The 141,326-nt window shown below is 50.1% G+C and overlaps 1 protein-coding gene across 1 annotated transcript; it reads left to right on the top strand.

Moving 5' to 3' along the window:
- The first annotated feature begins 35,079 nt into the window (after nucleotides 1-35,079).
- On the top strand, nucleotides 35,080-138,136 carry IGF2R (insulin like growth factor 2 receptor). Its single transcript, XM_027056511.2, has 48 exons — nucleotides 35,080-35,422; nucleotides 55,581-55,720; nucleotides 65,535-65,656; nucleotides 67,328-67,426; nucleotides 71,673-71,805; nucleotides 74,962-75,091; nucleotides 76,778-76,883; nucleotides 79,456-79,618; nucleotides 79,793-79,967; nucleotides 80,764-80,867; nucleotides 86,157-86,321; nucleotides 88,991-89,131; nucleotides 90,375-90,515; nucleotides 91,870-92,007; nucleotides 93,152-93,299; nucleotides 93,812-93,989; nucleotides 94,636-94,751; nucleotides 95,238-95,406; nucleotides 96,640-96,819; nucleotides 99,545-99,646; nucleotides 100,955-101,056; nucleotides 103,134-103,329; nucleotides 104,648-104,818; nucleotides 105,342-105,485; nucleotides 105,569-105,744; nucleotides 106,028-106,115; nucleotides 106,594-106,809; nucleotides 107,659-107,789; nucleotides 108,041-108,138; nucleotides 110,582-110,718; nucleotides 111,541-111,731; nucleotides 113,220-113,346; nucleotides 115,048-115,167; nucleotides 115,490-115,746; nucleotides 116,098-116,316; nucleotides 118,322-118,471; nucleotides 120,831-120,992; nucleotides 122,241-122,448; nucleotides 122,789-122,935; nucleotides 123,938-124,172; nucleotides 124,927-125,063; nucleotides 128,061-128,175; nucleotides 129,133-129,279; nucleotides 129,930-130,117; nucleotides 131,756-131,942; nucleotides 134,376-134,528; nucleotides 135,534-135,603; nucleotides 136,279-138,136. Exons 1-48 carry the CDS (start codon nucleotides 35,268-35,270, stop codon nucleotides 136,693-136,695), a joined length of 7,494 nt encoding a protein of 2,497 aa, XP_026912312.2. The 5' UTR covers nucleotides 35,080-35,267; the 3' UTR covers nucleotides 136,696-138,136.
- Nucleotides 138,137-141,326: the final 3,190 nt, after the last annotated feature.

The raw sequence follows: 141,326 nt of genomic DNA, 5'->3' as shown, positions 1-141,326 counted from the left end.
GGGGGGGAAAGATCGTCAGGAACTTAAAAGACTGTTTTGACAAAAGGAAAAAAAAAAGATTCACATAATGACTTGGAGGGGGTGCCCTGAGACTCTACTGCGCAGCCCGCGGCTTGACCTAATGCCAAAGATCCCGGGTTCACAGATGCGGGCGAGGAGCTGCTTCGTTCCCGTGGTCTCGTCAGAACATTTTACAAAATCTGTGGCAGCTCATCAGAACTCAAGTGCGATCTCTTTCTTTGGTGTTGTGTATCTTTTTCCTCCTGGGGCTTACCTGAAAGGCAACCCACCACCAGGGTTTCTGATCCACTGCTAAGTTCCATGCAATGACAGGCTGGCATCACCCTGACATTGACACAGGCAGGTGTTTTATGTCTGATCATGCTTCTTGGTTTCACCGGGCCACCGAGGAGCTTTCTTTGCCGAATGATCAACAATCGTAATCTTCCAACCTCTCCATCTAGACAAGCCCTGGGCCAGGCGGAAACACCCCTGGGCTGCAGGGCGGAGCTGGACTGGCTGGGAGAGGCTACAGGTGCTCAGTGGACACCATGGAAGCAGGTGACCCGATAGAGGCAGTGATGGAAGGGGCCCAGGGAGGATTGGAATGCAGGCATCTGGGAGTAAGACAGAGGAGTCTCAGAGCTGAGGAAGTTGGGGGTTTGGAGTGAAGAATGGGAGGAAGGCGGAGAGGGAGGGTGGCTCCCTGGGCTGTTTGGTCCCTTTCTTTGGGGACATTTTAATTATCTGAGAAAACAAGGCCATGAGGCAAAATGACCTTGGACCCTTTGCCTGAGTCTGCCTTCTGGCTATACTAGCACACAAGCTACTTTAAACAAGTGTCTCGCCTTCCAAGACTCAGTGTCCTTATCTATAGAACGGGGATGATTATAATAGTGTTCAGCCCATAAGTGCAGTCACGAGGATTAAATGCTACCTACGACTTGGAAAACACAGATACTGCAGCACACAATCCAGCACCTGTCAGTCATTGTTACTTCTAAGCCCTCGGGGCCTCGGTCGTGGGTGAGAAGTGATTATGGATGCAGGTTTGGCTCAGACCAGCACCAGTGCATTTACAAACACCTGAGGCACGCTCTCACCCATGCCATTTCTCTTGCTCCCCAAGGTGAGGTTGCCGGAAGCAACCTCTATTTAATTCTAGACCCGAGAAGCCGAGAGTCAGGGAGGCTACCTAGCTCTGAGTCAGACAGCAAGACTTGGCCTTGCACTGACTTTCTCTCCTCTATCTGCAACCTCCGTCCTTCTCTGCCCCGCTGGCCTTTGTGGACCTGGGGCCATCCCTAAGAGCATGCCTGCTGAAATAAAAAGGGGAAAGCAATGCAGGAAGCAAATGTCAGAAGCTGTTCTCCGAGGGCCTGACCACGACAGGCTCTCTAGTGCTTGTACGGGCCTCATTCTATGAAGCGGCTTCTCCAAGGGCACCAGAGCCACTGTGGGTCAATGAGCAGCTGTGTTCCGACCCCAGGAAGCTGCTTACACACCTGCCACTGTTCTTGGACTCTCCTGGATCTCCTGGGACAGAGTTGGGCCCGACAGAAATCACATGAGGGAAGGAGGCACATCAGAGGCCCTGCCCTAGTTACAGCCCCTGGGCCCAGGTCCCTCCACCTGTGGGTCCCTCCACCTACTCCTTTATTGACGTGGAAAAGAGGACATTTGATTCTAGAAGCTCAAAGCTCAACATCTTCCAGTGAGAGAGTCTACACTGTCATCTTTTTATATGAAAAGACCCCCAAGGGTTTATACTCATAAGGAGAGAGGGATGAGGTAGAGAGTGGAAGCCAAATACCGAAATACTTTTTGTCTTTCTTTAACAGGTTCATATTTTCTACTCTGCTGCTCTTGATTGTGGGAGTAATTCAACATCCCAAGTATGCACAAACCAGTTGGAAATATTTTAAAAGGGCAGCCAAATGGGCGTTTCTCTTCCAAGTAACAAGTTTGATTCCACTGTTGAGTTTTTTTAAACTTGTATTTATCTTCACTAATTACTTCACTTTAATTTTAATGCTTTCTTTCTGAATAAATATTCCTAAATAGGTTAAAAGAACAGAGGAATAAGATCATCCAAAAACATTAGTCATACAACGTGCTCTAGTGATAAGAGTCATGGATTAAGGATGGGGAAAGGGTTTTGCTTCTGACCTTGTGTAGAGTGGTGACTTTGTAAGCCATTCACCCCTCTGGGCCTATTTCTTCCTCTGTCCAATTAAATGGGTTGGACTCTCAGTTGGGAGAGTATTATTTTTATGATGCCTTCTTTTTCTTCTAGTTATGGGACCCTGGTTTTTGTTGTTGTTGTAGTTAGTTTAGTTCTTTTGTGTTTTATTTTTTTGTTTTGTTTGACCTTTTCTGCCATCACGTGTTTCAGACAGGGTCTATCACAAGCTTGGATTTCGGGGTCTCCTTTATGGCAATAAGAGTGGGGAAAGATTCTTCTCAAAGCAAGAAGAGAAACAGAATTTTTATATTTTAAAGTAAAAGTAGCTAACACACAAAAGTATATCTTACTCTCTATTAGTTAGCTATTGGTACATGACAAATTACCACACAAAGCAGCTTGTAAAAACATGCATTTTCTCAGAGTTTCTGGAGGTTAGGAGTCTGGTCATGGCTTAGCTGGGTTCTTAGTTGCAGCATCTCACCAGGCTAGAGTCAAGGTGTTGGCCAAGGCTGTAGGATCATCGGAGATTCTGTTGGAGAACAGTCAGCCTCCAAACTCCCTTAGTTGTTGTCAGAATTGATTCATTTCTAGTCACAGATCTAAGTCTTCAGTTTCTTGCTGGAGGCTGCTCTCAGCAAATAGAGGTCACACACAGTCCTTTGCCACATGGGCTTGTCCACCATGGCCATTTACATCATGGTGGCTTCTTCAAGACCAGTGAGGGAGAGCCCAACAGTTCTGCTAGCAAGACAGAGTCTTATGCATACATATGGTAACCTAATCATGGAGTGATATCCCATCACCTCTGCCATATTCTCTTGGTTACAAGCAAATCATATGTCTTGCTCCCATATAGGTGTGAACCCCAGAAGGCAAGTTTCCTTGGGACTCACCAAGGACCAGGATTGACCTGACCTGTGAATGAATATTGAATGCCTTCCCCATCCCATTGGTAAGTACCTCAAAGTCTTGGGCTAACACTGCCCTTGTACACACTGTGCCTTGTACACACCATGTCTCCTCTTGAGCTTCTTGTGATTTTTATTAGTAATGAGCCTCTATGATGAAGTCTAAGATGGATCTGACATGAATGGAACTCCACTCAGCAGTAAGCATTGTTGTGCTCAGTTTCCAGGGCCTTTGCTTTCATTTTGACACCTGTTATTTCCTAGATGGCCTCCTTCCTGGGCAGAGCTGTACCCAGGAGATAAGGAACTGGTTGATGTTAGTGGGTGACAGACCCCTCTGTTTTTGTCTTTGCCCATGTATGGGATTATCCCATCAGTGGATACTCTCCAGTGAAATGCCTTTGTCAACAGGAGACCCAGGTCACAGAATGGATGTTCTTAGGTCCTCCATTTTTATTATGCCAGAACAGTGGTGACACATGATGCCAGCCTGAAGTTCTCATCTTTGAATTCCCATGCTTTCATACCTTCTACATCACAGAGCATCTCTGGACTTTCCTTTGAGGAGACTTTCAATATCTATTCTTCTTATCTCTGATTAAACCAGGAAATATGACACAATCTGGGTTGGGGAGAAAAAGGAACAGATGGGAGGTTGTTTGCACCCAGAAGAGTTGGGGAGAAACCAAAACACACTCACACTGTTTCATGGGGGCATCTAAAGACCCTCTTACCACTTAAAGAAATAAAGAAATACCCAATCGAGTAGGAGCATCTGGAAGGTTGAAGGTTAATGGTCATTTTTCAGTTGGGAAGATAATAAACAAAGAGGATGATTACTTTTTAGAGCTGCAGTGTTATTTTTAAGCAGTTTTAGTAAACCTTCCCTTTCCCTAACGTTTCTTTCAAATGGCTATTCTGGCTTTATAAAAATAACATTTTAATTTTAGAATAGTTTTATATTTACAATTTGTGAAGATAGTACAGAGAGATTCCAAACACGCTATTTCCCTAACTTTTTGTTCAAACTCTCCAGTTTTGTTCAAACTGCCCCATTGTCAGGCTCACACATTCATCAATACCATGCCCCTAGTGTGTAAGAAGAGAGAGATACTTTTTTTCTACCTCCTTTTTAGCACGTAACTGGCTCATAATTTTCAAAGCAGAGAGATTGGGAACGATGCTGGAAGAAGAAAGGAGAAGGAAGGGAGCAGGTGCAGTAAATTCTTTAACATTCTTGAATTTTATTTTAATGGTTAACTTCAGTCTCTCTGTCTGCAAATCTTTACAGAAATGGCTAGCAAGGGTCCAGCTGGGTGACCCAGTGCTCGGAACACTAACAGTCACAGTTCCTACAGGAGAACACTTCTCCCTGTCTTGGAGATAAATTCTCTGCAGAGGTCACATCATTTATATTCTCCACATTAGCCCGGAATATTCTCTGCTGCAACCTGTGTGGTGGCTGTTCTAAGACCATTTCAGCAAAAGGTGGGCCACACTGAACTCTGGGAGAAGAATGAAGGCTTTCACTTTGTCCTGGGAAGGCAAGAGGGAAATGCAGACTCTCTAGGATGGGGTGGACCTTGGGGCCATTTTTTAAGTTTCTTACCAGACCTTAACTTCCACTACTGCAATAAAAAATGTGTAGCATTGGCATAAACGTAGACAAATAGATCAGGAGAACAGAGTCCGGAAACAAACCCACGCATTTATGGACAACTGATTTTTGATAAAGCTGCGAAGGCAATGCGGTGTGAGAATTGCCTTTTCAACAAGAGGCACTGAAACAGTTATATAGCCACATAAAAAAATGAACTTAGATCCGTAACTTGAACCATATGCAAAAATTAGCTCAAACCAGATTGCAGATCTAAATGTACACAATTTCTAGTCGAAAGCATAGAAGATCTGTTACCTTGGGTTAAGCAAAGATTTCTTGCATATAACACCAAATTCGTGATCCATAAAACAACAAATTGATAAATTATATTTCATCAAAATTAAAAACTCTGCTGTTCAAAAGATTCCGTTAAGAGAATGAAAAGATATGCACAAGCAGTGAGGAAATCTTTACAAAGCATGTATCTGAAATAAACTTGAATCCAGGATATATAAAGAACTCTCAAAACTCAGCAATAAACAAACAACCCAATATAAAAATGGGCAAAACGTTTGAACAGACACTTTGCCAAAGATATAAGGATGGCGAATAAACACATAAAAGATATAGACACTAAGGAAATGCAAATTAAAAGCACAATGAGATACACACCTGTTAGTATGACTAAAATTAAAAAGACTAACCATATGACGTGCTGGTGAGGATGTGGAAAAAGTGGAACTCTTAGACCCTGCTTGCTGGTGGAAGTGTAAAACGGTGCAACTGTTTTTGAAAACCATTTAGTAATATTTTTAAAAGTTAGACATATACTTACAATATGAGCCATCCACTCCATTCCTAGGTATTTACCTAGGAAAATAGAAGACATATGTCCAAAGACATGTACACACATGTTCATAGCAGATAGCCCAAATGTCCATCAACAGATACATGGATAAACAAGCAATGGTCACACCACAATATTACTCAGCAGTAAACAGGAATGAGTTATGGACACACTGACAAACATTGATGAATATCAAAATAATTATTCTGAAAGAATCCAGACAAAAAAGAGTACTGCTATATGATTCCATTTAACTGGAAGTCTACAAAATGCAAAGTAACCTATAGTGACCAAAAGAAGATCATCAGTTGCTTGGGGTGGTGGGGGGGGAGAGGATGGGGAGATGGGGACTGCAAAGGAGAGACACAAGGCTTTTGGCAGGGATGGGTATTTTCACTATCTCCTCTGTGCCGTGGTTTCACAGGTGTATACATATACAGAAACTTACCAAGCTCTCTGCCTTAAATGAGCAGTTTAGGGGCTCCTGGGTGGCGCAGTCAGTTGAGTGTCTGTGGCTCCGGTCACGATCTCCCAGTTTGTGAGTTCGACCCCCACGTTGGGCTCTGTGCTGACAGCTCTGAGCCTGGAGCCTGCTTTGGGTTCTGTGTCTTCCTCTCTTTCTACCCCTCCCCCGCTTGTGCTGTCTCTCTCAAAAATACAATAAACATTAAAAAAAATTTAATGTTTATTGTATTTTTGAGAGAGCTAGAGAGAGTGTGAGCAGGGGAGTGGCAGAGAGAGGAGACACAACACAAAGCAGGCTCCAGGCTCTGAGCTGTCAGCACAGAGCCCAGCGTGGGGCTTGAACTCACAAACTGGGAGATCGTGACCAGAGCCACAGACACTCAACTGACTGAGCCACCCAGGCGCCCCTAAAAAGAAAATTTTAAAGGGACAGTTCATTCTATGTCAATATGTAATTTATTGCATGCCAATGGTATCCCAATAAAGCTATTTCGATTTTAAAAATTCCTCTGCTGAACAACTGCCAAGAGGCTTTCAGCAAAGCTCTCTTTATCCAAATCTGAGATAAGGCGGTGCCAGAAGCTGCAAACTGAGAGGAGTCACTTGTACGGAAGGAAAGGAGATTCTGGAGCCCGGAGTCTTCTGTGGGGCCATCGGTCGGAGGCACTGGGAGAGGGGATGAGCAACTGCCAAGCAGCCACACTTCATCTCGGAGCGGAGTGTCTTCATCTGTGAGGTGGTGGCCGTGGGCAGCTTGGTCTCTGATATCCAATGCTTCGTGGCCTGGTGAAAATACCCTGTGATGTTGCCATTGGACAAATCTAGATTTGTCCACATGCACTGGCCTTTGCTTTCGTGGCCCTTGACCTCTGCCCCTGGCTGTGCTCTGTTCACATGGAGGGGGGATTATTTACCCCTCGCTGCTGCGGGGGGATTAGTGTATCGGTGTCAAAGAATCTGCTGGAGCAGGCGTTCAAGGTGTGCTTTTCCTCAGTCTACCGTGTGAGAGATGTAAGAAATCGGATTTCTTTCTTCACTTTTCTGGCACTGAATTTAACGTCTACTTTGAGCCATGGATTCACTGGAGAGTAGAAAGCAATGCATTCGGTTGGTGTGTCTCCTCAGAGAGACCGAACTTTACGTTGGGCGCAGAGTGGTGAAGGGTGTGGGTCTCACCCTGGCCGGGGTCGCTCAGATGTCTTGACTGGCCTTTGGGGGGACGATCCCTATGACTCCCAGTGGAGTCACAGGTCATGCGACCTCTGCCGCCTGCAGACCCAGCCCTCCTTTGCTTGCTCACGCCCGCCCGGTGCAGGGAGGCAGGGGGCCCGGAAGTTGGAGGCAGGAGCCTGGAGACTGCTTGGCCACCAAGCCCGGCGGCGCCATTTCCTAGCTAGGGCAGAAGCTTGGTTCCCACACCTGAAAAAAATGGGGATTAAATGCAAGAGGTCAGAACTTCAAGCGGTGTCTCAAGGTTGGTGACATTTGGTTTGCCATGCAGGGGAGGGGGAGGGGGGGGAGTGCCCTCGGTCCCTCCCCGCCAGGAAACGACTGGGGATTCTGAGGGACGGAGAGGGCAGGGCCCAGGCCTGCACTAGGATCTACTCGAGGCTCCCCTCTCCGGAGAGGTCCTGGAGAGCCCTCGTCCTGGGGAGAGAGGGTCAGGGGAGGACGCCTTGCTACTCATCAGACATTCTTCCAGGAAAAAAAAAAAAAAAAACAAAGGCCCAAACACCTCCACCAGCCTCTCAGATGTCAAACCCAAAGACTTTGCTGTCTTTGCTCCTTTGCTGGCTGCATTCTGTTGGTACAGAGCATTAGTGGTGAGCCACACATGTGGGCCCCCCGGACGACTGAATGTGGGGTGCTTGCAGACACACAGGGGCACACAGGGGGTACCCTTTGTTCATACAAACGTCAGCTTCTGCTTGGCCCTCTGGGGTCTATGGAGGTGACTGGCGCAGATGGAAAGTTGCCAGTAGAAGCCCCCCGGCACCGTGCCCCCCACAAGTATGGAGGCCGGGTGGCTGCATGGACGTGTGCGCGTGGGGGACCAGACCTGCTGAGTCAGCGGCTCTCATAGCACAGCATGGGCTTGGGAAACGGGCATTCCTGTTATCTGGTGCCCTTGGCAAAGGTCAGGGCTCAGAGGGAAGGAGCGAGGACGACCCCTCAGCTCCTATTGCACTGCCTTCTGGGGACATGTGACATGTTCTGAGGTAGCTTGACGGGTAAGCTAATAACCTCGGCAAAGAGAATTCAAGCCGGAAAAGCACATATCGAAGACCGATGTCATCCTGCCACCTTGTGGTAGCATTTTCCTGTGAATTCTCTTTGTTGCTGTGGCCTGTAACCCAGAGACTGCTTGGGAGCACTGACTTTTCCTGAAGAGGGTGACTGTTTAAGCCTGCACCATGCCTTGCGGCGCCTGGGTAGCTCAGTCGGTTAAGGTTAAGCGTCCGACTTCGGCTCAGGTCATGATCTCACGGTCCGTGAGTTCGAGTCCCGAATAGGGCTCTGTGCCGACAGCTCAAGCCCAGAGCCTGCTTCGGATTCTCTGTCTCCCTCTTTCTGCCCCTTCCCCACTCATGCTCTGCCTCTCTCTCTCTCAAAATAAATAAACATTAAAAAAAAAAAAAACCTGCACGATGTCTTATTAACTACCATTATGCTCTCTCCAAAAACAAAAACAAAAACAGAAAAACCACAAAACTCCACTACTGAAATGTAAAATACATTATCGGGATCAATCTATGAGGTGTATGATACTTAAAACATTCATTCAACAAGCATTCATTCTCCGTATGCAAGAAGCCGTGCTAAGCTCTGGGGGGGAAATATAGATATAGCCTCTATCCTCAATGAACTTAAATTATGACAGAGAATAAGGACATTTTACATCAATTTCTGTATTGTAAGGCAAAAAAAAATTATGTCAGGAGGTCTGCATAAATCGGGAAAGAAGTGGTTGACAGCATAGGAAATTGAGGAAGATCTTATGAGGGACATCATTTGAGCCCAGGGAGTCACCAAACATCTCTGAGTAAGGGAGGGACGTGAGAGCATTGGTGTGGTAAGAAGGTCACTGGATACCGAGAGAAGAACCATGATCTGAAAACTTTTTTGATCACGCACCACTAAAAATCAAACAACAACAGTGAGTAGGCATTCCACTAAAAGTCTTTTATTTATAAATTATAAGCACTTATGGGCATTGCATGTACATTAAGGCCGTATGTTAAAACAGATGAAAATAAAAAAGCGAGAAACCCTAGTACTCCTGGCTTTCCATTGGATTGGCAGGCCCACCCACTTTGGGGGTTGCTGGTGTAGACCGCGTGGGCAGGGAGGTGAGCAAACAGAATGAGGGAGACTCTCGGAGGCATCAGGACAGTGCAGCAAGAGGTGATAGGACCGTGTAAGGTGGAGACCAGATGTGAGCACAGAGACAGACATTCAGAGATGGAACAAGACCGTTTAGGAGAGTTTAGGCAGGAGTTTAGGAAGAACGAGCTGTTAAAGGCAATTCTGTGTGGATTGTGTTTGGTTTTGTTTTGAAATCGTATGCTGTGGGGAAGATGGTGAATCATTCCTGAAAGAGAGGGTACAGAAGAAAGGCAGGTCGGCGGGGAAGGTAACGAGCTTGTTTTGTGTATGTCGAGTTGGGAGTACCCGTGAAACCTGTCCGGCTCCCACAGGGATCCAGAAAGTTATTTTCCCAAGTACAGAGGGGAGTAGTGTCATTGGGTCCAGAGGTGATGGCCAAGTGTGGGACAGTAAGAAGTTGCCCAGGGAAGGACTACAGAGACCCCCAAAGAGGCCAACTCTTAGGGACGATTATAGCTCAGGTTCCCCTGGAAACAGCTTCTGTGATGGAGAATCACCAGCAGGTGTGGCTGAGGAGTGTCTCAGGACCAACACCCGTTGCGGGAACGAGGACACAGGATTGGGTGGAGGGACAAGCCCAACTGTGCTGTGGTTTCACCAGGTCTCAGCCCATCCAGCGGCAGCTCTGAAACCCCGATGGCTCCCCGAAAGGTGTGCCCGGCCGGTTCCTGCCGGCTTGTGGGGGTGACTGTGCTCACCCCCTCCCGCTCCTCACTCAGTGATGTCAACTTGATCTTGAAATTGGCCACAATGGGAGTATTCACACCATGGAAACTACTCAACATTACAAGCCGGGCTTTTTTTCCTAGAGACCTGGTTGTTAAATAGTTACTAAGATACACATGTGTGTTCCTGATGAGGTAAGGGGATAGAAGCTTTGTATCTGTGCATCAAGTAATCATTGGATGTCGGTGTCTCTGGGGAGGCGATGCGACCTCGGGTGGGATAGCTCGGTTCGGCAGAGGACCACATGTGGTGGTGAGCCTTCAGCAGAAAACACCGCCTGCATTTGGAGATGCGTGAATGCCTTGGACGTGAAGAGGGAGCATGGAGAACATACCGCCATCCGCTGCAGCCCACATTCCGTGCAACTGGTCCATTTAGTAGCCTTCCTTCTCCTGGAAACAGCTGCTCAGGACTCTGGTTCGTCTCTTCTCCTGGGGAAACTTACAAGAGCAGGGTTGGTCTCCTTTGCTGCAGGGAGCCTTGACACCACGTGCTATTCATCAGTTCCCTCCTTTTCTATCCCTTCTAGATTCCCCCCGCCCTCAACCAGCGCCTCTCCTGGTCTGGGTAGCTTGACCCAGATGTCCATCCTGGTCATCACGCCCGGCTCAGGAATGTTGCTGTTACAGGATGCCTCGTTGCCATCAGCATTGGGCAGGGGAATGCCGAGAGACAGCCTGGTGGAGGTGTTCTTTCCCTGGGAACCGGGGATTCTCACCCCACAGATCCAGGATTCTTTTGGGGGTCTATTTATCCAGCTTTTACCAAGTGTTGCATGGGTGATATTCTTCGGGCTACCAGAACACGAGTCTGGTTTCCTGTTTGGTGAGAGGTGAACAATTAACCTGTGGCTTGGACTCGGAACAGGGCACAGCTGTTGTCCCTTTCAAGTGTACCCCGTTTAAGTGCTGCCTGAGGGGAGCGGAGATCCTCATCGCTTGCTAACAAGAAGAGAGGCAGGAAGAAATGCCATGTTTCTGCCCTGACAGGCCCAGTAGGGAGTAATTGGGTCAACTCCAGGACCAACCTCATATGCTTGTCAACATTAGGGATGAGCTTTTTAGCTTGTCTTTGTGTAATACTTCCTTTTCCATTGGTAAGTAAAAGTTAACTATGTCATAGATAACATGGCATTTTCATCACGGACCTTACCTGTTCGTCATATACCCCCCACTCAGTTTTGGAGTTTCCAGCCCCAAATTTTAGGTGTCTCTGCCCCAGGGGCATGAAATTCTCAAAATGAAATTAATTTCAATTCACTTAAAATGCCACACCACTCGATTCATAGGGGTGGAAAAGTGTAGAGAGGAAAGAGGAAGATTATTTGATCAAACAGGAGAAAGATGCCATCATTTGCAATATTTGGGGAATGATAACGATATGCTGGCTGTGTTTAATTGCTCAGGGGGTGTTGTTTTTGGCTGCGAGGCTATTGCTTCTTTGATGCTTTGGACTTTAAATGGTGTTTACCAGAGCTGAGGACAGATAGAGGGCTGGAGATAGTAAATGGTGGATTGAGTCTCCCAATTTGTGCCAGAGTAAAGTTCACTAATCACTCACTGCTTTGACTTCAAGTTTGTAATGAACAGGCCATAACAGTTTATTCTACTGTTTGACCCAAACCTTTGCGTTAGGCCATTTTACCAAACACCTAATCTACAAGCCTCCTCCTGGCATGCATCCCTCTTTGCTCACTCTGTGCCCTGGAAAAAATAATACTCACTGGAATGTTACTTTCCTGTTCATTTATTAATCAATTGTTTTATTGAATTCTTCTTATGTGCACAGCATTGCATTAGTCACCTAGATGCCGCAGTGATGAATGTGTTCTGGGCTTAAAGGGCTACGACTCCCGTTGATATAGTACAAGGGTATCATGCTTTATCCAGAACAGGTATGTTAAAAAACCTTTCTAACTCTATTCTGTAGGTTCCTGTTTGTTTTCTTTTTTTTTTTTTTTTAGTTTTTTTTAATGGTTTTTTTTTTTATTTTTGAGAGAGAAAGAGACGGAGAGAGACAGAGACAGAGACAGAGCATGAGTGGGCGAGGGGCAGAGAGAGAGGGAGACACAGAATCCAAAGCAGGCTCCAGGCTCCAAGCTGTTAGTGCAGAGCCTGATGTGGGGCTCAAACTCAAGAACCGTGAGATCATGACCTGAGTCGAAGTTGGTTGCTTAACCGACTGAGCCACCCAGGCACCCCATGGTGTTTTTTATTATATTACTTAAACAGGTTTATTGAGATATAATTTACATACTATATAATTTGCCTATTTAAAGTCTATAATTCAATGTTTACTTTAATATGTTTACAGATACATGCCACCATCACCACAGTCAATTTTAGAACATTTTCATCACCTCAAAAAGAGCCCATGTACCCTTTAGTCACCATTTCCCTATCACCCCACCTCATCCCTCCCCATCCCTAAGCAACCACTGATCTCCTTTCTGTATACATTTCTCTTCTCTGAACATTTCATATAAATGGACTTATACAATATGTGGTCTTTTGTGACCGGTTTCTTTTGCTTAGCATGATGTTTTCAAGGTTCATCCATATTGTAGCATATACGACACTTCATTTGTTTTCATGGCTCAATAATATCCTATTGTATGGATATACCACACTGTATTTACCCATTTGTTAGTTGTTGGACATTTGGGGTGTTTCCACCGTTTGGATATTACGAGTAAATACTGCTATAAACACAAGTTTTGTGTAGACACATGTTTTCATTTCTCTTGGGTATATACCATCAGTGAAATTGCTGGGTCATATGGTAATCATTTGAGGAACTGCCAGAGTGTTTTCCAAAGTGGCTGCACCATTTTACATTTCCACCAGGAAGTGTATAAGAGTTCCAATCTCCAACATCCTTGCCGACACTTTTTGGTTTTAGCTATCTCAGTAAGTGTGAAGTGATATCTTGTTGTGGTTTTGATTTGCATTTCCCTAATGGCTAATGACATAGAGCACCACATCCTGTGCTTTTTTCACATACGTATCACGTTGTTTTTAAGTATTTACAAAAAAAGTGTATGTATGCCAAACGTGAGGTCTCGTTGGGAATTTCTTTTAGATTCCTTTCCTTCACTCAAGAACTATGACAACCCAGAGTGGTCACATGAGTTATGTCGTGCTCGTCTGAAGTTGACAACAGGGAGTTTTTCAGTGAGATTGATGGCCCCAGCAGTGGACAGAACCACGTCTCAGGCAGCCACAGTCCCTGAACTGGGCATATCCAGCATGCACTCAGCCTCAGATAAGAGTGTAAAGTGACATGCCTAATCGTAGTCCTTATACCCTATTCCTATTGCTACACTCTAGCATCCTGCTTATACCCAACCCCTCGCCCTCCTCCAAACCCTAGAAGCTACTTCCTTTTCTAATATGGAAGAACATTAAAGCTGTAGTAAGGTTGTCCTCTCTGATTTTTTTTTTCTGGTATACCTGTGCCTTTCCCATTCCCATCTCTTGACCACAGTGTTGGTTTTCTCTCCCATGCTGTTGCAATATGTTCCTTCTGTAAAGCCCTCTCTAAATCCACTGAGAAGAATGAGTCATTTCTAGCCTTGGACTTCCAGTGCATTCTCTGGAGTCCTTTGTTATGCTGCTTGGTTAATTTGGCTGCTTATTTATCCACTTAGTCAACAAATATTTGACAGGTGCCTACTATACGCAGGTGCTGTGCTAGGACTAGAGGCATCCCTGTGAGCACAATATATAAAATTCCTGCCTTCACGGAGCTTAGAGTCTAGTGGGGGCGACAGATCATAAATAAGCAAATGGCCCTAAAGTGTGAAGGGTTAGGAAGTGAAGAAGAAAAGAGAAGCATGCTGAGATAGAGAATGAGATGCAGAGAGAACAACTATTTAGAACAGTTGCAGCTGGCCTCACCAAATTTGAGAAGGTGCCAGTTTCCTCTGCTGGTGTGAGAAAGAGTGTTCCTGGCAGAAGAAACTGTACACACATAAGCCTTGAGTCAGGAAAGAACTTGGCGAGTGTGGCGTTCACAAAGGGGACCAGTGGGACAAAAGCTTATTTGGGGAGGGGTGGGGGGCAGAACTAGAGGAAGGAGAACAGATTCATATTCTTGTAGGCCAGAGGCCAGAGTCCGGATTCATTTACAAGTGCGGTGGGAAACTATTATAGTATTTTAGCAGGAGATGGCCACGACCCCATAAAAGGCATAAATTTCTCCATCCACAAACACGGGTGTGCAGAAATGTGATTTCCGTAAAACTGAATTCAACTTTGCTGACAACTTTTCGTTTCTTCCGAGGGAGAATTTTATCCTGCCATGACTCAGTTGCCTCTAGCTTACAATAATCTCCTTCAGGAGACTGCTAGGTTAACCGGGGGTTCTTTCCAGCCTCTCTGTATTCTTCTTTCTCCCCAGGTATTGTCTGGGGTTCAGGGGAGGCTCCCATACTGTCCTGTTGTGGGGAGGTGCTTTATGGTCTTTGGTCTTCTTGTTCTTACTGGTTTCCAAGAAGGTACACTATTTTTCTTTCTTTCTTTCTTTCTTTCTTTCTTTCTTTCTTTCTTTCTTTTATTAACTTTACTTTACAATTTTTTCAATGTTTTATTTCTTTATTTTGAATGGGAGAGAGAGAAAGAGAGAGAGCATGAGAGCTGAGGAGGGGCAGAGAGAGAGGGAGAGAAAGAGAGAGAATCCCAAGCAGGCTCGGTGCTGTGTGTGCAGAGCCTGACTCAGGGCTCGAACTCAGGAGTCGTGAGATCATGACCTGACTGGAAATCAGGAGTCAGGCACTTCACCATCTGAAGCACCGAGGTGCTCTGGTACATTATTTTGCAAGGCCACATACATTGGGCCAACTTTGTTGGTCTCTGCCCCGATCAGGGGAGTCCTTTCAAGGCTCCATTTCCTTGCTGCTCTCCCCCCTTGTGAAGTACAGGAGAGGAAAATTTTTCCTTCTACCCTTTTCAGTTCTTTGGCTGATCTAATTGTTAAAGTGACTTAAAACAGCTTAACAGGAGAAAAGCTAACTTAATTTTGTATGTATAGCAGCCCCATAAAAATATGAGCCCCAAAGGCAAGTCGGGCAGTCGAGGCTTATCCGCCATCCCGAGCTACGGAATGGGGCAGGGGCCTGGGTTTCAAACAGGAGGAAGGTAATTCGCAGGACGTAAGAAGAGCAGATATTGGTGATTAGATGTTTGCCCCGGCATACAGATCAGTCACTCAGGTAACAGTTATCTCTCATGATAGCTCTCTCTCTGAGCCAGGCCGCCTAACTAAATTCTTTGAGGTGGTTAAGGGAGCAGTAAAAGTTTTCCTTGAGTCTGCTGGGCTTTGACTACCTTCCCCTCAAAATAGCCCACATGCCAAAATGACATATTTGAGGGTCACGCCTTCTGCTCTCCTTCAGAAGCTTCTCTTGAGCCCATTGGCATTGTTACCCAACCACTCAGGTGCTCTGTGGGCACACAAATTGTCTTTGGGGTATGCAGCCTCAAGGGCTTTGCCCTCAGAGCCAGGCATTCCTTAGTTTACCTGGAGTTTCTTTTACTTTCTTCTCTTCCACTCCAGCACTGGCCCAGGAGTAGGATGTTGGGCCCTTCCCAGAGACCCCTAGCACCTAAACTATTAATGGCTGTCAATTTCCTTCTTGTCACCTTCAGGCTAAGCTCTGCCTTTTGGGTAGGAAATGGCTCTCGTGTGCTTCTGCATGTTTTCCACTGTGAAGGCAGTTACCCCAGTTCTGGGAAGTGTGACAGGTCACTATAGTCCATGTGGGGGCTTAAAAACTGGTTCCCCGTGAGCTGTCTTGTTCAAGAGTGAGATTTCCCTTCATCTAGCCCAGTCCCTGCCCTCAAGATGCCCCCCCCACCAATACCTCTCTCCTCCATTCTAGAAGTTCTAGAAGATGATGGAGTGTCCTGGACCCTCCAACAATAGTTGGAGAAGTCTTGAGGTACAGGCGTGAGTCAACTAAAACTAGCTACTTGGTGGGCAGAAGGCTGGAGATCTCCAGCAAAGCACAACCAGAGGCTGGTGTCTCCCTCTCTTTCGAACTCTTTGCTGCCTAAGGCCCACTCCAGGCTTTGTCCAAGGGACCCTCCCCTCCGCCTCTCTGCTTCTGCAGCTCCTGGCATATGTTATCTGAGCTCTGGGAGCCAAAAAACCAGCTCTGGAAATCTGTGTCTGAATCTTCATGTCTGCTTCAGAGGCCAGCAACTCTGGGGCCTAGTAGCCAAGTATTTACCAACCGTTCCTGGTCTGAAGTAGATGACTCAGGCCCAAGGGTAGAGAGGAGAGGCCCTGAGTCACAAGCAGAGGAATTTCAGGTAGGGACGGGGTCGGAGAGCTGAAAGGGAAATTCACTGGCGAGTGCTTTGAAATCTGATTCTAGGGTGTTCTAAACATTCTCAAATTTCCCAGGGGCTGTAGCCTAACAGCAGAGGACAGAGAGAGGCCAGTCAGGAGGCCAAAGCTGATGGTAACCAGGCCTGGGGTGTCTCTGGAGGTGAGAAAGAAGCTAACTACGACGATTTGTTTGGTATTTGTAGACCCGCCATATTGTGTGTGCTTCTAAGTCAGGGACCTTATTTCATTATTTCAGGGACCCCTGGAGACGAGTTCTACACATTCGTGGAATTTATAAATTCCATTTCTGTCTATTAACCTCTTCAACCTTTCAGCCTTGATTGTATTCTTATTCCGCCAAGGACTATAAATTCCATATAAATTTTGATTTAATGGTAACAACCAGCCAAAGAAAGCAGATGTCTTTTGTAAACACATTCAGGATCTATTTTGTCTCCTGAATAGTCATCTCCTGAGGGGATACCTCCAGGAAGGTCCTGTTTGTAAAGGGATTAGACGGGTAACGAAGCCTGTGTGATTCAGGGGGAATGTCCATTTGCTGTTCGTTCTCGAAAGGTGTCTAATTTCTCCCTGAACCCTAAAGCCAGCAAGTTCCAGAGCTCGGGAAACTCAGTGTCCGATTCGCCCTGGCAGAGCCCATGCAAGCTGTCTCCCTCGTTTACCAAAAAGGAAAGATTTGCTGGAGGGATGCCAAGGTCAATGAGACACGCCCGAGGAGGTTGTATGCCTCCTGCCAAGATTTTCTGTCTCTTTGGTGGCAGATCTGCCCCTGCTGTGTGGACAATCACACCATCTGCATGGAGTCTGTGGAACAGGAAAATGTGAAGCAATAATCCATATATAATTAGCTCACCCCACCCAGCCTCTTCTAACTTCTGTAACCGCGACCCTTGTAGCATACTCTCGGGAAACAGAAAATCATCGTAAGAACTGCTCAGTAAAGCCATTTCGCAAACTCCAGAACAGAACTGTTTAAAGCAAAGCACAGCATTCGAGGTGAAAAATCAAATGAGACACCAAGGGACAGTTAGAAACAGCTGGTTTGCAGGAACCATTTTCTGGAGCAGCAGCCTGTAAACTGTGGACATTTTTCTGAACCTAAAAGGAAGATCGACTCTTCCATGCGTGTCTGTGGCCTGTGATTTTCAACAGAAATGCTGGCAGGACTTATTTAAAAAGACCCAGCAGAAAAATGTATCCTAAAATCAAAGGGCATCCTCGCCACAGCTCACATGGCTTTATAAGAAAGATGGCGAAGACAGAGAACGACCTGGGAATGAACGTGTGTGAGGGGATGTCACCAGGTGCGCTCTGAAAGCAGTGCAGAAACATCTAGATCCAGGGTTCTTAAACCTTTTGGTATCAGGTGGGATTCCTTTGCACTCGTAAACAATTACCGAGAGCCCCCAAATTGTTTTTTTTTTAATGTGGGTTATATCTATCGATATTTACCATATTCAAAATTAAAACTGAGAATTTTTAAAAACAGGAATACCAAACCGTCCTGCTATCAGCTGAACATAGGACGTCGTCACACCTCAGGTAACCTCTGGAAAGCAGCGCTCTATGCGTGTGTGCAAGTGGAAAAGGCAAACCACATCTTATAATTATAAAGACAGCTTTGACCTCGTGGACTCCCTGAAAGGGGTTCAGGGCCCCTCAGGGGTCCCTGGACCACACTTTGAGAAGCACTAACATAGAGAAGTGTAGGTGACTCCTGAGTCCCTGATGGACATCACTGAAGACCTGAATTCTGCATGCGGGGGGCACTGAACCAGCGCTGTTTTTTTTTTTTTTTTAATTAAAAAAATTTTTTTTTAATGTTTATTTCCTTTTTGAGAGAGAGACAGAGAGAGTGACAGCATGAGCAGGGGAGGGACAGACTGAGAGAGAGAGAGAGAGAGAGAAAATCTGAAGGAGGCTCCAGGCTCTGAGCTGTCAGCACAGAGCCGGACGCAGGGCTTGAACTCAAGAATCTCAAGATCACGACCTGAGCCGAAGTCAGATGTGTAACCAACTGAGCCACCCAGGTGCCCCAGTGCTGTTTAGTTTTAAATCTAGAGCCCAAGAAGAGTGTGCAGCACAATGTAGAAAAGAAGATCCCCATTTTACAGGGATTCTAAATATATTCCCCAGAGCAGCTTCCTGCAAGATAGGAGCGAAGTTGAACGCCAAGTTTACTTCTACTAATTCTTAGTCTACTTTTAAAAATAATTTTCTTAATGTTCATTTATTTTTGAAGGAGAGACAGAGCATGAGTGGGGGAGGGGCAGAGGGAGGGAGACACAGAATCCAAAGCAGGCTCCAGGTTCTGAGCTGTCAGCAGAGAGCCCGACGCGGGGCTCGAACTCAAGAGTCTTAAGATCGTGATCTGAGTTGAAGTCGGACACTTAACCAGCTGAGCCACCCAGGCGTCCCCTTAGTCTACTCTTTCATGTGCATTCAACAGATGGCTTGGTTACCCATATTTAAAAACTGTTGCTACACGTTGACGAGAGAAAGACTCTCTGAAAGCCTGATGGACGAGGGAGGCCAGTTTAGATCTCTTTCAAAGTCAGCACGACTGTGTATAAACTTTGTTCAAACCCAAAGCCTGATTTATGGCCACCAGGCACGCATGGTATGTTTGCTTTGTGAACAAGTAGCCTGAAAGAAAACCATCTTGTCCTTGACCTATGGGTCCACTTCCTATGCCCTGCATCCCTTTACAGTAAAACCTGTAGTTCCTGCCTATATGCTAACCTGTTATCTCTTGAGCTTCTACAAGATGTAAAAAAGTACATAATCTTTTAAAAACTGTTCGCTTTCCACAGCACCTTCTTCCCTGTGAAGAGCACGTTTCCTGGGCAGCTGTCCTACCTTGGGCTCAAATAAAACTCTCTCTCTTACTTTTAGAGATTCTAAAAAGCGTATTCAATTTGCATCAACAACGTATTCCATTTATCGAGCATCTGACGCGTATGGAGCTTCTGGAAGTCCTTTCCCAAGTGCTCTCTGTGTGTTGAGGACAGCGCTGGGCGCTTTACAGCCATTAATTATTATTCATATTGTACAGATCAAGGAGTTGAAGCTGAAGAAGTGAGTCATCCAGATGGCCCAGCTAGATTGCTGGGAGAGCAAGGTTTCAAACCCAGGCTGCCTGCTTGGAAGTCCAGGTGCTTTACCCGCAAAACCATATCGTACCCCGTAAACTGCTCTATGCATGCAAGGGCCAATGGGAAAAGGCTGTCACTTCTAGACCCCTGTCCCCAGTCCATCTCTACTGACACATCGACTCAACATCCAGGGAGTGTTGTTATGTGCTTGGTGTTGTACTGGGTCCCGTGAAGGGCACAAAAGATATTATGTAGTGTTAAGAAAAAAACAACAACAACAGGCCCAAGGTACAATCACTTGTCTCAGGACAGAAAATCAAGACTCACCTGCAGTTGCAACCCCTCCCAGGAGTGGAATTTTAAACCAACCACCGGAAATTTCCTGGTCAGCACCAGGGAGGTAACCTGCCTGATGAGACCCCCTGTCCTTCCCCCTAAAGGGAAGGTGACCTTGCCTAAAATAATCCTTTCTTTTCTTCTGCTAATAACCTTGTTGTCTCGCCCCCCCCCCTTCCTGCCTATAAAAATCCTTCCATCTTGCTTAAACGGCTCCTCAGAGCTCCTTTGTACTCCCTTGATGAGATGCTCCTGATTTATGAATGTTGAATAAAGCCAATTAGATTTTCAAATTTACTCAGTTGCAGTGGAAACACACACACACACCAATTCTAAGATATAGCCCCTGCCTTTGAGTTTACCAGAATTAATTCACAAAAGTGGAAAGTTAGGAGAGGAGGCCTCCTTGGCATTCAGAGTGGGGATGCGGTGGGGCCAGAGGGGTTGACCACAGGGTGTGGAGAAGACGGGTTTTGTACTGAACTTAAAGGGAAGGTTTTTTTTTTGTTTTTGTTGTTGCTTTGTTTTGGGGCTTTTTCAGCTTTGTTTTTTAAACAGGAAAAAGGAGGGATGCCCGTGTGGCTCAGTCGGTTGAGCATCCAGACGACTTTGGCTTAGGTCATGATCTCATGGTTTGTGAGTTCGGGCCCTGTGTTGGGCTCTGTGCCGACAGCGTGGAGCCTGGAGCTTGCTTCAAGTTCTGTGTCTCCCTCTCTCGCTGCCCCCCCCCCCCTCGTGCCCTCTCTCCCTCTCTCTCGCTCTCTCTCTCAAAAATAAATAAACATTAAAAAAAAACTTAAACAAGAAAGAGGAATGGGATTAAAGTCAGAAACTAGACTGGAGCTTGGTGTCCCGGTTCTGTCATGTGTGAACTTGATCTTGGGACAGAGCTGCTTGGGTTTGAGGGCAGTGGCCGAGCAGGGACAGCTCTAGCCCACCAGTCTCTCCACTGGGCAGCTTGGCTCTTTCCTCACTCGTGTCCAAATTTCGTGTCTCTAGAGTCCTGCCACCCTTATTGGACGGGGGCTCTCAGCCAGCAGCGTGGTGTAACAGGAGATTCTGGCAGACTCACAATTTTCATGCTTTCTGAGCTGAGTTGTTCTTGAACCTCCTTTGTAATCCCCCAGAGATGGATCTACCTCCAGCCCGCCCCCCTTTCCTTGTTCTACAGTCTTAGGCAAGTTGTTTTACCCTCTTGGGAACCTCGGTCCCCTCACGTGTAAATGCGGATAATAATGCTTTACAGGGTTGTCACAAACTGTCAATCACTCAGTATAGTACTTCGGACATAGATATCCTCCGGTATGCTGTACCTGCAACATAGTTGCAAGCAACATAGGTTCCGAAATGTTATATTAGATTTATTTCTTTGTTTCAAGTTTTCAAATCCTCACAGAACTGGGTCCTCATGGAAAGATTAAACAAAGAAATAGAAAAAAAATACGGCTGGTTGTGCTAAGTCGCCCCAGAGGGAGTGGAGAGAGAGAAGGAGAGGGAATAAGACCGTGTTTTCACTTTGTAAGTTACTCAGCATTTTTTTGACTGAAAGAAATAACTACAAATCCCTATCTATACCTTTCTGATAGAGAATATAATCTTTGAGGATGAGTAACAGCTTGAATGTAGTGGTCTGTCTACTCAGGCACAGAAGGTGGCTCGTCAAAGAAGACCAATTATTGACTCCAGTCCCACACCCCTCAGACTCACATTTCTGCATCGCTACTTTCCCGAAAATGAAGAAAGGGAGGGAGATGGGGACAGAGACAAAGAGAGGGAGAGGGATTGGGCGAGGGAGAGGGAGAGGAAGAAAGAGGAAAAAAGAAAGACTGCTTCGTAAGCACCTTCACCAGCCCTTGTGGCTGCTGTCAAGATGCCACCAACTTCATCACTTTGACAAGCTAATAATTAGTGTTGGTTTCTTTCCACCAAGTTTTTTCTTATGTGGGTCGGGAATCTCAAGCTAAGAGAAGTGATAGTTTGCAGGGTTTTTAAATTATTATTATTGAAGAGAGAGGAAGGACTTTCCAATGGAATATGGGTGCCAAAAGCATGTGTATATAGTCAACGTGACCAAGACTCAATGATGATTTGGGGGAGAGGTTCTTGGCAATTATTTCATTTTATTTTATTTTATTTTATTTTATTTTATTTTATTTTATTTTATTTATTTTATTTTATTTTATTTATTTTATTTTATTTATTTTATTTATTTTATTTATTTTATTTTATTTTATTTATTTATTTTATTTTATTTTATTTTATTTTATTGAGAGGGGGAGAGGGGCAAAGGGACAGGGAGAGAGAATCCCAAGCAGGCTCCACACTCAGCATGGAGCCCGATGCAGGGCTCAATCTCACAACCGTGAGATCGTGACCTGAACCCAAATCAAGAGTCAGACGTTTAACTGACTGAGCCACCCAGGTGCCCTGTGATTATTTCAAGATTACCAATATTCATATTGGCAGAGCTTTAAACTTACATGTCACAGTCACATACCTTGTCCCATTTAGATTCCATAAGCACCTTTGATTAAGTTTTCACTTGGGGTGACTTTAGCTGACATAACAGATGATCCAATTCAGAGTTAATAAAGAGAAGTTGGAAATTTCTTTAGCACGCGTGAAAAGGAATCTAGAGAAAGGCTTCTCTCTGCCATCCACGTTGTAAAATTGTTCCTAAGGCTGGTAGGATGGCCAATGGCGGCTAGTGGCCGCCAGTCAGCATCTTGTCTCTGACTAGGGTACAGAGTGGCTAGCTTTGTGCAGCAGAATTTTTCTATGTGCAAGGATGGTGATTTCTCTGAAGCTTCCAGTAATCTTCTCCTCATATCTCACTGGCGCAGAATGGCTTCGGCATGCATCTGTCTGAACTAACACGGCCCAGGGGGTCAACACCTTAGATTAACATAGAAAACAATCAGCTGGGTTATAACAGACATTGAGCCCTCAACTATAATGGTTTTGTATGGATCATTTTCTACATTGGGGGTTGGCAGACAATAGTCCTTGGAACAAATCTGGCTGAGTGCCTGTTTTTGTAAATAAAGTTTTATTGGAACACAGCCATGCTTCTTTGCTTGTATTTACAGCTGCTTTCATGCTACAAAAGTAGTGTTGAATAGTTAGGACAGAGACTGTGTGGTCTATGAAACCTAAAATATTTACTATCATGCCCTTAATAGGACCTTTGTTGATCCTTGCTCTAGAAGAAGAAAGTGGAGTTAAAGTTAGAAGACCTGTCTGAGGTCAAAGAGCTAACAAGAGGCAGAGGCTAGCTTCTAACCCATATGCCCAATCTCTCACCACCACCAGCTCCTCGGAGAGAATTTCTTGGGATAGACCTGCATTTTTTGTGATGTGTGCTATGTGGCCTTTTATACACAGCAACACTGACGACATAGGCCCAATGAAATAAGTGTGTTTATGATGACTAATGCAATTCTCAGAGACAATGAATGAGTTCGCAGGCTACTAGATAGAGGAATAGTTTGGGGCACAAGAAAATTGAAGGGATATTTCATAATCCCATCATACTCATCTTGACACCCCACTTAAAAATACAGAAACAGCAACCGAAATAGGATGCAAAATTTTCAGTGACCATGGGTTAAAATGATCGGTTTTCAAAAAATAACTTCACATGGATGAGATGTTGCTGTGTGTTTTTTGATGAGTTTTATTCAGAGAAAGTTTTAAAATGAAGGAAAAACAGTGAAATGACTGAATAGAGTATTCCTAAGACACACCTATGATGGCTATTTTTCCTTTATTACGCCTTCAATGTCCCCTCTTCACCTTCCTCTCTGATTTTCCATAGTAACCAATCTCCAAGATGGCTCCCAGTCAACTTCACCTTCGGGCATTTGTGCTTTTTGTGTAGTTTCCATCTATAGTATATAAGGTCTGGGCACTGTGACCAAGAGAATATGGCCAGAGTGGCAGTGTGCAGCTCTAAAGCTTTGTCACAGAGGGCACTGCAACATCTACCTTGGTTTCCTGCATTGCTTGTTCTGGGGGAGGACTCTGTCACTGTGCCGGGAGGATGCTCAAGCAGCCCGGTGGGGAGGCCCCCATGGAGGGGAACTGGAGCCCCCCACCAATAGTCACACTGACTAGCCAGCCATGTGAGCGAACACCTTGGAAGCAGACCCACCTCGGTCAGACCTTCAGACGATGGCAACCTTAGGAGATACTCAGCCAGAACCTCCCTGCCCACCCACAGAAAGCATGGGAGATCATAAACGCATGTTGCTATTTTAAGTTGTGAAGTTTGGGGATAATTCACAAAGATGCAGAAGATAACTAATATACATTTCTTCCATATTAGGTCAAAAGAGTGGTGGTGGATTGGGTACACAGGTCAGAATGAAGGATTAATCATGAAACAAAGGACAAAGAAGGAGGCAAGTAAGAAATCAAATGAAATGAAAAGAAATATGTCCAGATTTATCGCGTGACTTTCTTTTTTCTTTTCTCTTTCTTTCTCTTCCTTCCTTCCTTCCTTCCTTCCTTCCTCCTCCCTCCCTCCCTCCCTCCCTCCCTCCTCCCTCTCTCTCTCTCTCTCTCTCTTTCTTTCTTTCTTTCTTTCTTTCTTTCTTTCTTTCTTTCTTTCTTTATCTCTATCCCCATCATGGGGCTCAAACTCACAATCCTGAGATCAAGATTTGCATGCTCTACCGACTGAGCCAGCCAGGTGCCCCCAGGAGAAGATATGTCTAGATTTATCAGACAGGTACAAGTTCACTATTCGGATAACAACACTAGGTATTTTATGGAGCATTTAGTTGTGTCCAGCACTGTGGTGGAATCAGTAAGTACGCTTTCTCTAGGGGACCATGGGTTCTGATTCCTTGAGTTAGAAAATTTGCACCTTAGCACAAGGGAAGAGGAAAAGGGGTGGAATGGTACACAGGAGGGATAAAAAATCTGGACAATAGAGAACACTGAAAAGGAGGCTGCACAAAAATTATATTTATATGGAACTTGAAAAACTTGGTGGGGAAATGTCAAAAACATCTATGTGTGTGTTATAGATATAAAACAGATACCCTTCCCCTTTCGCCTATTTCATTAGGCTCCCCACCCATTCAGTAATTACCTGTTCTGGGTACTGAGCTGTCACTGTTCTGGACACTAGGAGTCACACTGCATAAAACACAGCTGCGGAGCTTGTATTCTGGGAGGATTTCCTCTTTTTCAGCAGATGGCACCACCAAATACCCCGTCATCCTACAGAAACTGGGGAGTTGTCCTAACCCTCTCTTCCAACCTCCACAAGGAGCCCCCAAATCTGATGAGTACTTCCTGCTGCCCTCTGTCCCCACAGTGGCTGCCTCACCCGAATGGTCATTATTGTCTCCTGGTGGGTCAGTTTCCTAGGCCTCCACAGCAGACTACCACAAGGACTTGGGTGGCTTAGAGCAAATGAAGTTTTTTGTCTCCCAGTTCTGGGGGTTAGAAGTCCCAGATCAAGGTAGTGGCAGGGGTGTGCTCCCTCTGAAGGCTCTAGGCCTCTCTTCCATCCTCTGGCGGTCCCTTGGCCCATGACAGCATAACTCCAATCTTCACATGGCATTCTCCCTGTGTGCAGGTCTGCCTCCCTTTGATTCTTCCAGGTTGAGTTGGACTTAGAGGAAACTCTGTCTCCTTTTGTTTCCTGCAGGTAAGTACCTACCTACTTATTCCCCTGAGTAGGAAAATTGTTCACTTGTTCTGTTTCTTAAACCTGTGAGTCCCTTGACGCAGGAACTGTGCCTCCTTTGGTCCTCTAGTGCTGAGTATCGTATCAATTATAAGTAGTCAATACAAAAATAAGTATTCAATACAAAAATACTTGAAACACAAGTATTAAGTATGTGTTTGTTGAATTCGCTTTACTGTCTTTTCTTACAATTATGCCTCTTGTAGAGAGTGAGAAGACAATGATGGTAGTCCAAAGAGTCCCCCATTCCTGCTTATAGTTTTGTGAGAGAATGCACTCATATGGAGTCTTGCTAATATGGATCTTATGTTCATAAGCTCCTAACTCTCCTAGTAGGGGAACATTACAAACTAAAGGAATGACAGCCAGATAATGGTTTGTTTAAAAGGGCACTGTCTATTTTCCCATCTTTTCACTTCCATGAGGCTGTCTTGCTTCCTAGCAGGGGAACCTAAGGAATAGATATCTCTAATCTAAGGGCTTGACTCTTCAGCCACCAACCTAAAAGTGTCATCTTCGCAGGAGTTTCCCAGAACACAGCCACCACCATTCATTTTCATCTGAGCTTCTTGTAACTGAACTCCACACCGCTCTCAACTGGAATTTCACAGGAAATTGTCTTCCCTCTTGGTTCCTGTGAATCCCCTCTGTTCTCTTTCTACACCTCTGGTCCTTTTCTGGCATGTTCTCTCTTCCCCATAAATATGGTGCTCCCCAAGGATGGCAAGTAGCTCTTTCCAAAGATGCCCACTGCTTGATATTTATCTCATTCCATTTTCCCTTCTTGTGGTGTGATTGATGCTCTCCCACTGAGAACTGGGGTCTAGGATCCCTCCCCTTGAAACTGCACAGGGGCTGGTGACTGCCCTGATCAATGTCGCATGCCCAAACCACTTTTAAATGACTCCCAAGTGGAGTCCACCTCTCTCCCTCTTCTCTCCCTTTCTTTCTCTCTGCTTGACTTGGAGCCAAGCCACCATATTTGAAAGCGCTCAGGCTACATGTGGAGGCCACACACAGGCATTCCAGCTAAAGTCTCCGTTGACAGCCAGCACCACCCCTCAGACATGGGGATGAATGAGTGTTCAGATGACTTCAGCCTGAACCCTTGAAGCTTCCAGTTGAGGGCCGGAAGTCCTGGAGCAGAAAGGAGCCATCCCTACTGGGCTTGGTCTGAATTCCTGACCCACAGAAAGTTGTGAGAATCAATAATGATTGTTATTTTAAGTCACTACCTTGGAGGGTAATTTATCACATTTCAATAGATCTCTAATATGCCAAGAATCTCTTTTCTTTTTTGTTCTCTCCATGGGTGATTTCATTCACTTGGCTGATGTCCAGTTATCTCTCCTACCACCAATTCTCATGTCTCTGTAAGTGTCTCCCCCCCGTGATTTCTTCCAGTTCCGGCTTCTTCTCCATGTTCAGTGTTGTACTTTCAGCTGCCTGCTGGGCACCTTTCTCTCTCGGGGTATTCCTCAGACTCGCTCTTGCACAGAAAGACACTTCGCATCTTTCTCCTCAAGTTCATGTCTCTTCTGTTCCCTCTTTCTGTTCTTGGAAGCACCAGCCTTCCCATCTAGAACCTTTAATCATCAGTGATGTCTTCTTCCTTGTCTGTCCTACCCAACCAGTTGCTAAGTGTTGCATCGGGTCTGTTGGTATGTTTTGGCTACAAGTAATACAAAAGCCAACTGAACATGGTATAGCAATCTGGGCCCAACCAGAAGACAGAAACAGGGATGTTTAATATAGAAAATTGTTAGCTATGACAAGAGAGCAACTACAAGGTATGAAGAAAGTCTATAGAGTACACTAGGACTGAGGGAGAGGACCCAAGGAAGGGCAGCCTTGAGAGGGGTTCAGATCTCATCAGAGAGGGTAGGATTCAGGTCATTGAAGAGTAGAGAAGTTCTCTGGGTTGGCCAGGCTGGTGCTGATCTGCAGCTGCAATAGGTCCCCCTTTGAAATGTGGTGGGGAGGGTAGCACACGATCAGCAACCAGTGGCATGGATGTTCTGGAAAGGATGGGAGAAGCTTGTCCCCTCGCCCAGTGCCGCTCCAGAGTTCATTCTACTCAGAAACCTTAACATTGTGCTCCCTTTCTTTCTTCCTTCCTTCCTTTCTTTCTTTCTTTCTTTCTTTCTTTCTTTCTTTCTTTCTTTCTTTCTTTCTTTCTCCTTTTTTAATTTTTAAAATTTACATCCAAATTAGTTAGCACCTAGTGCAACAATGATTTCAGGAGTAGATTCCTTAGTGCCCCTACCCATTTAGCCCATCCCCCTCCTACAACCCCTCCAGCAACGCTCAGTTTGTTCTCCATATTTATGAGTCTCTTCTGTTTTGTCCCCCTCCCTGTTTTTATATTATTTTTGTTTCCCTTCCCTCATGTTCACCTGTTTTGTCTCTTAAAGTCCTCATATGAATGAAGTTATATGATTTTTGTCTTTCTCTAATTTCACTTAGCATAATACCCTCCAGTTCCATCCACGTAGTTACAAATGGCAAGATTTCATTCTTTTTGATTGCTGAGTAATACTCCATTGTATATATATACCACACCTTCTTTATCCATTCGTCCATCAATGGACCTTTGGGCTCTTTCCATACTTTGGCTGTTGTCCATAGAGCTGCTATAAACATGGGGGTGCATGTGCCCCTTAGAAACAGCACACCTGTATCCCTTGGATAAATGCCTAGTAGTGCAATTGCTGGGTCGTAGGGTAGTTCTATTTTTAGTTTTTTGAGGAAACTCTGGACTGTTTTCCAGAGTGGCTGCACCAGCTTGCATTTCCACATGCTCACTTTAAAAGGAACTTCTTTAAAAAAATTCTTTTATCACAGAACATATATTAGAGAGTGCATTTGGAGCTGAGAGGCAATAAATTATTAACTAACACACATGGCTTGAGCAAATTTATTTATTGTGTCACAAAGTAAATGATGAGATACTGGCCAGTTCCAGGGTTTCCTTGAAGTGGTCAATAATGTCATCAAAGCCCCTGATGTTTTCCATCTTTCTCCCGCTGTGTTGGCCATATATTCCCTCCAGGTAAAGCTACAGGTGCCTTATACAGAAAGTACTCCATCCACCAAAAAAAGGGGGTGGTGAATTTTCCCCTTTGCTTCATTTTTTATTGGGGAGGAAAACATCTTGCAGAAGGTTCTAGGAGACTTCTCACCAATCTCCATTGTCAGGATTGGATCTTAGGCTCTCCCTCTGGTGGTAAGAATGGCTGGGATGCATGGTATGTAGCTTCAGTGGAAGGTGGGCTTTGCCAGCAGGGAAGGGAATGCCTACAGGAAGACAGCAACTTTACCTGCCTCACACCTCCTCCCCCACTCTCCCTTCCCCTGGATAGTCTTAAGGAACCTAGGTACCCTGATTAGTGACAAGTCCTGAGTTCTACTTTTGGCCAGGTGTTAACCAGTTCTTGCCAAAGGACAAAAGGGTTCCTGCTGTCCCTTTCGTCACCTTAATTTTGATGCTTTTATTGAAGTCAGTAAAACCAGATGGATTTCTTGAAGAGTTAAATGTGAACCTCTCTCTCTCAGGCTCCAAATATCTCACTGAGGAGGCAGTTTCTGAGTTAAAATCGTGGACTTTTGTACCAGATCATACAACTCACATTGAAGTTCTGTCTCTTACTAATTGCATGACCTTGGGCAAGGTATTTAATTTTTTTATGCCTGAATTCCTCATATATTTTTTTTTTAGTTTTTTTTTGATGTTTATTTTTGAGGCAGAGAGAGAGAGAGAGAGAGAGAATTTGAAGCAGGCTCCAGGCTCCGAGCTGTCAGCACAGAGCCCGACGTGGGGCTCGAACTCACCAACCACGAGATCATGACCTGAGCCGAAGTCGGATGCTCAACTGACTGAGGCACCCAGGCACCCCATTGGGAAGGATTATATTTTTTTTAAAATTTTTTTTAACGTTTATTTATTTTTGAGACAGAGAGAGACAGAGCATGAAGGGGGGAGGGGCAGAGAGAGAAGGAGACACAGAATTGGAAGCAGGCTCCAGGCTCCGAGCCATCAGCCCAGAGCCTGACGTGGGGCTTGAACTCACGGACCGCAAGATCGTGACCTGAGCTGAAGTCGGACGCTTAACCGACTGCGCCACCCAGGCGCCCCAGAATTGTATTTTATAAGGCCAGGGTCTAGCACAATCCTTGGCCAAAGTAGTTTCTCTCTATTCCCATGTGGTTTTCGCTCAAGCAAAAGGTCTTGCTCATTATACAGCTTCTGTCTTTTTCCACCTGTGCCTTGTTCTTGCTCTCCTCCGTCTGCAGTGCCCTTTCTCTATGTCCGCTCTTCGGGCCGCCCCTACCACCCGCCGCCACCAACTTCCTTCCAGGCTCACCTCAGAAGCAATCGCTTCCCTGATGGGACCTCTTTCCCAACTTATGCTTGAAAAATGTCAAGCTTCCAGAAAAACTGAAAAAATAGTACAGAGCACTGATACGCCCTTCATCTACGTGCAGCAACTGTTAATATGTTGGACATCTCGTCTCTATCTATATACATATATCTTTTCCTTTTGGAGCTATGTGAAAGTTGCTGTCATCATGAGACTCTAGCATGTAGTTTAGCATGCATGATATGTTCAGCATGTGTCACGTAAGAACAAGGACATTCTTCTACAAAATGACAATATCATTATCTCACCCCCCAAAATTTAGCATTGATTCCTTAATACTATTTACCATACAATTTTTTTCTGGGAAAACAGATTACTTTGTTTATTGTTGTAGGGATCAGGAAACACCCAATAGAAATGACAACATAACTTGAGGATCTTGTAGTACAATTTTGCCCTTTCCTGGGTATTCAGAAAAGTTTCTGGAATTTTGTTGCATGCTTCTGCCTGAGTTTCAGAGAGACCTCTGAGCACCATCAGTTTGATAACTTGTGGTTTATGTTCCAAAGGGGCCCCCACTGGCTTTACCTGCAGCTACTACTCTTTCAGACACCAAGCAGGGAAACCCACAGCAGTAGCATATGTTTTCCCATGGTCTGTCATCTGAACTTGTGTTTCCAAAGCCAGGCCAAGTGTCAGGTGCAAGAAGATTGAGGCTTCATGATGGTGTCGTGTTTGGAACACCTGGATTCCAAGCCTGACTCTGTCCTGTTAGTTGCAAGGTGTATGTGTGTTCTAAGACTGCTGTGAAAAAACAAAACCTCAACGGAGTATATTTTTAAAGATGTCATTGGCTTTAGTCAATGATTCAGGAATTGCGTAGCATCTCTTCTAGCAGACAGAATGGAGTTCTGAGTACAAGATGGAAGACTTTTATAGACAGAAGGGAGGAGGGGGAGTTATACTAGCAAAGAGGGAGTTACCTAGAGGGAAGTCATACTGGCAACAAGTAGGTTGGTGGTGTCAGTCAAGGTCACTTTCCTTCGGGAGACGGGAGATGGCAGGGGTCTCTCAAGCAGAGTACCTCACTCGTGTTGACCTGGTGATTCCTGACTGACTGGTTTAAGATTCCATTTCTGGGAGAGGCTCAGATTGTAATTAAGTCTCAGTTTGGTGGCATGGAGCTCAGCCCAAGTGATTCCATTTTGGGCCTGCTGTCTTGTTTTTAACACAAAGTACCGCAAAATGAAACAACAGAAATGCGTTGTCTTATAGTTCTGCAGGCTAGAAGCCCAAAATCAAGGCGTCAGCAGGGCCGTGCTCTCTCTGAAGGTTCTAGGGGAGAATGTGTTCCCTGTCTTTCTCCCAGCTTCTGGTGGTGCCACCAATTCCTGGTGTCGTTTGTTGTAGATGCTTCACTCCTCCATTTTTATGTGGCCTTCTTCCCCTCTGCGTGTCTCCATGTCTCTACTCTGCTTCTTTTTCTTTCTTTTTCTTTTCTTTTCTTTCTTTCTTTCTTTCTTTCTTTCTTTCTTTCTTTCTTTCTTTCCTTCCTTCCTTCCTTCCTTCCTTCCTTCCTTCCTTCCTTCCTTCTTTCTTTCGCTCTCCCTTTCTTTTCTTTCTTTCTTTCTTTCTTTCTTTCTTTCTTTCTTTCTTTCTTTCTTTCTTTCTTTCTTATTCTTAGATTTTTGGGAGAGTGCAAGTGGGGGAGGAGCAGAGAGAGGGGGACAGAGGTAGCGAACCAGGCTCTGCTGACAGGCTGGCAGCAGCGAGCCCGATGCGGGGCTTGAACTCAGGAACTGCGGTATCACGACCTGAGCTGAAGTTGGACCCTCAACTGACTGAGTCACCCTGGTGCCCCTCTACTCCACTTCTTATAAGGATGCCAGTCTTAATGGATTGAGCCCACCCGACTCCGTTCTGATCTAAGGTCAACTAACTACATCTGCAAGGACTCTATTTTTAAATAAGGTCACATTCTGGAGTAATGGGGCTTAGGACTCCAACCTATTTTTTCAGGGGACATAATTCAACTCATAACATGGGGTCTTGAGCTAACACCTTAGAGTTTCCATTTTCTCAAAGGTTTGCTGCTTAAACGAAATACAGGAGAATTATGCTCTATCCATTTGACTTTAGAGTTTCTAATATAAAATTTACATTCAAGCTTTGCCAATTATCCTCAAGTGTCCCTTATGCTTTCCTTTTTTGGGGTCCAGTCTCCAATTAAGGGTCACGTATTGCATTTTGTTGTCTTGCCTCTTTATTCTCCTTTAATTCAGCACAGTGGTTCTCAAACCTCCATGTGTGTGAGAATCTCCTGGAGAGCAATTATATGGGGGCCCATCAGCAAAGATTTTGAGTCAGTAGGTCAGAGTGGGGCCCATGAATTGGCATTTCTAACAAGCGGGAAGGTGATGTCCAAACTGCTGGTCCAAGGACCACACTTTTGTGAACCATTGATGTAGAATGGATATTGGAAAACTTTTCCATAGGGGGCCAGTTGGTAGAATAGGCTTTGTGGGCTCTGTTGCAACTGCTCGATGCTATTGTAGGCAAGAGCAGCCATAAACAGTATATAAACAAATGGGTATGGCTATATTCCAATAAAACTTTGTTTACGGAAGAGATCTCTGGACAGATTTGGCCCTCGGCTGTCATTCATAATCCTGATCTGGAATAGTAGTATGACTTTTTTGGAGGGGGTTGTCGTTCAGAGCTTTGACATTTTTTAATTGTCTAGTTCAATTTTCTTACAGAATGTTCCACAATCTGGAGTCAATTGTTGTATTGTGATTAGATTTAAATTAAACATCTTAAGGGGCGCCTGGGTGGCTCAGTCGGTTAAGGGTCCAATTCTTGGTTTCGGCTCAGGTCATGATATTGCGGTTTTGTGAGTTTGAGCCCTGTGTCAGGCTCTGTGCTGGCAGCACAGAGCCTGCTTGGGATTCTCTCTCTCTGCCCCTCCCCTACTCGCACTGTCTCTCTCTCTCTCAAAATAAATAAATAAATAAACTTAAAACAAATTAAACACCTTGATAAGAATATCAAATAAGTGATATTGTTTACTATCAGGGAAAATTATGGAAGACCTTGAAATGGACCAAAAATAATATTGAGCAACTTCAATGGAAGGCTAGGCATCATCTAAAGCACCCTGCTGGACTTATCTGATTCTATAAGGGGTTTTGTGCCTTTCATTGTCATTGAGCTATTTCACAACTTGGAAGATTGTAGAATACCGATGGTAATATCTATGATTCTTGTCTTTAGAAATGCACATTGTGTCCATTGAATGTGCAACTGGTTTTTCCCTTATGGACATTGAACAATCCTCCACCCATTGGGCAACTTAACTTCAGCATTTCTGACAGCCTATCTATGCATTGGACTCTCTTTGGATTCTCCTTTGAGCCAGTTGTAACACGCTATTAGTTCTCATGTTAATTAATGATTTAAATAATATCTTTGACACATGTTCATTTTATATCTGCATCTGAGTGATAATTATACTGTCTTTTAAATATCACCCTTTAGCAGTATTTTTCATCGCATCACTTTAGGACACAGAAAATGTTAGTTTCTCCAAATGTTGGTGACACTCATTTCAATCACTCGATTAAAGTGGTTCTATCAGATCTTTCCACTGTAAAGATAAGCTTTCCTTTTATTAGGGAAATACACTTTGAGGGTGATATTTTGAGACAAAGTGAATATTCCAGTTGTAATAATTTTTCACCTGATGGTTTTAGTATCCCCTGAAGATCTTTGCCTATATTGATTATAACACTGGAGTTGCAAAATATGAGCCCTTTCTAGATGCCCACAGTTGGATATCTGAGCTCTCCCAGATATCCACTGGAGTGTTGAGCCACTGCAACACTTTCCTTTCTTGGGTTATATTACTCTTCCAATAGTATGGTGACTAAATCAAGATTCTGGCACTCTCAGACCTGGCTCAAACCCAGGCCTTTTCTTACTAGCTGCATGACTGGCAGTTATTTAATCTCTCTCTGCCTCAGTCTCCTCATCTGTAAAATGGGTGCAATAAAAGTACCTTAAAAATAGGATTTCGTTGGGATTAATGAGCTAAGTCAAAACACCAAAATGCTACTTCACACATAGTTACCCGCTTAATAAATGTTAGCTGTTATTGGGTCATGATTGTTTGTATGTGTTTGAATCCCAGCGTTGCCACTTACCCAAAAGTGTTTTTGGATAAGTTACTTAACATCTTTATGCGTCTATTCCTCATGTACAACAAGGTGCCAATGTCACAATTTCCAGATTCATGCTTAAGTGCTAGCTAGCAGTGTTTGGCATGGAGTAAGCATTAAAGGAAAGACGAACGTCACCACTGTGGTTAGTCTGTAGCTTTTATTTTAAAGCTCTAAGAGAAGGTCAGTTTTTTTAAGTTCAAATCTTCAGATTTCTTATTTTCACTGTGCACAGCTCAGAGCCATTCACAGTATGGGTTCAACAGATTACTTGAATAGAGGAATTAATAAAGTCTTGTTAAGTGGCACTCGCTTCAGTTACACTTTTGCGTCCTTCATATTCTTCGGGCCCATATTTGTGCTGCCTTCCTTAATGTAGGAAGCCCATGCTGGGGAAAAACATTGCCGGGGAAGGTCGTGTAACTCGCTCTGCCGGACAAACGCTGGAACCCCACGCAGGGCTCCGCGATCTGGCTCCGCAGAGCGGAAAAGTGCGTTTCCACTCAAGGATCCGAAGCAACGCTGCCGAGTGATGGCATTTACGGCTGGGCACGAAAAGTCTGAGCCCTCTTACTTTCCCCTCCCCGGCCGTCGGTGGAGGTTGGGGTGCGGTAACTCCAAGTTGGGGAGCCCGCACAACGCGACCCAGAATGTGCGCAGGGAGTTAAGCGAGGCCCGGGTCACCGGTCCCCGCCGCCACCGGGACGCAGGCCCAAGCCACGCACCTGCGCCCCGCGCCCCGCCGCGCCGCTTCCTGCCCCGCGCGTGCCGCGCTCACGTGACCGGGCCTGGGCGGAGCCGGGGCGGGCGGGGGATCACCTGAACAAGGGAGTCATGTGAGCGGGGCGGGGGAGGGGGCGGTGCCGGGCGCGGTCACGTGACGCGGTTCCGGGGCCGCCGCCGCCGCCGAGCCCAGCCGAGCCGAGCCGTGCGCCCCTCGGGCTCCCGCTCCCGCTCGTCTCGCGCCTCTCTCCGTCTCCACCTCAGTCTCCGCCCTGGCGGCGCGACCATGTCCCGGGCGCGGCCCCCGGCAGCCGCGCGCCGCTAGCCCCGCGCTCGCCGCGCAGCCAGGGCCGGGCGCGATGGGGGCCGCCGCCGGCTGGAGCGCCCACCTGGGGCCCGCGCCCGCCGGCTGCCCGCTGCTCTCGCTGCTTCTGCTGCAGCTGCTGCTGCTGCTGCTCGTCTTGGCCCCGGGAGCCGCGCGGGCCCAGGGCGCCGAGTTCCCCGAGCTGTGCAGGTGGGTGGCCCGCCCGGGCGCAGGCTTCGCTCGAGGTGCCCGGGGCGCGCAGCGGGGCTGGTGTGTGTGTGTGGGGGGAGGGCTGGGGCGCTCTGCGGACGGGCTGGGCTCCCCGAGTCTCCTTTAGCCCGGGTTTGGGTTCCCTCCCTCGTCCCCGAGGGAAAGTTGCCCGCATAGTGGCGAAGGATGAGAGACCGAGGGGTCGCGCGGGCGGGGGGCGCGGGGTACTCGCCGTCCTGGCACTGGCCCAGGGTGGGGGGGCCGCTGTCTCGCCACTTGTGGCTGTCACTAAGTCCGGGCGGCTTTGTGTGCGAGCAGCCGGCCGCCCCGACTCAACCGGGTGACACGCTGCGGGCGCCCTCCGCCCAGCGCCTGCCCTCTCACAGCGGTGCGCCTGCGAAAGTTGGAGGACGCAGGAACTACAGCTTTGCTTTGTTCCCGCTGCACGTTTTTCTCAAAGTTCCACCAGCGGGACTTTGGAGAGGCCCCTTAGTGTGGAAGGACACCCACACGAATGGCCTTACTGGGGTGGGAGGGGTTGGTTTCATTTGCTGATTGATTTCCTGCTTGTAGGTTTTCCATGTTCTCTTTAAAGTAGCTTTTCCGCAGAAGGTGACTTTTTTTTTTTTTTTTTTTTTTGTGATCGAGGGAATGGAGGGTGGTCATCCTGTATTGGCTTTCAAGACTTTACTCTTCACTTCTCCGAGCCTAACTTCCTGTCTAGTTGCTCACATGATGTCATTGTCTCTAGGGTGGATTATTCTAGTGGAGTCTTTTGCTCTGGGAATCATGATTGTATAATCGCTAGACCCGTCAAGGGCTGTTAGTGCCCTGTGCTGGTTAGGACAGGAGTCCTGGGGGTGGGGAGCTGCCCGTTAGGAGGATTTTCTGACCAACCTTTTCTGAGCTGTTTAGGATGACAGAAAATCCAACTTTTATTGATTTTTTAAACTTTGGTAAAAAGGGAGCAGGATGAAGAGCTCAGAAAGACCAGCAAACAGTCAAAGAGCTCCCAGTGGCACTAGGAGGTTCCTTCTCAGAATGAGTTGAACCTGCTTTTTGAACTGAACTTTGAGTTTGTGGTGTGGTTTATGGGATTCTGGTTTTTCCCCTATGTCAGAGACGGTCTCATTCGTACCTCTGAGGTTAGAGCTTGTTCTAGAGAGTGAGGCTGAGCTCACAACAGGAATTCTGTGCAAGGGCCATGTTCTTTATTTCTCTTCCCTTTTTTTTGTGGGGTGGGGGGACAGTCGGATGGAGGGTTCACTGCACATTCATTTTTAGGCAGGCTGCCTCCTCACATACATATTACACTGTAATGAGCATGGTACATGGCACACACAAAAGGGGGGCAGCTTCTGCAAGGTCAGGCTACAGCTTGTGTTTAAAGAAGGTTTTGGAATAATGGCTGCTGTGAGCAGCCCTCTCCATAGGAAATTAACTCAGCTGGGCTAGTGGTATTGAAGTCTTGGACTTGTTAGCAAATTGGAATTTATCTTTTAAGAGCTAAGGTTAAAGTTGGCTTCAAGTGCAGACCCATACATAGTGGCTGAGGCAAGGGGCCCTTAGTTTCGCATTACGTTAGTCCTCATAGCCTCATCTGCGAGTGGAACATGGCCTCTGGGTCCAGTAGGCAATGGCCTTTGTATCTTTAACTTAGCAAATGCTAGAGAGTGCTCTTGGGTGATGTGTGCTGTTAGTGTGATAAATGTGTCCTCTGCAGTCTCAGAATGCCTTTAAAGTTGGCGTGTTTACTTTTTCTGCCAGAGTTCTGTAGGACAGCAAATCTCCCAGTTAATTCAGGGGTGTGCTTGCACACATTTCTTTTCCCTGTTACCGCTCTGTGGTTTTGCGTTGAGACTTCTCCAGAGCCCTGCATAATCTCAGCTTTAAACTCCATATTCTGCCAAATGAAAACGTTCCTATTTGTTCCTGTTTTAAATGAATATCTTGGCTTAAATGCTTGTTACAACTTTTGGGTGTGTGTGTGTGTGTGTGTAAAAAATCTGTGTATTTTTATGAGATAACACTGGCTAAAAGTTCCTTGACTCTAGCGTATATTTGAAGAGTACGAATGGGAGCTGATAATTTGTTTTTAATGTCTTTATTTTTGAGAGGGAGAGTGCTAGCAGGGGAGGGGCAGAGAGAGGACAGAGGATCTGAAGCGGGCTCTGTGCTGGCAGCAGAGAGTCCAACGCGGGGCTCCAATCCACAAGCTTTGAGATCATGACCTGAGCTGAAGTCGGACGCTTAACCGACTGAGCCACCCAGGTGCCCCAGAGCTGATGATTTTTTTAATCCAGTATGAAAAGTTCTGCTAAGTATCACCAAAGCAGAGTGTGTTCAACTGCCTTTTTATTCCATCTCTGGGTGTCCATTGGCTGAAATGTGAATAACCCACCCAGATCTCCAGTAGGGAGTATGAAAACTAGACCGCTCCAAGTATTACTCTTTGCGTAGCTTGGTCAAGTGATAGCAGACCCTAGGTAGACATCCCCAGTAGACTCAAGGATTACATTCCAAGTATTTGTAAATTGCTTGTTCGTAACACAGAACACAGTTTTCCATTGGAAATTGTCTTGTTCGCGGTGGCTTGGTGCCTAGGGCAGTCCCCAGACACCCGCCATCCACGCCACAGGTGGGGAGTGCCCAGACACTGTACAGCTTTAACTAGAGCCCTGCAGTAAATTCTCATCATCTCGAAATAATAGAATTGGGTCCTGGGAAGCAACTTCTGTGAAGCCCAGCTCTCTAGAACCAGAGAAGGCACTTTTCATCTGCAGTCCCTTAGAACCAACACGAGGGAGGTCGAGTCTGCTTCAGGGCTGCCTGCAGGTCACCTGGTGAGGCCCCCGGGGTGAGGGCAGAGCTTGGGGCCAGCCGCGGCCCTGCTCTCTCCTGGGGTAAGGCGGTGGCAGGGGTCCCGACCCTGGTGCAGTTAGTTACTGGGAGGGATGCCGGCAACACAGAGAGCTATTTCAGCAGGATCTTTAACTGCATCTGTGCACCTGGGGGACAGAACTGGTCTCTGTGAGTTGTGCACTGGAAAGCAGGGACGAAAAAGGCGATGTTCCCGAAGTGTGTCTGGCTCTACGCAGTGCTTAATGTGCTTCTCGTTAGAGCAAGTCAGTCGTGTGTTTTCTAAGACTCGAGAGCATTGCCGTGCCGGGTGAGTCCTGTGCTGTGGAAGAAGTTGGTGATTTTTAGTCACTCAGCTGTTTTTTTGGGAGGCAGTGTGCTAGCAGAAAGAAGGCATTTCCCGAGGCCGGTGTGAGTGGCTGTGGGTCTGGCCATGTACAGAGGTCCTGAGGAAGGAGGAGTGTTAATGCCGGTGAGGAATGTTTGGAGGTCAGTAGGGCTGGAACAGTGAGAACAAGGGGGGGGGGGGGGGTAGGGCAGAAGCCAGGCCTTGCAGAGTTGCCAGAAGTCACCCAAAGTGACCAAAATGCTCTCTGCTCGTCAGTAGCTTTACTCATCGCTGTGGGATTTACACTTTGTAAAATGCCGTCTTGCATCGTATGTAGTAGGTGAGTTTCCTGTTTGTTTAGGTGTTAACATCCTTAGTAAGTGAGGTCTTAATAGTTTGTACTGGTTATAAAATAATGCATTGGGTTGCATGATTTAAGTAAAATACTTTATAATTTATTCAGAACAAGTTTCTTCCCAGTTGTTTGGGTACAAATGCTGGAAAGTTTTTATTATATCAAGAACAAGAGAATAACGAGGCCAGCCGGGAGTTGGGGTTGGTTTAGTTGCTGTCTCTAAGGAGATTTTTTTTTTCCCTGCGATTTTTCTGAAGGAACAATGCTTATATGCTTAATTTGGGCCACATGTTAAACCTGGACCACATGCATTTGTGTGTGTAGATTTCTTGCAACAATAAGTGTGGGGAGAAGCCCAAGATGGTTAAATTATGGGTACATTAGACCTCATGCATTGATTCTTAGAGCAGCGTCCTGACAGATTCCCAGGAAATGAATTCCTGATTGGATTTCCCACCTTTTATCAGTGTTTCATAGAAAGAGTTTTAAAAGATGGGGCTGAGAAAAATGATTCAGATGTTCTCATCTGTATTTTGATCTTGGCATGTAAAACTGTATTGAGCTGGGCAGATGATTCAGTAGGGTATCAGAACTGGGACTTTGCGGCAGAAAGTACCTCATTACTTTGCTGGTTACTTCTTTTTTTGTTTTCTTCCTTTTTGTTGTCCTAGCCACAGAGGTCTATCTCTTGGTAATGCCCCCACTGGCCAGTGATGGTGTGTGCGAAGGTGGAATACCTGTGGCCCCTTTGTGCCTTCCTCATAGCTGACTCATGACCAGTGAGGGACAGAGGCCTGGACTTATGCTGATTGTGTCTCCTCATGTTTGATCCTTGCAAGGTGACGCAGGATTCAGTTATTTTCCAGTAATTTCTTAAGCAGAGGGAAAATTAGGAGGAGCCAGAGCCGGAATGGAGACACCACAAATGGAGCAGCGCATCGGAATCCTAGAAGTTTGTGCTGGCCGCGACTGCTCTCCCTAGGGAGGCAGCAACCATGCACGCCCTTCTCTCCTTATTCTTGTTAATTTTAAATAGTGTAATCTTAGTTTTGATTTTTCTCTTTGGTTTAGGAAAAATCTAGGTGTTAACCAGTTTTGGGCTAGTATGAATACAGCTGTTGAGTATTTGCAAACGAGTCCTTGTGGACTTGTGCATTCATTTTTCTCTTGAGTAGATATACAGGCATGGAATTGTTCAATGTATGGTGTTTCACTCTGAGAGCTGTCAAGCTGTATTCAGAAGTGAGTGTCCATTTTGCATTCCCACAAGCCACGTGTGAGAGTTCCAGTTCAGTGTCCTGGTCAACACTTGATCTTACCAGTTTTAGTTTTAGTCATTCTAGTGGGTTTGCAGTGTATCTCAGTGTGGTTTTAATTTCCGTGTCCCCGATTCATGGTGTCGGATATCTTTCCTTGTATTTATTGGAATGTCTAATGATGTTGAACATCTTCCATGTGTTTATTGACCATTTGGACGGTCTTCATCAATGTCTCTTTATTAAAACCAGTCTTTTGCCACCACCCTCCCCCCTGACAAAGTTTTGTGGGTGTGTGTGTGTGTGTGTGTGCGGGGGGGGGGCAGTGGTCATCTTAATGAGTTTTAAGAGCTCTTTATGTATTCTGAGTACAAGTCCTTAGGTATGTGTACTGTGTACTATGAATATTTTTTCCAGTCTTTGGCTTACCTTTTCATTTTCTTAATGTATACTTTGTCAACAGATATTTTTTCATTTTGATGAACTTCAATTTATCTTTTTTGTTTGCTAATTTATTTTTATTTTTAATTCTATTTTTTATTTTTTTAAATTTACATCCAAATTAGTTAGCATATAGTGCAACAATGATTTCAGGAGTAGATTCCTTAGTGCCCCTTACCCATTTAGCCCATCCCCCCTCTCACAACGCCTCCCGTAACCCTCAGTTTGTTCTCCATATTTATGAGTCTCTTCTGTTTTGTTCCCCTCCCTGTTTTTATATTATTTTTGTTTCCCTTCCCTTATGTTCATCTGTTTTGTCTCTTAAAGTCCTCATATGAGTGAAGTCATATGATATTTGTCTTTCTCTGACTGACTAATTTCACTTAGCATAATGCCCTCCAGTTCCATCCATGTAGTTGCAAATGGCAAGATTTCATTCTTTTTGATTGCTGAGTAATACTCCATTGTGTGTGTGTGTCTGTGTGTGTGTGTGTGTGTGTGTGTGTGTGTGTGTATGTGTATATATATACCACATCTTCTTTATCCATTCATCCATCGAGGGACCTTTGGGCTCTTTCCATACTTTGGCTATTGTTGATAGTGCTGCTATAAGCATGGGGGTGCATGTGCCCCTTTGAAACAGCACACCTGTATCCCTTGGATAAATGCCTAGTAGTGCAGTTGCTGGGTTGTAGGGTAGTTCTATTTTTAGTTTTTGGAGGCACCTCCAGACTCGTTTCCAGAGCGGCTGCACCAGCTTGCATTCCCATTATCTTTTTTTTTTTTTTTAATGGTTTGTGTTTTTTGTTTTTTTTTTGCAGCTTAAGAAATCTTTACTTGCCCTAAAGTTTTGCAACCTTAACTGTATTGATGTTTAGGCTGGGTAATTCTCTGTCATGGGGGCTCTTGTACATTATAGGATGTTACATAGCATCCCTGACCTCTACTTGCTAGATGCCAGGAGGGACCCCCTCCCTCCCCCGCCCTCCCAGTTATGACAGACAACATGTCTTCAGACATTTTAAATGGCTGCTGGTGGCCAAAATTACTTCCAGTTGAGAACCATTGGTCTACTCAAAGGTCAAACAGATTTTCTCTTATGGTTGTCTGGAAGTTTTATAGTTTTAACTTCTATGTTTAGCCCTAGGATCAGTTTTTTTTTGGGGGGGGGTTAATTTTTATGTATGATGTGAGGAGAAGGTGAACGTTTATTTCTTCCATGAATACATCTAGTTCTGTCTGCTAGTATTTTATATAGGATGCTTATAGCTGTGTTTTAGTGAGATTGGACTGTAATTTTCTTTGCCATGCTGTTCTTGGCTGAGTTTAGCATCGAGAGCATGTTTGCTTTGTGGAAGGAGCTAGGAAGCTTTTAGTATTTTATATGTTGTGGAGCAGTTTTGTGTAAGATGGGCATGTTCTCTTACTTAAATTTTGGTAGAACTCACCAGTAAAGCTCTCTGGGTCTGGTGTCTTTGAGGAGGTAGAGTACAGTGGGGGAGGAGTTTTGATTATGGTTTCAGTTTTATCCTCTTTATTTAGCTAGTTAGATTTGCAACTTTTTCTTGAGCCAGTTGACTGAAACTCCATATTTTCTAGGAAGTTGTCATGTTAATTTCACATTCGTATATAAAAACATAGCATGCTACCTCCTAGTTTTGACAATAACCCTTTGTATCTCTAGGTAAGTTAAAAAATATTCTGATTTTAATTGTGCACTTTTTTCTTCATACTTACTAAAGATTTGTTTACCCTTTTCAGTCTTTAAAAGAACTACCGTTTTACATTCACCGTCTCTCTCACCATTTATTTTCAATTTTATTAATTTCTGCTCTCTATTGGTAATTTCATTGAAAAGCTTAGATCATTTATTTTAAATCATTTTACGTAACATGAGATGAATTTAAAGCTGTATGTTTCTTTGTTCTGAGGACTGTACCACTCAGAGGTTTGTTACATAGTTTTTTTTATCCTTAAATTTTAAATATTTTCTTTCAGGACGCAGAAGTTTAACTATTTCAACTTCCTGGACCCACTAATTTTTTAGAATCTTTTTCCCCTAGGTAAATGGCTCCCTCCCCCTTCCCGCCCTGCCTCCCCCTTCCCCTCCCTGTCCCCCCCTCCCTTCCCCACTGTGGCTAGTAAACGTGGTGGAATTTAGTGACATTTCCCCCGTGGCCTAGCACCTAGTCAAGTTGGGGGTGTTCTGTGTGTTTGGAACAACTCTTCTCCCTTTGGGTCAAAGTGTCTTTTATTGTGCTGTTCAGCTTTTCTTTATTGTAACTTATTCTTTGTCTTGCTCCACTGGTCTTTTATACTTTGTATCTGGCTACTGCTATGAACAGAGTTCCAGAAGAATGTCTTGCTTCCTGTCTCCCAGTTTAGCCAATCTGTTGCTCATGGGTTCTTAAACTTTTTAATTTTTTAATTCTTCATTTTAACAAGGTCTCCAGTTGATATGTATCCAGAGCTGCCTGTAACCCCACCTGTCTTCACGGCCGTGCAGCTTTCATCATTTCCGGGAAGATGGGTTGGAAAGTTGTGCTCTCCTTGCTCTGTCACTTTTCCTTCCTTGGGCCCTGGGTCTTCTGCTGGAGTTTGCCCTCTCGTTTTCATGGCGGTGCCCTTCTGATGACTGGTGATTCTTGACTGTGGTCTTTGCAGTACGTCTCCTTTGGGACATTTGTTGCTTGTCCTAGTGCAGCTGTGCAGGGTAGGGCTGGCAGCAGTTGTTGGATCTTGGCTCTGAGTGGTTTGGGGGGAGCTTGGGGGATGGGCAGGGCGGGCCTCTGGCTGCTGTATCTCCCTGTCTGCTCTTCAAATCTCGGGAATTTCTGCCTTCCCAGGTATCCCCCCCCCCCCCCCGCCGCCTGAGCCTGCCAGGAGATAGCTGATAAACCCTGTGTTCACTGCAGTTGGCCAAGTGCAGTGTGTTCTCCTAGGAGCTGGATTACGGAGTTGGCTGTGGCAGATCTCTTTTCTCTGGATCTCAGTTTCCTTTGCAAGAGAGGGCCTTTCGTTCTGGAAGTGGCCATCCTGGTTTGGAAATTGGACTCCTCTCTTTACTAGTTATAAGGTCTCAGGCCAGTCACTGATCCTTACAGACCTTGATTTCCTTTTGTGCCAAATCAGGGTGCTGGACAAGTTTTCAGGGCTGGTTTGAGAATTAGAGAATTTCAGTGCCTGCCCCCTCCTCAGTGTTCAGAAACGGTGGCGGCGGTGATTACGTTTTGTCTGTTTAACGTTGCATTGTCTCCATGATGTTTTTAGTCTCTTACTCTGCACCCCCCCACCCGCCCCGGGTTCTCCGTTAGTGCCGTGGGGTTTCTGCCTCAACCAGAGGGCATCTCTTCTGTGGCCGATTTCTACAGTGGCGCTCCACTGAAGAGTCCTTTTGAGAAAGAAATGTTTCCATCCTTTGAAGAAGTTGAAAAATCGTCAGACTGTGTGATTCTTGGGGTCCATTTTGCATCCAGAGTTCTGTGGTTGTGAAGTATGCATCCTTCAGGATTCCTTCAGTTGTGAGTTGGGGAAAAGCCCAACTCAGATTCCCTCGGACAAGGAGAAGCTTGATGATAGGAGGTGTGGGCTTTGGGCCGATGCAGATGCCATATGGCCCGCGGGCCCGGGTCCTCCCCTGCCGTTTCCTTGGCTGGTCTGCCTTCCCCGGGGGGCGGCCGCAGCCGTGCAGAACCGGCCTCCCCGGCCATCTCCTGGAGGGGTGAGAGGCCCAGCTGACTCCCGGGGGGGGGGGGGGGGTGTCAGCGGTCAGGAGCGGCTGGTCCTCACCCCTCCCCCAGCTCCCCCTGCAGGGGGAGTGGGCCCCGGGTCCCAGGCTGTGTGCTGTAGGTGGGGGCGGGGAGCCAGACGGCAGGCCGGGGTGGGGGAGGTGAGAGCACTTCCTGAAGTCCACTGTGCTGTACAGCTGGAAAAACGGCTGCTGCTGGCTGGGTCCTTGAGGTGCCCCGAGCCCTGTGTCATCTGCCTATTTTCGTCCTTGTGTTAGCGGGTGCGGGGGGCCACGGTGGCGGAAATGCCAGTCGCTCTCCTTCCTGCGAGCACAGAACCTGCCCTTCAGATCAGCCAGAGATCTTTGGTGGGATTTTCCTGTTCACTTTTGTGTGCTTTTAGATCCCCTGGGGCAGCTGTGCCCTCGAGTAGACAGAGGGAGGGAGGGAGGGAGGGAGGGCGGCCTGCTTGGGCGGAGGGAGCAGATTCTTCTGAGTATTTCGGCTCACGGCAAGCGAGGGGACCTGTGGAAATTAGAGAGGCTGTGACCGTATCAACCTTAGTTTTGGTGCAGGGTATGGACGGAGAGATTACGAAATGTGGGAGCGGTGACAAGTGGCCTTTGAGATGTGATTGCCGGTGGGCGGAAGGTTGAGGAGGTGTCTTTTCAATCGGAGCCTTCGTGCTTGGGTGCCGTAAATACTCTCCGCATACACGTGCGTGTGTGGTACTAACCTGTGCGTGTGGAGAGCCCACTGAGGCGTAGACGGGCCCGGCGGATTTGGACCGGGTGTAAATTTCATTTGTTGGCGTCAGACGTCAGCTTCGCTCTGAAACCAGCTCCGCCTTGTACACCGATGCCTTGTCCTGGAAACAGTCTGCCCCCCAAGACTTCCTGCTCTTCGCCCCCTGTCTGAAAACAGAAAACCAAACCACCAGAATGGAAGTCCTGAAGAAGTGAGTTCCTAGGAGTGACAAGGGTGCGTCTCCACTGAGTCACCCTCGTGGTTCCTCTGACCCTCCTCCACCTGCCGCCTGCCCTGCCGCAGATGTTTACTCACCGCAGGCACAGTGGGAAGCCAGCGTGGCTTCTCTTTTCTGTCTTCTAGAGTTGGCCCTTTGGTTGTCACTTTGGTTGACACTGGGGGAGGGACGAGCCGCGGGTGGGGCCGTTTCCAAGAGGCTGTGCAAGCGGAGAGCACGGAGGAAGTGCCTTGAGCGGGGGACCCCGTGTCGGGTGCTCTGGAGGGGAGCACGGCTGATGTGGCTAGGGCGTGGCAGAGGGGCCGTTGGGGCCAGAGCAGCATGAGTGCTGGAGGGAGCAGGAGAGGACTGGAAGGAAGAAGTAGCTGGGGACCGGGTCCCATAGGCCCTTGTAGTGAGGGACGGGGGGGGGGGGGGTGGCCTGGGAGGATTTTGAGCCCGAGAGTGATGTAGGGGATGGCCAAAAGGGGGAAGCTGGGATTTTTGATAGACCAGATTAGAAGTTATAGCAGGTCGGATGGGGGTTGTAGCAAAGGGTGTAGTGAGAAGTGGTGGGAGTTGGATATTTTGAAGGTGGGGCTGATGATGGCTTCGGGATGTGAGGAGAGAGAGACAGAGAGGTTCGGTCTGTGCAGTTGGAAGTTGTGTTGCGGTGGAGTTGTGGAGTTGTGTTGCGGGGAAGACGGGGTGTTCGGCTTGGCCGTGTCGCTGTGGGGATGCCCCCTGGCATCCAGGGTGGAGCTCAAGTGGACCCCCCGAGCTGTGCCTTCGGGGTGAGGGCAGTCCCTCGGGCTGGGGCTGTCTGTTTGGGGGCCACTGCGTATCAGGAGCACTGTATCGGGAGCACTGGAGCGAGTACTTAGGCAGTGGTGGAGGCAGAGTCTGAGGTACAGATGCTGGGGGACCTGCTGGGGAGGCTGACGAAGAGATGCCAGGGGCCTGGGACGGGAACCAAGAGAGCGCGATGTCCCGGAAGGCCAGGGAAGACCGGGCTGGAGGAAGGAAGTGGTCAGGCGTGTCAGGTGGGAGCACCGACTACCACAAAGGTGGAAAAGTTACCGTTGGCTTTGGCAGCACAGAGAGAGGTCTTTGGTGGTGACGATGGAGGTGTTGGTGAAAGCCCGGTTGGCTTTGAGGGAATGTGAGAGCACAGGACACGGGGACAGTAGGTCTGGAGTTTGCTGTAAAGGGATCAGAGCGGTGGCTGGTGGCTGCTCTGGCTTGTGGGATCAAGGGAGAGTGTCGTAAAAAGTGGGGTGTAGTGGTGCCTGGGTGGCTCAGTCGGTCAAGTGTCTGACTTCTGCTCAGGTCATGATGTCACGGTGTGTGGGTTTGAGCCCCGCATCGGGCTCCCTGCTGTCAGCTCAGAGCCTGGAGCCTGCTTCGGATTCTGTGTCTCTCTTTCTCTCTCTCTGCCCCTCCCTGACTCATGCTCTGTCTCTCTCTGTCTCTCAAAAGTAAATAAACATAAAAAATTTTTTTAAAAAAGTGGGATGTAGCACAGTAGGTTTGTACGCTGAAGGGAGTGGTCCAGCACGGAGAGGAAGGTTGGTGACCCAGGGTGAAGGGAGAGAAGGAAGGAGAAGACAGAGGAAGCAAAACTTGGGGTGCTGTCCCCAAGTAGGGGACGAGTCTGGTGGCCAGGGTGCCGTGAAGCATGGGCCTTAGTGAGGTGAGGGAAGACACAATGTGTGAGGACCATGCAGGTAAGCCATGAAGGTAGACTTGATGGAAACATGGGAGTTTCTATCTTAACTTCCACAGCGAACTAAGAAGCACGATCTCTGCCGAGGGTAGCAGTTAAGCAAACAGCGGCCTTTTCTCTTTAGGTCACATTTACGTTGGTGACGCTTTTACTGTGGCCCTGTGGCGGAGGTGGCCTGTGCTCCGAGGCCGGACAGGCCTCTTTGGAGGGCTGGCTCAGCCACTTCCTGAGCTGGTGACAGGAGACAAGGTCATGGACCTCAAAGGGCCATCATGCTGTGTCTGCAGGGGGCACAGCACGGACAGGGGGCCTGGACGGATTGGGTGAAATTGAGTGATGGTGTTTGCAGACCGGTCAGCAGAAGTGTGGGCCACAGACTTGCCCTTGTTCTTCTAAGAGCTCGTAAGGCCGAGATGAGCTAGCATTGACCTACTTAAGTGATCTCACGGAGGCGATGCCCACCCCGGCACTGACTGAGCGCCCTGTGTGTGTGTGTGGTTCCTTTTCCCGGTCGGGTGTTAGGTCCTGCTGAGCTGTGTGTGCCAGTCTGACGTTGGAGCCCGACATCTTCAAAGCAGAGCCTTTTCTCCCGTGTGAACCTCGCCGGCCTAGTGAAGAATGAGCGCCCGACAGTGGCCTCACTGCCGTCCCGCAGCTGAGTTGACTGCCCGGCACCCAGGAGGGCAGACCGTCCCTGTGGTTGGGGCTCGGAAGGAATGGCACGGGGTCTGGGAGGGTTTTCTGGGACACCGGTGACAGCTTACCAGGGGGGCGGAACATTCGGGTTTGAATTCTATGCCATGCGCTGGTGGGTTGACTTTAAAAGCAGTCAAATTCAGATATCTGTATAATGAGGGAGGTTTAGCCCATAATCCAAGCCTCCTTTATGCATAGGAGCAACAAAGTATTTGAGCATCCAGGTAATTACTCTGATTTTTAAAGAAATCCTCACAGAGCAGGGTTGAGGGTTGAAATACAGGCCCGCATCCTGCTACCATATGGAGTGGACCTGAGCAAAAAGGCCACAGGCGCAGCAGAGGAAAGACCGGCCGTCCTTTCTGGTAGCTTCGTGTTGCGAAGGGGCTCCTGCCAGTTTATTGGGAATCCCACACCTTGCACTGCCCGGGAACCTCCTTAGGAAGACTGTGTCCCGTCCTGTCCTTTGCCCCTGCTGCTCTGCCAGAGTTTCAGATGCATCAGGCTTCTGTTCTGGTGGCAGCTGGTGGCTCCGTGGCCTTAGCGTGAGTAGGCCCAAAGTGGCTGTCCTGTCCTGAGAGATCCTGGGAGGCAGCAGAGGGGTGTGTGTGTGTGTGTGTGTGTGTGTGTGCGCCTTAAGGCCCCCACCCCCACCCCCCAGTCTCTGTCTTCAGCTCTGCCAGCTCTGTGGAGATGGCCCAAGACCAGGGCCTGCCCCTCTCACTTCCTGGCCAGTGTTACGTGACATTCCTTTAGGAGGGCTCCAAGCCAAAGTACTTTTTTTTGTAAACTCCATTTTTAAAGCTGCCCGAAGCCTTCTATTGACCAGATGAAAGCCTTAAATCTTAGTCTCTCAAAAGTTGTACGTTCCTAGTCATGATTTTCCTCACGGTGACTTTGTGTGGCAGCTGAGTTTTGCAGATGAGGAAGTTGGGGCTTCAGAGATCAAGCATGTCCCACACAGCTGGGCAGGGTGGGGCGGGAGTCGGAGCCAGGTCTGTGGGCTCTCTCCACTCGCCCTGGCACCTTTCCAAGTGCAGCTCACCTCCCTCCCTATTTCACATGACCTCTGTTAGTCACTCGTGGCGCTGTTTTAAAGCTCTGCCCCCCCCCCCCCCCCCCCAGCCCATCCCGTGTCGCCTTAGGCTCTGGTGCCTTGCTTCCAGCCGGGTGCCTCTCTAGCCAGCTGGCTTCTCGCTCCCAGACCCTGCGGAACTACCTGGGAAAACCAAAAGCTGACGTCTGGCACTTTCTTGCCTTTTTTTTTTTTTTTTTTTTGGTGCAGGCCTCATATCTTTATCCACAGCTTTGTGGGTTTGTTAGAATAGGAAGTGAAGTACTTCCTATATAAGCTTTTGCCATGCTGTGTCAAACTCATGTGTCCCCTGGCCTTCAGACCGGGGTGCAGATTTATTGTGCCAAATCAGATTCTTCTCCCTTGGTGTCAGCCGCAGAGAGCTGTCGACAACAGTGGTTACAGCACGCTCATGTCCTTCTCCTGCAAATGTCCATTTTGGAAACCCTGCCTCTTTCCGCGCCCTCCTTTTCCCCTGCATCCTCCCCTCCCCCTTCTTAAATTTAGGAGACCGTTCCAGATTTTTGAAGGTTAGCGAGCTGGATATACGAGCTGAGAAACTATCTGGTAATGATAAGGGGCAGAAGTGAGCCAAACGATTTCCGGAATATTCTGCAAGAGGACTTGGATGCAGGCCAAAAGTAGGAAAATCTTTTTTTGATGTTCAGGTTGGAAAGACTTTCCCCCTCGTCCCCCAAATTTTAGATCTGCTGCTCACTCTAGATTCAGAGAAACATTCCTCAAGCCAGTTATTGTGTGCTGTGAATTTAGAACGTATATTACTGAGCTTTGTTGTTCTTTTTTAAAAAAGAAACCAAATTATAGATTTGCACATGTTTATTAATTTTATTACTGATTCCATCATACCTGTATACTGCTTTTTATACCAATAATTAATTGTAGGCCAGTAATAAAAAGTTTAATGGCTACATGACCATTACCATAACCCGGACTCATAGAGTGTGAGGGAATGGAGGTATATTTCAGGAGTGTGGCTGTGTGGCACTACGTGTGAAGAGTTGGTGAGGGTTCATGGACCTGTTTTGTGTTGGAGGGAAGGAACTCAGTTTCCTGAGATTTTTTGTTTTCTTTAAGACATTGGGCATAGCCTACATTTTATTTATTTATTAAAAATTTTTTTTAATGTTTATTTTTGAAAGAGAGGGAGACAGAGTGTGAACAGGGGAGGGGCAGAGAGAGAGGAAGACACAGAATCCGAAACAGGCTCCAGGCTCCGAGCTGTCAGCACAGAGCCTGATGCGGGGCTCGAACTCACGGACCGTGAGAGATTATGACCCGAGCCGAATTCGGACGGTTTACCGACTGAGCCACCCAGGCGCCACATATCCTACATTTCGTAACTGAATTTTATGTACTTGATTTTAAAATGTTAGTTGTTTTAAAAAACGTAAGGACCCCAAATTCCGTTTTGCAAGATACCACGGTTTTGCAGGTATTCAGTGATGACAGATGTGAAAACTTAACTTGTCCCAGTAAGATGCTAAGTTCAAATAGTTTAAGCCTACTGTCCAGGTGTACCTCTGTGGCTTTTCCTTTTGAATTTTCTTTCTTATGGACAGACCTCAGTCAGTGGAGATGGTTCTGTGTTTCTTCATGAAGCTTTCTGAGCTCCAGGCGATTGTGTTTGGCCAGCTGGATTTGCTTCTTCGTCGCTGCCCCTAGATTGGTTTATTCTTGACCAGGACGGGCCCTGCGTGTGGCATTTGCTGGAGTGTTATTGGGAAAGTGGAAATGCCTTCCTGCTTCTGGCTTGGTTGACAGTATGCTACTTGTGTGCCTCCTTCTCACTGGTAATCTGCCAACACCTTTCAGGATATTATGAAATTCAAACCAAATGAGATTAAAATGGAGCCTCTGTTCACCGAACAGACACATGGCCTGACTGTGGTCGTCCAGGACACTTTCAGCAGGGGCAGTGGGATTGCAGTCAGGGGCAGACAGTTTTGAGCTTTCTTTAAGGGAAGGGCTTGGCCTGTGTGCTCGGTTTTTATGGTGAAATTGTCCATGTTTGCGGCACATTTCAGGAGCAGGATCCACTTTAAAATCAGAGCTGTCCAAAGTCATTTGCCTCGTGTGTGACTTCTGCCCCCTCCACCATTCCCTGCTGGAGACGAAGGAGTGATTGTAGGATATTTCCGAGTTCCTGGTGACACTGTGAGACTCTTGGTTGGGGTTTCAAAGGGCAGCTCTCCGCTGAGCCAAGTACATGTTTTAAAGGAGAGTGAGTGTGAGATGCGTCTCCTTCTCAGTGGAGTCCTCACCCAGCTTGGATATGCAGGGGGGCGAGGGCAGCTGTGGGTAGGGGGCTCGGGGATCGATGCCCTTTCTTCAGGAACCACCGGGTGAGTGAGGAAAGAGGTTGCAGAAGGCACCTTTGGGGTTCAGCAGTTCAGACTGTGCAGAAGAGCAGCGGAAGCAGACAGGCGTCGAGAGCAGAAGTGCAAACCCTGGGGGGAGCTCGAGTTCGGCAAGTGCACGGTCTGTGGGCCACCGTGGCTGGGGCAGCCTGGGTCTTCCACGGGCTCACTGTGGCTTCGCTCAGTCTGGGAGCCCACGCAGTACGGATGGAGTGTGTCGTTTCGGAGGCATTTATTGCGACAGGACTTCAACTAAAGTTTTGTGGAATATTTTGTCAGTTTCAGTGTTGTAATTGAAACTATTTTCTGCGAAGTTAAAAACGCTTTTGAAAATTGAAACGAAATGAAGCAGCTCGCTGGAGTGGTTAAGCACTTGCCCTCGGAGCTCAGGTAGACCAGGCACATTTCATGGCTCTGTGGCTCTGGGCGGGGGACTTGGTCTTCTGAGCCTTGGGATCTTTGGCTCCCAGGCCAGGGTGCTCGGGACCGTGGGAGGACGGTGGCTTTGCTGGGAGAGGTGTGCAGAGCCACCGTCCTGGTCCCCCACGGCTTTGTTCCCGGCGGCCCTGGGCCTGCTCATCATCGTTCTGGGAGGGGAGGCCGTGACCACCCTGAGGAGCCATGCGGCTGGGGACACCTACCAAGAGCTAGCGTTGCATGGTGGGCACTGCCAGTCGTGCTGGCGTCACAGCTGTGGATCGAGAGGACTTACTGTGCCTACGTGCGTATCTAGAGTCGTCAGGTTTGCATGGAAATGAATTTGGATTTTTGGAGAGTGTGGGAGGGGGACGTCGGCTGACTACGTTTCACGCTCTGGAAAGTGAGGTAGAACGGCAAGGGTCTTGCTTTTGCTAACGTTTCAAAGCCAAGGTTCTCGCACAGAAGACGTGTCCAGAAGAGCAGTTCTCACTTGGAATCGGCTGCGTCCTCTCCTCTGAGGATGTTGGCCGAATGTCGCAAGGCTGGGACAGCGGGCAGGGCTGCTGGTGCTGTTTCCCATTGACCAACTGCTTCCTTGGGCCTTTGTGGTTCTCCCTTGTTACACCTCCTTGTGCCCTGTCCTTTCCCTCGGGGTGGGGGTGGGAGTGGTGTATAGGGTAGAAGCCACAGTGACCTGGAAGACTTGATGCAGATTGGGGTGTTAGAGATTCAAGGAGACGCCCACAGGCTTTCAGACCTGTCTCGTTGCGGGAGATGTTTGTATAGCAGACGTATTCAAGATGTGCGTGCAAGTGTATGTGTGTGTGTAGACTGCATTTCTGCTCAGCTTGCAAATATTTTCTTCCAGACGCTTGGTAGTGTAGATTAGAAACATGCCGTGGCCATTCCGTCATTTTTAAGTGGCGTGGCCAAGGAGTCTTCGAACCTGGGTGTTTCAGGTTGGGTTTGTGAGTGTCACTGAAGGTGCCAGCCTGGAGGGGCTGCCCTGTGGTAGGTGGCTCTGGCAACCCCCAGAAAGAAGCCAGCGCCCAAGAACTTTCATAGGGTCCTCATTGCCCCTCACTCCCATAGCCACTTACCATTTTGATAAATCTTGACAAAGCAAATAGGAAATGCAAACGGAGAAAAGAAATAAAATTGGACAGAGCAACAATTTTCTTGCTAGGGACACTGATTTCCAGATAATCAAGACAATCTTCCCCATTTTGCTTTCCCCCCCCCCATCTCTTTTCTGCTCCCTAAACACACACTTTTTACAACTACCTTATTTAAATATCACCTCTGCGAAACCAGCAGCAGAATTCTGTTTTTAAGAAAAGCGTAGCATTTTAGGCGCTGTGTGGATTGCTTTAGAGTTGATTCCTACTAGTTGATTCATTCTAAAATGATACCTTTATGTACCTCGCTCGTATACTCAGGATTGTGAAACACTTTCATGATACCACTATTAAGGTTTTAGATTTGATGTGTTAGTATCCCAGAAAAACATGGCCGTTGCTCTTGAATAAGAGATTAGCATTTTTAAAAAATTAACTGTAATTAATAAAAAAGTTTTGCTAATACTCTGCAAAATAAAAACACTAGCTTAAAATTTTAAGGAAAGATCCATAGTGTCTTTGAGCGGCCTTCCTTTGTTTCAAGTACTAGATCAAAACGACATTGTTTACTCTGCAAAGCAAAGCCCCCGTGTAGCCAGCCTCTCCATGTCCTTGACCTTACCTGCTGCTTGCTCTGCTTACCCGACTCCCTCCAGCCTCATTGCCCTCTTCCCTTTTCTGTCCCGGTGCTAAATTCATTCCCTCCTCGGGGCCTAGCAGTGGTCCATCTGCCGGAATATTCTTCCCACCATATCTTCCCGAGTTGCTCCTTTTTGTTGTTCGGGTCCCAGGGAAAACACTATCTCAAGACTTTCCAGGCTCAAGTACGCCCTTGGTCATTTCCTATCCCACGCTGGTTTGTTTTGTCATTGCACTTGGCGTACCTGCCTGTGAAATGGCTTACCTGTTCATTTTATTTTTGTTTACTGTGTATTTGTTTACCCGTTTATGTTCTGTCCTCCCCTGGAGGGCAGGGGGCTTTTGGTCTCTGATCATCGCTGTACCCCTCAGTGCCTCTGCAGTGAGTACTTAAGAAATATTTGTGAAGCAAATGAATAAAGAAAGGCTAGTGAAGGTCAAAGGAAACAGGCCTTTATTGATGACGTTCTCATGCCTGGTCATACTTGGGTTATTTTCTCTTGTCTTTAGCCCTCATGACTTTAGGAGATAACTCTAAGGGGTTACTGATAAAGACGCTGAGTTCAAAATTGGTGGATGCCAGAGGGAAGGGGGTGCCTGGGGGCGTAGATAACTTGGGTGGAGGAGAGAGGGAGGAAAAGGTTTCCAGTTACGGAATGAACAAGGCACGGGGATAAAAGGCACAGCACAGGGAATAAAGTCCGCGGTATTGTAACAGGTTGTATGGTGGCCGATGGTGACTTCACTTGTGAGCACAGCCTGAGGAAGAGAGAGAATGAATTACCATGTTGCACCCTTGAAACTAATTAACATTGTGTGTCAACTAAGCTTGAAAACATAAAAATACAAAATAAAAACAAGAAGCTTAGTTCAATGGTAACTGCTTCTGAGCCTGGCCTTACCTCCCGCCTGCCCGGCCTGTTTTTCAGGTTTCCAGTAGCTGGCTGCAGAACCTCTAGGGGAGCACTCTGGGGTGTTCCTGTCCCTTTGCTTCTTGGCACGGAAATTTTGGTCAGTCCCCACACCTAGGTTTGGGAGAATGCTTGGTTCCTTGCCTGCCACCACCCCGCTCTTGGGGCTCGTCTGTTACTGGACAGGGCTGCTGGAGGTGGGGGGGGGGGGGAGGGGGCCCACATCCCTGCAGGGGAGGGCCATGTTGCCTGCTGGGTTGTGGAGTCTTTGTCCTGAGGCGGAAGGGGCTCTGGGAAGTGCATCGCCACTTCTGTGAGCGAGTGCCTTCTGTCATCAAGGTGCTGCTTTGGGGAGATCAGCTCTGGCTACACCTCAGTGGTCTCGGGGTTCAGCGACCTCCAGGTGTCTCCCCCCCCCCCCCCCCCCAACAACTCCTAAGCCTTCTCTCCAGTGACTGTTGAATTAATACAGTATCTTTGCATTTTGCAAGGAACTTTTTCGTTGCTTTCCTCATTTCCTGTCTTTAGCCTTGCTGAGGAAATGACCCCTGTTTTACAAAAACGACAAAACATTCTCCCCAGGAAGAGTAGAGAATGGAGAATAATTGCTTTGACAGAACGGACAAGCCATCATTTTGTCCCACGTATGCAGATTGACTCCTTAACAAGTACTCGGTGTTTACTTGGCAGAGGTTTGAACGGAGAGTGTTTTAATGCCTGTAAAATGCTTGATGTAGTGGGTCCAGCTTAAGTAAAGTTTGTCTGATTTTGAAGCCAATAGTTGATTCATTGCACCACTTTGTCTTGTCCCTTTGGATGTGAACTGTAGCCGTAAAAGGTAAAACTGGAGACTGTCTTTCATGCCATCGCTAGTGTTTATATAGAATAATCAAAGTTTAAACCAATTCTTTGGCTCTTCAGCATTCCAGTGCTGATTGGAAAGGTTGCGATCTTATATTCAACATGATTCTGGGGCAGTTATGTGAGTTGATACTGTTTAATGGTAGAGTTTTAATTGTTTTGATGATGGTCAGTCTTGTGCAGCTTCAGGGCGGACTGAACCAGCGCGAGGTGGTATTTAGTGGTTTCTGCCCTGGCTTCTGTTCAACTTAACATAGTTTGACTTTAGTATTTTTTGGCTAACGAAAGTGTGTCTTTTAGGTTGTGGCAGTCTTAAGTAAATGTGGCTTGCATGTGAAGCCAGGGAGAAGCTTAATTATTGGCAGATCAGTGACAGTGACAAATTGTTTTTCTTCCTTTCTAGTTATACATGGGAAGCTGTTGATACCAAAAATAACATGCTTTATAAGATCAGCATCTGTGGAAATCTGGATATTGCCCAGTGTGGGCAAGCAAGTGCTGTTTGTATGTACGACTCCAAGACAAGCAGCTATCACTCTGTGGGTAAGTAGAAAGTTCTCCTTACTTTACTGGTTGTGTGGGATCCCAGTTTTGCCAAAATGACTATGTACATAGAGCTGTCTACACGTATGCTTATATGTGCTTATGTACATTTTTTATCTTTTATAATAAAGTGGTAACAATTTTAGATGTCCAGTGTGAGATCAGATTAGCTTACTTCCATCTAGTGGATACTGTTGGCCAATCACAGAGAATTGTGCACATTTGTATCTATTGTCACGAAGAATTATGCACATTTGTATCTATTGATACAGAAGGATGTTTCTTATATGGCTCTGCCTTCTTACGTTTTTCTTAAACCCCATCTTTACTTTCTCCCTGCTTCACACTTACTTCTTCCAGCTGGTGCCCAGCCCCTGACCCGCTTCTACCCTTCCGATTGTCCGTATTCACATGGGACAAGAGGTGGTCACCAGTTTTCAGCTTATATTAAAAATTAAATAGTCCTGAGAACCACCAATCCAAGAGAAAGGAGTGCATACTTTTCTTTCCCAGGACTCATTTCATTTCCCCAAATGCCTTCCTCTGGGGTTAGGATCCCTTTCTTACTGGTGAGGATGAGGGGTCCAAGGTGGCCAACGGCAGCCGCCCTACCAAGTTACATGGAACAGCAAAGGGCGGGAGGGTGGGGGGGTGGGCTTAAAGGAAGAGACGCAGCGCAGAGCTAAACATGGCAGCCCTTTCTCTTGGTTGGTCCACGGATGTCCGTAGTGACCTCCGACCGACACAGTTTGAACAGTGCAATGTGACCGTGAAGGACCGTCATGAAACGAAGGCCTGCATGTGACTGGGGACAGGGTGGTAGCTGGGAGAGGGCACTCAGGTGTTTGCAGTTGGGAGGGTCAGCTTGCCGTGGTAGCTCTGTCTGTCATTTTTAATGAAAACGCCTAAACACAGTTAAAAGGGCTTTTTAGAAAGTAATGGTTAGAGTGATAAGAGTAAGGTCTGTGAGGTCTGCTGGTGGAGGCAGCTTCTCTCAATTTCCTTCTCTTCCGACGGGGACACTGTCTAGATTGAAAACACTGGTAAGAGGGGGTTGAGGCTCAGGACAGAGGTCTGAGAAAGCACCATGTTATTCTGAAGTCATGGGTTGGACAAATTGTATTTTCTCATAGATTTAAAAACTTGCAAATGATATGGTCAACTTCCTGCTGTTCTGTTTTGATGCTTCATGAAGGAGGGCACTAGTGGGCCTGTTGGTCAGTGTTACTCAGGTTTCCAGAAAAAGGAAAGGTAGTTTTCCTCTTGACTTCACTATAATATTTGACTACAGTGTTTCCGACTGATGAAATACAGTGCAGCGGATGGATATTGGATATAGACAAGTAAATCGCTAGAGGTATGATTTGTGAAGTTAGGTTGGCTGGACAGAATTTGACAATGACCAAGTTGAGTTGGCTTTGAAAACCAGGCGGGAGAGTCGATCTTTTCTGAGATGTTGGTAGTGGATCCATCATAGATTCTGTGTGACAGTAATGGGGGAGGTGATCTGATAAAATGCATTTTTAGGAAGCTGGGCCCAATGGAATAGGAGAGGTTGGTTAAAGGGGAGAAGCCAGAGGTAACTAGATGAATTGAAAGCCAAGTTACAGGTTGATTAAGATACAAACTAGCAGTTTCTGGTCTCATTTTACTCCCAGACACACACGACAGATACTTTCCCCTGAACTTCACACTCCCAGAGGGAGAGGACATACGCTGGATAATGGAGACTTTCAGCATCGCCCTGTCCTTCACCTCAAGAAAGCAAAGTAGTAAAAGCGGGTGCAAATGACTTTCACACTAGCACAGAGATAATCTTGAGTCAGAACTAGTTCTGCTAATTTGTATTATATAATAGAAATAACCGACTGTGTTATTATAAATTTGGTTTTGGGGCACCTGGGTGGCTCAGTCAGTTAAGTGTCCGACTTCTCAAGTCATGATCTCATGGTTCATGGGTTCAAGCCCCACGTTGCACTCTTTGCTGACAGCTCAGAGCCTGGAGCCTGCTTCCGATCCTCTGTCTCCTTTTTTCCCTCTGGCCCTCCCCCACTCACACTCTGTCTGTCTCAAAAATAAATATGAAAAAAATTTCTAAAAAAATTTGGTTTCATAACTAAATAATAACTAAATTTGTTATGCACTTATGTGCCAGGCATTGTTTTTAAGTAAAATATCTTCTTTAGCTTACTCAGCAACTTTTTGAAGTAGGTGACTCCATTTCCCTGACTTTATAAATGAAGAACCTGAAGCACAGAATAGATACAGGAGCTTGTCAGAGGTTGCATGATTATGGACGTGAATGCTGACAGGCAAGCTCCAGGGCCTGTGTCCTTATTTGAGGCCGTGTTGCTTTGTGAGTTATAGGGTCACATCGGACGGTTCGAGAGGTAATATGCGGAACCACGGTGGGAAGTCTGAACTCTCGGCTCTGAGAGGGCAGCTGAGAAACTGACTCCCTGTGAACTTGTTAGAAAGGAAAAAAAAAATGTGACTTCTGAAAACAGCTACAAAAACTGGAGCTCCCAATAGGTAGGAGAACAGAAAAGCTAGGAAAGCAATAGATCAAAATATGTATGAGAAGTTAATGTATAACCAAAAGTTTGGGTGTAATTTAGCAATTTATCTGTTAGGAAACAGCTTTAGACCTCTCCTTCGTACCCTATAACAGAAATTACAGATCAGTTAAAATTAAAATAAAATGATTAGAACATCGGGAAGAAATGTAGCAAAATAGATATATAATCTAGGGGTGGTAGGAGCTTCTCTTAATAAATGATTAGAAAAACACACAGCCTAGGACACCTGGGTGGCTCAGTCACCGAGGTGACTCTTGGTGTCCTGTCCGACTCTTGGTATTGGCTCAGGTCATGATTTCAGTTTGTGAGATCAAGCCCCGTGTCAGGCTCTGCACTGATAGTGCAGAGCCCGCTTGGGATTCTCTCTCTCCCTCTCTCTGCCCCTCCCTGCCTCAAAATAAGTAAATAAACTTAAAAAAAGGTCAGGGGTGGGGGCAGGGGCGGGGTGCAGGCGAAGGACCAAGAACCCAAGGAAAAATGGCAGTCTGAAGACTGGCGGTTTACAATAGAAGAAATCCAAGATGCTCAGTACAACTTCATTCGTAAGCCAGGTATAAATGCAAATCAAAGCAATAATGAAATCTCATTTTTCTTCTATCAAAATGTGCAGAAGTTTAAACGGGAAGATGGTGGTTCTGTAACCCTTTGGGAAGGTAATCATCGATGTGCGTTAGTGCCCACAAAGGCCGTTTCTGTTCTTAGAAACGGATAGTAAGACCTCAACTTTGGTTTAAACAACACTACATCAGTTTTGATTTAAAAAGTCTTGAGTTAGTTCTTTCTTAGGCAAACGGTACTGCTACGTATATAAATCTAGCAAAGTTCAGCAGCCATTGTTAGGGGACCCGTGAACAACATTTGGTTCTGTTTACGACCTAGTTGAACCACCTTCACCACAATTTAAAACGACATATACGTTTCACCTATTTGATTTCCTTTTAAAGTACTTCAGATGTCTGATCTGAAAGTTAGAACTTAGGCACTAACAATAATTATAAATTTAATAGTTGAAACTTCTCATAAGCCTGAAATTCTCTTAGAATTTCTAAGTTCTAGTACTGTGTCACCCGTCTCAATCAGTTGCAACTCAGTTGTAACCTGTGGGTTGGAGTCATAACATTGAACATTGCAAGTAGGTAGAAATACTATGCTCACATTCCTCCTGACATCCCAAATGTTAATTCTTTGGCCTTAATTGAGTTAATCTTTCTGAGGGCTAAAAAAATATGTATATCTACTTCAGGAAACCTGTTAGCACATGTAGCTGAAGTAACATACCCACCAGGGAAGGGTGGTAATTGCGGTTACTTACCGTCAAAGCCTCGGATTCTGACCGGCTTCTTGCTGGTGACCTGGGTAGGACACAGTGAATCCGGTTGTAGTTGCCGCATCAAGTGACTTCCTTTACTCTCAGGAGGCTGGCCCCTGACTTCAGATGCTAGTTGGATGGTTTGATTCTTGTGCGCACTGGGGGAAATCTATGACAGTCATTCAGGTTGATCGCTGCACTGAATTTTGCATCATTGACTCCTAAGATGTGAAAATCTCTTTTCCTCTTAAGCCCTGTATTCTTTCCTTTTTTAAAAAAACATATAATTCTATTGGATATTTAAGATGATATCTGGGAGAGTTTTAGATAGAACTCCTGTTTCTGTCTTACGGCCTCTCCTGAGAGTCTGGCAGTAATATCTGTTAGACTTTAAAACCCAGATTCCCATAACCTACTTTTGTAAATCTTAACCAGTAGAGGAATTAGTACTGTATACAGATTTTTTGTACAAGTTTTTTTTTTTTTTTTTTTTTTTTTTTTGTAGCATTGTTAACTGTGGCAAATGTGCTGGCCCACCCTAACTATATGGGGATAGTTGAACAAGTTGTATATTTTATTCTGATTTACTTGGTTAAGTCACATCTGAAAAGATATATGTATAAATTATATTTTGAAACAGCCAACACTTAATATTCATTTATTTATTTGTAACAAATACTTGAATGACTCAGTCACTAAAACAGACAAAAATCCCTTTTCTTGTGGAGCTTACATACTAGTAGTTGAGTGGGAGACAAACACAAACACTGGCTAGGTAGCGTATTAGAGTATGATGGATGTAAAAAAGAAAAGGAGGGACAGTCAGGAGTGCTGGAGGTCTCAGGAGTGTGTGTGTTCAAGAATATTAAACGGGGTAAGTGTCGCTGAGAAAGTGACATTTAAGCAAAGACTTGGAGCTGAGGGAGTCAGGTGGCTCTGGGGGAGCAGCCAGTGCAAGGGACGGAGCGGGGAGTATCAGAGAGGGGAGGGTAATTGGTGGTAGCAAGAATAGAAATCTCTTTTGAAGAGTGTTAATACAAAGAGGGGCAGAAAAATGAGGCAGCAGCTGGAGGGAAAAATCGGGCAGCGAGGAGGATTCTTCGTTTGGTGAAAAGGACACGTGAATAGTACACGTTGAAGGACACGACACGATAAAGAAGGGAAAGTGGGTAACGGGGGAAGCCTTGCTGGAGCACATTGGTGACTAGCACGGGGAGGGCTGTCTGCCTGTCTGACAGGCCCTGATCGAGGTGTTGGGGAGGCCCGGTGGCCGTGCGGTGGGCCCTGAGGCCGCCTGCGAAGTTGGGACCGCTGGGGCTTGCGGCCTCAGCGAGGCCGAGTTGCGAGCTCGGCTGGGCTCGGCCGGGGGCGCCGAGGGTTGCAGGCGAGGCCTGGTAGGCCTGGAGCGCGGCCTGGTCTGGCGGGCTCTGGTGAGCGCGGCCTGGCGCGCAGGGTCTGCAGGACCCGGCGCGGCCTGGCCTGTAGAGCGTGGCCTGGTCTGGCGGGTACGGGCGAGCGTGGCCTGGCGGGCCCCCTGGTGCGCAGGGTCGGGAGGACCGGACGCGGCCTGGCCGGTAGAGCGTGGCCTGGTCTGGCGGGTCCGGGTGAGTGCGGCCTGGTCTGGAGGGCCCGGCCTGGAGAGCGCTGTCTGGCGGACCCAGCGCGTGGTCTGGCGGACCCGGCGCGGTCTGGGGGACCTGGCCTGGAGACCGAGGTCTGGCAGACTCGCCATGGCCTGGCGGGCCCGGCAAGCACGGTTTGGTCTGGCGGGCCCAGGCGAGCGCGGCCTGGTCTGGCGGGCCCGGCCTGGGGACCGCGGTCTGGCGGGCCTGGCGCGCGCAGCCTGGTCTGGAGGACCCGGCCTGGAGAGCGCGGCCTGGAGGACCCGGCGCGGTCTAGTCTGGTGGGGCCTCGCCAGCGCGGTCTGGCCTGGTGGGCCCGGGCGAGCTCGGCCTGGTCTGGCGGACCTGGCCTGGAGAGCGCGGTCTGGAGGACCCGGCGCGGTCTGGCGGGCCCTGGTGAGCGTGGCCTGGCGGGCCTGGTACGCAGGGTCTGTAGGACCCGGCGCGGCCTGGCCTGGAGAGCGCGGCCTGGTCTGGCGGACCCGGCTTGGAGAGCGCCGTCTGGTGGGCCTGGCGCGCGTGGCCTGGTTTGGAGGACCCGGCCTGGAGACCGTGGTCTGGAGGACCTGGCGCGCGCGGCCCGGCGCGGTCCGGAGGACCCGGCGCGATCTGGCGGGCCCGGCGAGCGCGGCCTGGTCTGGCGGGCCCAGCGAGCGCGGCCTGGTCTGGCGGACCCGGCTTGGAGAGCGCGGTCTGGAGGACCTGGCGCGCGCGGTCTGGCGGGCCTGGCGCGGTCCGGCGGGCCCAGCGCGCGGTCTGGAGGACCCAGCGCGCGGTCTGGCGGGCCCAGCGCGCGGTCTGGCGGACCCAGCGCGGTCTGGCGGACCCGGCCTGGAGAGCGCGGTCTGGAGGACCCGGCGCGGCCTGGCGGGCCCGGGCGAGCGCGGCCTGGTCTGGCGGGCCCGGCCTGGAGACCGCGGTCTGGCGGGCCTGGCGCGCGCAGCCTGGTCTGGAGGACCCGGCCTGGAGAGCGCGGCCTGGAGGACCCGGCGCGGTCTGGTCTGGTGGGGCCCCGCCAGTGCGGTCTGGTCTGGCGGACCCGGCCTGGAGAGCGTGGTCTGGCGGGCCCGGCGCGCGGTCTGGAGGACCCGGCGCGGTCTGGCGGGCCCGGCGAGCGCGGCCCAGCCCATTTGGCGCCGTCCTCGGGAGCTGGCCGTGGGCCTGGCGTGCTGGCCGCGGCCCCGCAGTCCTCACCCGGCTCTCGTCCGGGGAGGACGGCCAGGCTGGCCGGTTGCCGCGGTTGTCTGCCGCGGTTCGCTGCGGCCTCTCCCCGAGTGCCCCGGTTGGCAGCCGGTCCCGGCCACCGGGTGGAGTGGGCAGAGGAAGAAGGCGAGGTGGACAGGCGGGTGCGATGCTGATGGGGGCCTGGCGCTTAGGGATGCTGGTGCCCAGTGCCGCGGCGGCAGAGGTTGGCTGGATCCCTCCCAGCCCGAGGCCAGGGCCCTCCGCGTTTCCTTTTCAGGGCGGACCCAGCTGTTATGAGGAGCCCCCGGGAGCTCTGGGCACAGGGCCGGAAGGGGCCGCTGTGTGGGGGGACAGGAGGCGCGGGGGAGGGTCTTCAAGGTGGGGGGGCTGTGGCCTGTGAGCGCCCCCTTCTGGCCACAGTGCTTGCCGCTTCCTGTGGTTCTTGCCCGCCCTCCGTGTCTCCTGGAGCGCAGCGCTGCAGGGGCGCGTCGAAGCCCCGCCCCGTCTGCCGGCCCTAGGCCCGCCTGCCGTAGGCGGGGCTTACGGGCGCTGTCCACGGGGCGCTGTCCTCGGTCCCGGAGACTCCTCTGGGCTTGTGTGCTCTTTTGGTCGAGGAAAAAGATTTTCGGACGGATCCCGGGAATTTTAGGGGAGAGAGCGATTCAGGTGGACCTTTGCACAGAGACAGGCGGGCAGGCAGTCAGGAGAAAGAACCAATGTACTGTGAGCCTGGTGCTCTGGGGGCAGCTCTGAAATCCATTATCCTCTCTCCACTGGCATCTTAATTTTGACCCCTCCCCCTCTTCTTCCTCCTTTATTTCTTTTCACAAAAAGATATCAGGTATTTGTATCGAAATGGACCAGTTATAATCCTGAGTTTATGATACGCAGTCATAACTAATCCGTGGGCTAACCTTTTTCTGTTTTTTAATTAATTAATTAATTAATTTATTTCTGTTTTGGATAATGTAATGAACCCCATCTCTAACAGAATCTAGGAACCTGAGAATAACCACTGTCTCTGTGTTTTCCTCACCACCCCTCCCCCCTGCCACCGTTTCCCTTCCCTGGGAGTAATAATTAGCCTATATTTAAATTTTTCTTCCTTTTCTTTGTCTCTGTGTCTCTGCCTCTCAAAAGTGTGTGTGTGTGTGTGTGTGTGTGTGTACGTGCCCGATATTTTTAACTCTATACAAAGCATAGATCATGCTATATGTAATTTTGGGGGCCTTAAAGTGGTAACAACAATATTATGTTTCTAAAGATGGAGCGTATTGTTATCTTTCACCATGGTTTGTTCCTACTAACACTTTTGTGATATTATGTGGCTCTCCCAAAGGTAAGTTATCCATGGTTCTATTGATGGGCATTTGGGTTGTTTCCACGGTTTTGCTAGTGTGAGGAACATGAGATGTTCTTTCATTTGTTTCTTGTTATACGTATATGTGTATGGTTTTTTCTGTGTATATACATAAGAGTTGAATATGTAGGTCACAGGATACACGGATATTAGGACATAATGCCATGCGGAGGCAACAAAGGCATGCTAGGCCATCTCTTTTCCAACACTTGGTATTCAACTTTTGTCAATGGGATGGTTGTAATCAGTATGCCATGTGTTCTCAATATGTAATTCCTTGATCAGTAGGGGTGTTGTACATCTCTTCGTGTATTTACTGACATGGTTTTCTTCCCTTTGGTCATATCTGGTTCATTTTATATTGGGTTATTCATTGCATGTGACCTATTCTACCTTTCTAGAAGCTTTAGAATTTTTACGTTTGATATTAAAATTTACCACGAAATGACTAGGTGTGGGTCTTTTCTCATTGTCTTCTTTTTGTATGTTCTTTCAGTTAGAGGTTATTTTGTTTCATTTTCTAGGATTATAAAATTTTTTTCCTTTCCTTTTTTTTTTTTTGGGTGTGTGAATGTATATATTTTTGATGCCAATTCTTTGCCAGTTTGCCAGTTCTGTGTATCTCCCAGTTTAAAACTTGTTTCTGTTTTCCTTAAGCTATTTTTTTTGGTGAATGTAAACTTTTAAATTTACTGAGTCAAATATATTGACATTTTAGAGTGAATGCTTTTGAGTCTTAAATATTTTTCCTACATTAAGATCTAAAAGGTAATTATGTTTTCTACCAAGAGTTCCATCTAAAGTTTGGTGTTTGATGTTATTTAATTCCTTTAGAGTTGATTTTCATGTACAGTGGTAGGTAGGGATCCAGTTTTTATCTTTTTTCCATTTTGTTTTCAGTTCCATTTATTGAAAGTCTCTTCTTTGCCCACTGATCTATTACTCTGTCACATATCAAGGTTTGATTCACACATATCTGTCTGTGCTCTTTGTCCTAATCTGCTTATACCAATTATCAGTATTTGGTATGGAATAGACATTTTATTCTGGATTATTACAGTAATAGGAAAACTGAAATGTAATCACTCCACTTGTTGGCCATTCTAAAGAATTTTGATTTTTGAGGCTGGCACTTGTGTTGAGCACTGGGTGTTCTGTGTAAGTACTGAACCATTAAATTCTACTCCTGAATCCAATGTTACACTATACATTAACTAGCTAGAATTTAAATAAAAATTTGAAAGAAAAAAATTTTGTTTTGATAGTATATACGATGGGAATTTATTGAAGAACTTGAGCAGTTGAGTTATACGTATATTCTGACTTAAGTTTTTGGAGATTGTATCTGTCGAGGTGGATGGGGAGGGAGGATGGTGAGGGTCAGGAGTGGAGCAAGGGGACCAATTCTATGCTGCTGCCAGAGTGTAGGTGAGGGATGGTAGTGACTTTAGTCGCAGCAGTAGTAGAGGTGGAGAGTAGCGGATGGATTTGAGATGGAGGGAAAACCATTAGAGTTTTCCGACTTATTCAATGTGATAGATGAGAGAAAGTTGGAACTCATGTAATGTGTTTGGGTCCTGAACAGCTGGGTGGATGGAGATGCCATTCCTCAGCTGGAGAATTCTGGGGAAGGGACAGCCTGTAAGTTTATGAATTTTCAGATGAATTATGGTACCACTTTTAATTTGCTTATGCTCGGAAATGGCTTTATGGTCATGAATGTTTTATAGCTTGTTCATGCTCTTTCCTTTCCAAATAGGTGATTCTTCTTTGAAAACTGCAACCAGATCTCTTCTGGAATTCAATACAACAGAGACCTGTAAGCAAAACACAAATCACAAAATCCAGACTAGCATCACCTTCTTATGTGGGAAAACTTTGGTGAGTCCGCACAGTCACTTTATAACGTTCTTTCCTTTTGTTAAAAACGTTTGTCTGTTGGACATTCTTACTACAGTGTCATTCCGGGAAGAATAAGTGAGCAAAATTAAAAACACAAACTGAAAACCCCAACCAAAACGCCATCTCCATTAAGAACCAATACATAAACAAACCCTAGCCTGTAGTTACAACTTTTAAGTGAAACTTGACCTACATCCTGTATAAAACTACAATTCAAGGTGATTAGCGTGTTTAAACTCGAAACACTGCTGAACATTTACATTGCAGGCATAATTTTTTTTCTAAAACTTATTTTCATAGCATTTTATTATGGTAGTTTTTAGGGCAATGCACTTATTTGTTTAAAAAAGGTTTTTGTTTTCTCATTTACATTAAATTGGAGAGGCCAACATCTATCTAGGAGAAGCCTTGGCCAGCAGACAATGGCCACTAATATCACTTTTTCAAGTATTGCTAGTATCGAAAGGGGACATAAATAATTATTTAAAGCATGATGTTTGTTCTTATCCTCTGTATATTGCATGCGAGTTTTTGCTGTTAATCTCTAGTGTTCAGAAAGGGACTGTCAGTGAATAATTGCTAGCTTTTAGGAGAAGCGATTTATTTTTTATTTTTATTATTTATTTATTTTTTTAAATGAAATTTATTGTCAAATTGGTTTCTATACAACACCCAGTACTCATCCTAGGAGAAGCAATTTGTATACGAGTCTTATGAATGTTCTCTAATCAGAGTAAGAATGCAAGTATTTAGAAAAATAAGGTTGAGTGAAACTCAATGTGGGTATCAGTTTGCTTTAAAGTATCATTTTAGAATTTGGTGCTGTGACTTCCTGCATCTTCAGACCTATAATGTCTCCTCTGAAGAACTTTAAAAATAGAACTTACATTGTTAATTTTGGACCAGCCTGCCAGTTGCACTGTTGTCTATGTTGAAACCTTGGAAAAAGATCTGTTTGCAGTGATATGAAATATGGAGGTCTGTGCCACAGAATAAGCTAGCTGCTGCTTTAATTTTAACTAACTTCCCTCAAGAATTCTGAGTTCACCGTACAAGAACCAGAATTGCGAAGAACTCCCTAGATTTGCATGTGGGCGTATGGAGGTAAATTCAGTATCGTGTATCACCCAGCAGCGCTGTGGTTGACCATTTTGGAGTCCACCTTGGTTGCAGTCTGTTAGGAGGGGCTGCCCTTGAGTGTGGGGTGTCTGAAGCGAGGCTGGTGTGTGAACTCAGTCGGGTCCAGATGGGCGTCCGTCCTCATCTTACAGGAAGTATGAGGTCACATTTTCTGGCTTTGATTTTGTTGGCATTTGGTTAAGAGAACATTTGGAGTTCGAGAGTGGAAGGGCTCTGAGGATTTCATCCCATGAGTTTACTGTGCTTTGCATAGTTGGGGCAGTAGAACAGTTTTGGACCGATTATACCAAAATTCCAGCATGATTTCATGAAGCTTTTGTCTCATAATTTTTGCGTTTGGGAACTTCTTGATGACCTTGATTAACTAAAACAGTTGTGTCCTCCCTCCTCCCCCTCTTCTTTCTGCTTTCAAATTTTCATTAGCCTTTACTGTTTCTAACTTTAAGGGAGAAAAAAAAACCCCTTACATCATGCAGTATCGTAACTTATTTTTAATTTTTTTAAAAATAGGGAACTCCTGAATTTGTAACTGCGACAGACTGTGTGCATTACTTCGAGTGGAGGACCACTGCAGCATGCAAGAAAGACATATTTAAAGCTAATAAAGAGGTAACGAGGGGGCTCAAGGTCACGTGCTTGACGTTCTGGGACCTTTAAGAGTCGAAATATTGGCGCAAACCTTTTGGGGTCAAAATCTTTTTTAGTTTTCAGATTCCATTTGAGCGAAGATAACCATATGATTTAATTGTTAAAATGAGGCTGGGTGGTTCTTATTTTTAGAACAGGGCATTTACAACATCACAGGATATGATTAGAAATGGACTGGCTCAGCATCTACTCGGTTAGTTAGTTCTCGGTTTCTGGTGCTGCGCAACTTGGTGACTAACGTGGTCGAGCTTGTGTTCAGCGGATTCCCTCTTCCTACTGGCCCCATCTCTCCCCCACCGTGGGGCGGCTTCTGGGCGCTTTCCGAGTCCAGGCCAGGCGTTCCTAGCCCCTCAGTTCTCTGCCAGTTCACCTCAGAGACTTAGATGGCTCCTGTTGCTCCCTCCACTCTTTTCCTGCTGTTTGCTCAAGTCATTTTTGGTGATTAATGAAGCATCCTCTCCCTGAGCCCAGAGACTCTGAAGCTGGCTCCGCTGAGAGCAGGCAGCACTCCCCTGCTGCCCCTCCCCTCTCACCATCCTGCGTCTGAAAGGTGGTGTCCTGTGCTCACCTAGACGACAGCCTTCGTGGGTTGTTACTCTCACGTGTCTCCGTTAGCTGTGTGTTCCAGAGGATTCGGTTCACAGACTCTCTCAGGTTCTAGGAACTGACAGATGGGGGGCCATCTGTTACTTTCCGTGATGGCCTAAGATAGTGCCGTTGAAGGAGGGTGAAAAGAGAGAGGTTTGTTTTTTGAAAATAAACCCAAATTAAGTTAAAGAGAATAAGTTATCAGTGGTCTTTCAAATATGGCAGTCTTTAAAAGAAAAGACAGTCTGATAGGAAAGTGGCAGAGGGAAAATGTTGCCTCCCGGAGAGGAGCGTAAGGAATACTCAATGAGAAAGTTTCCATTGTGGAAAGAATGAATGCCTAAGAAAATGACACTGACATTGAGGAGACCGGGTCACATTTAAACCTTGAATTTTAACACTTAGGTTAAGCTCTTTGCCAATATATATCGGTGAATGGCGGGAAAAACATCTCAGGGACACAGAGACACATGCCTCCTGCTCTCTTTGGGGCCTCAGGCCTCTCTGGGCCCCACACATGTCCTCTGGGGCTCTGGGTTTCCAGCCTGAAAGTGCTGCCCATTTTTCCAGTGTTACCTGTGTGTCCTGTTACCTTGCCTTGCTGAGCTGACAGTTGTGTCTCCCACCACCTGGGGAAAAATCGCTTCTCAAAATAAATACATAAATAGCAACCTATTTTGTTTTCTTCATGGTGCAGGTCAGAAGTCGTCACAGGCTGCAGACCCTGGACCAACTCTTGCCCCCTGGCCTGTGTTTGTGCAGCCCCAGGACTAAGAACAGGTTTTACGTTTTTATAGGATTAAAAAAAAAAAGCAAAGAACAACAACAGAGACCTATGTGACTTAAGGAGCTTAAAATAACGTGCTCTGTCGCCCTTTATGGGAAATTGAGTGGGCCCCTGTTCTAAGTTAGATTTTGGTATGTTAAGGGAGAGGTATAGCCCTCGTTTTTTCTCAGAACGGTGACATTTCATTTCTCTTGGAAGCTGACGTAAAGATCATGAGCACCATACAGTTTGTCCTCAGTGATACTCTCTTTAGGTCTGGTTGGTAGCTGGGGCTTTATTCATTCAGTTTTCATTTATCGACGCCATGTCATGGGCCAAGAAGTAGGAATTTCATTAAATTTTGAAAGGGTTCTCGCTTTCAGAGAACCCATAGACCTGTGGTGCGGAGGGCGTGTCTTCATTCACGACCCGGGTTCATCCTGCCTCAGGTACAGGTAAACTGAGGCAGGAAGCATGGAAGAGGACGGTGGCCGCCAAAAAGCAGTGCCGTTGCTGTTAGTAAACCATAACCAAGTAGATTTCCTCTTCTCTGTTTTTGGTAAGATTTGATTACACCTTACGGGCTGTGGTATCACTTCAAAAACTAGTAGATGTTTCATGTAAACAAACCAACCAGATTTGGTTTTCACATTTCATTTCGGCTGTCAGTTTTGCTTTGTCAGGTTTAGAAGAATTTGGTGGGCAAATATCATGGAGTTCCAGACACTGGCTCTACAGGCTGGCGGAATAATGCTTGTCTAGTGGATCCTGGTTGGTTTTTTTTTTTTTTAAGATAATTTCTTCAAAATATCGCGGACGGATGTCCCCTTACCGTGGCACTCTTGGGAACACAGGAAATTCAGAACTGGCATGCCAGTGTTCTTACCAGAGTTACATAAATACAGCTAATATACGTATGGTGCTAACAAGGTTGATTCACTGTGTGGTGTTTGAAGCTGGCAAGCGACCTCCTTCCCGGCGGCTACATTCCTGCTCTTATGAATGTCTCCATTGCTCTGCTCAGTGGAGCAGGAAGTGGGGAGGACTTTCCCCAGGAGCCTTCACTGTTTTTCCGATGCACGCTCCAATTCTGTGGGGCGCTGTGTTAGGCGTGTCTTCTGTTCCTTCCTGGAGTAGCGAGCCGGCCAGAAGTTGCTAAAACTGCCTTGAGCTGGGTGTCTGTGGACCTCACTTCCTGGAATCTCTCGAGTCTGTCGGTGAAACCGAGCTAGTTTGGAACTACGAGTTCTTTCACACATGGCCCCGGCTTTCCTTCCCGCCAGTGTTCCAGGCTGCTCCCTTCGTTCCCAGGCCTTCCTTTGGTCACTAGAGAGGTGCTCCCTGTCTCCCGTTCCCACCCACTCACCGGCCGGCTCGCTCCCTGCTCGAGTTCTGTTTCTGTGTTAACCTGCCGGAGGATGACGGGCTGTCGGTTTGTAGGATTCTGGACACCGTGGTCGCTCTCGCGGGAACCTAGTCACTGTCTGCAGCAGTACCTTTCTTTTTGGCTGCTTTTGTGCAGGATGCAGCGTTAGGCTTGGCATCTGGCCTGCTGACCCTGCTGCTGGCTTGGTGTGCCTGTGTCCCTGGAGCGGAGGCGCTGGCCCCCTCAGTCATCAGAGAGACCCCCGATCAATGCTGTGGGCGTTGGGGGAGTTCGCTTTCGGGGTCTGGCTGAAGGGAATTCTTGTGTCCCCTGAGGTTGTTTGATTTGATCCATTAGATCTCCCTGAATCTCTGAGAACAGGACTGGGAAAAAGGGTTAGTAGGTCAGAGTATTCCTGCGGGTTTGATAGCATCTTTCTAAGAATAATTTTTTAGCTAAATAGTAAGCAGTTAGTTTTTGTTATATAGATCTGCCTGTGAATAGCTTCAGTCTTTTTTTCAGTCAGTTTTAGGAAAACCATCCTTTGAGAGTGATGTAGCAGATGACTTTGAAATGATCACTGAGGGGCACCTAGGTGGCTCAGTTGGTTGAGCATCCAACTTTGGCTTAGGTCATAATCTTGTGGTTCATTGAGTTCTAGGCCTGCACTGGGCTCACTTGCTTTCAGCTTGGAGCCTGCTTCAGATTCTGTGTCTCCCTCTCCCTCTGCCCCTCTCCCTCGCCGCCCCCTCCCAAAAATAAACGTTAAAAAAATGATTGCCAAGAATGTGAATTTTTGGGCATTCTTTGGCAGGGCGATTAAAGGGGTATTTCCGTAAAGACGACGTGGCGGTACGTGATGTCAGTTAGATGACCAGGGCCTGTTTTATTCTTGGGCGCATCTCTGGGCTTGAATGCTCTGCCTTCAGAAATAGGTAGACCTTGTAAAGTGCAGGGTCTTCTAGTGGGTTCCTTGAAATTTTAAAAATAAGAGGACATTAGTTCCTTGAGATGAGTGAGAGGGCCTAGGTTAGAATCCAGGAAGCGTTGGATTAGATGTGCAGAGGAGGAACGTGTCTTCATACGTCCCGAAACATACAGGTGTTTCGGGAGGCCCCGTTAGGTTCCAGGCGTCATCCTAAGCCTCCCGCTTAGGACCACAGCAGTGACAGAGTCCCTGTCTTCAGGGAGCTTCCTCTCTCGTGGGAGAAAGCTGGCGAGTCAGCAGATGGCAGTGCCCGGAAATACACGTTAGCGTTAGGAAGAAAAAGGAAGCGGGAGGCTTCTGGCAGCGTGCTGCTGGGATTGGGCAGTAGTGAGGGAAAGTTGGTGGTGCTAAATGTACAGCCGCTGAAGCTCTTGTCGACCTTTGCTCTGTTCCTCTTGTCGCCGGGGACCCCGACAGTGGAGACGTTGGCCACAGGCCCCACCCGGCCGGTAGCGGAAGAAGCTGTGTGTCCAAGACCGCTTCTCTTCCTCTCTTCTAGGTGCCGTGCTACGTTTTTGATGGAGAGTTCAAGAAGCACGATTTAAATCCGCTGATCAAGATTAGCGGAGGTTACTTGGTGGATGACTCTGACCCGGACACTTCTCTGTTCATCAACGTTTGTAGAGACATAGGTAGGTTTGGGGGGTGGTGGTGAAGGATTTCTCAGAAGGCTTCGGTATCTTTGCGCTTCTGCCGTTCTTCCTAGTTGGAATATCCGTGTCACTGAGTAGGCCCCCTGAGGAACCTACCGGAAAGATGTGCATAACCTCACCCCCGGGCTCCCAGTCAGTTCTGATTCCGTTGCAGATCTTGTCCAGACCGTTGGTCCATCCCAGTGTGTTCTCTCTGCCAGATGTGTTGGTTCCAGGATTCTCCCATAGCTGACTTCCAGGGAGATGGTGGGGAGGGCAGATAGGGTGGGTGTGCCGGGCGCCCCGAGACCTGCTGGAGCAGGATGAGTCAGCCCTCCTGGGAGGGCTGTGGGGAGGAGGGTCTCTAGCCAGCTGTGTGCACCCCAGTCTGTCGGCTTTGTGTTGCAGGCTGGGCAAAAGGGACAGACGGACAGCCAAGTGACCTGGGGAACTTGCTCGTGACGCATATCTTAGCCCAAGCCACCTTCTTGCCCGGCTTTCTCTACAGGTGCCAGAAGCAGTGTGAGAGGCGTGGGTGTCTTTGCTCAGTTAACTGAAGGCTGTAAATGGCCTTTATCTAAATGGGGCCCTGAGAACTGTTACTAATAAACCTTTGTTCTGTCAGCAATTTCTAAACTCCAGCTCTGTGCGTTCTTCAGGGGCGAGGAGGTGTTAGTCCCGAAGGCCGAGACTTGTCTTCCTGCTGTGCCAGCAGTAGTTGTGCCCCCGTAAATCTTGCTGGTAATTAGCTAATAAAATTAAGATCGTTTTTAGTGTTTTAAGTTCCTGTTTCTCACATAGTACGTGGGACTTTGGCCTTAGGAAAGCTCGGGACAAAATTTTTAGTTGTTTTGAATTTTCGAAAAATGTTTTAAGTTTGAGAGAGAGAGAGCACGTGCGTGTATGGTGGAGGGGCAGAGAGAGGAGGAGAGAGAGAACCCCAGGCAGGCTCTGCACTGTCAGCACGGAGCCTGGTGTGGGACCCGATCCCACAAACTGAGATCCTGACTTGAGTTGAAACCAAGAGTCTTCTGCTTAACTTGACTGAGCCACCACTCAGGTGCCCCTACGTTCAGAAAAAAATTTAAAAATCAACTCCGAACATGAGGGTGTGGCTGGGTGGTCGGTACGTGAGTTTACAGTTATTCTTTGAATTGTACAAATACGTTATATACCATTTTGATTTTTTTTAAGTTTATTTTGAAAGAGAGAGAGGGAGGGGGAGGAGGAGCAGAGAGAGAGGGAGAGAGAGAGAATTCAGCACTGTCAGCACAGAGCTGATGCGAGGGATCGAACTCACAAACCACGAGATCATGACCGGAGCCGAAATTAAAGAGTTGGACGCTTAACCGGCTGATCCTCCCAGGTGTCCCCCCATTTTGATTATTTTCAAACAGTCTTAAAAAGTGAGTATACCACATACGTGGTTCACTAGAAGTGACTAGTGATAATTTTAGATTTTTTTATGTCAGGCCCTTTACATCATTCTTTTGTTCTCTGAAGACAGCTTTTAATGTTCTTTTGGAAAAAGCCAGATAGACAGAGTCTTTGTCTTAAATGGATCTGTAACTCAAATTTGATTATAAAGCTGACGAGCCTTGCAGATTATTGAATTCTGAAATAATATGCCATCTTAGTTTAGAAAACATTTAGATTCCTGGTCTTTTTATCATTTTGAGGATTCTCTGAATTCGGTAGAGATATGCTTATGAAAGGGTTTTTTTTTTTTTTTTTTTTTTTTTAAAGTTGGCTCCCCACTGGCCGTGGAGCCCAGCGTGGGTCTTGAACTCATGACCCTGAGATCAAGATCTGAGCTGAGATCAAGAGTCGGACACTTACTGACTGAGCCACCCAGGTGCCCCAAAAGTTTGTTTTTCTTTTTGATTACTGGCAGTTTGAATTGGCCTTCAGTGACTTTGACTCACAGTAGTTTTTTGAATTTAAAATTTAAAAATGAAAAAAAAAATTGATTTGCAGTTATTGTCCAGACGCCCTCCATCCCCAGGAAGTTGCCCTGGGCCCCAAGCCTTGTTTGACAGTGACCCTGAAAAGCTCATGAGCAGCTGTAGCTTTGCTCCTGTGTGCCTGCCTGTGCACACTCAGGGTACCTGCGTCCCGTCTTGCCTTCAGTAGACCAGCGGGTCTGCTGATGCGGGGTGGGCAGGGAGCCCGCCACACCACGGGGACTTGACGTGGACTAAAACCGTCCCCTTGCGAGGTTTCACGGTACAGCCTGACGATGCGCTTACCTTTTCCTCAGCCGCCGCCACCTCCCGTCACGCTGGAGAAGAAGGGGCAAGGGCCCCCCTCTGGTTGATCAGGCTTTAGTTAAAGACCAGGCTGGGCCTTATTTACTCCTTCATGGGGGAAATTTGAACCCCTGTCCTGTGCTGGGCACTGAGTCCCAGCCTTGGATGGAGCTTATAGTCAGGGGCACGTGTGAGGTAAGCGTGTAAACCCGATGCCGTGTGAGATGCCCGTGGCGGTGAAGGAAAAGCTGTAGGATGGGAAAGGGTGGTGGCAGTAGCCGCTGAAGTCTGGGCGGTGTTCTAGGTACATCGGGGCGTTTTTTAATCCTCCCCAGACCTGTGGGAGATGCCCCAGCAGTTGGACAGTTGTGTGATGAGAGCAAAGTTAGAGACAGCAAGTGGTGGATCTAAGAGTTGAACCAGAACTGTCTGTAGGTTCTTTCCACCACTGTCCTCATCTTCCCACTGATCCTTGGGGTGTCTGCATCTTCTGCATTGTTTGTAGCTTGGAGGAGGGGATGACGCTGCAGTCGGTGTGTCTTTAGGAAAGGGTGGGGGTGGGGGGTGTTCCTTAAGTACAGATTACACAATAGTCCCTGTTCCTCAGGCACCTCTTCCCTGCCAGGTGCAGCGTGAGCGCCTTCCCTGCACATCCTGGCAGCCATGCCGGGCAGGCGATGCTGTTCTCACTCCACGTGTCCAGAGTGGTCACTGGCATGCCCACGGTCTCCGGACGGGGTTCGGTCCTAGCTGTTTTTTGTTTCCAGACCTCTACTACTTTATGTTACTTTGGGGATTTTCAAAAATTTGATAATTTTTTTTTTAAAGGGACCCTGTGCCTAAGGTTAAGCGTGATCATCAGTCCTGACGCACAGCCTGATTCAGCGTCACGTGTGATATTTTACAGACTCCCTACGGGACTCGAGTCCACAGTTGCGTGGCTGTCCCCGTGGCACTGCTGCCTGCCTGGTGAGGGGGGACCGGGCGTTTGATGTCGGCCAGCCCAAGGAGGGCCTGAAGCTCGTGAGCAAGGACAGGTGAGTGTGCTCTCGGTGCTCGTAACCCCCGCAGGTTCCTGTGAGATTGCTACTTCGTGTGTGCTCGTAGAGCCGTTGGTCATGGCTGTGCATCACGCAGGCTGGTCTGCTTGCCGATTTTCTGGTCATTTGTCTCTGTGGTCGTTCAAAACGTGTGTGTCACGATGCGGCACACATCCATACGTGTATTCAGTTCACGAAATAACCCCTACCGTAACGCATGTTTGATGTTCCGGTATTCTCCATGTCACATCACTCGTGACATTGCTTTTGCGCCCACAGTCCTCTGTTCCCCAGAGGGGAGGTTTGCTGGTGTCCTTGTAGGGTGCGGAGCTTGCTTCCTGACCGGGGTGCGGCGAGCACCCTAGTTCCCGTGGGGGGTGGTTTGTTTCTCGTAAGAAGCCGTGCTTTCTGCACGTGGGCTTCTACTGCCCTCATAGCCTTGAATTAGCAGAGAGAGGCTTTTCTCCAGTGTGTCCCACATGACCATGGCTTAGATCACGTCTTGGCTTCCAGAGGCCTTTGGTAGATGGCTCATCGTGGCTGTTCTAGCATGGAACTGATGGTGTGTCAGGGCGGGCGCTTCTGTCCACAGAAAATGTCAGAGCATCACCTAAGTTTAAGAACATTTGGGAGGTTTCTGTACATGTGTCCGTGTTAGTTTGCCAGGGCTGCCATGACAGCATGCCGTAGGCTGGCTTCAACCACAGAAACCGGTTTCCTTTCAGTTCTGGAGGCTGGGAGGTCCAAGGTGCAGGGAGGCCGGGTTTCTTCTGAGACCTTTCTCCTTGACTCGTAGACGGCCGCCTTCTCCCTGTGTCCTCACCTGGTCGTTTCCTCTTTGTGTCCGTGTTCCGGTCTCTCCTTCTGATACTGACACCAGTCGTGGCTGATTAGCTCCTCACATCCCCCCCTGTGGCCTCGTTGTCACTTACTCACCCTGTCTTCAAATACAGTCACATGCCAAGGCACTGGGGGATTAGGGCTTCAGCATATGAATTTTAGAGGGACACAGTTCAGCCCATCCCGTTGTCCTAAGTGACAGGTGGGTGACTCCTCATGCAGGAGAGGGGACTTTGTAAAACGTGGGCATTGAATGAAAGCTGGAGCTTTTCAGAGAAGGGGAAGGTCATCTGTTTTCGGGTGTTCTGTGACCGTCAGCCCTGGAGCCGCGGGCACATCCCGCGGGGAGGCCAGCGCACAGACCGGTGGCCCAGGCTCGCCTGGCCACGGGAGGGCAGGACAGCTGCGGCACTTGGCCGTCTTCAGGTTAGAGGAGAAGAGACCTTGGCCTGCACTGACAAGCCGCCGTGTAGAGAAGTGGTCGTGTAGCCTCGTGGACAGAGGTGCACTCGGCCGCTCGGCTGTGTTTGTTTTGTTTTCTCAGATCGTTTATAGTCTCGTCTTGTTTGTCTTACTCAAGCGGCTTTTCTTAGTATTTAAATTTACACGTCAGTCGTTTTATTTATTTTTAAAAAGAGAACAGTATTCACTGAAGTTTACTTAAGTAAAACGGTTTTTTAGAATGGAGATTGGAGTTATTTTGCGCTGCGGTTTCCTTTATATTTCAGTGTTTCTTCTGTTCCCCCCTCCCCCAAAGGAGCGTGCCGAATACTCAGGGAAGCAGATTAATGTGAATCTAATTCATACTTTCACAACCCTCTTTTCCAAACGTGTGTCGTCCAGGCTTGTCCTGAGTTACATGAAAGAAGAGGCCGGGGAGCTAGACTTCTGTGATGGTCACAGCCCGGCGGTGACGATCACGTTTGTCTGCCCGTCGGAGCGCAGAGAGGTGAGTGGCTTGCCTCGGAGGGCTTCCTGGCAGCGCGCGTCAGTGGGGACCAGCCGAGCGAGCACATCTCGGGGCGGGCCAGGGCGGCGGGTCCGGGGGCAGGAGACGGCCGGCCGGGAAAAGATGCATCAGTGGAATATCCGGGAAGACGCGCCTGTGGAGACAGACTCTCGTCTGCACGTGCAAGGGTCTCAGGGGGACAACGGCTTGGTGTTCACTTTTTCTCGACAGCCTGGAGGGGCCTGTGCATATGTCGACATAGGATGGCGTGTTGATGAAGGGAGGCGTCTTGTTCTAGTTTGTGTGAGATGATTTTAAGCGGTTCGTGGAGAGATTTCTTAAGTTTATATAGCAGCGCTGATTGGAACGAGTATTTGAAAGGCCATATGTATAGTCTCAAACCTGTGACTCCCTGGCTATTATTTGTTAGGCTGAGACAAGGTGAAAGTAGCTAATTGGTTTGTAGAAACAGTCAAGGCATGAGAACAGATGCTCTGCAGACGTGGCGGGGGCCGTGCAGGCCAGAGGCTGGAGTTGCGGGGCTAAGGAGGTAGGAGACTCGTGGCCAGAAGGAAGGTTCTTATTCCTAGGGCCTCGCAGCGAAGCCTTCCGTCCCCTCCTCCCCCACTCTCGCGCGGCCGATGACCCCGTCATCTGGTCCTCAATTCTGGCACACTCGCAAACTCCTTGAGGGTAGGGCCCGCGTCTACTTGTCCTTGGGCCCGTGCCCGGTGCCGTTGCACGCGTCCGTTGCCGTTCAAGTGTCCTAGCAGGTGCGGGGTGCTGATGGAGGGAGATAGACCCCGGGGAGGAAGGGTAGGGCTTTCCTCTCATTTATTTCTGTCTCCTCATAATAGAATGAAGGGGGAGGAGCTGAATTCTTTCGCGAGGGAACCGTGCTCCCCCCTCCCCACAAACGAACGTGGAATTTGGTCTGGTTTCGGGCTGGCAGCCGGCCCGTTTTGTGTGTGTGGGATTTGGAGACAAAAGTGGAGTCCGGGCCAGCTTTCCATTTTGTGTCCCCAGACTTCCAGGGCCGCGTGGTGTCAGCTTGGGAGAGCCCTGCCTGGCCGGCAGCGGACCTTGGTGCTGGAGGCGAACGCTGGGGAATAGTGTGTGCGCTTTCCACTGGCGCCTGCGGGTGTGAAGTGGAGTCTAAGCTGGCAGGGGTCTTCGTGTTACCCCTTCCTGCTGGGGCTTTCAGTGAGAAACGGTTCCCTCCACCATAGCGAAGGGAAGCGGGAGTGTTCCTCCTTTCTTCTCCGTGGATATGGATACGTGCCTCCATGGATACGAGGCACTCCGTGGCCTTTGGAAAGGAGGCCAATTTGTTATTAGTGGAGGGAGAGTCTGTTCCCGGCTGCACCGTTCACCGCACAGAACCGGGTGACATTTGACACCTTTGCTCTTGAAGGTCTCCTTAAGTGTTTACGCAGGCTCACGGAATGTACCTGGGAGCTGGACTTTTAGTAAATGTTCACCCTGTCATATGGATCTTTAAAAAAAAAAAGCTTTACTGAGTTTGCTTAGCATAAAATTAACCTGTTTCAAGGACAGCGTAACGGCTATTAGCACATTAACAGAATTGTGCAGTCTCTGGCACAGTGGGACGTGAGGACATCTCCGTCATCCCAGAAGAAAGCCTGGGCCTGGCGGGTGTTCAGTCCCCATTCGTCCCCCAGCCCTGGCAGCTGCTAGTCGACTTTCTGCCTCCGTGATTGGCCCTTTCTGTGCCTGTCCGATGCGCGAACCTTGCACGCTGGGGCCTTTTGCGTCCGTCTTCGTTCACTTAGCCCTCGGCACCCCGTCACGAGTGTCCGGCTTCCCCAGGCCAGGTGGTGGGAGCCTCGATTTTGAGTCAGATGGACAGAGCTGGATTCATAGCTCTCCGCGTCTGATGGAGTTGCGACCCGTGTGTGTAGCCCCAGCCCTTCGCGCGGTGCCTGGCACGTGACAGGCGCTCGGGAAACGTTCGTGGGGTGGTGTTGCCTGGAAGGAGCGTGGCAGCCTTCCGCGTCACTCCAAAGAGAGCGGCTGAGGTTATGCTTGTGAAAGCAGCTCTTGGGCTGCAAAGTGGCAGATTTCAGGCTTGTGGGGGTGATGCCCTGGCTTCCCCCCGGGGATGGGAGCCGACTCGTGTGCAGGTGAGGTGTGCCCAAGACCACTTTGACAACCTGAGGGCAGGGGTCACAGATCGTCTGCCCAGACACGTGCATACATGGCGGTTTCCGCTCAGCTCGGGGGTTCCTCTGGCCTGCTCCTTTCAGCTCCGATCGAGAGGAGTGAACAGACCGCGTGCCTTGGCAAGTCACGGCCGCCTGTGGAGGTTGTGGCTGTCGGGCGACCTCGAGTTCGGGGCGGTCGCAGTGGCTGAACCTTGAGCGTGGCTCTGAGAGGGACAAGAATGGTCGCAGGTAGACAGTTATTACTCGCCAAGTGATCGAACTGTTCAGAAACAGTAACAGAAGAATGTAGAAACCCAACACCGTAACATACATTTGGGTTTTTGAGAAGCATAGAAAGTCGACATGTAAAAACGTTAATTTTGCTCTTTTCAAACCGTTCCTGATAGGGCACCATTCCCAAGCTCACAGCAAAATCCAATTGCCGCTACGAAGTCGAGTGGGTCACTGAGTACGCATGCCACAGAGATTATCTGGAAAGCAGAACGTGTTCTCTGAGCAGCGAGCAGCACGAGGTCACCGTCGACCTCCAGCCACTCAGACAGGACAGAGGTGAGGGTGCTCTGAAGAGAAGCCGGAGGGGGACCGTGAGCCGAGCGGCCGGGGTAGCCTCCGCCGTTGGGGTGGGTGTGTGAGGAAGGGGTGAGGCCTGCCTCGGGTAGCGCCCCCGCTTTCTGGCACCTGCTCAGTAACAGCGTCTCTCCTCCTCTCGTCCCCTTTCCTTAGCTTCATCCTCCTCTTACTACGCTTCCGACGGAAAGGAATATATGTTTTACTTGAATGTCTGTGGAGAAGTTGAATTGTCTTTCTGTAGTAAGAAAGAAGCTGCCGTTTGCCAAGTGAAAAAGTCCGAATCCACTCAAGTCAAAGTAGCAGGAAAATACCAGAATCAGACCCTCCGGTGTGTAAACAGCCTTCACGTCATTTTCGAGTGCATTGTGTCTATTCTTGTGAGACTGAGCTGACTCGCCTTATCTTCTTCCTCCTTCCATTTTCTGTAAAGTACACACAGGCCCGTTAAGCCAGCGTTCCTTCCCGTTTGACTTAGGAGAGCTGCCATTTGTCAGCGATCCTGGCTTTCCAATAAGGCCGTTTCTGTTAACGCTGTTCGATTTGTCGTCATTGAATTCGGTTACCGTTGCTCTGGCCTTTGCATTTAACAACGTGTGTTTCTGAGGAGTTCTGATTTTTCTCTGGCAGCTCGAGAATCTGTAATGCCATTAGCATTAGTAAAAGTTTGAAACCACTAACAAAATGCATTCTGTATGATTCCCGTGGCCCTTAACTTGGTAGTTACCTTCACAAAAGCATTACGAAAACGTAGCTCTCTGCAAAGAAGTATGGTCAAGGATCCCTCAGGTAAGACTGTGCCGTGGCAGTCACTAGACAAACCGCGTGCTCCTTGGGCCTTATTTACTTGGTACGAAATCCGAAACAAGAGTGGAAGAGTTTTCATGCTCACAGCAAAACCTTCAGTGCTTTTTTCCAGCCAGCTATTACTTTGAAGTAAGAGGACAGGCCCATACATTTGGAACTCATTTCCTTTAGATGTTTTTTTCCCAGCTGCCTGAGAGCTGGCTGTTCTGTCAGGACTGATTTGTTGATGGTATGCAGAAGGCTTAACGTGGAAACGTGTAACAGTTCAGGTTTCTTTCTTGGTTCTACCAAACCTGTGTGTGTTTCTCGCAAACCTCTAGATACTCCGATGGAGACCTCACCTTGATATATTTTGGAGGTGACGAATGCAGCTCAGGCTTCCAGCGGATGACTGTCATAAACTTTGAGTGCAATAAAACTGCAGGTGAGTGCTGGGGGCGGGGGCGGGGGCGGGGGCGGGGGGTCGTCCTTGCTCGTCGTAGTGCCTGGGACATATGTGTTCTTGGGAGCCGAATGCCGAACGGGCCAGCCAGGCGTTCTCCTTGGGATGTGGCCACCGCTGGTCCCCAGACTGGGTTTTCTGTTGTAGCGGGCAGGAGTACCCCTTCCGTCCCATGCCGCCAGTGACACACACATCCTGTTTCCATCTTCCTCTGCTCTCTGTTTGTTTTGGGAATGGGCCCAGCACGGGGCTTGCCGGGAAGGCGTTTCTGTCCTGACTTCTGGCTCGCACCGAAGCGTGTGCAGGTCTGGCAGGGGTGGGTCTGCTCACCACCCTCGGGGGGTTGTCACAAAGAGCTCTTCTCTTGGGAAGTAAGATTCAAGACAACCCTTTCTGCAAATAGTGGCTCTGCGGTAGAGGCTGGATGTGGGGGTGGCGAAAGGTCCCAGGGCGAGTTTAAACAGAATGTCTGGTTTTCCTGAGAGGTTAAGATGAGCTTTCTTGAAGTCACAATGGCACTGGCATTTCAAAAAGTTGTGCCACTATCGTTTTTTTTTTTAAATTAAAAAAAATGTTATTTTCCATTTTTTAAAAATGTTTATTTTGGAGAGAGCGAGTGAGAGCAAGAGAGCGCGCCCACGCAAGTGGGTGAGGGACAGACAGGGGACAGAGGATCTGAAACAGACTCCGTGCTGACAGCGGCAAGCCCGATGTGGGGCTCGAACTCATGAACTGCGAGATCATGACACGAGCTGACGTCAGATGCTTAACTGACTGAGCCACTGAGGCGCCCCTCTGCTGTCTATATCTTGGAGATCTTGGACATGGTTTGCATCTGTAGGGAGTTGATGGGATGCCATCACCATCGAAGAGCCATCCTATCCATTGACCTCCGGGCTGTGACCCAGGTGCACGCAGGCAGACTGAGCCCCCGCACAGAGCTCTCATTCTGGACCTGGCCTGGTTCCAGTCGGCTTATAGCCGCAGAAGCTCTCGAGGCCGTTCCACCCCCAAGGGTCTTTCTGGCTCTCTGTTCTGTTTGTTTTGTGTGTTTCTATGGCAGAGTTGTGACCATTGGTCACGAGGCAGGCTCCTGTGTGATTCAACAAGGGCTCTGGGAGAGGCAGCTGTGCCCGACATAAATTGTGCTCCAGAAGCTTGTGTCCGCAGTGGTGATGGAGGTCGGCTGGGAGACTGTGATCGGCACCAGGCTCTCACAGGCCGCCGCGGGCGCAGTGGAGAGGGAGCCCGGGGTAGAGCAGATGGGAAGGCTTCAAATCAAAGTGCCACCCTGTCCCCTCGCCGCGAACTCTCTTGTCTTCCCGTGCCCCTCGGTCTCGCCCAGGAATCTCTTTGCTGTCCCTTTTGAGAACTTCCATATTCAAGTGGATTTGTTCAACACACGTTTCGTCCTTATCATATGTCTAGACCCCGCGAGGCCTGCAGTGCCGTGATAGCCACACATTTGCCTGGCGTTGAGGCTGGAAATGCAGCGGGAGCGAGCACGGTGCCCATGGTACAGGTCGTGTAGGCTGGACCTGGGCCGCGTGCATGCACTGTGCCCGAGACCTCGTCAGAGCGGCCTGGGGTGTGGGCAGCTGTGAGGATCAGGGCGGCTAGGGAAAGAGGAGGCACTGCTTGGTGAGCCCCACAGGGTGCGCAGGAGGAGCCAGCCGGGCGTAGCAGTAGGGTGGCCGTGGGGACCAGAGAGAGAGGGAGCAGCTCTGCTGAGGGCTGGATGTGGGCAGGTGTAATCAGGTCAGAGCTGCCGCCTCAGAACACCGCTACAGATGACCCCAGAGAGGAGAGTGAGAAGCTCATATGTCCTGCAGAGGAGTTGGGTTTTCTCCGGAAGTCAGCATGGAGTCCCAAGGACCGGAGGTGCGGGGTGGACGAGCCTGGTTTGGGTGTGGCCTGTGGGTACGTCTCCCGTGTGGTTTGAATGCCCCACTGCTCTCCCCGGATTCCCGACTTCCTTCCATCGTCCTCACCTCTCCCCAGATTCCGGTCTTTCTTCCATCGTCTTTACCTCTTCCAAGCTCTTAGGACCTGTCTCTGAAGTCCAGGCCTCCTTACTCTGTGTCCCAGGGCCTGGAAACACATCCTGTTTCTTCCTCCGTGTCCCCAGGCCCGCAGGCCTCCAGGGCGCCCGCCCTCCCCTCTTGGCCGACTCCAGTAGTCCCAGCCTCCCTCCGACCTTGTTCTGTTCTGGGCTTTTTATAAACGACTTGGCTGAGATCTTTATGCATGCACTGATGTCACTTGGGTGTGCTGGGAGGAGAGTCGTGATCTGAAAAGATCCCAGCAGGTGCAGAGGATATGGAGAAGGGCACGTAGTCTGGAGCTGCTGGGGAGGGACTCGCGCCCGAGCGCCAGTGCCCCAACGAGTCGGCTCGAAAAGAATACTAGTGGCCATTTTCTCCTCTTCTGTCTTCTTCTTCTATTTTCTTCACTTCCAAATGTGAAAGTAGAAAGAATATTGCAGTGAGAACTCATACAGTTGCCACTTTTTATTGAACAGTTGCTAATATTTTGCCAAATTTGCTTTGTGCGTTGCTGATGGATCCTAGCATACCACCCACTGCCCTCCCTTCGCGTGACCTCACAGCCTTTATCAGAGCCGACAGGGTCGACGGAGATGCCCTGATGCCCAAAACCCAGTGTCTTACGAGCCTGTGTTGGTTAGGCTGGTGGTGGAAAGACCAGAGGGGGAGATGCCAGATGTTTTGTGAGGGGTTTTGAGTCTGTTCTCGTGCTGGAGTTGGATTATAAAGTATTTCCGATTCCTTTCAGCTCTGTGATTCGGTACTTCAAACTTCAGAGCAAACTGTGGACTGTATGGTTACTTCGTTATTGCTTCATTCAAATTTAAATGTAGAATTTTCAGAGAAAAATTCCTTTGTGGATTTTATTTGGATAAATGTCACATCATTTTTGCATGTGAATGGGTGTTAATTGGTTACGTCTTACAATGTGGTTTATGGTTTAACTGGATTCTCCAAGAATCGTTTATGCTCATGACACATGGGTGCATAAATTTATTCTTTTACCCTCTTTGTGTGTATGCTCATACACACGCGTACGCACAACCATTTGTTTTAGTGACTTACGTCTCGTTTGCTGCAGTGTGCTCCTTATTATCAGTGATCTTGTCAGGTAAGAACATTAAATCTTTTTTTTCGAAGGGCAGTATCTTGGAATAGCTGCTCACGAATTTAACGGACTCATTACAGTAAAGGTGTATTTTCTTCCGTTCAGAGTGGGCCATCGGAGGGGCTGGATGTGGGACTCTGCTCCACACGGTCGTCTTGTGTCTCCCATCCGGTTGTTGCTGTCTGTACACTTGGCCTTGAAGGACTCTGCAGAATGGGAGCAGCATTTGTTATGGGCCAGAACTAAGTGTCATGGCCCGACCTCAGAAGCAAGGGGGGGCTGGGAAACGTAGCTCAGTTGTGCACCTGGGAGGAAAACTAAGCCAGTTTGGTGAGCAGGTAGCTTTGTCTCTGCGATAGCGTGATGTGACATGGGGCTGCAGGCAGGGCACAACTCGGCACCGCTGGAGAAATGCACTTGCCCTTGAGCTGGGGAGTCGCAGCTTCCTGTTCTTCTGAAATTCACGGAGTAATTAATAAGAATACAGGTACGATGCAGGCCGGTGGTCGTGTAAAACTGACTCTCCCTCGTTATCAGTAAATTTCAGAGGCAGCACCAGCTCCAGGGCAGGGATGGATACCGGAACCATTCCTAGTATTATTTAACGATTTGTTAAACCTACCTGGTAAAAGAGAAATGTGGGAAACACGAATCTTTTCCAGACAGTGAAATACAAATCCCGTAGGAGTAAGCTGTGCGGCAGTCTTGTGGGTGGGGTGAAGAGACAAAGGAGTTTCACTGCTGGGTGGGCCGCACAATGGAGGGAGGGAGGGCACCGTGGTGCCGACTAGAGGGGGTGGGCTCCTCGTCGAAAGGGAAGCTGAGAGCGCTGCTGCTTAAAAAGAACGGCTTAAAGTGTGTACGTTTCAAAGAGAAGGAAAAAACACCCCACAGGAGGGTGGGGAAGTATTGTCTTGTGGTTATGGTTATGAGCCTGGCTCTGGGGCCAGACTGTCTGGGTTTGAATCCTGGCTCCTCTGCTTTCTAGCTATGAAACCGTAGGCAAGTTATTTAGCCCCCCCTTAGCCTGTAGAAACGGGGCTACATCCGTACCTGTGCCACAGGGTTTCAGGATTAAACATGCCGACATATATAAAGTACTTAACCCGGAACTTGTTTTCTGCAGCCATCCCCCCGTAGCACTTAAATGCTCAGTGCCTGGCTCAGATTGTGCTCAGTACAGGTTAGCTGCTCCTGCTGGTATTATAATTATAATGTTTATAATAGTGAAGATTTAAGAGAAATTGCAATCAAAACATCATTTGCCCTTGGTACAAAATATTATTTCCCTTTCCTTTAGAACATTGTGCACTTCAGGGCACCCCAAACCTCAAGAAAGGCACATCATGTAGGAGGTCCAGAGGAAGATTATTAAACCATCAAGGGGTGGAAAACAGAGCTCTGTGCCAGCGGTTGACCAGCCTGGAAAGGCGAGGGGATAGTATTTCTAGTAAGGGAAAAATTACCAAAGTTCACCGAATCCCAGGCTACGTGGATCAGAGAAGTGGCCCACGGAGAGCTGGCTTTCAGACCGGAGCTGACCTGTCGGAGCTCCCTGGAGCTGTGGGGACCAGAGCACCGGTTAGGGTAGGGTGTTGGAGGCATACACATGTGATGGGGGCCTGAGGGCCGAGGATACTGGGGCGTCTGGACGCGTGCCTCTGAGCTGTGAGGCTGCGTAGGCCTCGCACGCTTCCGTGGGGCGGCTGTCCGTTGTGACTCTTTCCTTTCGGTCTAGGGCTGGATCGCAGGGAACAACTCCCCCTGCCCGAAACCACATCAGAAAGCCAGTGGTGCTCGTAGAGCCCGCAGGATGTTCATGAGCCCGTTGGGGGCTGACCACAGCCCATGTGCAGCAAGCCCTGCCTGGTGGCTTACATGGTCCTCATCAGCACCCCTTTCATGTCCTTGGTGAATGTGCTGTCAACAGCCTACTGGCCCGTTGAGGGGTTGATGATGGAAACTCCAGAGAAGCCTCTCGAATCTCCGGCGCCGCTGATGTCTGGGCTTGGGGACTGGAGTTTAACTGCCCAGCTGGTGCTGGTGTCCTTGTCGGCTGACATCCCTAGGTTTTGGTCACGTAATCGGGTGGCTTTTCTTCCTTCTCCAATGGCACAGGTAATGACGGGAAAGGAGCGCCCATCTTCACTGGGGAGGTAGACTGCACCTACTTCTTCACGTGGGACACCAAGTACGCCTGCATCAAGGAGAAGGAGGACCTCCTCTGCAGTGTGACCGAGGACAAGAAGCGCTATGACCTGTCTGCGCTGGCTCGGCACTCAGGTAGGGCTCCCGTGCGCCCTGGAGGCCAGTCCGCACGCTGGCGGGGGCGTTCTCTCGTCTCGTAACCGTGAACGCATTCCGAGAGGCTCCTACTGTTTTCTTCAACGGTCAACTAATCGTATCCTGGTCTTTCTCCCCTTCTCGCGCAGCGGCACGAATTGTTAGACGTGACGCTGAATGAATGAGGAGGCAGACGGTCTCAGCTCGAGGTTGGCATTGCTCCTCCAGTTGGGAGAGTTGAGGCAGAACCGCCAAGGGCCAGGCCTTGTGCTTTGTGATTAGAACGTCTTTTATTTTAGATTTCTATTCTTGTTGCTAAGGAAGTAGATGTTGAAAGTTGCCATCTCACATGCACGCGTCTGTGTCTGCGTGTGGTGCTGGACGTTAATGCAACACAGTGATGCTCTCATAGCAGATGCACACTGTGTTCACGCAGAACAAGTACAAGGTTGTGTGTCGATTATGTCTCTGGAAAAAAAATAAAAGCAGAATTTAGAGTCTTAAGGCAGCCTTCAAGTAGGTAGTGTTTCCGCCTCGCACCTGGACTGTCGGGCTTGCGGGCTTGAACACCGCGTGTGAGGGCCGGTGGGGCCGGGGTCAGCTGTATTTTGACCATGCTTTCCTGTCTCTAAAGTGGGGTCAGCAATCCCCATCCACCCTCAGATGCTCTTGTAAGGCTGAAGGGAGAAAGGGTGCGGGAGCCTGTGGATGCCATGTCTCTTCCTCCATCAGTGTGATGAGCTTTGTCACCGAGGCCTGGCTTCACCGTAAACACCGGCCAAGATGGGTGTTACGAGTCTGCACAGCAGGTGTTGTTGAGCGTTGGTTACGTGGCAGGTGCCAGACAGGGTCCTGGGGTCACAGGAGCAAACCTGGTGAGCATGCCCCAGGCCTGCCCCAGGCCTTCTAACTTCCCATAACTTCCCAGAGGGCCGGGAGATTGAGGATTAAGAATGGGGGTTCCCATCAGGGAGACGGAATCCAGTGGGGACATTTTTAGTTTTACCCTTTTAGCAGCCCTGGAATTCAGTATCTGTAGAAGCGAACAGCATAGAGAGAATACCTAACGGAGAGAGAACGGCTTGCCTCAAGTCCCAGAATCGCCCATGCAGTAGGAGCGATGACTCATGTGTTCTGAGTCCCCATCTGGTTTGGGCAGTATAATATTAGAAAAAGGGATTCCTCTCTTGTGGAGTGCTGGAGAGCTTCTTTTTGAACACGAGATGTCTATAAATGTTCAGTGTCGGCGCGTTTGCCTCGGAAGCAAATGTCCTTTGTGCGTTAGTAGCTCGGCACCCGTTAAGCTGGGAAGGGTGCCATGGGGAAGTTCTGGTGCGTGTCTGTTCGGGAAGAGACAGGCTTTGTGCGGTGGAAGGAGAGCATCCAGCTGTGTGTACGTGAGCGATTTGCCTGCCTCCTCGGGCTTCACTTGTGTTGCGGTAAACTGAGCGGTGCTGTTAGATCCCTCCGTGCAGCCTTGTTGTTGTGTGCGGGATGCACATGGGGCCAGGGGCCTGTGCGGGACGCAGAGATACGTGCACTCTGTCCCCCAGCGTGGGCCACCACGCGGGCTCTCCTGGGACACGGGTATTTCTGGGGGGGGGGGGGGGGTTCGTGCAGACCGCTAAGGATTGCCTCGAGCAAGAGCCGAGCTCCTTCCTTGCCGGCTTCAAACTGTCCTCCCGTCTTCTGGCTTGTCAGCCCACTTCGCTCCCTGTGTCCTTGTCCTCATTTGTGTTTGTGCAAGCATCTGTGGGTTCTTCTGGGCTGTCGACAGCAGCACGTAGAGCTTCAGAGTAACTGTTACTTCCGACGGGCGGCGGGCTTCCCCCTCTGAACCCCGGTGTCTGTACGCCCTTCACACACAGCTCTCCTTCACCCCTTTGGCGGCTGTTCTGGGAACACCGTCGGTTTGTGGTCTTGCTCTCAGCACTCATGTGTGCTCCCTCGACCTTCCGTGGAGTCCTGATCCTGCTCATAAAGGAGCACATCACGAGCTGTTTGAGCTCAGGGACCTCGGTGTCCTGTGATCTCCCAGAAGGCAAGCATGCCCCACGCTCGGTCCACTGGTGTGGGAGACGTGGCAGCTTTCTTTAGCCTTCCTGGGGGTCGGAGGAGGGCACGTTACCAGTGGCATGGCGTTCTGCCTTCCAAGGCACGGTCTGCCGTCCTGATTTGCTTTTTTTTTTTTTTTTTTTTGTGTTTGTTTATTTTTGAGAGAGAGAGAGAGGGAGACAGACCAGAATGTGAGTTGGGGAGGGACAGAGCGAGAGGGAGACACAGAATCCGAAACAGGCTCCAGGCTCTGAGCTATCACCACAGAGCTTGATGCAGGGCTTGAACCCACAAACCCTGAGATCACGACCTGAGCCAAAGTCGGACGCCCAACTGACTGAGCCACCCAGGCGCCCCTGCTCGTCCGTTTCTGATTTCACACTCTCTGCCTACTTCTGTTGAACCTGCTCTTCCGAGGAGGTTTGTTTCCGTCACATTAAGTGAGAAGCCTGAGAATCTCGGTGAGTCTCTGTGTCTCCGTCTGCCCGCGTCCAGAAATGTGAGTTTCATGTCCGGTGAGCTTTGGGCCTTTTCCTTTGGCTTAATCACCATTTACAGTGTGACTTTTAGCCTTTGGCTAAAAGCAGATTCTTTTTTTTCTTTTTAAATTACAGAACTGGAACGGAATTGGGAAGCCGTGGATGGCAGCCAGAGAGAAACAGACAAGAAGCATTTCTTCATCAACATCTGCCACAAAGTGCTGCAGGAAGGCCAGGCCAGAGGCTGTCCCGAGGACGCGGCCGTGTGCTCTGTGGGTGAGTGTGCCCAGAGCAGGGGTCGCGGTGGCGGTTTCCCTGCAGGCGTGTGGAGCTCGGCGGCATGCAGTTCGGAGCCAGTTAGGAAATCTTCCTGTGGTTTATGCAGATCTCCTCTGTCTCAGTTCAGCGTCCACAGGGTGATAAAAAGAGGTGATGATTCAAATGTAGGTAACTGCTCGTTGTGCTCTGGCGGCTACAGCACTTCCGTGTCCTGACATCGGCCAGAGCCTCCTGATGTCGGCTAACACCATAGCCGGGAACAGAAGGAACCATGCTGGGAGTTACTGGATTATCTCTTCACTTTGCAGCTTGAAGAGTAACCTTGCCAGTACTTGTGTAAAACTGATTTTGAGGCTTTTTTTTTTCCCATTTAACAGCTTGACTGCCTGTAATTGTTAATAAGTTAGGCCTTAAGGCAAGTGAGCTCTCATTGTTCTCTTCATATGAGTACTTGTATCCCCGAGGGTTCTTTTTGCAGTAGTTTTGTTGGTCCTCCGCTTTGGCTTTCCCGAGGAGACCTCTCAGTGCAGATCTTCAGCATGTTTGTTGTCCCTTAAGACTCGCCCCGAAGATGAGAGGCAGGGAGAGGGATCAAAATCTGTTACTAACCTTAGACAAGGAATTGTGAACTCAGGTCGGGTGTTTGGGATTGCCCCAGTTTCCAGAATTGGTGATGTGTCCTTGGGAGCAGGTCTGGGTGTGCCCCTGCCACTGTTTAAGAAGGACGGGGGACAATTTCAATGCTTTCTAGTCAAAGTCAACTGAACCAGGAATGAAATAGTCCCCTGCCTGGCTTGCTGAACGGGTTCAGTTAGTTTCCGCTTTGGTCATGGGACAGACTCTAGTCTCTTGGCTGTGCTTCCAAAAGGCCTTGTGTCTCCGGGGGGAGCCGAGGCCCTGAAAATAGGGGAACGGTGTTGCTTCATTGGATGGTGTGACACGAGAGCTTGCTGTCCTCCTTGCCTGCCCCTGGAGGACGTTGTTTATCGTTGCTGCACTTTTCCTACTCAGCCCGGAGGTGGCCTTGGCATCCCCCGTGTGGCTGCCATTGCCTGGCCAAACCTGTCACTCAAGAAAAACCCACCAACCATGGGGCCAGGTTATGCGGTTGGGGAATGGACCACGGCGCACCTGCTGGTGGTTCCTGGCTGATTTTTATATACCTCTTCATCGGCATCATTATCATTTTTAATCACGTGTCCTGTTTTGTTTTTTTTTTTTTCCTGTTTCTCTTTTCCAGATAAGAGTGGATTTAAAAATCTAGGCAAATTTATTTCTTCTCCCACAAAAGAGAAAGGAAACATTCAAGTCTCGTATTCAGACGGTGATGATTGTGGCCATAAGAAAATAACAACCAACATAACACTTGTGTGCAAGCCAGGTAAAACATTTTAAAAAATGGGAAAAGGCGGGATGTTTTAGTGGCTTTTGCCACAGGTGTGCCTGCGTTCTTTGTTTCTCTTGGGCCGCTGCCAAGAGGGGAGGTAGAAAGGGGTTGTGCTGAGTGTTTCAGGTTCTAGAACCTCTAGTGGTGGTCTCTTGGATTTGATCCCCCACCCCCACCCCAAACCAGTCCAGAAATGGAGAAACCATATGGTGTCGAGAGAGTTGTGTTGCAGCATTCCAAATGAGTTATGGGTCTCGGCTCAGCTTCCTCTTCCTGAGGACTGATACTGAGAGTCGCCATGCTGGCTGTTGACCTTCTTCCAAAGGCGGGGGACCGTACGCAGTTTAAAAGTGTTGTCCAGGATCTCACATCTAAACACAATGCTCTCCTTCGCCCACCTGTATTTGTAGGTTTACATTGTTTTTACGGGGTCAAATCTATATGTAGTCATGCGTTTTTGGAAAATGTTCCTCAAAACATGTATTTTGTGAATGCTCTTCTGTGTCTCACAGTTTATATTACTAATTTTTAGGGACTCCCTCGTTGATAATGGTTTGGTCTTACTATTTTTAAGTATTTCCCCTATTGTTGGGTTAATTGCATGTTTCCGGTGTGGGTGATGGTGCTGTTGCGTATCCCTGTCTACCTCCTGCTGCAATATTTTCTTTGGATAAATGCCCAGCTGTGGGATAAGGTCAAGGGCTAGGACTATTTTTTGGTTTTGAGTGTTTTTTAAATTGTGGTAGAATATACATAATGTGAAATTTAGCATTTTTAAGAAACTATAGTAAAATACATGATGTGAAATTCAACTTTTTTAAAGTTAAAAAAATTTTTTTAACGTTTATTTATTTTTTGAGAGAGAGAGAGTGCGTGAGCATGTGTGAGTGGGGGAGGGGCAGAGAGAGAGAGAGAGAGAGAGAGAGACACAGAATCTGAAGCAGGCTCCAGGCTCTAAGCTGTCAGCACAGAGCCTGACGCGGGGCTTGAACTCATGAGCTGTGAGAGCATGACCTGAGCTGAAGTCGGACGCTGAACCGATGGAGCCCGCCCAGGCACCCGTTAACATTTATTAAAGTATATATAGTCCAGTGGCATGGAGGACATTCAGTGTTGTGCAGCCATCACCATTGTCCATCTCCAGAACGTTCTCATCTTCTTGAGTGAACTCTGCCCCCACTGGACACTAATGCCCCCCCTCCTGCCCCAGCCCTTGGTAACCCCCCTTCTTTCTGCCTCTGTAGGTTTGACCGCTCTCAAGACTTCAAGGAAGCAGAATCACGGTGTTTGTGGGACTGTTTTTAGACTAGGAATGATTAGCGATATCATTCTTCTTCCTCGTTGACAGGTGATCTAGAAAGCGCTCCGGTGTTGACAACCTCTGGGGATGGCGGCTGCTTCTATGAGTTTGAGTGGCACACAGCTGCTGCCTGTGTACTGTCCAAGACAGAGGGCGAGAACTGCACGGTCTTTGATTCCCAGGCAGGTGCGTGTGCCCACGTAATACCTTTGGTGGTTTGGTGTCACCTGGAACCGCTTAGGTTTTGTTTGTTTTTTAACTTAAATATTTTCTTTTCTTTTTTGTAAAGTTTATTTTAGAGAGAGAGAGAGAGAGAGAGACAGAGACAGAGACAGAGACAGAGTGTGAGTGGAGGAGGGGCAGAGAGAGAGGAAGACGCAGAATCTGAAGCAGGCTCCGGGCTCTGAGCTGTCAGCACAGAGCCCGACGCGGGGCTCGAACTCACAGACCGTGAGATCATGACCTGAGCCAAAGTCAGACGCTCAACCGCCTGAGCCACCCAGGCGCCCCTTCCTTAAATATTTCCTAGGAAAGTTTTAGAGATAACCTGCTTCAAGATTACATTAATGCTGAAAATTTTGAAAATTGGACATTTGAGGTTGAGATCGTGAAAAACCTACCTCTTAAATCATGGTGCAGGTAGGTTTGCCGAATGCAAAACTTGAGGATCCCAAGAAAAGAACCATGTTGTGAAGGCTTTTTGCAGAAGTTCAGTGACCCAGAAACCTACCTTAGACTTTTCAAGAAGGTCACACTGTGTTGTGGTCATACAGCTTTGAACACACTGGTGGTTTATTCAGCCAGCATTTGAAGCCAGCCAGGGGCTTCAAATTGGGTTTTTAGGTTAATGCAGTAAAAGGGGCTTGGTGGTGGTGAATCCATGTGCAGGGGAAATGTCCGTAGGTGCAGCTCTGGTGGCCTGGAGGGGAAAGCATCTTTTCTGCCATTTTTCATCTCCCTGCCCTCATCAGATGGTTCCTGGGGAGACTTTCTTTGAAGTTGCAGGCTTGGGGCCCAACTTGGGGCCCCTGTGGTCCAACTGACCTTCTTTTTTTTTTTTAATTTTTTTTTTTAATGTTTATTTATTTTTGAGACAGAGGGAGAGTGCGAGCAGGGGAGGGGCAGAGACAGAGGGAGACACAGAATCTGAAACAGGCTCCAGGCTCTGAGCTGTCAGCACAGAGGGGCTTAAACCCATGAACCGTGAGATCATGACCTGAGCCGACGTCGGACACTTAACCGACTGAGCCACCCAGGCGCCCCCCAGCTGACCTTCTTGACTGTGGTCCACCTGACCTTACATATTGGCATTGTTTTTACTCTTCCTTAGGGTTTTCTTTTGATTTATCACCTCTCATGAAGAAAAATGGTGCCTATAAAGTTGAGACCGAGAAGTACGACTTTTACATAAATGTTTGTGGTGCGGTGTCTGTGAGTTTCTGCCAGCCGGACTCCGGAGCCTGTCAAGTTTCAAAAAGGCAAGTGTAACTATTTTTAGTTACGGGTTTTCCTTAGGTATCTTGCACTAACAAATATTCAGGGACAGGTTTGTTCTCTACTGACATCATTGCTTTGCAAGGAACAGTAAACACTGAGAAGCCCTGGCGTAAAAACCTAAACACCAGAGGATGCTAGGAGGTTGAGATCCTGGATAAGGAGGAGCAGGCCACACCCTTGGAATTTACATAATTCCTTCTGAGTCGCTTGCATTTCTGGGTTGTGAGACAGTTAGCACACGGTTCTCTGTTGGGCGTGGTATCGGTTCAGGTGAGGCGTCGTACGTTAAACCAAGCGTGCTGAGCGTGGCCCTGGGTCCTGGCGTGGGGGTGGGGCTGCCATCTGCCCCACCGCAGACCCTGGTGATCTGCAGCCCTGGAGCATGGACATTGCCGCCACCACACTGCTCGGTGGCCGTTTCGCCCGTGTTCCAGCACTGCAGTGCTTCTGGCCTTGGTATCCTTTCTGAGAGACGTTTGTTTGCTTGTTTTAGTGATAACAAGGCTTGGAACTTGGGACTGAGTAATGCTAAACTTTCCTATTACAACGGGCTGATCCAGTTGAACTACAGAGACGGCACACCCTATAACAACGAAAAGCATACACCGAGAGCCACGTTGATCACCTTCCTTTGTGACCGGGACGCGGGAGTCGGTCTCCCTGAGTATCAGGTAGGAACTGTGCGGTGTGTGGGCGTCCAACACTGAGGAGAGCCGAGAGGGAGAGAGTGGCAGTCCCATCGAGGTGGGGGAAAGGAAGACGGTGGGTGGGACAGGGCTGCTGACTTTCCTGGAGTGGGATGAGGCTCTAACCACAGGTGAGGTGTGAGCTCTGGGCTTTCCTGGTGATAAACCATCACGTCGTCTGGCTCCCTGATGCCTACACAGGAGCCTATCGTGGGCCCTTTATTTAGACGCAGAGCTATTATTAGTCTGGTGTCCTGGCCAAATCATCATCTCCTGTGATTTTAATTAATCCTTTTAGATTTGCCAGGGTACGTAGGCAGTATTCATTTTCTGAGCTGTTTATTCATTCAGTGGGCTGTGTACCTCAGTGGTAACCCACCACCCGGTTGGCTTTGGGGACAAAACTCGTATCAAAAATCAGCCCTCAGTGCCACTTAGCAGAGGGTAGATTTCCATCTTAATTTATTCCTGGGAGATCTTCATGTCAGTAAGACAGACGTAGATGGACAAAGTAGACCGTCTTTCCTATAGTTCTTACCGATGGAAAATGCCCATCATTTTGTAAATGCTGGCTTTAATAACATTCCCTTTTTTCTTTGCCATCCCATGTCTCTCCCTGTCATGTGACCAGGAGGAAGACAACTCTACCTACAACTTCCGGTGGTACACCAGTTACGCCTGCCCGGAGGAGCCCCTGGAGTGTGTGGTGACCGACCCCTCTACACTGGAGCAGTATGATCTCTCCAGGTGAGGCCAGGGTCAGCCTGGCCTTGGCCTTGGCCTTGGCCCTGGCCCGGGTCCAGCGTAGTGCTAAGCTGGCTTAGGCTTTGCTGGTGAGCACGTAGCTGAGTTGGTAACGGGGAGTCAAGTAGGTTGTGGGGGTGCAGGACCAAGATGGAGAGTTTTAAACAGAAAGAATTCTAACAGTGGTGTGGTTGGCTTTGTGATATCCACTGCTCCTTGCCACAGCAAAGCCTCAGTCTTCAGCTGCGTGGTTTGAAACAGGGATTGTCAGTACAGAGGTGCGGGGGAGGGGGGCAGTGCACGGTCTGCTGAATACTGACTTCAGTGAAAGTCGAGATACTCGGGGGTGTTATGAGTCACGGTGAGCTAAATTCCATAGTTTGAATGGCAGGGCATGTTTCATTCTGTGTGTCTTCAACCACTTAGAAATGAATTGTCAGGCTGAAATCCGTTAGCATTAAAAGCGTGTATTTTGCTTTGAAATTTTAGCCTGGCAAAATCTGAAGGTGGTCGTGGAGGAAACTGGTACGCCATGGACAATGCGGGCGAGCGCAGCACGTGGCGGAAATACTACATCAATGTGTGTCGACCCCTGAACCCGGTGCCGGGCTGTGATCGATATGCGTCGGCTTGCCAGATGAAATACAAGAACGATCAGGTGAGCCTGCCCTCCCCAGTAGTCTTTTTTCCCCGCCGCCCCCAGCACATGACTCAGTGGGCGGAGGTGGTTATTTTGGGACTTCCAGATCAAAGTAGGCCTGGCTGCTGAAGTGAAGCCCTGTGAGCAGGAGTGGGGCCCCAGCGTAAACTTACCCCCCCCCCCACCCCGCCCCGATGTGGTCGTGCTTGAGTCATTGTTCAGATTTAGAACTGCACGAAATGCCCAGTGCTGGTGACCTCTGATCTCCATACAGGGCAGAGGACGCTCCTAATGGTATGTCCAGCCTGAGTTCAAAAGTGTCTTTGAGGCCAGTAGATGTCTGTAAAGAATAGTTTTGCTTCTAAAAGCTCACGAGGGGGAAGCCGGCTTGGGAGAGCTGCCGTGGCCGAACAGATCCACGCGTGAGCTCTCACTTGGGGCGCCAGGCTGTGCTGCATCATCGATTGAATGCAGTTACTGCCAGAGTTTCAGTACGTTTCCCTGTGCTCCTTGGACATGGCGAATCTTGAAATAAAGATGTACGTGTGCTTCCTCAAAAACAGCACGTCGGGAATGGGCTTTTCCTGGCACATGTTACATGGCCGCTTGGAGGGGTTTTCCAGGAAGCTGGTGAGCGCACTCTGGTGGTCGAGAGTGAAGTTCCCTGCTGTGTTCACACGTGTGCATATGTGTGTGCGCGCTTTGTTGGAGCAGTGACTTCAGGGGATAGTCGGTCCTCCTCGTTCGCGGGTTCTGTATTTGAGATTCACTCACTTGCCTGCACGGATTTGTGGCCCACACTCAAATCTGGCCGTGCTTCTGGTCATCCATGGACATGTCCACCGTCTCCTGTTGGCTCTCCTGCTGAGACCACAGTGGAGCGGAGACACGAGGGGCGGGGGCTGGTGGGAAGGGCAGCGCCAGAAGCTCCTGGTTCTGGGCCAGGTGGACAAGGGTTGAGTCCTGCCTTGGATGCCTGTTAGCCGGGCATCCTCAGACAAGTCACTTAGCACGTCTGAACCTCCTTTCCCTTTTTGTAAAATGAGGAAAATAGAACCTGCCAGCATGAGTTGTTTTCAGGATTTGAGATCATCATCTCTGTGGGATATGTGTATGTAAAGGTACGTGATCCCTTTGGAATGATGGTTCAGCGTCTGTGGTGACTTTACAGACACGAGAATCACATGTACCAGTAGTGAAGTCCTGTGTTCTCTTTGGAGGGGAAAGCCCAATAGACACGTTTGTTTGCAGGGTTCCTTTTCTGAGACTGTCTCCATCAGCAACTTGGGGGTCGCAAAGACGGGTCCCATGGTGGAGGACAGCGGCAGCCTCCTTTTAGAGTATGTGAACGGCTCAGCGTGCACCACCAGCGACGGGAGGCTCACCACCTACACCACCAGGATCCATCTCGTCTGTTCCAGGGGCAGCCTGGTAAGGCACTGTGTGTTGCCCACGACCTTGGCTCCTTTGGGTCTTTTGTGACTGAGAACCAGCTGACGTGTCTCTTGTGGAGATGAGCGAGTCTCGAGTGGAGTTTTCTCTCTGGCTTGTGTGGACTCCATTCTGTCTCTTACTTCTTGTCAGCTGGTGATCTGAGAATCCTGGCGGCAGAAAGGGTCTTTGAGACAATTTCACCCAAACCCCAGCATTCATAGATGAGGAAGCTGGGGCACGATGCTGCTCTGATTCACGGATAAATGATGAAGATTATATGTGTGAAATGTGGGCAATCAAGGATAAAAAATTAAGGCTAGGAAGTAGAGAAAGTGATAGAGATTGCTTTTGGCCCTGAGTTCTTTAGCCAGGGTAGAATAGAAGAGAAACCCCAAATAAAGATGCTTATGTACCGTCCCAATTGCTTTTCTAAAAAAAAAAGTTGGTAAAAAATGTATAACATAATTGGGGCGCCTGGGTGGCTCAGTCGGTGGAGCGTCTGACTTCGGCTCAGGTTTAAGAGTTCAAGCCCTGCATCAGGCTCCATGGTCACAGCTTGGAGCCTGCAGCCTGCTTTGGATTCTGTGTCTCCCTCTCTCTCTGCCTCTCCCCCACTCATGCTCTCTCTCTGTCTCAAAAATAAAGATAAACATTAAAAAAAAATTTAAAGCGTATAACATAAAAGGTACCATTTAAACCACCTTTAGGTATACGGTTCAGTGGCATTAGATACATGCACGATGTTATGTGCCATCCCTGGCACTCATTTCCAGAACGTGGCTATCCCAAATCCAATTGCTTTTTTACCTGGAGTTTTACATTTATATCTAGGTCACGTGTTTTTTGAGTAATTATTCAAAGTCTTAGGTGAATGCACAGTGGAGGTAATAGAATTCACGTTTGTTATCCAATAACTTAAAGGGTCAGGTACACATTTTAAGGGTCTGTTCCAGCTTCCTGTAGTTTCTTTGGAACGAACGGCAAAATGTGTTCAGTCCTCAGCAGTCTGTTGGACTTTGTCACATACATTCCAGTTGCCTCGCAGACCCCAAGTTCTCAGTGTCATTTGCCAACACGTGATTTTTTTCCGAGAGACGATTTCTTCAGAGGTCAAGGAGGGGTCTCTGATAAGGGGATGAAATCCCTAGCTGGACGAGCATGGGCCCACGTCGTGCAAGGTGTTCCATGACTGAACTGTAAGCGTGCTCCTTGAGTAGCCCGGGGATGGGTTGGCTGTTTCCTTCCTCAGTCTCAGGAAGAACTCCTGGCTGCCCAGCCCAGCCCTCGCCACCTCCTGGGCATGTCTGTTTTCCCTCCTTGGAGCCTTGCCCACCTCCCCTTCTCACTGCGGTTTCTTGTTCCCACGGAGATACTGGACTGTTCCAGAAGGTTCTCTGGGATCCTTAGTTTTTCAGCTTCCCTGTGACACCTCATGTGGGCAGCGTTCTGCAGTCTTCAGAGCAGCTTCGCATCGTCACTGTATGTCTGAGTACTTGTGTGGGGCTTGGTACACACGGTGGGCCCCAGACACCATGAACAGAGGTCGTGTCGCAGAGTTCTGCAAGCCACAGAACTTTCAGAACTTTCACCGTTAAAGCAGCACCTTTTCACAACCACAGTGTAGGGCAGAAGGCACAGATTTTTTTTTTTTTTTTTAAGGATTTTTAAAACTTTATTTATTTTGAGACAGGGGGTGGGGCAGGGAGAGAATCCCAAGCAAGCTCCACACTGTCAGCACAGAGCCTGAGGCAGGGCTCGAACCCACCAACTGTGAGATCGAGAGTCAGACGCTTAACGCCTGAGCCACCCAGGTGCCCCAGGACAGATGTGTTTTTATCTTACTGTTAGAGATGCTGAGGCTGAGGGGGACGGGGAGGGAGGGCACTTCCAGGCCAGAGGGTGCTTGGTGGGTAAGGTGTGCGCCCGCCATCAGGTGCCCAAATGTGTCCTCCTGTGAGCCTGGGCAGGTGTCCTGACTCTCTGTGCCTCTGTTTGCTCACCTGTGTATAGATGGTAGGTGATTACAGAACCTGGTTCCCAGGTCATTATGAGGCTCGGTTGAGAAATGCTAATAAAACAGCACAGTGGTAAATGCTTTCTCAGCACAAGCTGCTGTTCCCTGTAACGAGGCAGAGCTCCCACAGGAGGCGGTGCGGCACATGTTTGGGCAACATTTCACTGAAACACACCCAGGACAGTGCACACATTGTAAGTTACCGGCAGCCGGTGAACCCTCACGCGTCGAGCAGGACTTTGCAGCCAGACCCCACACGGTGGCAGTGCTCACAGCGCCCGCGAGGCTCCCTGTGACCCTTCCAGGCTCCTCTGTACCCTCGGTCCCCAGTTCTGAGCTTCTGTCAGTAAAATCTCCCACGCCGGGGTCTTTTGTGTCTTTCTTACATTCCATACTCTTGGTGTGGAGTGTTTTTCAACAGCGTGGACTTAAACCCAGATCTGGACCCCAATTCTGCCATTCACTGCCACGTGACCTCGGGTAAACTTCTTGACATCTGAGCACGAGAGGTAGTATGTCCTTAGTGGGAATAATAGGACATGAAATTGTAATTAGGGAGTGCGCACTGAGCACCTAGTCTGTCGCTGACGCATAATTAAACTAAGTTCAGTAGACTTTAGCGCTTTGTATGTGCTAGGCTAGTAGTCCCTTGGTGAGATCGAGTTCCATCTCCTTATACTGACTGTTACTCTGCATTTAACCTTTCAGAATACCCATCCCATATTTTCTCTCAGTTGGGAGTGTGTGGTTAGTTTCCTGTGGAACACAGAGGCCGCCTGTCCCATCCAAATCATGACAGACACAAAACAGGTATGCGTGCTGTCCCGGGTTGTCTCGCTGCCCTGCTCCTGGATATGCCCACCCCGGTGCCCCCGCTCTGCGCCCACCCCTTCCCTCGTGCTTCCAAACCTGTTCCTGGCTTCTCCATTTCCCACACCTTGGCATCACGCATCTGGGCGTCCCCCCGCATTGCTCTCCCGGAGACCCCGGCTCGCAGATACTGGGCTGAGAACCAGACCCTGGGCTTTACTCCCCTATTACTATAGATTCCTTCCTTTTTCTCCATTGCCCTGTCCCTTCTGTGTTGTGGTGGCACCCTAGCGGGCTCTGGGGGTTCTCCATCACCGTAGAGATGTGGGGGGTTGTCACTGCAGCACCTAAAACGTTCCAGTGTCCTGTCATCTGCGGGATCTGGCCTGTCTGTTTCAATGTGATGCTCACGGTTTTCAAGCTCCGATCTTGGCCTTGTTACTGCCGTTGCTTCTACGTGCCTTTTGCCGTCCTGGCTTATCCTGCTCTTTGGCCTTGGCCTGTGTTCTTGTCCTTGGGTGGCCCCCCCCCACCCCCGCACCCCCCCCCGCAGAGCCGTGAGCTGGTGACCTGTTGTTTTCACGGCGCTGGCTGGGTTCCTTGTGCTCAGTCTTCCTCCTTTCCCTCTCCTTCTAAAAGCTCTATTTTCACAGTAGAGCCCAGGCCCACCTAAACGAAGGTTCCCACAGGGTCCTGGGCCTGTGGTGCCAGGGAAGGGTAGGGATGGCGGGATGCCGCCCTGCGTCCTCGGTCATGCTCTCTGGGGTTGGGACCCCTGATGCTTCCCCTGAACTGCCGGACTGTGCAGAAGAAAGATGTGGGGGGAGAGTAAGGTTTATGACGTCTCCTAGAGGAGAAGGGATGGTGAGGTACCTCATCATGCCTCCCGTTATCATGGTCTTTAAGTGAATGCCTGAAATAGAAAAAGGAACACTTAAACCAACTTTCTAAAGTTTTTCTTTTTCTTTTTTTAAATTATTTATGGGTTATGTATGGTTTCTAACTAACTTTTCCCTTGAGGGTCAGTGGTGGTCTCCTTATTTAGGTAAATATCGTAGCCTTGAGAGCTTTCAGGTAAGTTTAATATTTGTCAGCCTGGTATCACACCTGGGCAGACCACAGGGGCCGTATCTGAAGAGGCTGGTGCGGACGGATGCATGGGGCCGCTTTTCTGACAGGGGTTTCAGGTCAGTGGAGAAGCACATGTTTTGTGAGGTCCATACACACAGGTTTGCGAGGGCGCTCCATATTGGCCGTGTTCTTGTGGGATTGGTTTGAATGTATCTCTTCCCCTGTTGTTTTCTGCAGGCCTGTTCTATAAGGGACCCGAACAGTGGGTTTGTGTTTGATCTTAACCCATTGAACAATACCCAAGGATACGTGCTCTTAGGCATTGGAAAGACTTTTGTGGTAAGAGTTACATGATGAATTTCTAGTTTGCTTTGAAACAAGGAGAACGTGCGTGTAAGTCATCTGCCGCTGGTGCATGCTGGTGGCAGGTGTCTTTAGGAATGGTCCAGGGCAGTGTGATGGCAGCTGTTACCCAGGAAGAGGTGAAAGAATCCAGATTTGAGGGGAGAGGGAGGTAAAACTTCTACTCACTGCTGTAGTACAGACATGAGGGTGACATTTTTCAGAAAAGAAATTCTTGATCTGTTGCTGTGTGTCTAGAGCAGTGGTCCTGGGCCAGCAGCATTGGTGTCACCCCAGAATTTGTTAGAAATATAAATTCTTGTGGGGTGGGTTCATCAGTTTCTTTTGACCAGCTGCCAGGTGATTCTGATGCCCACTGGAGTCAGAACCACCAGTCAGGAGGAAATGGTACTTACGTTACCCTATAAAAGGGAAACAACCTGGGGTGGCTGTATTCTGGATTCTTCTGAGAGCACTTCCTTCAGTGATAGCCCTGGTATTCTGTCCGGAGCAGCAAGGTGGAAAACCCCCACGTAATGCTGTTCTGTTATGAACTAAGCATTGCTGGAAAGAAAGAACACACACGTATGTGTATATATATACATGCATATATGTATATGTGTGTGTGTATATACATGTATATATATGTTAGCTTGTGTATATGTATATGTGTACATAGATATATTTGTTTAAATTTTTGCAGCACAGCCACATGGGAAGGAGAGAATACCCTTTGAGAACAGGAATTTGGGATAAGAATGTCTTACGTGAATTTGACACAGAGGGGAATTTGTCGGTGTAGAAGAGCATACAGCTTGTCCCACAGGCTGGGGGGGATACCCGAACAGGGTTTGTCCCTCAGCAGCACTTTGGCTGGTCATCTACCCACCCCCAGTCCCCAAACTGCTGCTACAGGGTTCTGTTAATAATAGGTTTATAATAGGTGGGAGTGTATATGGCCACCTGTAAGTGTGAGAAGCAGACAAGAACGTTGTCGACTCACATAGAGGACATGCTGGAAGATAGTAACCCTTATAAAGAACACACTAGAAGCAGCCCAGAGAGCCTCTGCCTTGTGTGCGCTAGCAGGGGCATTGGGTGGTGCCAGCTGTGTCTGGGCTCCTGGGTGCCACCAGGAGAACCATCTGCTTAGGCCATCGCCACCCACCAGCCGCCTACCCGGCTTTGTCCCCTTGCCACCCGGTCCTCCCGGGCTCGGTGGCCCCCGGATATGCCCAGCGGCCTCCCCACGCTGCTGAAGCTGCCGACATCTCCGAGGGTGCCTGAACACCCCCGATCAGAGGGGCCTACAGATGCAGGCCCGCAGGACAGCCGGTGCCCACAGCCTGGCAGAGCAAGCCCAAGCTTCTCTCAGCTCTGTGGTTCACTTGCAGGCAAGTCCACGGAAAGGAAAGGGAACCTACATCCAAATTTCGTTAACCACGGCCTCCCGCGCACGGCCCGCACGGCTGCTGAGCACCTGCGTTGGCTGTAGTCCCGATGGGCCGTTTCCCGAGTAGGAAGCTTTGGTCTTTTAAGAAAAGCTGACCTTGATTTTGTGCACGTTGTCCGTGAACACTTAACAGATGTAGAGAAGTCTTTCCTTTCTGCGTCTTCGTACCACAGAACATATTTAGCTTCATTTGCATGATAGAATGATACCGGTGTCTTTAGGAAGTATAGGGGATGTTTGCTCCTGGTTCCTTGTAACTGACATTTCAACTCTACACAGTTTCTCTAATATTGAAAATGGTGTCATAGTCTGCTCTACGTATATGTTCCCTCTTGTAGATGGGGCATTGTTCTATGTAATGCATCTTCGGCATTTAGAGATACGGGGCTGTGTAAATAAATATGTGTTTATTATTCCCTAGAAGCAGTTTATGCGTGTTGCCATTTGGATTTTGAATTCTGCATTGTGTACTAACTTCTGGATTTAAGTGCCCAAACGTGTAAATTGGTAACTTGAATACTAACTAGTTAGCCTCTCAGGGTTTGAGTTGCCAGGGCTCTTGTTTGTGCTGAGTTACATGGCCTGTGTTAACGCGTGTGGCTCTTGCTGTCCGGCCTGCAGTTCAACGTGTGTGGCACAATGCCAGCCTGTGGCACCTTCGATGGAAAACCAGCCTCTGGCTGTGAGGCGGAAACCGAGACAATAGACCTGAAGAATCTGAAGCCAGAAAGGCGGGTTGGACTCGAGAAAACCCTCCAGCTGTCCACCGAGGGCTTTATAACGCTGACCTACAAGGGGCCTCTTTACCCTTCCACAGGTGAGCTCAGAACCAGGTTATTTTGCCACTAACGCGTGTCCTGGTGGCTCTGTGCGTGTCTGTGAACCTCCTGAGCGTGTAGGGTACGCGACCATGCAGCACTCCCCTGCCCTCCAGCCTCTGGGCCATGGCGTCGCACACTCGAGTCCTCTGTGCTCTGCCAGGCCCCTCGCGTGTGATCCTGTTAAGTGTCGGGACCACACTGTTGACGGTCCCTGTGCCTGTCCTTCCCCCAGGCTCCTAACGTTAGGCCCCTTGGCGGTTCTGGGATGTAAAGCCGTGTGACCTCAGGCTTGTCGTGTAGCCTCTTTGCTTCGGTCTCCTCCTGTCACAGATGGGGATGATGACATTACCTGCCACCTCTGTGGATGGCTGCAGGAGATGACGTGCTGGTGGCTGTGGGGTCTTCACCCATTGCGGCCGCTGAGCCTGCACGCTTCCTCGGTCCCCCTCGCTGCAGGAGCCCTTTGGTGGTCGTCCTGTTTTTTCCCTCGCCCGCCCTCCACCCCCGAGCGCTCTGTGTTCAACAGAGTGGTGGTTCAAGTGTTTAGATCGTGCCATTCCCAGCCACTTGCGCCCGGACTAGAGGCCAGTGCTGTCACAGAGGCTGCGGGACGGGATCCCCCCCTTCTTGCTCAGTCCTGCTGACCTCCTGCTTCTGAAACCATTGAGACTTCCTCTCACCCACCCTCCCCTCCTGAGCTTCTGTCTCTGCTCTTGCCCCTGCCCAAGGTGCTCCCCCCTTAAGATAGCCCTGGGGTCCCTTTCTTCACCTTCTTCGGGTATCAGCTCAGGTGTCCCTTTCCCAGTGAGGCCAGCCCCCTCCTTAAAACCCCCACCACCTGGGGGTCTCTCATGTCTGGGCCTGCTGCATTTTCCTTCCATGAACTTCCCGCCGTCTGGCGAGCCCTAGACTGCATTCCATGTGCTTCGTGTTGGGGCTGCCGGGCTGGAGTGTAAGCTCCTAGGAGGGCAGGGATCGCTTCTGGTTCTTTACTCCTGCGTGTGGAAGGAACTTAGCGAGTGGTGTTGAATAAGCCGGTGATGTTAGCTAGCGTTGGGGTTGAGGAAAGGATGTTGCATGTGCATATTTTCTAGAATATGAGACCGCAGGACTGTCAGGCTCACCCTGTAAACCCATTGTCGTGTGGGTCACTGTGGCAGTGAACACGGCCACTCTGTAGTTGACATCAGCCCCCTTGAGACAGACCCAGTGCTGTGATGTCATCATTTTAGAGGGTGGCTGTGAGGTTTGTTCCCAGTGGGGGCATTGTCCTGTTGCTCTGTTTCTTAAAACCTGGCCTCCCTTGTTCCCCAGGGACTGCTGATGCTTTTATCATCCGCTTTGTTTGCAACGATGATGCCTACCCAGGAATCCCCAAGTTCTTGCATCAGGACATTGACTCTGGCCGGGGAATCCGAGATACTTTCTTTGAGTTTGAGACCGCACTGGCCTGTGTCCCTTCTCCAGTGGATTGCCAGGTCACGGGTAAGGCCGAGAGGACCAGGATCAAGGGTGTGTGTATGTGTGCGTAAGTGTAATCACGTGTGCGTGTGTGGTGTGTTTTATAGGCAGCATGTTTGTGTTCTGTGCTTCTTTGATACCCACACTTGCGGTGTTTCTCTGAAAGAGAACCTGGGTATATAATTAAGAGTTTTAAGCTATGTTTTGTAATCAGAAGCTGCTCAAGAACAGAAGAAAACGCAGGGGAAGAAAGCTTCTTACTTGAGGACCTAAAAGGCATTAAAGCTCTGTGAGCTGAGCAGTGTCCCCAGGACGCCTTGTGCTTTGCGGGGTCCCTGCACCTCCACGTCAGTGGTACTTTGTTGTGAAGGGCAGTTCCGAGGGCCAGAGCCAGTGTATGTGTCTGTAGGAAGAGACTTGTAGCTTCCTGGGCCCTTCTGATTCCTTAGTAACGACGTCAAGTTCGTGCATCATCGGTCTTCAGTGTGCCGGTGTGCTAACGCTGGCAAGAGAGCAGGGGTAGCTCGTGTGTTTCCGTGTATTTCAGACCTCGCTGGAAACGAGTACGATCTGAGCGGCTTAAGCCAAGTCAGGAAGCCCTGGGCGGCTGTAGACACCTCCGCGGATGGGAGAAAGAGAACTTTCTATTTGAGCGTTTGCACTCCCCTCCCTTATATTCCTGAATGTCATGGTGAGTAGTGAGCATTTGACTCGAGTCGCATCTACCTTCCTGCTGTCCCCCGCCCCAGACGGACGAACTCCCGGCTCTTGCAGGCAGCGCAGTGGGGTCTTGCCTGGTATCAGAAGACAATAGCCAGAACCTGGGCGTGGTACAGATCAGCCCTCAGGCCGCAGCCAACGGGTCTCTGAGTATCGTCTACGTCAATGGCGACAGGTGTGGGAACCAGCGCTTCTCGACCAGGATAATGTTCGAGTGTGCTCAGACTTCGGTGCGTGAGCTCGTCAGTGAGGACTGGGCCTGCTTGTCAGTGGCTCCATTTCCTGTTTCCCTTCACCCTCTGAACCTTCTCTCTGATTTCACCCTTGGCTGTGTTTTCATGGGTTGTAGGCCTTCAGCAGCATTTGACTAGAACATACTGTTTTTTTCTGGGTCTTAACACGTTTAATAAGGCTCATGTATTTTTCTCACGGAGATTGAAGGTTGGATATTAATTGTGGCTATCTTTGGCTTAAAAAAAAGATAAAAACAGAAGTTGTTGGTTTCTGTTATAGGGATCACCAACATTTCAGCTTCTGGATGATTGTGAGTACGTGTTCGTCTGGAGAACGGTGGAAGCCTGTCCTGTCGTCAGAGTGGAAGGTAAGACCTGGGGCCCGGCTCACTGATGCTGCAAAGGGATGAAGGGGCAGACATTCCAGCCAGCATCTGGGTACAAAACTCCGTAGTGATGGCCACACGCACGGTCGTGAGATGCTTGTTAGTAGATGGATAATTTCTTATCCTAGAGTTTTTTACTCCACTGCCTTGCCACCTTTACCGGGGACATCTTCCCTCACCTACTCGGAGTGACGGCTTATTGGCTTCTCACCTGTGAGAACCGAAACTTGAGGTTTTGTGTGATTAAGTGGACCTTCACCCTGTGACCCAGGCTTTTCTAGAACGCTGTTTGACAGGCAGTTTGTGTAATGTTACAAGCACGATGGGATGATGTGGAAATGGCATTTAATGCTTATTTTAAGACCGTATTCACGTGATTAAAAATTGTAAGACTTTTTGCCCGAGAGGGTGAGTGCGTGTGGAACTGAAGTGGTCCTTCGCTTCCCGTGTGTTCTTGAAGGAGACAACTGTGAGGTGAAGGACCCGAGACACGGCAACTTGTACGACCTGAAGCCTCTGGCCGTCAATGACACGGTCGTGAGTGCTGGGGAGTACACCTATTATTTCCGGGTCTGTGGAAAGCTGTCCTCAGACGTCTGCTCCACGGATGACAAGTCCAAGGTGATCTCATCGTGTCAGGAAAAGCGGGGAGCCCTGGGATTTCACAAAGTGGCAGGTACCGTGGGTTTTTCTTATGCTTTTGTGCAAGAATGGAATCGCATATTAAGGTTCATGCTGAAGGTTTCTTCTTTCCAGAGTAGGAAGAAAGCTGCCTTTGGGTGAAATATTCACGTTTCTGATTTCACTTGATTTTCTTAAGCAGAATGCATCGTGACAGATGTCGCTAGAGCTTATTTTGTTCTTACTTAGCAATTCCAGCTGTCGATTCTTTATTTCAACCCAGGGGCACGCTGAAGTAGCCAGTACTTTCTAGAATCAAGTTAGCGGAGATGCATTCAGTATAGGGTGTGGCTATAACTTACAGGGTAGGCCGTTGGTCATGATGCCGTCTCAGCAGCTGGGCAAGTAATACTAGTTTGAGAACTTTTAAATAGGAGTAGCTGGGGCGCCTGGGTGGCTCAGTCGGTTGAATGTCCGACTTCAGATCATGGTGTCACTTGTGAGTTCAAGCCCCATATAGGGCTCTGTTCTGTCAGCCTCTTCATATCCTCTGTCACCCCCTCTCTGCCTCTCCTCTGCTTACACGCTTGCTCGCTCTCAAATCATAAAAAAAAGAAGAAGAAGAAGTATGCGACGTGGTGGTGAGTGCATGGGCAGCCCCTAGGGCCATCCTCTTAGTGATGAGAGCCTGTGCTGCTTGTGCCCACCATGAGACCAGAACACTGTAACCATGGACAAGAGGAGGCCGGGTTTTATTCCTCCTGCGGGGCAGTGGGGCAGGGAGTAGGCTCCGGTGCTGGGAGGCCAGACACACGTGCTCTTGTGGCGATTTATTTGGGGGACGTGACGTGGCTGGGAGACTTTGGGCCCCGAACCTTGTTTTAATCTGGTCATTTCCGAACAGGCCTCCTCACTCAGAAGCTGACTTACGAGAATGGCTTGTTGAAAATGAACTACACCGGGGGGGACACTTGCCACAAGGTGTACCAGCGCTCCACAACCATCTTCTTCTACTGCGACCGTAGCACGCAGAGGGTGAGTGTGGTCACGGCCCACGGGCGTGGCTGCCCCGCTCTTCGAGAGATGCCTCCGCTCCGGCGTTTCAGAGGCCCCTGGTCAGCTGACCGCAAATGCAGTAGTTACGGAAGATGGGTCGAAACCTTGATCAGCGTGTATGGATTTTAACGGACATCACCTCCTTTACTATTTCCATTCTGAAGATTCAAAGTGTGATAAACTACGTGAAGTGTCCCACGTGACATATATGTCGCTCTTCCCTTTTCCAGCCGGTATTTCTCAGGGAGACCTCGGATTGCTCCTACGTGTTCGAGTGGCGAACGCAATATGCCTGCGCACCTTTTGACGTGACCGAGTGTTCATTCAAGTAAGTCCGTGCATCTCTTGACTCCTTTGGACGGGCTGGTGAACTGCGCGCAGTTTTAACAGTTCATGGTCGGGACAGGGTGTTGGCTTAGGTGGTTTCTCCAAGCCTTCGTTTCTTCATATTCAAACAAGTACTTGGATCACGTTAACTCCTGAACCCTTCACAGCTTTGGGTTTCAGTGATCATTTTGTGCTAAGATGCGTACAGGGAAGTGGTTGTGATTGGAACAGAAGAAAAACCTTGCATGATTCACGGTGTGAGTGGAATAGAGTGAGCGGGACGTCACCTGGCCTGTGCTCCACCCTGGCACGCTGCTTATGTGGCGGGGAGAAGGCGTGGAGAGGACAAGGGCGGAGGTGCAGAGGCCGGGGCGTTGGAGACAGTCGGGGGGTGCCCAGACAGCAGGTTCTCAGGGGCTGTCAGTGGCTCTTTTGATCTCTGTCGCCTGTGGCTCCTGGGACTGGGTGACTGGCAGCTCCTGAGGTGAAGTAGAGGCCTCTATTGTGTGTGCATTTCAGCGGTTGCCCTTGGAACTATTGCAAAATAGGCATCTTGTGTCCCGTCCCTGGAGGTTTCATCTGTGGTTCTCAACGGTTGGGGGACGTGCTGTCACTTCTGCTCTGTGATGATCCACCTGTAAAGGGTCACAGACTTACAGCATCCAGCCCTAGGGGAAAGTGTAGTCATTTCCATGTTTTCCTTCCCTGTTTTGTTGTGTTCTCTCCTTTTATCTGGGTAAAATGACAACTTTTTAAGTTTTAGTAATATGGGAAAGCATACATTCAGTAATATGTGTTTAGCAACTTTGAATCAGAATTTGTTTTGTAATGTTACCTTTTCCAGCTAATGTTTCTTAAGCATTTTCACGTGAAACAAATGCATTTCTCGTTTTTTTTTTTTAATTTTTTTTTTTTTTAACGTTTATTTATTTTTGAGACAGAGAGAGACAGAGCATGAATGGGGGAGGGGCAGAGAGAGAGGGAGACACAGAATCGGAAGCAGGCTCCAGGCTCCGAGCCATTAGCCCAGAGCCCGACGCGGGTCTTGAACTCACGGACCGCGAGATCGTGACCTGAGCTGAAGTCGGATGCTCAACCGACTGAGCCACCCAGGCGCCCCTGCATTTCTCATTTCTAATGGGCGTGAACTATCCTTCTGATAGGCCTAATTCATTCAGCTATTCTCTTTGTGCCACTGGAGACTGTTTTCTGCTTTCTGAGATTTGTGTACAAAGAGTCTTATTTTTGTGCATGAAACCTTTCCCACCAAATATATTTATGCTCAGTTTTTATTTTTATTATTTTTTTGTTTATTTTGAAAGAGCGAGAGTGCATGAGCGTGGGAGGGGCAGAGAGAGAGAATCCCAGGCAGGCTATGTGTTGTTAGTGTAGAGCCCAACGCGGGGCTTGGTCCCACGCACTGTGAGATCGTGGCCTGAGCTGAAACCAAGAGCTAGACGCTCAACCAGCTGAGCCACCCAGCTGCCCCAATGCACAATTTTTAAGGGAATTAATGAAATCAAAGGAAAATGGAATCGCCGGTTAAAATGGAAGTTTATACGTGCATATTGTAATGAATTTATAGGAGCGCAAACGTGTGTAAAAGGAGGTCACCTTGTCAATAAGGTTTTCTCTGACCGTGCTATCTAAAACCTCAGTCTTTCTCTGCCACCGGCCCCAAACCTCACATCGCCCTTCCCTGCCTCATTTTTCTCTTCGGCTTTAATTGCCATCTGATATATTGTGTACTTAAAAAAAAATTTTTTTTTAATTCTATTTATCGTGTTTTCCTTCTACTGGTAATTTCTGTGTCATAAGACAGGTGGTTTTCATCCATTTTGCTCAGTACAGTACCCTCAGTTTTAGCACCTGTCTTGTGAACGAATGAATGAATGCTTCCATTCTCTTATCTCCTGAGTCCTCGTCAAGTGCCATCTGTGACCGCATCTCTGTCTTCACCCAGACTTGGTGTGTCCCAGGGACAGAGCATGTGTCTTGCTCACCATTAACACCTCACCGGTGTGGGGCTGGCCCTCAGTAACGGTTCTGTTTGGGATTTGTGTAGTAAGTAAACGTTCAGCCCGAGAAGCGTCGACACCAGTTCATTTTTATTTCAGTGGCCGTTGGTCTCCTCGGGGTCCAACAGCAGGTAGCTGGCCCCGAGGGAGCTCTGAGTGGCCTGCTCTTTGCTCTTGTCCTCTCACTGGCTTGAGCGTGGGGAGCACTTCTCAGGCTTGGTCTCTGCTCTTTTCTGGGTGAATACAGACTTTTGCTGAACAAGGTGGTGGGAGAGGTCCAGGGTGAAGTTCTGTCCCGGGGTGAGATCGGAGTCCTGGGACGTCAGCCATAGACTGCACCTTGGATCCTTGGTCCTTTCCAGACCGAGTGCTCAGTGCGCACCCTGAATACACGTGAGCCTAATGGCAGTGCTCTCTTCCCTCCAGAGACGGGGCTGGCAACACCTTCGACCTCTCGTCGCTGGCAAGGTACAGTGACAACTGGGAAGCCGTCACGAGGACAGGGGCCACTGAGCACTACCTCATCAACGTTTGCAAGTCTCTGTCTCCCCAGGCTGGCTCGGGTGAGAGAGGACTCTTGGTGGGCTGTTGGCCTGTGGTCAGTTTGGGGGAAGATCAAGTGGGAGCAGGAGTCTTTGAAAGTGCATCCCCCCTTGACATCACGCAAGTGCTTTGGCCATGGGGTGGCAGGAGGAATTATTTAAGGGCTAATGACTGATCCCTGGGGTGGTCCAGGATAAATCAGCATTGGAGACTCTGCTGGGAACACTGTAATTTTGTTTGATCGTGAAGGGTTAGAGGTAGGTGGAGATGGTCATGGTGGCGGATATTTCCTAGCGGGGTAGGAGACACAGGGTGTGAAATGGAGATCGGGTGTGTGCTTTCTGTGTTTCTTGAGAGGAATGTGGGTGGGTGGTCCTTACATCTAAGGCCATGGGTCCCCTTCTCACTTTGTGTGGCTCCCAGTCCAGGAAGTGGGACTAGTTCTTTACCTGGGCAGATGGCACAGACATTTTGGGGACCGGGAAATTGGCAGAGTTCTTGGTAACTCTTAAAGATGGTATATGAGTGCCGGCTGTCAAAAATGTTCTGTTGGCTTCATGTAGGTAGTTCAGCTGCATCGTATTTGGGGTTCAGAAATAACTTAGGCTGTTGAACCTTGGAATCTCCCTGCACCCCATGCCTCCCCCATTCCATCTATGGTAAAACAGCATTTAACTGAGAAGTCCTGTGATATCACTGTCGTGTCACTTACATGAAAGAGAAAGAGCTATTCTGGAGTCACCGTTAGCTTCAAATACGTGGCATGTCTGACGTTACCTGCCTGATAAATTCTAGACGGGAGAATCACGGGAGGTAACTCTTGCCTGTGTCTTGTCTCACAGAGCCATGCCCTCCAGAAGCGGCCGTGTGTCTCCTGGGTAGCTCCAAGCCCGTGAACCTTGGCCGGGTGAGGGACGGGCCACAGTGGAAAGACGGCAGCACCATCCTGAAGTACGTTGATGGGGACTTGTGTCCAGACCAGATTCGGAAAAAGTCGACCACCATCCGATTCACCTGCAGTGAGAGCCAAGTCGTAAGTGACACGGCTTTCTCAGTCCCTGGTGCTCTGCGGGCAGTGTGAATCCAAGGGCCACTGAGACTGTCTTGTTGCCCTTGGGATGTGAACAGAGGGCCCAGGCTGCCCCCGCACAACAGCCCTGCCCCAGCCCTGCGGCTCGTGGGGCACCTCTCTTCTCTGGCTTCTGGCATGCCTGACCTGGCATTTCTAGTTTCAGAGTTGGTTGGTTCTGTTTAAAGTGTGGTTCCCCAAAGGTCCCCCAAAGGCTGTGGAGAAAACTAGTATTCGAGAGCCCGCCCTGTGTCTTCACGGACGTGGCTCGGGAGAAGCAGAAGGTTGGACAAACTCTGTTCAGGGCAGCTCGCCCGCTTCCTGCCTGTGCAACTTGCTTGATTACTTAACCATCCTAAGCTGTTTACCCATTAATAACGTGAGCTATTCCCATCTTGCCAAACCGAAGTGAGCTGGAGGAGGTAAGAGGGTGCCACGCGTCGTTGCCGGGGTGCGGTAGGGGCACGGCAGAGGGGGGACGGCCTCGTTTCTGCCGACCGTGCCCGTCTCCGATGGGCTGCTGTGTGTAGGTAAGCAGGTGTGGGCTGAATGAACGGTTTCTTGGGACTGTTTCTCGCCACGGGAACGTCTCCACTCGTGAGCTCAAGATGAAGCCCCGTGTGCTGTTGTGTGAGACTAGGGTTGTAGACAGTTTAGGAATAAGGACAGGCGGGACCAGCACACTCCTTGTTAGGACAGGGCGCCCGCTCTCTCAGCTGTTTGGCCGGCAGCGATAGGAGGAGCCCAGGGAGCCCCAGGAGCCAGAGGTCGGCCCTCTTAAGGGAGCAGCAGCCGAGGCTTCCTCCTCAGGAAACTAGGCACGTGAGCCACTGGGGCTGGACCCCCGGGCCCCGATAGATACTCTCAGCTCTGTAACCGGGCAGAGGCTCAGGGCAGAGAAGAGAGCCGATGGACGCGGGGTGGGGACGCGGGGGTGGCCCGCGAGGGGCTGTGCACGCGGTGGCCCAGGCCGTGCCCTGTGCTGCACGTGGGCTGTGGCCAGGTGGCAGAAGCGTTGGGATGCGCGGAGGGTTGGTAGAATAAATGGCTCATTCTTTGGCGGGCTTTTTGCCTCCAGTAGCAGATTTTGAGGTCCTTTGTTTTTCACAATGTTATCAGCTATTTACTCTTTCCTGACGCACCGGAGCCCTGCAGGCCTCCTCGCCCGCCGAGGCCTCCGCCCCTCCTTCCCAGCCCGAGCTGTGGGGAAGTGTCCATGGGCGCCCTAGCAGATTTCCAGCCCTGGGTCCGTCTCACCTGCTCTGCACGTGTTAAGCCCCTGGTGAAACACCCGGAACGGGTCTCCACCCTCGGCTTTCCGAAATGTGCCCTCACCCCACGCAGACGCTGCCGTGCGTCCTGCGTGGTGCTGCGGAGAAGCTGCTGCTTGGCATAGGTTGACGTCCTGTAGAAAACCTGCCCTGTTGGCAACGCTCTGTCCTTTGCTCGCAGAACTCCAGGCCCATGTTCATCAGCGCGGTGGAGGACTGTGAGTACACCTTCTCCTGGCCCACAGCCGCCGCCTGTCCTGTGAGGAGCAATGTGCACGACAACTGCCAGGTCACCAACCCTGCCACAGGTGAGGGACGCCACCCGTCGGCCACCCACCCCCACAGGGAGGGACGCCGCCCGTCGGCCATCCGCCCCCACAGGGAGGGACGCCGCCCGTCGGTCACCCGCCCCCACAGGGAGGGACGCCTCCCGTCGGTCACCGCCCCCCGTCAGTCACCTACCCCTACAGGGAGGGACGCGCCAGTCACCAACCCCCCACAGGGAGGGATGCTGCTTGTCACCTACCCCCACAGGGAAGGACGCTGCCCGTTGGTCACCTACCCCCACACGGAGGGACGCTGCCAGTGGGTCACCTACCCCCACAGGGAGGGACGCCACCCTTCGGTCACCTACCCACACAGGGAGGGACACTGCCTGTCAGTCACCTACCCCGACATGGAGGGACGCCACCCTTCGGTCACCTACCCACACGGGGAGGGACGCCACCCGTCAGTCACCTACCCACACAGGGAGGGATGCCGCCCGTCAGTCACCTACCCCCATAGGGAGGGACACCGCCAGTCACCAACCCCCCCACAGGGAGGGATGCCGCTTGTCACCTACCCCCATCAGGAGGGACACCACCTGTTAGTCACCTACCCCCACAGGGAGGGATGCCGCTTGTCACCTACCCCCATCGGGAGGGACACCACCCATCAGTCACCTACCCCCACAGGGAGGGACACCGCCTGTCAGTCACCTACCTCCACAGAGAGGGACACCGCCAGTTACCAACCCCCCCACAGTGAGGGACGCCGCCCGTCAGTCACCTACCCCCACAGGGAGGGACACCGCCAGTCACCAACCCCCCCCACAGGGAGGGACGCCGCCCGTCAGTCACCTGCCCCCACAGGGAAAGACACCGCCAGTCACCAACCCCCCCACAGGGAGGGACGCCGCCTGTCAGTCACCTGCCCCCACAGGGAGGGATGCCGCTTGTCACCTACCCCCATCAGGAGGGACACCACCTGTCAGTCACCTACCCCCACAGGGAGGGATGCTGACAGTCACCCACCCCCACAATGAGGGACACTGCCAGTCACCCGTGCCCCATAGTGGGGGACCCAACCTGAAGCCGGGGAGCCAGACAGCCTTGGGCAGCCGCATTCTGTCGTGTGCGTACCCGTTGGCGTCTGCCCCCCCCCCCCCCCCCCCCCCCCCGGGTCTACTCGGAGCTCTCCTTCGGTGAGGAGATCAGCCCCTCTCCCTGAGAGCCATGCTGTGGTCCGTGACTCCTGTTTCCCAGGGTGCCAGTCACACCAGCTGGAGGCTTGCGGATTTGTCAGAGTCAGTCTCCTTGTTAACCTTCCAGTGGTAACGTGGGGACAGCTAGGAGACCTCGACTGAATGTCCGTGCCTGGGCCCCAGAGAGGTGTGGGTTCATTGGCAGCGGGAGGGGTGCCATCAGGTCCCCCCGCATCCCACCACAGCCCTACTGGCTGCTGTGGCCCAGCCCGGGGGGAGGAGGGGGAGGCTGTGGAGCCGCTGGCTTCTGGGTCAAGAGGAGCCATCCCATAAACTTGGGGACTGCAGCCTCATGATCTAGCCTAGCTGGCCAGGGGCACTTTTAGGGCCACGTCTGTGATTGAGGAGGGGGGCGGAGGGGACTCCTGGAGAGACGTCAGAAGCCCCGATGGCCACCGTGATGTGTGTGTGAGGATGCTGGCAGCGGGCCTCCTGAGTCCACGCGACCTGGCGTCACTGCGTCCGTCCCCTCTCTCCCTCGTAGGACATCTGTTTGACCTGAGCTCTTTAAGTGGCAAATCCGGGTACACGGCCGCATACAGCGAGAAGGGGCTCGTGTACATCAGCGTGTGCGGGGAGAACGAGAACTGCTCTCCTGGCGTGGGTAAGTGCCGCGGCCTCCCACTGTGGCCCGGCTGTCCCTGCCCGGAGGTTGTCCCGACCTCTGCACTCCTGTGCCAGAAGAGAGGAGTAGATCCAAAGGTCGATCACCTTCTCTGCCGTAACAGTCTGCTCACGTGGGGGAAACGCGTGGCCACGTGACAATATGTTAGAGACGTGACACCTGTCGAAACCACATTGGACGCTCAGAATTCTGAGCGTTAGCTCCGATTTAACCATCTGCATTTGCAGAAAGCGGTCCTCGGAAGGCCGGTCATCTGAATCCCTAATGGTGTGTTTTTCCTCCCCCTCTGCGTCCGGTGCAGGGGCCTGCTTTGGGCAGACCAGGATCAGCGTGGGCAAGGCGAGCAAGAGGCTGACGTACGTGGACCAGGTCTTACAGCTGGTGTACGAGGACGGGTCGCCCTGCCCGTCCAAATCCGGCCTCACCTACAAGAGCGTCATCAGCTTTGTGTGCAGGCCTGAGGCCGGGCCCACCAACCGGCCCATGCTTATTTCTCTCGACAAGCAGACGTGCACACTCTTCTTTTCCTGGCACACGCCTCTGGCCTGCGAGCAGGTGGTGAGTCTGGGGCTGGGCACGTGTGGCCTCTGAGAAGTGCCTGCCTGACGCCTGGGGCTGCCCGCAGCCCGGGGGACCCCGGTTCTGTCACGAGTTCCACTGCAGCTCACCGACCCCCGGCCCCCCCCCCCCCCCCCCCGCCCCGCCTTGGGTACCCAGCATCTTTTATCCAGCTGTGGTCGTCGTGACAGTGAACGGTTGAAGGTGCCCAGTGTTCTGTAACCGAGAATTCGGGGACATCGATCCATCTTCCGTGCTTTTTCTGTTCAGTTTTTAAATTCCCGTGGGTAACTGAGTGGAGATTAGGAGAATGTCACTGTAGACTCCAGCGAGGTCTTCCCTGTGTGACAGACGGAATGCTCCGTGAGGAACGGAAGCTCCATTATTGACCTGTCCCCACTCATCCACCGTACGGGGGGCTACGAGGCGTATGACGAGAGCGAGGACGACACCTCTGACACCGGCCCCGATTTCTACATCAACATCTGCCAGCCTCTGAACCCCATGCACGGGGTGCCTTGTCCTGCCGGGGCAGCTGTGTGCAAGGTTCCTGTTGACGGTGCCCCCATAGTGAGTATGGGAAACTCAAGGTGGAGACAAGCTTTGCGAGAGTTTTAACCGTAACGGCCGTGTCGTGTTTCTTGCGTTCAGTGGAGGGTTACGCACAAAGAATGGAGAGATGAGCTGGGGCTGTGTGTGTTCTGGGACCAGCAGGGGAAGAGTGATGTCAGGATTTGGGCACTGAGCTGGCGGCTGCTGACCGCGGCCAGAGAGTCTCTGAGCTGTGGAAGAGAGCGTGAACACGGGGATACACGGGCTGCTCGTATCGTGTTGGGAGTCTCCGGGTTGACCCTGGTCCAGAAACTTTTATGTAAAGTGGCAAGAAAGAACATGGAGAAGGCGTGGCTTCTTTCTTTGAAGTGCACGTCTTGTGTGAAGAACATGCTTATGACCTGTGTGTGCTTTTTTTTGGAAAATGAATTATTCAGGGCAAGAGCAGATTTGCTAATTGCTGGATACCACCCTGCCTTGAAAGTTTTGGTCTCAAACTAGCCCTTTTTAGTATTGCTTTGGGTTTTTAAAAATTACTTGCATGAATTATCTTCGGGTTTTATCAAATCCTTGCTACCTTTTTTGGTGCTTGTTTATTTTTGAGAGAGAGGAAGTGGGAGATGGGCAGAAAGACAGGGAGACAGAGAATCCCAAGCAGGCTCCGTGCTGTCAGCACAGAGCCCGACACGGGGCTCAAACTCACCAACTGTGAGATCATGACCTGAGTCAAAATCAAGAGTCGAACACTCAACTGACTGAGCCACACAGGAGCCCTTATTGCTACATTTTTTTTTTTTATTTGAGATGCATCTCAAAAGGGTCCATTTCTATACTTTTATCTCTATGCTTTACATAGTCCTGTTGTAAGATACATAAATGTTCTTTTAAAAATGGATGGTATCTGCAGCATTTGGGAAGAAATGTCGGGAGCGGGTGGGGGAAATTGGCCGTGATACGAATTTAACACAAAGTCCGTAGCTCTGTGAGAAACGTTGGGCCTGGGTGAACCAAATCTTAGATCGGTACAGATCGGTACCCTTGTGTGAATCCCTTTCTGAGAGGTCGGATCTGCTGTGTTTTCCTGCTTGGCTACCCTTTTTCAGATATTAAAAATTGTAGTAAGTTCTCTACGTGGAGCAGGAATTGTGGCCTGAATGTGCTCCATGGTGGTGAACGAGAGCGTCGCGGCTCGCTCACACACACACTCATCACGCACACACACACCGTTCCTGGCTGTTCAGCTTTCCTTCGTTCATGTGTTTATTTGCTCAGAACTATTTATTGAGCAGCCAGTGTGTGTCAGATGCTGTGCTAAGCAGTATCGTGTCATGAGGCACACGCCTGTGCCCTCCCCAAGGACGTACCAAGGGGCACTGCCGAGGAGACGGGCAATCCCAGTGCAGTGGTGGGCATGAGATGAGCCAGCTGGGGGCAGAGATGTGGGTTTCTGCCTTACACCATCAGGTGATAGAAGACAGTGCAGCATTCTTGATTTGACTGGAGAGAGAAATTCTTGTTGCCTGGAGTCTTTGAAAATTGACCGTGATTAGAAGTAGAATCGTTGTGGGGTGCCTGGGTGGCTCCGTTGCTTGGGTGTCTGACTTCAGCTCAGGTCATGTCGTGATTCGTGGGTTCGAGCCCCACATCGGGCTGTGTGCGGACAGCTCGGAACTTGGAGCCTGCTTCGAAGTCTGTGTCTCCCTCTCTCTCTCTGTCCCTCCCCTGCTGGCACTGTCTTTCTCTTTCTCTCTCAAAGATAAAACATTAAAAAAAAAAAAAGAAGAAATAGAATCACGTTATAAACTATAGGATGGAAACTGATAACCGCTGGCCAACTGAAGTTTCTGCCAAGCAGCTTATTATCAAGACTTGTCAAGCGAGTTGCCGTTAACCGAGTTTCTTTAGATGCTACTCGGTTTCAAAACAGATGAGCTTGTATATTTGCAGTTCTGTATTAGCTCTTATTCCGCTAACACGGGGAACAATTTCCTGAAATGTTGTTTGCTTTTTTTTCTTTGCTTAGGATATTGGTCGAGTCACAGGACCTCCGATACTCAACCCCATAGCTAATGAAGTTTACTTGAATTTTGAAAGTAGTACTCCCTGCCTAGCAGACAAGCATTTCAACTACACCTCCCTGATCGCATTTCACTGTAAGAGAGGCGTGAGCATGGTAAGTGTGCACCTGTTCACAATTTGGGGGCTGAAGCTTGGACCAGTGAACCAGAGCTGCGAGTCCCAAAAGCGTGCTGCAGAGCTAAGGACGTCCCTACTGAAAATGGGTGCTGTCATAGGTTAGTCAGTGGTGCCTTGAATAATTTAAAACCGTTAATTTAACAGTGAGTAAGCCCATCCTGAATGAACAGGGCAGACTGCCCAGCGAGCTCACTGTGATGTAAAAACATGAAGTGCATGTGAGCCGAGGTGTGGCGTTCAACTTGGCCCACCAGCGTGTAAAAGTGTCAGCTTCTTTTTCCTTCTTAAAAACTGTAACAGTGATTTTGTTCTCATTGGGAAGTCAGACAGACTTTTAGTGGCTGTAATCATTCAGGATGCGACCCCAAATTTAGAAGTTAGCAAACATAAGATCTCTGGAATCAGAACAGCTGTAACAGAGTTGTAGGTGTTACTTCTAAGGAGGTTATTGATTTGTTTTACATGCATTTAAAAATGAGACTGGCTTCCACCCCGAGTACCATTTTGTTGCACAGGGTTTTTGCATACATTTACCGTTGACTTCTACCTGCGAATAGGAGATGGATGGATCATGGCTCCATCATAGTGACTCAGAGCTGCCTGACTCCCGCAGCCCTGCAGTGGTCGCTGGGACCCCCCCCCCCCCCCCCCGCCTTCTGCTCAGGTGGAGAGCTCTTTGCTGTAGGCAGCCCGGCCTCACAGCCCCTTATCTGTGCTTCTGAAGTCTGTAGAGCTCAGAAAACTCCCAACCCTCTCACGTGAAGGGGGGAGGCTACTTGTGGTATTTGTCCACATAAGGAGAATATTCATACATTTTGCTGCAGAAATATTCATGTGCTTGATTCTAGTACTCTGTGTGTATGTGTGGGGGGTGGGTAATAGAAACAAAGGTCTCAAATCACTTTTTAACATCTTGAAGCCGATGAATTATAAAGCTCATCTGCCCTGAGGAGCTCAGGTAATGGATTATGGTTCTGGAATGTGTCTTGTAAATTCAGTAGGATACCTTTCTGATTTCTCAGCCTGTCACAGGTTTGTAAGGGAAAGAGAGCTCTGGCTGCCACATAGGTATTTTGACAGCGGTAGGAAGTGACGTGGCTGGGGCCTGATGCCTGATGAGGAGGGACAGTGTGGTAACTGAGAGGGAAGAAGCAAACCTTGCCGCCTGGGCCGTCTCCATGTGGTGCCGCAAAGCACCGCCGGGCCCTGGGACACGTCACTGTTCACAGATTGTCCCGCGACTGTCAGGGTAATCCTGAGTTCTCAAGGCAGGGCGGAGCTCTGATCAACAAAGTCTTCTTATCTCTCCATACTGTGTGCGTTTACGAGGGCGTGTGGGCGTGTCTCAACAGGCACCCGCCGTGAAGGCAGTGTGGCTTACTCTGTAGAAAGGCTTCCAGTTTGGGTATTTCATTCTTCAGAGGGGGATTGGTCTTTTGAAGATCCACCTCTCCTGAGGAGCCCTGGTTATCTCACACGCCACGTAGAGAATGTGTGACGGCTCAGTGCTGAAGCTGAATGCACGTGGTCCAGTGCACACACGGGGGTCTCTCCGATTCTCAGAGCAGCAGCGGGTTGAAAGTGAGCAGTGTTTACTGGGTTTCAGAAACAAGGCATCTCACACGAAATGTGCATTCGATTTTGGAAAGATCTTTAAGAGATTTTCTTCCCCCGTGGTTTATTATCTTTCACGGGAATATTTTCTCCACTTATGTTCATAGAAAAACAGATGCTCGGCAGCAGCTAAAACCGAGATTCCTGACCAGCTGCCCCATCTGTGTTTTTGTGGCTGTTGCTGAGCGAGGGAGGGCATAGACACGTCAGTTCAGGACACTTGGCCTGTGGAAAGTCGGGCCGAGTTGCGTGTGGCCCTCATGATGAAAACTCAGTTGCTACACACGGAGCAGAGACCCTGCTCGTGAGCGAACTGGAGCGCCTCCCGGCCTCCTCTGCGCAGGCAGGGTCTGTTTCACACCCTCCTCTGCCGTGACATCGGAAGAACTGCTAGTGGGGACACGGAGACTGTCTCCAAGTGCGGGGCGACTGGAGGTCGCGAGGGGGCCTGGGTGTGTGGGCACGGCTGCCCGGTGGTGCTGTGAGGGCAGAGTCGTGGTCCCTTGCAGCTGGTGGTGGCGACTGTCCCCCCACCCCGGAGCGAAGCCCCTGTGGGTCACCGAGAGCACCCAGTGGCCTCACAGCCACGTCTGCGGCTGGGGTGGGGGGCAGGGGTGGCGCCTGCAGCCCCCGGAAGCAGGAGTCTCTCTCTGGCGCTGGCTGGGGCACAGAGCCGTGTGGGGGATGCTGTACTTAACTCTCGTGGCTTTCCTTTTGAACAGGGAGTTCCCATGCTGCTGAGGACCAGTGACTGTGACTTTGTGTTTGGGTGGGAGACCCCACTGGTCTGTCCCGACGAAGTGCGGGTCGATGGCTGCTCCCTGACGGACGAGCAGCTGCATTACAGCTTCAACCTGTCCAGCCTTTCCAAGGTCCCCTTCAAGGTGAGGCGGCTCAGCCAGAGCCCGGCGGCCCTGGCGACACGGTGGCCGGGGTTCTTTCTGACAGCCACTTGTGTTTTAAGTAACAGGACACCTGTGACCCCCGAGGCACAGTGTGTTGGGGGGCGGGGGTGGGTAGTGGGCTCAGCGCCGCTCATGGATGCACAGGATTAGCCTGTCGGGGATTCCGGATCGTGTAGCGAACCAGTCACGGCTAACGCTTGAGTTGTGCTCCATGGTTCAGAGTTTCATTCCTTATGGCTTTGTCAAGATGAAAGGACACAACGGAGATCAGGAGGCTGCTTGGGGATGGGCGTGTGACCACGTGCCCCATAAGGGCCAGGGCCGGGGCCAGGTGTAGCGTACCTGGCAGAGGCCACGTGGAATTTCCCTCGTGTCTCCCTGCAACCTGGCTTCAAGATAAAGAGGCAGCTATTTCACTGATTGCAGAGGTAATGGGCGGAGGGAGCTAGGATGCCCCCCTGATTTAGATGCATTTGCATGGGTGGGGGAGGGGGTGGCTTATCTTACTCTTGGCCTGTGTGTCGTGGGCCTGATGTTGACGAGGCCATGGGCATCTTGGATCACTGGTGTTTGGAGGACCGTGCATCTCTAGGCCTGTGATCTAGATGTTACCGAGTCATACACTGATGATCTAGATGTTACCGAGTCATACACTGACGACCATGCCGACCAAATCCCAGCACCTCCCAGGCGGTGGATGGTCGCTGGTGAGCAGTGAGCCCAGGGCCCTGGCTCCTGTGATGGAGACCTTGCGCAGGTGTGACAGGTGTGCAGGTGGGGGCCAGGCGGGGAAGGCAAGATACATATTTAATTACGCCGTGTCCACTTAGTGACCATCAACTCAGTCCTCACCATTCCCACGTTGCGAGCAGGGAGCTGGGGCTTCGGGAAGGGGATGAGCAGCCCCGCGGTCTTCTGGATGGCTCCCTGCCAGAGGCCCGGCTGCGGAGCACAGCCAGCCGTGTGCGGGAGGAGGAGGAAGGCTGGGCCTGGGAGTGGAGGGAGATGTGGGTCCTTCCGGTGGCTGGAGGGAAACATCCAGACAGCGGGTAAGGCATTGCCCTGTGCGGGGAGGTCAGGATTGGAGAGAAGGAAGGTTAGCACTGAGGCACCCATGCAGAGCCCACAGGCAGCCCCTGCTTTCTTGCACGAGTGCACCTCCCCGCAGCGATGGCTCCTCTCTGTCTTGAGAGCCACTGATAGCCATGCGTGGTGTTGTCTGTCCAGGTGACTCGGGACTCACGCACCTACAGCGTGGGGGTATGCACCGCGGCGGCGGGCCCGGAGCAAGGAGGGTGTAAGGACGGAGGTGTCTGCCTGCTTTCTGGGACCAAGGGGGCATCTTTTGGACGGCTGGCGTCGATGAGACTGGATTATAGGCACCAGGACGAAGCTGTCATTTTAAGTTACGCCAATGGAGATAATTGTCCTCCAGGTAAATCTTCGTAGCGGGATGCATTTGACGGTCCTGGGAGATGTGGTGTTAGACCTGGCAGCAGGAGGAAACTGAGGCATGAAGCTCCAGATGCTGTGAATGCTGACCCCTGGCCCGGACCACGCAGTGTTCCACCCGGGCAGCCCCGGGTGTGAGCGCTTGGGCTCTGAACACACTCTGGCCTGCGAGCCGCTTGTCACCTTGTGGTCCTCGTGTTGGTTTAGGGTGACTGCTCCCGTCAGAGATCCTTTTGAGCATCCCCAGGTGATCGTGCCCAGCGAGGAGAGTGGAGCCGAGGTCGTGCCGGTCATCAGGGTCTCACAGGTATTCTTTGTTCCAGAAACCGAGGAAGGTGACCCCTGTGTGTTCCCCTTCATATTCAACGGGAGGAGCTACGACGAGTGCGTTCTGGAGGGCAGGGCGAGGCTCTGGTGCTCCACCACCGCGGACTACGACAGAGACCACGAGTGGGGCTTCTGCAGACATTGTACGTGGCAGAGCACGCGTCTGGGCCCAGGCTGCCCTGTAGCCAGTGTCCTTCCCAGGCTCGCGTCGTGCCTGCGCCTTTGTGGGTGTCCAAGTTAATGCAGAAATTTTGTTGCGTGTAGTTTTTCCACATCGTGCCTATTTCCCATAGAGAAAGGACGTGTCTCATTGCTCCAGGGGCGTGTTACATGACCGTGCATGTGGACCTCAGTAGAGCACAGTTGACGTGCAGGTGTCAGGGGGCCAGCGAGGCCTGCTCGCTCCAGGGATCTGTGTCCGTGGACCGGGTCTCAGCACTGATGATGCACATTCGTGCTTATTAGAATCCCACTTGTCACAAGTCTGCAGGGTGGCAGTAATCAGAAAGGGTGGGGGCGGGGGGGGGGATCCTCCACTGGCTGTCTGCTGGGGGTGGGGGCAGGCTCAGGACAGGGGCGGGGGGTTCAGCATGAGCCGGACATCACGGCCTTGCTCTGGCGATGCTTGGAGACAAGGGAACCCTGCTCACGTGTGTGGCACAGATGTGAGCTCTCAAAGGAAGTGATGAGAAAATGCATAAAAAATCAGTTGTCGTGAGTGATCAGGGACAAGATGCTACAAAGAGAGTGCCAAGTGTCAAATTCACAAGGGGACTGATACAGTTTTGTTTGGAGGCTTGTTGCGACAGGATCTTTCTCCTGGTCTGTTGGATGACACGTTTTTAGGTGATTAGAGGTATCTTGTTGCTGTTTTAATTTGTTGTTCTCACCCACATGTGATCGAATGTGGAGTGTCCGTCCACAGGGAATTGAGCTCGGGCCGCGGGGTCACGAAGCCCAGGAAGGGACCCTGTGCCCTGAGGGGTCTTGGTCTGTTTCGGGTTAGGATCTGGGTGAACGGAACAGGACGGGCTCTGCCCCTGCCATGTGGGCAGCGGCCGGCCAACGCAGCTGAGGGGGAGGAGGGGAGGAGCCGATGCAGGACCAGGCCACGGTCTGACTTTTCCCGCATGCTGCGCCCCCAGCAAACAGCCACCGGACGTCCGCGATCATCTTCAAGTGTGACGAGGACGCTGATATCGGGAGGCCACAGGTCTTCAGTGAAGTTCGTGGCTGTGAGGTGACATTTGAGTGGAAGACGAAAGTTGTGTGCCCCCCAAAGAAGATGGAGTGCAAGTTCATCCAGAAGCACAAAACCTATGACTTAAGGCTGCTGTCCTCACTCACCGGCTCCTGGTTCTTTGTCCACGAAGGAGTCTCGTGAGTACCTGCCACCTCTTGTCAGCCATGACCTTTTCTCGGGCCTGATGGTGATGGGCACATGGCAGTCCACCTTTGTGTCCCCCCAGAGCTGGGGCTGTCATGGAAATCCGGTGCTTGTGGTGGCTTGTATGCCCCTGGGCTCTAGGGAGCAGCCCGCTGGTGTCTGGCCTAGTGGGCGTGGCCGCTTTGGAAGGCAGAGGAAGACAGAAAGGGAGCCTCTGGAACCAGAAGCTGGCGATCAGCAGTTGGCCGGACACAGAGTCTCGATTGGCATCATGTTTGGAAGGGGCTTCTGTCTGCTGCTGGGGGTGTGTGTGTGCGGGGTGGGGGCAGGGGGAGCGGGGGTGAATTGGTTTTCTCAACTCTTTGGCACAAACCCCTTGGGCTGTGTGGTTCAGGGTTCGTGCGCCGTGGTGGCTGCTCTGTGCACGGCCCCCACTCTGCCCGGCACCCCCAGATCAGGAAGTCCTCAGCCTGGGGCGGGGGCGTGGACTTGGGCCACAGCTGGTCCCGACCCGAAAGCCCTTCTAAACCGCACCGTCTCAGGGTCCACCCCCACTGGCCTGGTTGACGCGCTCCCGTTTTCAGTAACCGGATAGTCTCTGTCTCAGTGCCGTCTTCAGAGGTGCTCTGGCATACCTGGTTGTCACAACGATTACTGTTTCTGAAAGTGACGGATGGAGCTGCACCCCAGTGTGCCAGGGCAGACTAACCTTGCGCCCCTCCCCCATCCCTTTGTGTTGTTCTACAGGTACTATATAAATCTGTGCCAGAAAATATATAAAGGGCCCCTCGACTGCTCGGACCGAGCCAGCATCTGCAAAAAGAGTGCGTCTGGTGTCGTCCAGGTCTTGGGGCTCGTTCACACGCAGAAGCTGGACGTCCTAGGTAAGGCCCTGGGTCCTTGTGCATGGTTACAGGTGTCTCATCAGAATTGGGAAGGAAAAGGCATCCTCATAGGCCAGGAGGCTCAGCACGGGCTTCAGTTGAAACTGCCAGATAGAATTCCCAATGGTTGTCCAGTGTTCCAGTAACTCCTGGAACATGAGTAAGCACCGCTTTGCATTCTCTGAGGTGGCACGTCCTGGCAGGTGTGTTCAAGAGGGTTCGGCTCTCTTGCAAACATCCTTCCCCACCCAAGAGGGTCACAGTGGTTAAGGTTCTGCTGAATCCCTGCTCCAGCTCTGGGCCGAGCACAGAATCTGCATAAACACGTGCAAGCATTTATTCGGGAGAGCTGAACGGTTACACAAGAACTTGGCAAAGATAATTCAGGGGTACGTTTTTGTAATATCTTAACAGTTTAGAAAAATAGTAACAAATAATAATAATGAAGCTTTTTTTAATAGCGTTTTTAGAAAATTCATCTTGCAACTGGTTGTTTAGTGAAAGATTCTTTCGTTATTTAAAAGAGGAAGGTAGCTGGGGTGCCTGGTTGGCTCAGTGGGTTAAGCGTCCGACTTCAGCTCAGGTCATGATCTCACGGTTTGTGAGTTCGAGCCCCGCATCGGGCTCTGTGCTGACAGCTCAGAGCCTGGAGACTGCTTCGGATTCTGTGTCTCCCTCTCCCTCTGTCCCTCCCCTGCTCACGCTCTGACTCTCTCATTGACTTTCAATAATAAATAAACATTAAAAAAAAAAATTTAAAAGAGGAAGGTAGGGCCATCTGGGTGGCTCAGTTGGTCAAGCATCCGACTCTTGATTTCAGCTCAGGTATGACCTCACAGTTGTGGGTTTGTGGGGATTGGGCCCCACATGGGGGGCCCTGTGCTGAAAATGCAGAGTCTCCTTGGGACTCTCTCTCTCTCTCTCTCTCTCTGCCCCTCCCCCACGGGTGCACGTGTGTGTTCTCTAAATAAATCAACGTTTAAATAAAAATAAAAGGAGAAGGTAGATTTTTCTTAGGTAGATACAGTTGGGGTCAGTTGGGGTGTATTAGGGGGACCAGTAAAGAAAAATACCTTTATCTTGTTGGGCTAGAGAGGGGTCCCCGGGTTGCCCTGATTAAATCACAGGGTGACTCGAGTTTGTGTGAGCTGTCGAAAAAGAGGCAGGGAATTCTGCGGGAGCCACTGTGAGTCTTAGAAGCAAACCAGATTCTGCAGGTTGGTGGAGTCCCCCGGAGTGGCCAGCCGTCCCATGACTCACTGCTGTTTCCCCACGGCTCCCTAAGGGGGCCGAGGGTGGCTCATTGCTCTGCGGTCTCGCGGTTGTACGCGGATATCGGAGCAGCCTTCGCCTGAGTTTCCCGCAGCTGGCTGACAGGTTTGAATAGTTAAGCCCTCACTGAAGGTTCAGCTAGTAGATGTGTCCTGGTCCCCAGCCCGCCAGGTAAGACCTTCCCTTTTGGTCCCAACAGGATAGCTGTCCAAGGGCAGACACAGTGATTGCCACCCTCATTTAGGGGCTGCACCCATCTGGGGCGGGGAGATGGGCCGTCTGTCCCAGGAGCTAACAGTTACCTACAACTGTGCTGTCTGCAGGTGTAGTTCTCAGCAGCTTCGTGGGGTTGGGGTTAGAGTTCGTGTCACCGGTTGGGCAATGAGGTGTGGGAGGTCAAGTGTACTGCCCAGTAGTGTAGGGTGTCTACAGTAAGATGTGCATTTGTTTGGCCTCATGCTCCAGCAGTTTAAGAATGTCTCTTCAAGGGGCGCCTGGGCAGCTCAGGCGGCTAAGCATCTTACTCTTGATTTCAGCTCAGGTCAAGATGCCAGGGTTGTAGGATCGAGCCCTGTGTTGGGCTCTGTGCTGAGCGTGGAACCTGCTTAGGGCTCGCTCGCTCTCTCCACCGCACCCCCCCCCCCCCGCCCCGCTTGCGTGCGTGTGCACTCTCGCGTTATTTTTTTTCCTCTCTCTCTCAAATAAAAAAATTAAGAAAGAAAAAAAGAATTTCTCTTTAAAGCAGTACTCTTTCTTCCAAAGTTTTACACAGGAGCCCACTATTTAGCACAGAAGCTCAGTGTTTAATACAAGTCCATCCAGTAACAGCTCTGAATCGGGGCAGGGCTGAGGGCCCTGGGCTTTCGGCCGAGCAGTTGGGCCGCTGCGTGTGGAAGAGCGGAGGGGAAGCTGGTGCCGAGGCCCACGTTTCCTCCGTGTCCCCTGCCTCGCGTGGGTGAGGGTCCGGGGCTACAGCGTGTGTGGTGCCCCTGTGAGGGCCCCGCCCTGTGCCCCTGAGCCACAGTCTGCCTGCCGAGCCGGGCTGGGCTCAGGCGCCACCAGGACGGCACTGGGCAGCCACACGTGGTAGCTGGCAGCAGCATGGGTCTTGAACCGGCAGCCACGCTGCCTTCCGTGCGACTGGCAGCTGAATGCAAGCGCTCGCTTTCCTCTTAGACCCTGCTCGTCAAGGTCTCGTCACTTTCTTTATCCGCGATCCTTTCAGCAGTCGAAAGATTGGACACAGAGCCGGAAGACCCGAGAAGAACAGAGTTGTTCTGGGTCTGGTTTTCCTCGTGGTGCTTGTCGGTCCGGCACCTGCCCCGTTACCACTGGGGTGCTGAGACGGGGGGATGTGTCAGGAAGGCGCCTAGAACAACCCTGCAGTGGTACAGAACTGGAGCAGTGGCGAACGCTGCCCCTGGGGTCCTGCTCTGTGAGCACGTGGCGCCGGGCACTCGGCTGCTTGTTGGAAGGTGTTCCCGTGGCGCAGGTGAGGAGACAGGCTCAGAGGCTCAGCAGCCCGGAGTCAGGCAGCCAGTGAGCAGGAAGGCTAGGGTTTGGACCCAGGTCTTCTCTAGCCACACAAGGTGTGTTGTGAGCCGGGAGGCGGTCACCGAGCTTGAGCTGGGAACCCGGGGTGGAGGACTCAGGAGTCTTCAGAAAGCCGGACGTTCGTTCTTTATAACCAGGAACGACGTCACTTCCGTTATTTGTGTGTTTCAGGTGACAAAGTCATCGTAACTTATTCAAAAGGTTATCAGTGTGGGGAGAATAAGACCGCCTCTGCCGTCATCGAGTTGACCTGTGCAAAGACAGTGGGCAGACCTTCGTTCAAGAGGTGAGAGAGAGGGTCGGGGCCTCACGGGGGAGCTGTGCAGAGAGTGCACTGGGGGCCCATCAGCATCTTTCCCCATGGTTTTCACTTGCAGGCGTGCAAACGTGCGTGTAGGGAGAGGGTGTTCGGGTGGCCACGGTGGGGAGGGGGCTGTTCGATGTCCTGTAGTGTGCAGGGCTGTTCTGCACCAGGAGGGATTTCCCGGAAAGGGGGCTGGGGCGCACGGTCACTTGACTAAAGCCACAAGGTAAGGTGGCATCCGGCCTCCACCCTGAGCATCGTCATAGGACCAGAGGGGCAGTGATTGGCGCCACCTTAAGTCCAGTTGTCCGGGTGGCCTGTCTGAGATCCCCAGGCAGGTGGGGCTGGCACAGGGGATGCTCTTGGATGACACTAGAATTTTCCAGGTAACTCTGCAACTAGCATTAGGAGGAGTTGGCCAACAGAGGAAGCGTATGAGCTGCTGTTTGTGAACAAATGATTCTTCCGGAAGCTGGGCTTGAAAAAGGCAGGACCTAGGAATCGTATGAGGATTGAATCAACGTATGAGTTGAAAAAGCTTGCAAAGTAAAGTTCAGAAATTTACGAGCAAATTTTTCCAGTTTTTGGATGTTGCACAGTTTCTGAATTTAACAACACCAAAAAAACGTGCTGAACGGTGCCCAACATTATCACGTTGCCAAAGGGCCACACAACATCTTCCTCACTAGGCTGGTGTTCCCGGATCTTTCCTGTGAGGCTGCTGAGAAAAGTCCTGCGAGCCTCGCTAGCCCAGAGCTGCCTGCACCCATCGTGGGGGCGGCGAGGGCTCGGTGGCGGGGTGCTTCTGCAGGGACCCAGGGCTCAGGACTGACCGGAGCCCTGAAAGCCAGTGAGCCTCTTCCCGGCACGAGAGGCCTGGTGTCGCAGCCGCCCCCGCGTGTGGCTGGGCGTGACTGCAGCCGTGCTCCCTCCTTCCAGGTTTGACTTGGACAGTTGCACTTACTACTTCAGCTGGGATTCTCGGGCTGCCTGTGCCGTGAAGCCCCAGGAGGTGCGGATGGTGAACGGGACCATCACCAACCCTAGAAATGGCAAGAGCTTCAGCCTCGGAGATATTTATTTTAAGTAAGTGAAACATTTTCCTTTTGAGCACTGAACTGTATTCAAAATTAAACCAATTTAGATCTTTCCCGGTGCGGGGGGGGGGGGGGGGGAGTGGAGGAGGGGAGCCGCAAGATAAATGGGCCTGTGTGTGTTAGTTACTGTTTCTAGGTAGATGTCCTATTTTGCTTAAAACTGGGGGACAGCATTACTCAACTCTGAAGTTTTAACACCAAAGATGGTGAAATGTGTTGAGTGTAAAAATGAAGTCACCCCTTCTGCTTCACTTCATGATAAGCCCAGGGGGCAAAGCTGAAACCTGAAAGAGTTTTTGATCAGGAATCCCTGGGCTTACTGGTTTGTGAAAATAGAGTGTCCCAGCAGTGTCCCCGGAGCCGTTCCTGAGGTCAGGTGGCCGTATGTGCTGGCTGCACCCGCGGCAAGCGAAGCAGGTGTGCTGTGGGAACAGCGCATTTTGAGGAGGGCGCACCGGTGCTCAGAGCACGGGGCGGGAGGCAAGTTGGTGCCCTCAGGGGTCTTCGTGGGCTCCCAGGCTGGCCAAGGTGGAGAAGGGCAGTGTCCTGCGGCCCTGTGCTTGTTCACAGGTGTCTGGGTCTCTAGTAAATGGGTTTCCTGAAGGACTGGAGCCATTGCTGTCTTTTCCATTTCTTCAGGCTGTTCAGTGCCTCTGGGGACATGAGGACAAATGGGGACAAGTACCTGTATGAAATCCAGCTTTCCTCCATCACGAGCTCCAAAAACCCGGCGTGCTCCGGGGCCAACATCTGCCAGGTTAAACCAAATGACCAACACTTCAGCAGGAAAGTTGGAACTTCTGATAAAACCAAGTACTATGTTCAAGGTAATTGCTTTCCATTAACGTTTCGTGTCCCGCTTCCTTGGAAGGGCCTTACGCTTTCCCTGAACTAACACCCTTCCGTTGAAATGCCACATTTTAAAGCAGAAGCCCTGGTCTGATCCTGTGTCTTGATACGTGTTCATCAAGACGGATCGAACAGGTGTAAGATGAACGTTTCACTGTAGGTAAAATTCACCTTAGACTTGGTCTGCGCCAGGGGGTGTGAGGTGGGGGTGTAGAAGGTGAAGTGTGCACATCCAGAACTGCCTTTGATGTGGTTTTAGTCGTGTTCTTTACTTCACAATTTCAGATGCTATTACACAAGGATGAGAAATTTTACATTTGTCAGAAGGATGAAAAGAAAGGATAAACACTCTTTAAAAGGTCAAGTGCATGTTTCCGCGCTCGGACGCTGAGTGCACGCGTCACCGCACTTGGCCGTGCCCGACGGGCAAGGCAGAGGTACCCGTCACGTCAGCCTGATTTGCTTTTGTGATTCCACACCAAGGAGCAGTAACCCCCGCGGTTCTCTTTTGTAGCAGTTCTGGGTTGGATTTACTCGTACCTGTGCGCGTCGTGCGCATTTACTTATTCGGGGTTAATTAAACCCCTTTTAGACCTTGTCGCTTTCTGCATTCACCAGCCCTAGAAAGTAAGTTTAGTTTTAAGACCACTTGTTGCGTTGCATGAAGAAGTGCAGGTTGAATCTCTTCCCGAGTCTTCATTCATTTGAGACGGCAAGAGTAGGAAGCTGCCACGGGCTCCCCCATCAGCTCGTGGACATGGGCCCGCGTGCCGGCCTCATGGGACGGTCCGTTCAGGCCTTGCCTCAGCCAGTTATGTGTGAGAACATGTGGGGCCTCCCGAGCCCAGCCCGCACGGGCCGGGGCTCAGGGCTCCCTGTGTGTGGACGTGACCGCCTCGCACACGGAACTCGGTGGCTCTCCAGCGGTGGCTCGCTGTGAAGTTTGAGCCACCTGCAAAGTTTGGGGAGGGCAGCGTCCGCACAAGCCTCCCTCACCTCTGACACCAAGTGGGAGTTTTGGGGGCTTCCCCCGCCACCCTCAGGTCTGGTCCTTCGCTGGGACTCAGAACTCACTGAGAGCTGTTACTGCCACCGTTAAGGATGACAATTGGCGGAGGGGAGAAGCACGCAGGGTGACATCCAGGAGGGAGCCAGATGCTTCCGTCACCCTCTCCCTGTGGAATCGGGCTGGACCGTACGCACGGAGTGTCGCCAACCGGGGAAGCTCGCGTCTCCGTGTCCAGGGGTTTTATTGCGGTTCCGTCACAGAGGCTTGTTTGGTTGGCCCGCCGGTTGCTTGGTTCCCCGTCTGGTCCATTTCGGTCTCCGGATGAGCAGGTACCACGTGGCCAGTCCCCATTCTGAATCCGACTGTGAACTGAGGACAAAGGCCGGACCTCTCCTGGGGTCAAGGTTCAAGTCTTTCCTGCTCCCGGACTTCAGGCGGGGGGCCCTGTAAGGAGTGTGAGGTGGCCTGTGAGAACGCGCACATGTGAGACCTTTGAAGAAGGCCCTTTACGTGAGATCTTAAGTCTGTGCGTTTTACAGACCACGAGGACATTATTGAAACGTCGGTGGTAACGTTGTGTGGTTGTGTCATACTTCCTTTTTGACAGACGGGGATCTAGATGTGGTGTTTGCCTCGTCCTCTAAGTGCGGAAAGGACAAGACGAAGTCTGTGTCTTCCACCATCTTCTTCCACTGCGACCCTCTGGTGAAGGACGGGATCCCCGAGTTCAGCCACGAGACCGCCGACTGCCAGTATCTCTTCTCTTGGTACACCTCTGCCGTGTGTCCCCTAGGGTGAGTGCGCGGGCCGGGCCACTTTCCCCTTTCTGCGCACGCTCACCAGCCGCACGCCGACCCGCTCTCCCCTGACTCAGCTCGAGCACGTATTTGTGTGTGTTCTGCCCCACCTAGTGTGGGGATGTTCAAGCGTGCACAAACACCGGAGAGGCAAGCCCCACGCGGCCAGCACGCGGCCTCACTGGCTGTCCAAGCGTCGCCCCTCGTTTGCTCCCCTACCGCCACCGCCCACCATTCCCAGGGCACCCCCATCTGCCGGCAGGCACGCACGAGGCCTGAGTGCGCCCACTTTCTTTCCGGCCTCCCCCAGGCTGCCTCACGGCAGGCCGATGCTGAGCCTCGTCTTTGTGTTCCTAGCGCATTTTTCCTTGGGTTCCAGTGCAGATTATTATACGGTAAAGGTCGCTTTACCTTGAGCGAGGTAGTGTTTATGTTTGGACGAAGGAAGACTTGTTCTACAGAGTTTGAAGATCAGGCATAGGCCAGGTTTTGCATGCGCGTATGGGAACGTGCATTTCTGTGCCAAAGGAAGGGTGATCTTGGCCTCTGTGTGGCCTCAGGGAACTCTCCCTTCTTGTGCCCCAGGGCCTTTGCTCCTCTGCCCAGTTCACTGTCAGGTTTAGAGACCTTCATCTGGAACAAAGTGCTACAGCTTGCTTTCCTCTTTGGACTTGCTTTCTTCCCATTTCATCCAGGTCCTTCTCTTACAGAAGCGTTTTCAGTCTCTGTCTGAGACTACAATCAAGAGAAAAAGGAGTTCTTGCCATGCACTGGTTTCCTTTGTGTCCTGAAGGAATGTTTCTCTGCAGTCCCTAGAAACCGTGGTAGGAACAGTGGGAGGAGTCCCAGATCACATCTGTTAGATCTTAAATGAGTTTTCATTTTTAAAAAGAGTCAGCTTTGTCTGAAGTTTTCCAGGAACATGAACGCAAGGCAAGTCTTAAATTTCTAGACGTTGGTGCCGTATAAACAACACACACAGGGTTGTGTTGTTAAGCATCTGACTTCGGCTCAGGTCGTGATCTTGAGATTCTCGAGTTCAAGCCCTGCATCTGACTCTGTGCTGACAGCTCAGAGCCTAGAGCCTGCTTCAGATTCTGTGCCTCCCTCTCTGTCTCTGCCCCTCCCCCACTCGTGCTCTGTCTCTCTGTCTCTCTCTCTCTCTCTCTCTCTCAGAAATAAACATTAAAAAATTAAAACGCAAAACACACAGTGAAGTTAAGAACCAGTAATGAGAAATTAACTGAAAAATAGACATACATTTGCAAACTAAAACACACTTGAAAGTGATTCCTGGCTCCCAGGAGAACCCAAAAGTAGCAGTGAGGACAGGCCTAGAAGTGAGTGACGATGCACCTCTCCCATTGGGATGCGGAGGTGCGTCCCAGGTGCTCCTGAACGAACTCCTGTCCCTCGGGGTCCACAGAGCACGTGTGGGGGGCGTCCCCGCTTGAGCACACAGCGACCAGTGCCTCCACGCTGGAATAGAACACTGAGGTTGTCGTCCAGTTTGGAACCGGATTATTTGGCTCAGGCTGAATGCTGATGGGTGCAGTTATCCTCACGTAGTTGAGCCGTCGGTTGCCCTCCGACCCAGTCTGAATCAAGAAGTTTTCTGAACCAGTATCTGCACCTGTAGCCTCCAGTTCATCACGGCTGTGGCCCATCAGTTGCCCTCTCTCCTCCCGAGCAGCCCATACAGTCCCTGTAGCCTGCCTCTCTGCCTTCCCAGGGCGGGAGGAACTTTGTTAGCGGATTCTGTTACTGTAGGTGCCCTGAGTGCAGGCACGAAGGGTCGGAAGTGTCCAGTCACTACACGGACATCTGGTTCTCTGAGCAGAAGGTCCGTCGTGGTTTTTCTAGCTTTGTGTTCGTTAATTTGTACTACTTTCCTCGAGCGTTTAAGGTCATAGAAATACGTTGCTCTTTCCCACACGTGGGCGGGACTCCTGCCATCCTAGCTGCTCGAGGGGCGGTCGTGTTGGTCCGGGGACGTGCCTCCCGGACACGGCAGCCCGGATGGAGCGTCTGTGCCGTGTCCAGCCGTGTCCCGTGCGTGTTCCCTCAGCCCTCATGAGGCACCGACGGTGTGTCCTGAGACGAGGTGGAGGGGACAGAAGCCTGCCCCCGGCGGTGACTGCTTGTCCCCAGGGAGGGGAGCTGTGGTCCTGGGAAGATGAATGTTGCCGGCTTATCCCTGCTGTGGCCTCCCAGGTGCCTCTGTGCCCTGCAGCCATCCGGGGGGGGGCTGGCCGCCACGGAGTAGGCCACGCTCCTCCATAAGAGCTGCCCGCGTGGCTCCGGGCGGTGCCTTCCACCTGTTCTCCGGTCCCACCGCTGTGTCGTTGAGGACCCCGTCCACCCCGGGCTGGGAACTGCTCCAGCTGTGGCTGCCGTGGCACGCCACCAAAGGACGTGGCTTCCTTTCAGGGTGGGCCTTGATGGTGACGGTGCGGGCGAGGACACGCAGGAGCACAAGGGGCTGTCGGAGAGAAGCCAGGCGGTCGGGGCTGTGCTGAGCCTGCTGCTCGTGGCGCTCACTGGCTGTCTGCTGACCCTGCTGCTTTACAAGAAGGAAAGGAGGTAAGGAGAGGGGAGCAGGTGTGCCCCGAGGCCAGTGCTTCAAGGTCGAGTCCTGGGATCTGTGTGTGTGTGTTGCAACCACGGAAACGGTCTCCGAAGTCGCGTAAACGTCCGCGTTTCTGGGACGAGGTGACCGTCTGACTCCCAGGCGTGCGAGTCAGGCCCTGGTGGTCGTGTCGTGTAGGAGATGCCGCGCAGGCGCTAAGCCTGGCCTGTTTCTAGGATGTTGGTCTCTGAATGTGTCCAAAGAGACAGCAGATGAGCACCTTTTATGAGCAGGCTTCCTTCTGATCAGCTGACCCCTCTACACGGTCCTCCTCTCGCCCCTTCCTCCCGTTTACTAGATGCCTACCATGTGCCAGGCATGACGCCGTCTTCTTGGCTCACGGTTTCTGGGTAAAAGGGCTTGTCACCACATTTCCGTGTGGTGTGTGAATGAGGCACAGGGCCCATGAGCCCTGTGCGTGGTCCTCCCTGGCAGGTGGGAGAGGGCATCCAGAAGTCCTGAGTGCGGCCGTCCCGGCCCGGAGAGGCAGGTACTGGAACGAAGAATCCGGGCCGAGGGTCTGGGCATGAGTTTTGGCGCACGTCTCCGTGCAGTCCTGGGGTGGGAGGAATATGTGCCTCTTGTCATAGTCACACGGGACAGAGCAGAAGCCCACGGTGGGTAACTTGCACTTGCCTTTGCTAGACCACTGAGAGAGGAAGCAGGTTTCGAATCCACTTCCATCTGGTTCCAAAGTGTTCTTTTCACTGAACTCGTGTATAACCCAGCTGCTGTGGGTTTAGCGTGCCCGTGCCATGGAGGGATGTGCCTGTGGGGGCTGCAGGCTTCTCTGTGAGCAGATGTGCAAGGTGCCAGGACTGCGGAGGGGCGGGTGGGCGAGGGGCTGGGGCCGGGAGGACTGGCACGCCAGATGCCGGGCTGCGGAGGGGGCGGGGAAGGCCGGCCGGCCGGTTCTCCTGCCCGGCTGGTCCCGCCTGCAGTGACCGCTCGCCCCGCAGGGAGACGGTGGTTAGCAGGCTGAGCAGCTGCTGCAGGAGGAGTGCCAGCGTGTCCTACAAATACTCGAAGGTAACGTCCCATCACCCCCGTCGCCCCCGCCCCACTGTTGAGCTGTCTGTGCCCTGATGGCGTCAGCCTGTGACGAGGAAGACGCCACCGCAGGCCTTTTGAAGGAGAGAAAGGAAAGGTCAGCCGTCGCTCTGAACCCGAGCGCACTCCGTGTCCTTTCTGCCTTCAGGTTTTATCATCGCGGCTGCGGCTGGTTTTCTCAGAATGTTTGCTATTTCAGTGGCTTCTACTTTGGGGGCTATTGTAAAAAGTAAACAAATAACGAACGTGTCTGTGCATCTGGCACCTGGATGAGTCCCTTCAGATAAACTTCCCCCGGACAGGCATTGTTCGGGTAATGGGCACACGCGTGCTCGTGGCTCTCGGTCCTCCAGCCAGATTGCGTCCTCAAAGGTTTCGCTCAGACACAGTCACGTCCAGCCCCTGCGGCTTCTCGTACCGCACGGCCCCTCCCGTCCCGCGGGTGCTGCTGACCTGCCAGCCTGACACCAGCTGCCTCGTGGGGTCCAAGTGGGAGCCGACGGTCACCAGCCTTCCCTTCCTCTCCGGGTGGGGGACCTGGGAAGCAGGGAAGGGGTTCCCCAACTCAGGCAGGTCACGGAAGGGAGGGTCACAGAGGAGCGGCGTGGCCCGGGGCCTCAGAGGGGCTCCAGGGTCTGGCCTCGTCCCTGGCAGGTGAACAAGGAGGAGGAGGCGGATGAGAACGAAACCGAGTGGTTGATGGAAGAGATCCAGGTGCCGACCCCAAGGCCCGGGAAGGAAGGGCAGGAAAACGGCCACATTACCACGAAGTCCGTGAAGGCCGAAGCCCTCACCTCCCTGCACGGGGACGACCAGGACAGCGAGGACGAGGTCCTGACCATCCCAGAGGTGAAAGTGCAGGCGGGCAGGGGGACCGGGGCAGCGAGCGTGCAGCACGGGAGGAACGTGCCCAGGAAGGGGCTTCGGGAGAGCGCGGATGGCGCGGGGGTGCTGGTGAGAGGGGACAGGGCCCGCAGAGGGAAGCCCAGGCCCGCACAGCAGAAGCCCGCACAGCCCGGCAGCCTGGCGTCCTTCCACGACGACAGCGACGAGGACCTCTTACACATCTAGTCTCCTGGCGCCTACAGGGGACGCGGGTCCGTGGCGTCGCCGAGCACCTCCAACCAAATAAGACTTCAGTTCGATGATGCTTCTATCATTTTTGCCTTTAACAAGAACTGTCTCAAAAGGGAAGAGTTTTTGTGATGGGGGAGAGGGTGAGGAGGTCAGGTTTACGGTCCTCGGAACGTGGCTCTGCCCCTGTTGTGGGGGCGGTGCAGGGCCCCGGGTTTTGTCCCCAGTCCTCAGAAGCATGATGGCTGCCGTGCGCTTCGTAACGTGCGCCCGGGCCAGACGCATCTTGGAACAGAGGGCTGTGTATTTGAGAAAAACCCTTGCTGCTTTAGGCCCTGTGGGGTATTTGACCATTATATTTTAGCATTTAATTCTCTCCTCCTATTTATTGACTTTGACAATTACTCAGGTTTGCAAAAAAGGAAAAACGAACAAAAAAAACCACAAAAAACAAAAAACAAAACAAAAAAAACAAACAACCCAACAGTTTCTTCGTGACAGCGGGGGTGACCGTGGTTCATCCCCGGTCGGAAGGGGAAGCTGTCGGTGTGCTAGGAAAGTCCATATGAGATTTTGAACTGGTCAATAATGTAGCCTGTAAGTTAGAATGCTCCAATCTGTCCCTTCCTTTTTGCTTCCTGTTTCTTAAGGGAACACGCACGTGCGCGCGCACACACACGTGCACGCGCACACGCATGTGCAGGGTCCCCGAGTGCCTAGGCTTTGGAGGGTTCGCCTGCTCTCTGCCCTTAGTCAGTAACGGCTGCAGCGTTTTGCATGACATCTTCAATCCTAGGTGCACAGAGCACACTTATCAGTATTTCTTTCGCCGGCTGGTGAATTCAAACAACCCACCCAAAGATTATTTTTGTGTGTGTGTGAGGATGGAGTTGAGATGTCAGAGAAAATAACTTTCCTCCAGATTTGGGGGATAGGTCTCACCTCTTCAGGTTCTCATGATACCACCTTTACTGTGCTTATTTTTTTAAGAAAAAAAAAAAGTGTTTATCAACCATCCGACCTATAAGAAGCCTTAATTTGCACAGTGCGTGACTTACGGAAATTGCATGAAAGCCGATGGGCCAGCATCTCGCCCTAGCGTTGCACTTGGGGATCCCGCTCTGGGGGTGCTGGGTCGGCCTCTCGGTGCTGCGGGACTGGAGGGTGGGGCCGCTGTCCTTCCCTCGCTGTTGGCACCTTTCTCGAAGTGTTTAATGAATGACTTTTCTCGAATTCTAGAATTGTACATAGACTCAGTGGTATTCATGTACTGAGGAAACCACCCTATGGTGGTTCCTTGGTTTGTACTCCGTTTGGCTGGCTAATTTGATTTCAACATGAGTGTATTTTTTAAAATTGATTTCTTTCCTCATTTTTTTTCAATCAAATTTACTGTAATATAAAGTATTCAACAATTTCAATAAAAGATAAATTATTAGTCGGGTGTTACTGCTCTCTCCTCACAAGTTGCCCAGCGCGTTGCTGAGCCTGGCCGCCCGTCTGTTCTTCTGTGCCGTTGGGGAAGATGCCCATGTTTGGGCTCCTGCCGCGGGGCCCCCCTGGCCCTTCGTGTGCAGCACCACCGTGCGCTCGCTGGCGTCCTTCCGGTGGGCAGGTCTCATTTCATCCTTCCTTGCGAGAAAGCGCACCTCCGGCTGGTCCCAGGTTCCCGGAGCGAGCACGTGGGAGTGCAGGTTCCGGCACTGCAGGCAGGCGGGGGGCGGGGGGCGCCCTGTGTGTCGTGGGGGGGGGGTGGCTTCTCTTTGGTCAGTCGTCACCCCGACTAGTGACGAGAGCTTCCTAGACGCTAGTGGGAAAGCGGACAAAGCAGAAAGTTGCAGCGGCAAGCAGCCGTCTCGGAGTCAACGTCTGTCCCTCCCTCCCTTCCCCTCATTTGTTCATGGACGTCGTTTCTTCTGCCACCGACACTTGGGTCTTACAAAAGTGTGCGTTACCACCCAGGAGTCACGGGTGCTCGGGCACTGTGTCCGGAGGGCTCTTCTCCCAGCACCCCCTCCCTCTAAGACACAGGAAGCCCACTTCGGGCAGGGGGCAGGAGGTCAGGAAGGCCACTTGCAGTCATGCGCTGGCCCTGTTGGTGAACTTGACCGCAGGGGTCTTTGTACCCCTGGCTGCCTGCCGAGCACGCAGCTTGTGGCCGGCAGGTGGAGGGTGACAGGTGGCCCCGTGTGTGTGAGGGCATTCGCTCTGACCCTTAGGAACCTGGACTAGAGCTAGCCCTGGGCTCGGAAGACAGTCCCCGTCCTTGCCGTGGCACGTAGTTGCGGGAAAACGCGCCCTGATGGCAGATAGGAACTGTGATGTCTTCAGAAGTGACTTTATTGATAAGAGTACAGCCCTGATACTCAGTCTCCTTTCAGCCAACTTTTCTGTGCCCTTTGGAGACTGTCCAAGGATGGCAGAGAAGTGGAGTAAGTGGGGGATGAGCACGATGTAGGCAAACCTTGTGTCGAGGAAAATCCGTGGTCTAGAAGTCTGTTCTTACTTGGAACGTTTAAAAACAGTTGAAACCAGCTCTCCTCCGCCAACCACTGAGATCACACAGCACACACGACGACCCTGCAGGAAGGCTGACTCCACCTGGGCGTTTAAAACAGTACCCTGGTGGGGGGCGGGCAGGGGGGCACCTGGGTGACTCGTTCAGTTGAGTGTCAGACTCTTAAATTTCGGCTCAGGTCGAGATCTCACAGTTCTGAGTTCAAGCCCCGTGTCGGGCTCAGTGCCGACAGCTTGGGGTCTGCTTGGGATTCTCCCTCTGTCTGTCTGTCTGTCTCTCTCTCTCTCTCTCTCTCAAAATAAATAAACTTAAAAAAAATGTTTCAAATTCCTAATTGGCACATAAGAATTGTTTTTTTTAACATTTATTTTTGAGAGATAGAGCACGAGCAGGGGAGGGGTAGAGAGAGAGGGAGACCTGGAATCTGAAGCAGGCTCCAGGCTCCGAGCTGGCAGCGCAGAGCCTGATGTGGGGCTCGGACCCACGAACCGAGAGATCATGACCTGAGCCGTAGTCGGACGCTTAACTGACTGAGCCGCCCAGGTCCCCGGCACACAAGATTTTTAATATAAATGAAAAACTCCACCTAAAGGTAAGACTGTTTTTGCTGTTGGTAAAAATACTGAAATAAAATAAAGTGAAACAGAATAAGAAAATAACAAAACCGTACTTTGGGGAACCTGATCCTTTGTGGGAGTCACAGAACCGATGGTCGTGCAGGTCCTACAGTCACAAGGGGGGAGGGAGCGTGTTGGGGGCGCGTGTTATGGATGAGGTTCGATTTAAATAAATCCCCTTCCCCCACGACTCAGGTGCCTTCACGCACCTTATTTCTCCAAGTGCGCGTCACTGAGTTGGGGTGAGCCTCGCCCTCGGGCTAGCCTTGCCGTACGGCCTGGGAGAGCGGGCTGAGCGCATGATCCCCTCCCCACAGGAAGCGTCGGGGGGGCCACTGTGGGTGCCGGGCTGGCCGCCGTGTCCAGGTCACGCAGGCCGAGGGACGGCGATTGGGCAGATGGCAGAGGCAAGGCTGAAGCAGGCCTGTGACTCAAGGTGTCAAGTGGACGACACAGTAAGGAGCCGTGTGCTGTGGAAGGGCCCGCGTCGGTGGAAGAAGGGAAGAAGACGCGCTGAGGCTCCGGAGGCGGGTGCGCAGACCCTGGAAGGCCTCAGGCTGCCAGCCCGGAAGGAGGGGGACCTGGGGGAAACACCCTGTGTTCTTAAAGAGAGGGGGACGGACCAAAGTTAGGCTTGTGAACGGCCACTCCCATTTCTTCACCTCTTGTTCCGCTTTGTGTTTTGACCAGGTTGCAAATCAAATTCGGTAAAAGATTACCTCTAATGTTATTTTGATACAGCGTCAGAGGAAAACGAGATTGCACAAATGGCCCGTCCGTCATTTCCCCTGGACGGGGCGAGACCACGGAGCCCACGGATGGGCTCGCGGCCAAGTTGGGGAGACCTGACGGCCGCTCTCGGCACTGTCCTGGAAGACAGAGTGGGGAGCTGGAGACCCACACGACGGGGTGCAGCGCCCCAGAAGGCACCCTGGAAGGAGCAGAGGGCCAGGTCCCACACCAACCTTGTGACCTTCGGCTTCAGGCTTCTGTTTCTTTTTTTTTTAATTTTGAGATAATCAGAACATACGGAGATTTTGAACCAACAGGACGAGGAACTTTCTTGAACCGCTTGAGAGTGAGCTGCCTCCCTGACGCCTCACCTTCTCTGGACACTTCAGGTTGTCATCCCGCGGGAGCACGATGCATCCACCGAGAACACGGTGGTGGGCCCATTCCTACCAGCTAAGCCTCAGATCCTGCTCGGGTGTCCCCGCTGGTCACGGCAATGCCCTTTTTAGGAAAAGGACCCCATTCTGAATCCTGTGTTGTACCTCACTGTCTTTCAGTTTCACTTCAGCCCAGACAGTTCCTCAATCTTTGCGGTTTCGTGGCCTTGACACGTGAGGTTGCCCTCCTCGCCTCGGGGTCTGACGCCCTGAGGCCCCTCGGCCACCCCCCACCCACTGGAGGATCCCTGTTCTGCTCTGCCCCGTGTCGCGGTTTTAGGACTCCTTTTCGGGAAAGCATGGGGGACGGACCTCAGGTTGAAC

Source organism: Acinonyx jubatus, chromosome B2, assembly GCF_027475565.1.
Source record: "Acinonyx jubatus isolate Ajub_Pintada_27869175 chromosome B2, VMU_Ajub_asm_v1.0, whole genome shotgun sequence".
NCBI classification, from domain to species: Eukaryota; Metazoa; Chordata; class Mammalia; order Carnivora; family Felidae; genus Acinonyx; species Acinonyx jubatus.
Note: the sequence above shows the minus strand (reverse complement) of the source record. Positions and strands in the feature narration are given on the sequence as shown.

What these genes read in the sequence shown, in the direction of transcription:
- IGF2R (XM_027056511.2), top strand. Translation starts at nt 35,268, where the DNA reads ATGGGGGCCGCCGCCGGCTGGAGCGCCCACCTGGGGCCCGCGCCCGCC. An exon ending in CGCGGCCGTGTGCTCTGTGG is followed by an intron (nt 89,132 to 90,374) that starts GTGAGTGTGCCC and finishes TCTCTTTTCCAG; the next exon opens with ATAAGAGTGGATTTAAAAAT. An exon ending in GGTCTTTGATTCCCAGGCAG is followed by an intron (nt 92,008 to 93,151) that starts GTGCGTGTGCCC and finishes ACTCTTCCTTAG; the next exon opens with GGTTTTCTTTTGATTTATCA.